This window comes from Mobula hypostoma, chromosome 16, assembly GCF_963921235.1.
Source record: "Mobula hypostoma chromosome 16, sMobHyp1.1, whole genome shotgun sequence".
Classification (NCBI taxonomy): domain Eukaryota; kingdom Metazoa; phylum Chordata; class Chondrichthyes; order Myliobatiformes; family Myliobatidae; genus Mobula; species Mobula hypostoma.
The window spans coordinates 9,946,173-10,090,351 of record NC_086112.1 but is presented as its reverse complement, the minus strand read 5'-3'; the positions used below and the strand labels follow the sequence as shown (position 1 = coordinate 10,090,351).

The following is a 144,179-nucleotide window of genomic DNA, read 5'->3' as shown; positions in this document are numbered from 1 at the left end:
GAATGCAAATATTACAAGGTATTTACAAGGATCTGGCTGAGACTTGAGGACCTGAGTTGTAGGGAAAGGTTAAATAGATCAGGACTTTTAACCCTGTAGTATAGAGGAATGAGGGGAGATTTGATAGAGGTATACAAAATTCTGGGTGGCAGGGTGGTGATACGTCTCTACCAAAGGAGGTGTAAGGTGTTCCTTCCCTCTCCTGGTCTGCAGGTCACCCTTGGACAAGATGTAGCACCTGCTTAGCCCTCGATCCAGGTCACGTGAAGCAACAGGAGCAGGTGGTGGATGGTTGTATGAGCAGCTGGTGCATATCACATGTCCTAGTTATGTGACCACTGATGCCAGCATATAATCTCTGAAGAGTATTGACAATGGCTAGGGTCACCTTTCTTGTAAAGAGACTGCCCCATAAGAAGGACAATGGTAAACAACTTCCTGAGAAAAAAAATTGCCAAAAATAATCATGATCATCTCCGTCATATGACATGGCACATAATGAATGGACGATAAACAAGCAGGCTTTTTTCCACTGAGTTTGAGTGATACTACAACTAGAGGACATAGGTTAAAGGTGAAAGGTGGAATATTTATGGAGAATATGAGAGGAAAAGGCTTCACTCAGAGGGCGATGAGGGAGTGGAATGAGCTGTCAGCAGGAGTGGTGGATGCTGATTCAGATTCAACATTTGAGAAGGATTTGAATAAGTATATGGATAGTAGACTATAGAAGGATATTGTCCAGGTGTGCGTCAATGGGACTAGGCAAAATTTGTCAGGGACTAGATTGGCCGAGGGGCATGCTTGGCGATGTAGTACTCTATGACTCTATGTCTCTAAGGTTGAACATAAAGGAGGTGTTGCCCATTTTTCTTATTAGTTTTACAGTTTAATTTTTGGAAAACTATAATCCTGAAAGCCAGAGCCCCTATATAAAAGCCTCATAAACATATGCAAGTAAATCCCATTTAAACCCCACAGCTAATTGTCCACCATCTCTAATCGATTTGAAGAGACTTCTCATAAAATGTAAGGGGATTTTTTTTTAAACCCCAGCTGGCTGTTAATGAAATCTTCAGGTCAACCCACACACTCGCCTCTTCAAGAAATTACTTAAAAGAAACAGAAGGTTAAGTGTCAGACATCGGCAATATCACCAGGCACTTAGAGGAATCAGGAGATGGAACATACTGACAACACCAGACAAATCAGAATTTTAAAAAAATGAAAAATGCATCTCGTTCATTAAGAATTCATTTGTGCAAAGTGAGACATCTAGACATGCTCTCTTCTCGTCACTGCCATCAGGAAGGAGGTGCAGAGCTTCAAGTCCCACACCACCAGGTTCAGGAACAGCTATTTCCGCTCATCCACCAAGCTCTGGAACCAGAGGGGATAACTTCACCCAGCTTCAGAATCAGAATCAGGTTTATTATCATCCGCATGTGACGTGGTTTGTTAACTTAGTAGCAACAGTTCAATGCAATGCATAATATAGAAGAGAAAAAAAATAATAATTAAAAAATAAGTAAATCAATTACGGTATACGTATCTTGAATTGATTAAAAAATGTGCAAAAACAGAAATACTGTATATTTTTAAAAAGTGAGGTAGTGTCCAAGGGTTGAATGTCCATTTAGGAATCGGATGGCAGAGGGGAAGAAGCTGTTCCTGAACCACTGAGTGTTTGGATTCTGTACCTCCTACCTGATAGTAACAGTGAGTAAAGGGCCCTGGGTGCTGAAGGTCCTTAATAATGGACATTGCCTTTCTGAGACACCGCTCCCTGAAGATGTCCTGGGTACTTCGTAGGCTAGAACCCAAAATGGAGCTGACTAGATTTACAATCATCTCTGGTAATTGGTAGAGGAGTATGGAAGAACAATTACTTCAGGACACACATTCCCATAATCAATTGTTGGCAATATTTCTCTACCTTCTATTAATTTTTCTTCACTTCCCCTTCTCTCTTTTTCCATTCCCCATTCTGTCTCCATTTGCACCCTTCTCTTCTTCTTACCTGCCCACCTCCTCCCTCCTCCTTCCCTTTCTCCCATGGGCCACTGTCCTCTCCTATCAGATTACTTCTTCTACTGTCCTTTACATCTTCCACCTATCACCTCTCAGCTCCTTACTTCACCCCTTCCCTCCCCACGCACCCACCTCCCCCCTCACATGGTCTCACCTATCACCTTGTACTCCTTCCCATCCCCCACCTTCATGTTCTGGCTTCTTCTGCCTTCATTTCCAACTCTGAAGAACAGTCTTGTCCCGAGACATTGACTCTTTATTCCTCTCCATAGATGATGCTGCTGAGTTCCTTCAGCATTTTATGTGTGTTCTTCAATGCGAACCTTTTTTTGAAACACACAGTGTATCAAAAATTCATGTTTCATCTTTAGGGGCATCAAATCCGTGTTTCAACAAACAATTTCTTGTGGTCATTTATGGTAAATACAAATAAGCACAGTAGAATCAGTAAGTTCAAGAGCCGTGAGGTAATGTTACAGCTACATAAGTCCCTAGTTAGACCCAACTTGGAGTACTGTGTTCAGTTCTGGTCATTTCACTACAGGAAGGATGCGGATACTATAGAGAGAGTGCAGAGGAGATTTACAAGGATTCTGCCTGCTTTGGAGAGCATGCCTTATGAGAATAGGTTGAGTGAACTTGGACTTTTCTCCTTGGAGTGACAGAGGATGAGAGGTGACCTGATAGAGGTGTAAAAGATGATGAGAGGCATTGATCGTGTGGATAGCCACAGGTTCTGCATGGTTCTTGTTGTATTCACATTGGGGAAATGTTCATGGTCATTGTGAATGTATTATTAGCCAAAGGTAAAATAACCATCATCCAGTAACCATCCTTCCTATTCAGTAACATAAACAAAATCAAGCATTCTGGATTGCAGTGCTGTGCAAAAGTCTTAGGCACATATATGTAGCTAGCAACATACACAAAAGGCTGGAGGAACTCAGCAGTCAGACAGCATCTATGGAAATGAATGTACAGTTGATGGTTTGGACTCGGACCCTTCTTCAGGACTGGAAAGGAAGAGGGAAGTCAGAATAAGAATACGGGATAAAGGATACGATGATAGCTAGAAGGTGATAGGTGAAGTCGGGTGGGTAGGGAAGATATGGCAGCAAGTCTGGGTGAGTATATGTTAATGCTTTGTTGATCCACTGTGAAATCTCTTTGAGGTATGTCAACCCTGAAGAAGTTTAAATCTTCACTTCATGGGGAGTTCAGTGAGACCCTTACTCATTGCTCCCCCTCTGTGATCTCCACTGCCCTCCAACTCTTCAATCATGCATTCACCCTGAATCACTACCACAGACATGTATATCTTTTCCACCCTCCTGTCTTTACCTGTCACCATCAAGCTATTCTCCTTCCCCTCTGATCTCTTCCCTCTTCCTTTCCAGTCCTGAAGAAGGGTCGTGGCCTGAAACGTTGACAGTTTATTCATTTCCATAGATGCTGCCTGACCTGCTGAGTTCCTCCAGTATTTTTTGTGTGTTGCTTTGGATTTCTAGCATCTGCAGACTTTCTCGCTGTTATATATAGCTAGGGTGCCTAAGACTTTTGCACAGTACTATAGTAATTTTCTTTATTGCACTGCACTGCCACAGAAAAGACAAATGTCATAGCATATATGAGTGATGATAAACCTTATTCTGATATGGGTCTCTATTATGGATTGAGGCAGGGAAGGGACAGTGAGAGGGGAATCATGGATAGGGAAAGGGGAAGGGAGAGGTGAGGGAGCAGGAAGCATCAGAGAGAAATTCTGTACTGATCAATAGGCCAATTGTTCGGAATCAAATTACCTTGCCTGGAGTCTCTGGGCTGGGTGTGTCTACATCCACACCACTCTCCCGTCCCTGACACTCTTTCTCTGCCAACTGGTCCACACTGCTCTTGTGGTGCTCCACGCTCACCATTCCCAACATTGTTTACTCCCGCTAGATTTACAATTTCACTCTCTGCTCCATGTTGACAAATACACTACTGTGCAAAAGTTTTAGGCACCCTAGCTATATATATGTACCTAAGACTGTTAATTGCACAGATATGCCTGAGCTTGTGATTTAACTGGTTACAGGTACAGAGGGTTACCCAATGAGACCAGTATCCATTTCTGGGTAGACTTCCTCTGCTAACCTTTCTGGGTAATTCAACTGGTCACTAAGAGTATTCCCACGCACCCAAATGATATTGAATATTGCTGACAGTTATCATCCCTGTAAAAATTATTGTTAACTGCTACTCCATGGTTAAAGTGTAATATAAAAAAATTATCACATTACAAACATGATGCATGAATATAGCCTAATGATATAAATTTTCCATTATAGTCTTCAGCAGTTCATTCACAATAGGTAGATTCATTTTTGTTTTGCTCAAGACACAGTTCAGGATCAATAAACCAATGAAATCACATCTATTAATTTAATGTTTCACTGTATCTTTGGAGTTTTGAAGATCCAATTATTATTATGCTTTATGGAAAAGATTATCATCTATGACTATTGCTTATAGGATTTCCCTTTCTCTTTCTGTTCCATCTTTTATTGTCAGAATCAGAAGCAGGTTCAGGTTTTAATAATGTCGTAAAATTTCTGTTTTGCAGCAGCAGTAAATAATAACTTAAAATATTATAAATGACAATAAGAAATATATAGATATATAAAATTAAATAAGCAGTGCAAAGAGGGAGCGAATAAATAGTGAGGTAGTGTACATGGGTTCATTCTCCATTCAGAAATCTGATGGTGGATGAGAAGATGCTGTTACTGAAACACTAAGTGTGTGTCTTCAGGTTCCTGTACCTCCTCCTAGGACGTTAGCAATGAGAAGAGGACGCGTACTGGATGATGGGGGTACTTTATGATGGATGGTACCTTTTTGAGGTATTGTCTTTTAAAAGTGCCATGGATGCTGGTGAGGCTATTGGCCATGATGGAGCTGGGTGGATTTACAACCCTCCATAGCTTTTTCCCATCCTGTGCACTAGCCCGTCCATACCAGTCAATGGGACAACCAGTCAGAATACTCTCCCCAATACATCTGTAGAAATTCGGAAGAGTGTTTGGTGACATACCATGTATCCTCAAATTCTTAATGAAATATAGCCACTTCACTTGATTGCATCAATATGCTGTGCCCAGGATAGATCTTCAGAAATGCTGACATTCAGGAACTTGAAACTGCTCATCCTTTCTACTGCTGATCCTTCAATGAGGACTGATGCGTGTTCCCCTGACTTTTCCTTTCTGAGGTCCACAATCAATTCCTTGGTCTTACTGGCACTGAGTGCAAGGATGTTGCTGGATCACCACTCAACCAGGTGATCAATCCCACTCCTGTATGCTTCCTCATCATCATTTGAGATCCTGCCAACAACTATTGTGTCATCAGCATTTCTTGGCCATTGTGGATGAATGTGATGCTGGGATCAAGTGCAAGTTCAAGTCTATTGTCATTCAGCAGCATACATGCATACAGCAAAGCAAAATTATGTTCCTCCCAACCAAAATGTACAACAGAATATGTATAACTCACACACAACACAAAGTATTATTACCTCAAATAAATTAACAAATAAGAAAATATATTCCAGAAGATTGACATGTAGCAAAAGGTGTATTTACAATACAAGTCAAAAAGAAAACAGCATAACGCTGCTGGCACTTGATGAGACATGAAAGATGGGTGGTGGCAGGGAGTTCCATAGCCACACAGCCTGGAAGACAAAGCTGTGCCCCATCCTAACATTCCTTGTCCCAAAGCTGTGGTACCTCCTGCCTGATGGAAGGTGGTCAAAGAGATTGTGGATTGAGAAATGGAGTAATTTAGATGCTAAACATCTAATCAAGAAGTAATTTTATTTTAAAGAGGCCAATTTCACATTTATTGCCTCCAGCTGTGTCTCATTGTTATGATCATTATAGGCAAAAATATTTCTACTGTGTAAAGTTGGTAATCAATTGTTTCCTTGTTTCTATATTACACATTGTAAAATATAACGTCAGAAATCACAGGAGCAGAGGTACTGATTATGCATATTTAATCAAATATACTTTGTACAATAAAGTGTTTCATTGACCTGAACAAATGTGCAGATAGCTTGTAGATTTATTTTCAAATTTTATTTTACTACTACCTCCCCTCACACTACAATACCCCTAGAGTGAAATGGCTGCATTCCACACTTAGGGTCTACAACTTTAATACACTGGAAGCATTCCAATGGTGATAATGGAAAATCAAGTCTCTACAAAAGCATGGCAGATTGCAATGTATTCCTTTTAAATGTAGTTGCTTCAATTAGTAATCTAGAGGCAGTGTCAGGTTCTAAAATACAGCTTCCCACTAGCTCAATGTGACTGTGGTGTTTCAAGATAATTTCCAACAAGTTATTGAGGTCACAGTTCTGCAGACTCTATATGAATGAATGAATCTGTATGCAGATGAGAAGCTATATCAAAGAAAATTTATTCTAACTGCAATGTTACAATAATGAGACAAGTACTGAGAAAGACGGGTGGCGGAGGTGAGTTATGTCTCTACCGAAAAAGATGTAAGGCTCTCCTTTCCTCCACTAGTCTGAAGGTCACCCTTGGGCAAGGTGTGTCACCTGCTTAGCCCCCTGGTCAGGGCCATTTGAAGCCATTGCAGGAGATGGTGGATGGTCGTATGAGCAGCTGGTACCCATCACAAGTGTTAGTTATGTGACCACTGACAGCAGGCAGACAATCTCTGATGAGAATTGATAATGGCAGGGGTCACCCATCTTGTAAAGACACTGCCCAGAAGAGGGCAATGGCAAAACACTTCTGTAGAAAAAATTTGCCAAAAACTATCATGGTCATACGACACAGCACATGATGATGATTAGGAGAGAAAGAGACAGACAGACTCTGATAGAGACAGAAGAAAAAGAGAAAGAGAAGGAAAGGAAGTTTTGACGTTGGTTCGATATGTGTAGAGAGCATGTCCCAGATGATAAGGGTCCTTAATGATGTGCACCTCCTTCTTGAGGCATTGTCTATTGAAGATGTCCCTAGTGGTGGGGAGGTTAGTGTCCATGATGGAGCTAGCTAAGTTTACAACCCTCACAGCTTTCTCTAATCCTGTGTTGTGGCCCCTGCATATCTGATGGTGATGCAACCTGTCAGAATGTACTCCAAAGTTTATCTGTAGAAATTTGCTAGATTCTTTGGTGCATACCAAATCTCCTCAAACTCTTACTGAAGTATAGCCATTGGCGTGCATTCTTTGTAATTGCATCAATATATTAGAATCATAGAGCATAGAAACAAGCCCATCAGCTCATCCAGTCAGTGCCAAACTGTTATTCTATCTAGTCCCGTCGACCTGCACCTGGACCATAGCCCTCCACACTATTGTCAAGTTTTGGGCCCCATGTCTCAGAAAGGATGTATTGTCATTGGAGAGAGTCCAGAGGAGGTTCACAAGGATGATTCCAGGAATGAAGGAGTTAACACGTGAGGAGCTTTTGGCAGCTTTGGGTGAATCTGTGAAATGCTCTGCCACAGACTGCGGTGGAGGCCAAATCCAGGGGTATATTCAAAAGTGGATTGATAGGTTTCTGATTGGTTGGGCATCAAGGGATATGGTAAAAGGGCAGGTGTATGGGGTTGAATGGGATCCGGGATCAGCCATGATGGAATAGCGAGTGAACTCAATAGGCTGAATGGTCTAATTTAGAACCTATATCTTATGGTCTTATACCTCACCCCTGCCCATGTACTTATCCAAACTTCTCTTAAAAGTTGACATCAAACCAGCAACCACACTCACACTATCCTCTGAGTGAAGAAGTTTCCCCTCAGGTTCCCCTTAAATATTTCACATTTCACTTTTAACTTATAACCTCTGGTAATAGTTTCACCCTTTTTCATCCTTTCTAAATCTATATGTAATTATAATGGCTATAGATAGGGTTATTACTGGTCCCAGGGTAGACCTTTTAGAGATGTTGCACCTAGGGACTTGAAACTCCTCACCCTTTCCACTGCTGATCTCCTGATGAGAACTGTTGTGTGTTCTCCCAAATTCCTCTTCCCAAAGTCCACAATCAATTCCTTGGTCTTAGTGATGTTGAGTGCAATGTTATCGTTGATGGTGAATGCGTTACAATGTTGGAAAATGCATGCTTCTGCACTTTGGTAGTAGAAATAAATGTGCAGACTATTTTCTAAACGGGGAGAAAATCAAGGAAACTGAGATGCAGAGGGAGTTGGGAGTCCTTGTACAGAACACCCTGAAGGTTAACTTGTAGGTTGAGTTGGTGGTGAGGAAGGCAAATGCCATGTTAACATTCAATTCAAGAGGTCCAGAATACAAGAGCAAAAATGTGATGCTGAGGATTTATAAGGCATTGGTGAGGCCTCAGCTTCAGTATTGTGAACAGTTTTGGGTCTCTCAGCTTAGAAAAGATGTGCTGGCATTGGAGAGGGTCTAGAGGAGGTTCACAGGGATGACTCCAGGACTGAAAGGGTTATCATTTGAGGAACATTTGATAGCTCTGCATCTATACTCCCTGGAATTCAGAAGGATGAGGGAGGATCTCATTGAAATCTTTCGAATGTTGAAAGGCCTAGACAGAGTAGATGTGAAAAGGATGTTTCCCATGGTGGGAGAGTCTAGGACAAGAGAGCACAGTCTCAGGATAGAGGGACACCCTTTCAAAACAGAGATGCGGAGAAATTTCTTTAGCCAAAGGGTGGTGAATTTGTGGAATTGCAGCTGTAGAGGCCAGGTCATTGGGTGTATTTAAGGCAGAGATTGATAGGTTCTTAATTGGACATGGCACCAAAGGTTACGGGGTGAAGGCCGGGAACTGGGGTTGAGGAGGAGATAGAAGAAAAGAATCAGCCATGGTTGAATGGTGGAGGAGACTCGATGGGCCAGATGGCCTAATTCTGCTCCTATGTCTTATGGTCTTATGCAAACATGAGGAAATCTGCAGATGCTGGAAATTCAAGCAGCAAACACAAAAAATGCTGGTGAATGCAGCAGGCCAGGCAGCATCTGTAGGAAGAGGTACAGTCGACGTTTTGGGCCGAGACCCTTCGTCAGGACTAATGGTCCATTTCACCTGGAGAGGATTACATTCTGGGTCTGCTCAAAGTTAAGTTGATTTCTCATGAGTGCCTCAGAGAGAATGCTAATCAATCCATTTTCCAGCAGTCTTTCAGACACAAAATACATTACTGCTGTTCAAGGGAACACAGAAGCGACATTCATGTCACCTTCCCTCTGATCGCTTATTTAAATAGAGTCAGGTACGATCATTACAAGGATTGGAGACCAGCTGAGGGTACGATATGGACTAGGCTTGCACGAAGTTCAAGGTACTTAATGTTATTATCAAAGTACATACATGTCACCATATAAAACCTTGAGATTTAATTCCAGGATCAGAATTAGAATCAGGTTTATTATCACCAGCATGTGTTGTGAAATTTGTTAACTTAGCAGCAGCAATTCTATGCAATACATTACATTATAGAAAGAAAAATAATGAATAAGTAAATCAATTATTGTAAGTATGTATATTATATCATTAGATTAAAACGAGTGCAAAGCAGATATAATATAAAAAAAAGGGAGGTAGTGTTTATGGATTCACTACCTATTTAGGATCTGGATGACTTACTCAGCAAGTCTAGAGAATAGTAACTATAACAGGATCAGTGAAAGATGTACCAGGGTGTATGCGACAACAAATTGTGTAGATGCAAATATAAATAAGTAGCAATAAATAATGAGGGCATGAGATATCAAGATAAAGCATCTAAAGTGAGATTATTGGTTGTGGGAATATCTCAACGGATGGAGAAGTGAGAGGATTTTTTCCCTTTTGTTCAAGAGCCTGATAATTAAAGGGTAGTAACTGTTCTTGAACCTGGTGGTGCGAGTCCTGAGGCTCTTTTACCTTCTATCTGATGGCAGCAGTTAAAAAAGGAGCATGGGCTGGGTGGTGGGGATCTCTGATGATGGAAAGACTAAGGAAAGAGAGTACGATGTGCAGTGGTCTTGATGACTGAGGAAAAAGATGCTCCAACTTGAAGGCCCTCAATAAAGAATCCAATCACATTGCCAATGTGAATCTTACAAATTGTGGTTTGATCTCTCTGACACTGCAGATTAACTACTACAAGAGTGGAATCTTTTTAAATTGCTGATACAAAGCATCTTACAAGATGCGTTTAAATATTTTGTTAGATTTCTGCATTTCCCCTTTGTTGATCGATCTAAATTTGCTTCCCCACTTTTTTTCCTGTTTCTGGTCCTGGTGAATATTTCTTGATTACACTGATTACACATGGATGTGATGATGTGATAAGACTGCCTGTGACTACAGGAAGCTACAGAGAGTTGTGGACACGGCTCTGCACATCACAGAAAGCACCTTCTACTTCCTGGACTGTCTACACTTCCCTCTGCCTCAATAAAGCAGCCAGTGTAATTAAAGAGCCCACCTGCCCCAGATATTCCCTCTGTCCTCCTTCCCCATTGGGCAGAGAATACAAAAGCCAGAAAGCATGGACCACCGGGCTCAAGGATGGCTTCCATCTACTGTGGCAAGATTATTGAACAGTCCCATCGCACACTAAAATGAACTCCTGACATCACAATCTACCCTGTTATGATCTTGCTCTGTATTGTCTACTGGCACTGCACTTTCTCTGTAACTCTACCTCCTTATCTGCTCGAGTTTTACCTTGTTCTATCTCAATACACTCCTGTAATAAATTGATCTGCATAGACAGTATGCAAGACAGGATTTTCACTGAGTCATAAGACTATAAGACATAGGAGCATAATTAGGCCAACTCTGCCACACCAGCCCAACATTGCTGATTTATTATCCCTCTCAACCTCATTTGCCTGCCTTCTCCCCATAACCTTTGATGCCCTGTCTAATCAAAAACTTATTAACCTTCACTTTAAATATACCCAGTAACTTCTCCACAGGCTCACCACTCTCTGACAAAATAAATTCCCCCTCTTCTCTGTTCTAAATGGACATTCTTCTATTCTGAGACTGTGTCCTCTGATCTGAGACTCCCAAGCTAATGAAAGCATCCTCTCCATATCCACTCCATTCAGACATTTCAATATTTGTAGGTTTCAATGAGATCCACCCCTCATTCTTCTGAACTCCAGCAAGTACAGGCCCAGAGGTATCAAACGCTCCTCATACATTAACCATTTCATTCCCAGAGTCATTCTCACGAACCTCTTCTGAACCCTCTCCAATGCCAGCATGTTTTTTTTCAATAAGGGGCCCAAGAAGAGTATCCTGGTACATGTTGCAATAATAAACCAATTTGCCAATTTAAATGAATTGTATGGATGACAGGCAAAACCATTTTTTCACTGTTATTCAGTATATGAATTATTAAAATTAATTTACCAATTTACCAATTCTTTTTCGGACTTTGCAGTATTATTTCCAAAATTCTTCAATCTCCTTTGATCACCAGCTTCTTAAATAATATTAGAAAATGCCCGAGCCACCCAGCAGGTATGAAAAGCATCTGTGGAAGGTGAAACAAGAGTTCATGTTACTTTTTCACTCAGGTTCCAGATGCCAAGTACATGTGATGTTTTTATTTCACACAAGTGGCAATTCTCCGTGTAAAGGATGGTTAATGCATTCTGGTTAAGTTGATTTCACTTGACTCTTCACAGCTGGTACAGCACATTAAAGCACTGAAATTAAGAACCTGCAGCGAGTACTGATACATAACGGGCACATCCCTCCCCAACGTCAGTATGTACAGGAGGCACTGCCTGAAGAGAACAACATTTAACACCAAAGATCCCCACACCCTGCTGTGCCATGGGCTACACTGTCTTCTCACGGCTACCATCAGGCAGGAGGTACAAAGAGCAGATGTTCCACACCAGCAGTTCAAAAACAGCCATTGTACTTCCCTTCAACCATTCCATTCTTGAACAAACCAAAGGTCTAAAGTTCACATTACAGTTATTAACAAAGTATGTATAAATTGCACAACCTTGAGATTTGTCTCCTTACAGGCAGCCACGAAACAAGAAACCCATGAAAATAAAAACATTTTAAAAAGACCAACAAACACCCAATGCGCAGAGAAAGAGAAAAAAAAAAACTCAAAATGTGCAAATAATAAAAGCATTCAGAACAAAAGAGAGTCTGTCGAATCAAAGCCCGGAGCATTCAGAGAAGGACTACAGCCTCAGCCTCAGATTATCACACAGCGGAGCAAAACGGAGCCCACAGGCTCAAAGCCCGGAGCAGCTGGAGTAGGCCACAGCCTCAGAGAGTGGAGTAAATCTCGCGGAGCAGCGAGCTGAACCAGCCCAACTCGCTGACACCCTTCCTTTTCAGTCCAAACCCCAAACTAGGACCCGGGCCCTGTCGCAGCAAAACTTTAAATGCCACTTCAGTTTAGGAACGCCGTGATAATTTTGATCACTTTGCATAAAAATGGATATTGTTGCTTTTTTCTAATTGCGTTTAATTCATTATTTCCCTTCTTATTTGATGCTACGTGCCTGTGATGCTGTTGCAAGTAAGATTTTTCATTACATCTATGTTTACATGTGCTTATGACAATAAATTCAACTACTGGCTTTTTTTAACAGCAAATATGTGTCAAGCTATTCAGACAAGCTATACTTATATTGTTGAGAAAACAATTTTCAATTAACATATTAATTACCTTATGTTAGCTTGTTCTTTCAACTGTAATGCAGATGCAAATTACTTAAAAAAAAAACAAGTTTAAAAAAAGTATCTTGTGCTCTTCCAGCATATATGATGAATAAACTCTTCCCGGGCTTCCAGCCAGCTACAAGTATCAATTGTAACCAGTGTTTCAATGACAAACTCTGCCATCTTCATCAGAGATGATGCCTGGGTGTGAATCGACCAGTGTTATTTATATCCCCGTAGTCCGCCCTCCTGTTTGGATAGTCCTCTTCCAAACAGGTTACCACTGTCCCATCTTGTTTACAATCGAATCCCAGTTCTCACTAAGAGAAATGTTTGTTACAATTTTTTTCTTCTAGTTTTATTTCAGTGGCTTTCTTTACCAGGCTGCCCCAAAAGCCATTGGTACGGCATAGTAGTTTTGTGCTGTCAAAGTCAGTCTTATGACCATTGGGAATAGGGTTGCCAACTGTCCCGTATTAGCCGGGACATCCCATATATTGGGCTAAATTGGTTTGGCCCATATGGGACCGCCCTTGTCCCATATTTTCCCCCTAAGGTAGAGTGTTCCTATGAAACCGTTTGTAAGCCGAAATGGCGTAAAGCAAAGAAGCAATTGCCATTAATTTATATGCGAAAAACTTTTGAGCATTCCCAGACCCAAAAAGTAACCTACCAAATCATACCAAATAACACATAAAACACAGGCTTTTTCCACTGAGGCAAGGGGAGAAAAAACCAGAGGACATGGGTTAAGGGTGAAGGCGGAAAAGTTTAAAGGGAACATTAGGGGGGGCTTCTTCACACAGAGAGTGGTGTGAATGTGGAATGAGCTGCCAGACGAGGTGGTAAATGCAGGTTCTTTTTTAACATTTAAGAATAAATTGGACAGATACGTGGATGGGAGGTGTGTGAAGGGATATGGTCCGTGTGCGGGTCAGTGGGACTAGGCAGAAAATGGTTCGGCACAGCCAAGAAGGGCCAAAAGGCCTGTTTCTGTGCTGTAGTTTTTCTATGGTTTCTATAAAACCAAAAATAACACTAACATATAGTAAAAGCAGAATCAGGAAGATGAAGCCAAAACCGATTTGTAGAAAAAAATCAGCACGTACACGCATGCACATTTAATGCGTGCGCACACAGGTGCCTGTGCAAGGCCTCATGGTCATGGTAGTCTTTCTCGGGCTAAACACAAGTGTCCAGTATTTGACTGCAACTTTCGTCCCTTATTTGGGAGTGAGAAAGTTGGCAACCCTAATTGGGAATGCAATGTTCTGCTACCACTGATTTCTCCAGGTAACCCAGATATGCCTCCTGTGCTCCCTGATGTGGGTTTCCACCATACATCCCCTCTGGCTGAAATACGCTGCACCATATTCACAGGGAATCCTGCAAGCACCTGAGTCCCAGGTCATATTTGATCCGCATAAACTGTGATTTGAGCTTCTACGGGTTTGTTGATGGTATTAATCCGATATTTCTTCCGGATCCTGGTGATCCTTCCAGAAACCATGGAAGTATAGGGAAGACAGGTGGTAGCGATGGGTTCCTCCTCATTGCTACAAGATGAAAGAAATCAATCAGGCCCTTAAAAGGGGTTGACAGAAAAAAAAATACAACAAGGTGAAACTGTTGATACCACCTGTCTTCCCTACATTTCCAGTTTCTGGGAGGATCACCAGGATCCTGAAGAAATACCAGATTAATACCACGCACAAACCTGTAAGGAAGCTCAAATCACAGTTTATGCGGGTCAAAGATGACCTGGGACTGAGGTCGGATGGCGTTTACAGGATTCCCTGTGAATGCGGAGCAGCATGTATCAGCCAGACGGGATGCACAGTGGAAACATGTACCAAGGAGCACAGGAGGTGTATCCGTTTGGATTATCCATTTGAAATCAGTGGTAGCAGAGCATTGCATTCCCAATGGTCATAGGATTGACTTCGACTGCACAAAACTACTGCGCAGCACCGATGGCTTTTGGGACCACCTGGTAAAGAAAGCAAACTGAAATAAAACTAAAGGAAAAGAATTTTAACAAAGACAAAGGTCTCACTCTAAGTAAGAACTGGAATTTAATTGTAACAAGGTGGGACAGCGGAAACCTGATTGGATGAGGATCAGTCAATCAGAAGGGATGTATTACGGGGGGTATAAGTACCATCGAAATTGACTTGCCCGGGCATCATCCCTGATGAAGATGGCAGAGTTTGTCATTGAAATGTTAGTTATAATTGATACTTGCACCCGGCTGGAAGCCCGAAAAGAGTTTATTCATCAAGTTAAGACAAGTATGCATACATTATACAACCTTGAGATTTATCTCCTAACAGGCAGCCATGAAACAAAGAAACCCCAAAACAACGCATATATATGAAAAAAAGCCTGTCTAATACCCGATGTGCAGAAAATAAAAAAACACATCATGTCCATAATACATGATACAGCGTGGAACAGGCCATCTTGGCAACTTCTGATTTAACCTTAGCCTAAAGGCAAGATGAATCACAATGAACAATTGATCCTATACATCTTTGGACTGTGGGAGGAAACAGGAGCGGCCAGGGGAAAATCCACATGGTGATGGGGAGAATGTACAAACCCTTTCAGAGAGCGCTGGAATTAAATCCTGAACTCCAGAATATAATAGCTGCTTGAAATTTCAAATTAAATGCTACAGAATTTGAGTCAATCTAAATCAAAAAAGAATATGCTTACTAATTTTTGACAATTACTTCATTGATCATCAGTTAGAATAGGCAATAGCAAAGTGATAAATTTGGCTCAGCTATTTGTAAAATGGGTGTCGGGGTGGAGATACATCTCTACCAAAGGAGGTGTAAGGCAATCTTTCCCTCTGCTAGTCAGCAGGTCACACTTGGGCAGGGGGTAGCACCTGCTTAGCCCCCCAGTCAAGGTCACATGAAGCCATGGGAGCAGGTGGGGGATGTTTATATGAACAACTAGTGGATACACAACAGTATTGATAACAGCTGGGGTCACCCACCTTGTAAAGACACAGCCCAGAAGAAGACTTCTGTGGAAAAATTTGTCAAGAACAATCATGGTCATAAGGCACGGCAGATAATGATGATATGATGATGGTGACTTGCAAGATGTGTTTCAACTTTTTCTAAAGCCAAATTGCAACTTACTTCCAACATCTAGAAACTTGTTTCTGTGTCAACTAATTGTTCTACTGCAAAGATTATCATCATTATTTAAAAAGGAAGCATATTTATTTAAAAAGATGATATTATTATTTAAAAGGACGATACTACATTGATTGGCCTAATCTGAAATAATAATGAGGCAGCCTACAGAGAAGAAGCCATCACCATGACACAGAGGTGTCAAGAAAACAACCTCTCCCTCAATGTCGGAAAAATAAAGGAGCTGGTTGTGGACTACAGGAGGAATGGAGACAGACTAACCCCAATTGATATCGATGGATCTGGGTTTGAGAGGGTGAGTAGCTTTAATTTCCTCGGCATACACATCACCGAGGACCTCACGTGGTCTGTAAATACCGGCTGTGTGGTGAAAAAGGCACAACAGTGCTTCTTTCACTTCAGACGGTTGAAGAAGTTTGGTATGGGCCCCCAAATCCTAAGAACTTCCTACAGGTGCAAAATTGAGAGCATCCTGACTGGCTGCATCATTGCCTGTGATGGGAACTGTACCTCCCTTAATCGCAGGACTCTGCAGAGAGTGGTGCAGACAGCCCAGCGCATCTGTAGATGTGAACTTCCCACTGTTCAGGACATTTACAAGGACTGGTGTGTAAAAAGGACCCGTAGGATCAGTGAGGACCCAAGTCACCCCAACTACAATCTATTCCAGCTGCTACCATCCGGGAAGCCGTACTGCAGCATAAAAGCCAGGACCAACAGGCTCTGGGACAACTTCTTCCACCAGGCCATCAGACTGATGAACTCATGCTGATTTGAGTGTACTCTATATTACATTGACTGTTCTATTTATTGTAAATTATTATAAATTACTATGATTGCACATTGCACATTTAGAAGGAGATTTAACGTAAAGATTTTTACTCCTCATGCGTGTGAAGGATGTAAGAAATAAAGTCAATTCTATTCAATTCCTACCTATTCCACTGATTAATTCACGCTGACATAATTGTATTTCTATGTTATATTGACTGGCCTGTTGTACATACTATTTATTATAAATTACTATAAATTTCACATTGCTCATTTAGATGGAAATGTAACATAAAGATTTTTACTCCTCATGTATATGAAGAATGTAAGTAATAAAATCAATTCAAATTCAACATAAAAAACAGGGATTGGAAACAGCACAGAAGCCATTCGCGTGCCCCCTAGAATTTTCTGCAATCACCTTAAAAATTATGCCACTTCATATCAGCCGTTTCTGCCCTGGTAAAAAGCCTCTGGATTTTCACTCTATTTATGCCTCTTATCATTTTGTATACCCCTATCAAGTCAGATCTCATCCTCCTTCACTTCAGAGAGAAAAACCCGAGCTTCTTCAACTTTTGACTGTCACCCAGTAGCACTCACATCTACAGAGATGAAATGCTTTGAGAGGTTGGTCATGGCTAGAATGAACTCCTGCCTCAGCAAGGACCTCGACCCAATGCAGTCTGCCTATCGCCACAATAGATCAACAGCAGATGCAATCTCAATGGCCCTTCATCACGGCTTTAGATCACCTGAACAATACAAACATCTATGTCAGGATGCTGTTCATTGACCATAGCTCAGCATTTAACACCATCATTTTCACAATCGTGATCAAAAAACTACAAAACCAGGGCTTCTGTATCTCCCTCTGCAATTTATCCTTGTCTTTCTAACCAAAAAACAACAATCTGTGCAGATTGGTGATAATATCTCCTCATTGCTGATGATCAACACTGGTGCACCTCAGGTGTGTGTGCATATCCCACTGCTCTACTCTCGCTATACCCATAACTGTGTGGCAATGTATAGATCAAATATCATCTATAAATTTGCTGATGACACAGCCATTGTTGGTAGAATCTCAGATGGAGACGAGAGGCCGTACAGGGCGAGATATGCCAACTAGTGGAGTGGTGTCACAGCAAAATCCTTGCACTCAATGTCAGTGAAACAAAAGAGCTGATTGTGGACTTCAGGAAGGGTAAGATGAGGGAATATGAACCAATCCTCACAGAGGGATAAGTGGAGTGGGTGAGTAATTTCAAGTTCCTGGGTGTCAAGATCTCTGAGGATCGAACCTGGTCCCAACATATCGATACAGCTATAAAGAAGGCAAGACAGTAGTTATACTTCATTAGGAGTTTGAAGAGATTCACCTTGTCACCTAAAACACTTGAGAACTTCTATAGATGCACCATGACAGCTTTCTGACTGGCTGCATCCCTGTCTGGTATGGGGAGGCTACTGCACAGGACTGAAAAAAAGCTACAGAAAGTGGTAAAATTATTCAGTTCCATCTTGGGTACTAGCCTTTGTAGTATCCAAGATTTCTTCAAAGAGCTGTGACGTCCATCATTAAGGACCCCCATCACCCAGGGCATGCCCTCTTCTCACTGTTACCATCAGGAAGGAGGTACAGAAGCCTGAAGGCACACACTCAGTGATTCAAAAACAGCTTCTTCCCCTCTGCCATCCGATTCCTAAATGGACATTGAACCCTTGGACACTAACTCACTTTTTTTTCTTTTTTTTTGCTATATATTATTTCTGTTTTTTCACTATTTTTAATCAATTCAAAATACATGTATATACACTGTCATTGTTTTACTTAGTTGTTAACTTATTTATTTTTTCTTTCTATATTTTCATCTATTGCATTGTACTGCTGCTGCTAAGTTAACAAATTTCACAACACATGCCGGTGATAGTAAACCTGATTCTGATTCCTTCCTCATAATTTATGCTCTCTAATCCAGGCAGCGTCCTGGTAAAACACCTATGCGCATCCTTCTTACAATAAGGCAACCAGAATAGAAGACAACCTGAAAGACTGAAGATTTCTTTCCTCCACAGATGTTTCTCTAGCAGATTGTTGCTTCCAGATATCAACATCTGCAGTCTCATGTGTCTACTGTTACAGATCTTGCCTTTGTTTCTGAGGTACTGGTATAACATACATTTTGTAATCTTTGTCATCCTGTACTGCACTGTTCCATTCTGTGTTCTGTATTCTGTATTCGATGTTCTTAAATCCTTTATCTGGGTTTCAGGGATCTGCATCCTAATGCAGGATTTTGACCGAAAACATTGACAATCCCTTTTGTTCCACAAGTGTTCTTCAACCTGCTGACTTCTTCCAGCAGGCGGGTTGTTGCTCTGGAAATGAAAGGAGATGAAGTTAAGCCAATAAAGATGGAAAGAAAACAAAGAAAAAATGAAAAAATAATGTGGCCTTGGGCAAAGACAGAAACTTGGCAGTATTGCTCTTTTGTTTGTTTTGGAAATCTAAACACTGGAAGTGTCTTTGAAACTGATAAGTATAGCTCAGGAACAAAAGAAACTAGGAGCAGGAATGAACCATCTGGCCACAAGCCCAACTTCACATTCAATATCATTATAAGATCATAAGACCATAGGATATAGGAGCAGAATTATGCCATTTGGTTCATTGAGTTGCTCTGCCAATTTTTCCTCTCAGCCCCAATCTCCTACCTTCTCCCCGTAACCTTTCATCTCTGACTAATCATGAATCTATCAACCTCTGCATTAAATATACCCAAAACCTTGACCTCCACAGTTTCACCAGTCTCTGGCTAAATAAATTTCTTCTCATCTCCATTCTAAATGGACATCCCTCTATTCTGAGGCCATGTCGTTACTTTGCTCCTGTCTGTAACAGTGCATTCAATGGATGCAGCACTGTAGCAATGTTTGGGAGAAACTGGTGGTAGGAGTTTACAAGGCCCAAGTCTGACCTGAGTTGTGACACATCTTCCAGTTTGGGTGCCTGAGGCACTACTTCAATCTTCTCTTGTGGTTTATGTAAGCCTTGCTTGTCAATGAGATGTCCACAATGTGAGATTTCATTCTTCAAAAACTCACATTTCTCCCTCTTTGCTTGCAGACCTTGTTCACTCAGCCTGGTAAGCACTTACCAAGGTTCTGGAGGTGCTCTTCATCATTCTTGCAGGTCACAACGATGTCATCAAGGTAACATTATGTTCCTGGGATATCTTGGAGCACATGGTCCATTGCTCTTTGACAAATTGCTGGAGCTGATGCGACACCAAAGATGAGATGATTATATTGGAACAGTCCCTTGTGAGTGTTGATTGTGAGGGTCTTCTTGCTTGACTCTTTAATCTCCATTTGCAAACAAACTTGTGAAAGTCAATCTTTGACAACCTCTCCCCGCCTGCCAAAGGTGCAAAAATACCTTCTATTCGTGGCAGGGGAAACTGCACAGTATATAGCACCAGGTTGATGTGCACCTTGAAATCCCCATATATGCGAACTGCTCCAGCCTTCCCTATCTAGATCACTGGGACAGTGGGTGTGGCCCAATCACTCCACTCAACCTTGGAGAGAATGCCAGACACCTCCAAGCTCTGAAGTTCAGCATCCAGTTTAGGACACAGTGTGTAAGCCACTGGCTGCACTTTATGTAATCTTGGTGTTGCTGTTACATCCAGTTCAATTGTGGCCATCATACCTTTGAGTTTACCAATCCCCTTCTCATTAGCATTAAGCAGTTGTGCCAGTCTCTGGTTAGTGTTACCATTTGGGCTGCTGTTGCCTGTTGATTCACACTGAGAGCTTTGATTGAGTGCCAATCTAGTAGGATATTTCTCAATCGTTCTTGTTCAAAAAGTGCTAACTCTGTACTATCCAAAACATAAATCTCTAACTGTTGTGTTTGGTCTTCATACATCACAATTAATTTCAGTTTGCCTTTGGGAGATACTTTTTTGCCTGTGTAAGTCTTCAGCATCACTCAAGACTTCTCTATTGGTATCTTAGAAAACAGTCTGTTGTCAGCCTGTAGAATTATGGACCAAGCTGACCCTGTATCCAGCTCCATTTTCAGTTTTACACCAGACACATCTACTGTGATCTAGATTTTATTGTGATTTGCTTCAGTTATATTATGCAGTTCTCGGCATGACAGTCAGACTCTATATCACCTGGTTCTATTTTACACTCAGTAATTTTATGCATTTGCTTAGTTTTGTATTTGAGATTTTTCTCTCAGTTGTGCTCTCTGTCTGCCTTGCACATTCTCTCTATGTGACTTTGTGCCAGTTTCTACAGACTTTTTCATGGGAGGATTTACCACATCAATAACATCCTTGGCTTTTTACACCATTCAGGGACATTTTGTGCATTTCACATTCTAACCTCCTTTTCTGCAGTTCTGCTGCATCCTTTACTGCAGACTTTAATGGTATTGCAATGGTTAATGCCCATTCTAAGGTTAGGTCTCTTTCAAATAGTAGCCTCTTTTGAGTGCTCTGACTATGCATGACACATATAAGCCTGTCACTTAATGCATCAGAAAGTTAATCTCTAACATCACAGTACTGGGAAAGTTTGCACTGTTCTGCAATGTATTCAGAAATGCCTTCCTCCTTTGACTGGTTCCTTTAGTAAAATCTAAATCATCCAGCTATTACCAGCAGTTTAGAGTTCAAATGATTTTGTAAAATTGTAACATTTTCATTGAATGTCTTGATTGCTGGCTTTTCAGGGGTTACTAGGTTGTGTAAGCGATTATACATTCTTACACCCATTAAGCTAAGAAGCATAGGGGCTTTCTTTAGCTCCTCCATGTTGTTCACGTTACAATACCATTCCACCCTCTCGATATATGACTCCCAACCTTCATTACCGCTAATAAGTTTGTCAACTTTTCCAACTGAAGCCATCACCAGGTTATTTTCACTTTAAATTCAGTGCGTATTTCACAATTACTCATGTGTCCTTTGGCTTTCTTGTGCTGTTTAACTCTCACTGTTGTGTCCCATAACTGTCAGTGCAGTTTGTGATGTTCTCAGACATTTAGGGTGGTATTCGTCACCAATTTGCTGCGTCTGTGCACAACTATGTATATATTAAGTAAAAGCACGCACACGGGATGTGGCTTTAACTGGTGTATTCACATTGCAGCGAGATAGAGAGATCAATGTAGACAACAAATCAATACATTGTGCTAAGGTGGGGGACGTGTCATTGCTCTAAAATAAATAGATCCATACATTACAGTTGTTGGTAAATTGTTCCACAGAAGTGATTTGCCATTGTCTTCTTCTGGGCAGTGGTTTACAAGATGGATTACCCCTGGCATTATCAGTACTCTTTAGAGATTGCTTGGTGTTGGTAATTGCATAACCAGGATTTGTGATATGCACCAGCTGCTCATATAGTCCAGGGTGAACTGTTATTCTGCCTAGTCCCATCAATTTTCACATGGAACATAGACCCTTTATATGCCTCCCATCCAGGTTCCTGTCCAAACTTCTCTGAAATTTTGAAATTAAACTTGCATCCAGCGTTTGCACTGGCAACTCACAAACATCTTATACATCTTTAACATAACATGCCTACTCCTGTGCTCAGTGCCTATACTTATGAAGGCAAATCTACTTGTGATGCCACTTTCAAGGAGCTATGAATCTATATTCCCAGATATGCTACAGTGGACAAATGACCTCATGCCCAGCATAATCGTTGGGATGTAAGAGGAAACTGGAGTATCTGGGATCAACACGTGCACTCACAGGGAATCATTAAAACTCTACACAAACAGCACCACAGGTCTGGCTCACACTGCAGCTGTGGCCACTGTCCCTATGGTCTTACTGAGACAGTCACACTGAAGAACTTAATGGTGCTTGGAAGGACCTGACAGTTTTCAAAGAACAAAGTTCAAAGTAAATTTATTATCAATATATACATTTATGTCACCATATACAACCCTGAGATTCATTTCCTGGCTGGCATTCATAGTGGAACAAAGAAACACAATGGAATCACTGAAGAAATACACACAAGAACAGTCAGTGTGACAATTTAAAAAAAACATAAATAAATAATACCGAGAACGAGTTGTAGAGATCTTCTAAGTAAGTCTCCCCCCCGCCTCCCACTTTCAAATCTCTTACTAGCTGTTCTCTCAGTTAGTCCTGACGAAGGGTCTCGGCCAGAAACGTCGACTGTACCTCTTCCTATAGATGCTGCCTGGCCTGCTGCGTTCACCAGTAACTTTTATATGAGTTGCTATAGGTCGTAGAATCAGTTCAGAGTAGTGGTGAGGAAGTTACCTACGCTGGTTCAGGAGCCAGATGACGGTGGGGTAATAATTGTTCCTGAACCTGGTGGTGTTACACTATAATATTAAATAAAATAACAGATTCATTATAATTTTTAGACCCAATCTATTTTGAAGAATTGCACATTGAACTGAAACATAACAGAAGTCTCTTTTAATGTTTAAGTGAGCTGGGAGGAAAAATTAAGATTTGTTAAGGTTATCTTTAGATACAGAAAAATTACTGGAATCTATCCTTTGGATGTGGTCGATCATTGTCTACATGACCATGATTGTTCTTGGCAATGTTTTCTATGGAAGTAGTTTGCCGTTGCCTTCTTCTGGACAGTGTTTTTACAAAATGGGTGACTGCAGCCATTATCAATATTCTCCAGAGATGGTCTGCCTGGCGTCAGTGGTTGCATAAGCAGGACTTGTGATATGCAACAGATGTTCATATGACCATCCACCTCCTGCTCCCATGGCTTTATAAGGACACAGCATATAGTGATGATGATGATAACACTTTGGAGCCAATCTAGCAAACAGCCAAAAGTCATGCTCCATACTGGGGCCAATGTCATGGGTAGAAAGAGGAATGTGGTCCCACAGACAGTTTTTTAACAGTTGAAGTCAAGATCTAACAGTCTCAATTCCACGCTGTGATGTTGTATTAAAACTTCCAAACTTCTAAGGTAAGATTAGCATTATTTGTCAAATACAGGGAAATCATGGGCAAGAGCTCCCCAGCATCGAAGACATCTACAAAATAAAATGCCTCAAAAAGGTGGCATTTGCCCATCATTAAGGACCCCACCATACAGGATATGCCGTCTTCTCATTACTACCATCACAGAAGAGGTACAGAAACCTGAAAACAGACACTCAGCATTTTAGGGACAGCTTCTTCCCCTCCACGTTAGGTTTCTGAACAAACAACAAACTCATGAACTCCTTCTTACTCTTTGTGCTCTCTTTTTATACTAGTTATTTTCTATACACACACACACACACACACACACACATATATATTGTTACGTACCCCGTAACTGGGTTGCCAAACCAGCAGAAATGGATCACTCAGTTGGAGTCTGGAGTACTAGAACTAAGAAAGTTTTATTAAAGAAACAAGCAACACAGTAATCGAAAGGATAATAAATGCAACAGTTCAGCGATGATAAACACACATGTGCACAGAATTAAGATAACAGCATCAATCAAGCTCTATCGTTGTCTAGGGGTAAATGACCAAATTTCAAAGTGACTCAAAGTTCAGTTCAGTTTAGTAGTTCAGTTCGCAGTAATCGTTGCCATGGCGATGGACAACGTGGGGGAAGAGAGAGAGAGAGAACAGGAACAACTGATCATTCAGACACGGCTTCACTCACAGACCGGCAAGATTTCTCACAAGCAGCTTTTGGGCAGGTCCTTGGTGATGTCACCTGAGGTCACCGACTGTGACCCCTCCTCCAGATGCGGTCGATCCTCTGCAGTGAACCCGGCACCCAGGCAAGGGCGGACACACACCGGGTTCCCGCTGATCGTACCTTTCCACCCTGGCCGTTGTCTGATACTTCCCACCGACTCGTGAGAAGCGTACTGCTTCCAGGGTCTCGTTACCTCGGGTGACGTGTGTGTCCTGCCTTAGCGAACCTGTCCCTTTTTATCCCCCTGCTGGGGCATCGCCTGTCCACCACTTCAAACAGTTCAGGGTTCAAAGGGGGAGCCGCTCCAGACAGCTCTCTACACATCTCCAGGTGCTGTTTCATTGTGTCCCTTATCTCTCTTTCCCCTGAGGGCAGGTGGCAGACCACTTGCTGATGTCACTGATGCTGACCCAGCCCAGCAAACATCTTAATTTTATGTGTATTCTCGTCACAATATACATGCAGCTAGGGATCCCAAAACTTTTACACAGTACTGTAGTAATTTGATGTATTACACTCCACTGTTGCCATAAAAGACACATTTCATAACATACTGTATCTGAGTGTGAATAAACCTGATAGAGTTCTCTGTTGTGAAGTGAGAGTGGGAAGGTGGCAGGGAGAAGGACATCATGGTTGGGAAAAGGGAGAGGAGAGAAAGTGGGAAGCACAAGAAAGATATTCTTTAATGATCAATAAACCAGTTTTTGGAATCAAATGACCTTGCTTAGTATCTCAGAGCTGTCTGTGTCTGCACCCTAGTTATATATCCAGTATATGGGCCTAAGCCTTTTGCACTGTACTGTATATCAGTGAAAATTAATCTGATTCTGATTTTGATCCTGAACATGGTTGCTTCTGTATTGAATGTAAGTCAGCAACCTTGAATTCCAATATGTTTTATTTCAGGTGTTTTAAATTTCTCCCGCAACTCGCCTGCCATCCACTCAATCACTTGTCTTCACTTCTCTCTTACCTTCACCCTAAAGCCTATTCCTCCCACTGAACATGGTGATCAATCTGTGGCCCTTACACAGTTCGGTCTTCACAGATATTGCCTGACTTACTGAGAAACCCCAGATTTTCTGCTATTACAGATTCATAAAGGCTGGTAAGTGATAAATGGTTTTATTATTGTCACATGTACCAGAGGACAGTGACAAACCTGTCTTGCATACCATCCCTACAGAGCAATTCATTACAACAGTACATATAGGTAGCACAAGGTGAGACAATAACAGAATGCAGAATATAGTGCGATATTCTGATTGTGGTTCCATTTGGGCAAAAAAAAGACCATCGCATGGCAGAATTTCAAATCCAGTCTGTATGTAAGAGAGTAGGAACCAAGAGTAATGCTCATGGCTTAAATAAAGGCAATTCCGGTGAAGGGAGAACAGAGTTAGTTGGAAAACAGATTAGGGGGAGATCGGCAGTGGCAGATTTTTAAGGAGATGCTTTGTAATCCTCAGCAAAGGTATATTACGCTGTCGAAGAATAGCACTGCGAGAATGATGCATTATCTGTGGCCAATTGAGAAACTGAAGGACAGTATCAAATTACAGAAAAAAAAAGCGTTGAAGGCAATATCACAATGACTGGCAATAAACTGTTGGGGAGGTGTTTAGAAACAAGCGAAGAATCACAATCAGGTTAATTATCGCACTGAGATATGTCATGAAATTTATAGTTTTGTGACAGCATAAGATATAAAAATCACTAAGTTACAGTAAATAATTAAATAGCGCAAAAGAGGAGTAGTGAGGTCGTGTTCACTGGTTCATGAACCATTCAGAAATTTGAAGGCGGAAGTGAGAACCTGTTCCTAAAATGTTGAGTGTGGTTCTTCAGGCATTTGGACCTCCTCCTGATACCAGACACGAGGCAACTAATGGAATTTTGGCTTTACTTGTAAAGGATATAAAACATATTCCTGATCAGGGCTGCAACAGTAGCACAGTGGTTAACAGAATAGTATTATGGCACCAGTGATCACCGATCAGGATTTAATTCTCACTGCCTTCAGGAAGGAGTTTGTTCCTTCTCACCATGACCATGTGGATTTCCTCCCACAGTAGGGTAAGCATTAGTCAGGTATGGGCATGCTATGTTGATGCCAGAAGCTTGGCGACACTTGTGGGCTTCTCCAAGTGCATCCTGAGTCTGTGTTGGCCATTGATGCAAACGGTGCATTTCCAGAATCACGTTTGCTATCAATGGCATGTGTCATGAAATTTGTTGTTTTGCCGCAGCAGTACAGTACGATACATACAATATACTATTGATTATAATAAGAAATCTGAAATATATATTCAAATAGTACCTTACAAAAGTTTTTAGCACATATGTATAGCTCGGGAGCCTAAGACTTTTGTACAGTGTTGTATTTTTCAATGTGGTGCAGAAAACGAGTTTGTAAATCTGTCAGGAGCAAAGGATGTGGTGATTGGCGAGAGTGGTGTGCTGTGGGAGGGGTGTGGGACAAGTGGCAGTGAAGGAGTGGCTGGGAAAGAGGGTAGCCAAATGCAGCCCTGAGACACAAGGCAAGGTCATTTGATTCCAAACAATTGTTCTATTGATCATTACAGAATGTATCTCTAGTGCTTCCCTCTCTCTCCCCTCTCCCTACCCCCTTCTCTCTTTCAGTCCACAACAGAGACCCATATCAGAATCAGGTTTATCATCACTCACATACGTCATGAAATTTATTTGTCTTTTTTTGTGGCACATTATAAATAATATAAATAACATTATACTTGTTCATTTATTTACTGAGAAAAATGATCCAATATTATTTGTATTTGTTGGAAAAAGTATGTGAACCTCTGGGATAATGCCTTCTACAAAAGCTATTTGGAGCCAGGAGTTCCAAGCAATCAGATGAGATTGGAGGTGTGGGCTGTAGAGGTGCCCTGCCCTATAAGAAAACTGAAACTCAGGTTACTGACAGATCCTGCTCTTCTCAAGAAAGATCCATTTATTTGCATCGTGCCTCAATCACAACAACTTTCAGAGGACCTTAGAAGAAGAATTGTAGAGATGGATGAATCTGGAAAAAGCTACAAAAGTATTCCTAAAGATCTGAGCGTTCATCAGTCCACCGTCAGAGAAATTGTCTACAAATGGAGGAAACCCAGTATTGTTGCTACTCTCCCTAGTAGTGGACATCATGCAAAGATCACACCAAGAGCACAACGTGCAATGCTGAAGGAGGTGAAAAAGAACCTGAGGGTAACAGCAAAAGACCTGCAGAAATCTGTTCATGTGTCCTCTATAAGAAAAACACTGAAGAAGAATGGTGCTCATGGAAGGACATCATGGAGGAAACCACTGCTCTCCAAAAAAAAATCTTTGCTGCACATCTCAAGTTTGCAAAAGACCACCTGGATGTTCTACAATGCTTCTGGGACAATTTTCTATGACCAGATGAAACACAAGTTGAATGTTTTGGCAGAAATGCACATTGCTATGTTTGGAGGGAAAAGGGCACTGCACACCAACACCAAAACCTCATCCCAACTGTGAAGCACGGTGGAAGGAGCATCATGGTTTGGGGCTGCTTTGCTGCCTCAGGGCCTGGTCAGCTTGAGGGAACAATTAATTCAAAATCGTATCAAGACATTTTACAGGAGAATGTCAGGGTAGCTGCCTGCCACCTGAAGCTTAATAGAAGTTGGATAATGCAACAAGACAATGAGCTGAAAGACAAGAGTAAATCAACAACAAAATGATTTAAAAAGAAGAAAATTTGTATTTTAGAAAGCTGAGTCAAAGTCCTGACCATAATCCTATAGAAATGTTGTACAAGTAGTTCATGCAAGGAAGCCCACAAATATCCCAGAGTTGAAGCAGTTTTGTAAGGGGGAATGGCGTAAAATTCCTCAAAGACAATGTGCAGGACTATTCAACAATTACCAGAAATATTCGGTTGAAGTCACACCACTTACTGAAAGCAAAGGTTCACATACTTTTTCCAACAAATACATGTAATATTGAATAATTTTTCTCAACAAATAAATTAACAAGTACAATGTTTTTTGTGTTATTTACTTAATTGAGTTCTCTTTATCTTATTTTCAGGACTTACATGAAGGTCTGATCACATTTTAGGTCATATTTATTCAGAAAAAGAGAAAATTCTGCAGCGTTCACAAACTTTCTCACCTCACTGTGTGTATATATAGCTAGAGTACGGAAAACTTTTACACAATATTGTAGTTACATATATCAAATACTTTCATGAAATTTGTTGTTTTGAGATAGCAGGTATACAGAGCAATACATAAAGTATACTATACATTACAATAAAAGATATACAATAAAAGATTTAAAAAAGTAGTGCAAAAGTAATGAGGTAGTGTTCATGGGTTAATGGACTAGCAGAGGGGAGGAAGCCATTCCTAAAGCACTGAGTGGGTAGCTTCAGGCTTCTGAAACTCCTCCCTGCTGGTAGCAATGGAAAAAGAGCATGTCTTGGCTGGTGGGTGCCCTTAATAATGTCCTTTCTGAGGCATCGCCATTTGAAGATGCCCTCAATGCTGGAAAGGCTAGTGCCCCTCATGGAGCTGCTGAGTTTACAACTTTCTGCATCTTCTTCTGATCGTGTGCAATTACCCCTTCATACCAGATGTTAATGCAACCAGTCAGGATGTTCTCCACAGTACACCTGTAGAAATGTGGTAGGTTTTTTAGTGATGTACCAAATCTTCTCAATCTCCTGCTGAACTAAAGCTGCTGTTGTGCCTTCTTTGTAATTGCGTTGATATGTTGGGCCCAGGATAGATCAGCAAATATTTTGGCACCATAGAACCATAAAACCATAGAAACTGCAGCACAGAAACAGGCCCTTTGGCCCTTCTTGGCTGTGCTGAATCATTTTCTGCCTAGTCCCACTGACCTGCACATGGACCATATCCCTCCATACACCTCCTATCCATGTATCTGTCCAATTTATTCTTAAATGTTAAAAAAGAACCCGCATTTACCACCTCATCTGGCAGCTCATTCCATACTCCCACCACTCTCTGTGTGAAGAAGCCCCCCCTAATGTTCCCTTTAAACTTTTCCCCCCTCACCCTTAACCCATGTCCTCTGGTTTTTTTCTCCCCTTGCCTCAGTGGAAAAAGCCTGCTTGCATTCACTCTATCTATACCCATCATAATTTTATATACCTCTATCAAATCTCTCCTCATTCTTCTACGCTCCAGGGAATAAAGTCCCAACCTATTCAACCTTTCTCTGTAACTGAGTTTCTCAAGTCCCGGCAACATCCTTGTAAACCTTCTCTGCACTCTTTCAACCTTATTTATATCCTTCCTGTAATTTGGTGACCAAAACTGAACACAATACTCCAGATTCGGCCTTACCAATGCCTTATACAACCTCATCATAACATTCCAGCTCTTATACTCAATACTTTGATTAATAAAGGCCAATGTACCAAAAGCTCTCTTTACGACCCTATCTACCTGTGACGACACTTTTAGGGAATTTTGCATCTGTATTCCCAGATCCCTCTGTTCCACTGCACTCCTCAGTGCCTTACCATTAACCCTGTATGTTCTATGTTGGTTTGTCCTACCAACGTGCAATACCTCACACTTCTCAGTATTAAACTCCATCTGCCATTTTTCAGCCCATTTTTCCAGCTGGCCCAAGTCCCTCTGCAGGCTCTGAAAACCTTCCTCACTGTCTACTACACCTCCAATCTTTGTATCATCAGCAAACTTGCTGATCCAATTTACCACATTATCATCCAGATCATTGATATAGATGACAAATAACAATGGACCCAGCACTGATCCCTGTGGCACACCACTAGTCACAGGCCTCCACTCAGAGAAGCAATTCTCTACCACCACTCTCTGGCTTCTTCCATTGAGCCAATGTCTAATCCAATTTACCACCTCTCCATGTATACCTAGCGACTGAATTTTCCTAACTAACCTCCCATGAGGGACCTTGTCAAAGGCCTTACTGAAGTCCATGTAGACAATATCCACTGCCTTCCCTTCATCCACTTTCCTGGTAACCTCCTTGAAAAACTCCAACAGATTGGTCAAACGTGACCTACCACGCACAAAGCCATGTTGACTCTCCCTAATAAGCCCCTGTCTATCCAAATGCTTGTAGATTCTGTCTCTTAGTACTCCCTCCAATAACTTACCTACTACTGACGTTAAACTCACTGGCCTATAATTTCCTGGATTACTTTCCAATCCTTTTTTAAACAACGGAACAATATGAGCCACTCTCCAATCCTCCGTAACTTCACCCGTAGACAGCGACATTTTAAATATTTCAGCCAGGGCCCCGCAATTTCAACACTAGTCTCCTTCAAGGTCCGAGGGAACACTCTGTCAGGTCCCGGGGATTTATCCACTTTAATTTTCCTCAAGACAGCAAGCACCTCCTCCTTTTCAATCTGTACAGTTTCCATGGTCTCACTACTTGATTCCTTCAATTTCATAGATTTCATGCCAGCTTCCTTAGTAAATACAGATGCAAAAAACCTATTTAAGATCTCCCCCATTTCCTTTGGTTCCGCATAAAGCCGACCACTCTGATCTTCAAGAGGACCAATTTTATCCCTTACAATCCTTTTGCTCTTAATATACTTGTAAAAGCTCTTTGGATTATCTTTCACTTTGACTGCCAAGGCAACCTCATGTCTTCTTTTTGCCCTCCTGATTTCTTTCTTAAGTATTTTCTTGCACTTCTTATACTCCTCAAGCACCTGATTTACCCCCTGTTTCCTATACATTTCATACAACTCCCTCTTCTTCTTTATCAGAGTTGCAATATCTCTTGAGAACCAAGGTTCCTTATTCCTATTCAATTTGCCTTTAATCCTGACAGGAACATACAAGCTCTGCACTCTCAAAATTTCCCCTTTGAAGGCTTCCCACCTACCAATCACATCTTTGCCAGAGAACAACCTGTCCCAATCCACGCTTTTTAGATCCTTTCTCATTTCTTCAAATTTGGCCTTCTTCCAGTTCAGAACCTCAACCCTAGGACCAGATCTATCCTTGTCCACGATCAAATTGAAACTAATGGTGTTATGATCACTGGAACCAAAGTGCTCCCCTACACAGACTTCTGTCACTTGCCCTAATTTGTTTCCTAACAGGAGATCCAATATTGCATCCCCTCTAGTTGGTCCCTCTATATACTGATATACTATATACTCCCTGAAACTTCAAACAGCTCACCTTTTCCACTGCTGACCCTTCGCTGAGGACTGTGTCTGTTCCATGGAGCAGTGGAGGGGGAGCAGAGCAGAGCGTCAGAGTTACAGTTCCATGGAGAATTACAGCGTCTGGCAAATGAAGCCAGCAACTAATTTGCACAGTGTGTGAAAGTGTTTTATGTCATCCAGAAATAGCTGCAGCTTCTGAAATCTCAGATTCAAGATTCAAGACTGTTTATTTTCATTCGTGATTTCACGCGTGTAAAGAAGAACAAAATGATTGTTACTCCTGATCCTTTGCAGCATAAAAAAGCACAATAAGCACCAAAACACAGTAAGTATACATACATAAGATTAGCTTACATACACAGACTGATTGTGTGGACATAAAGTGACACGAGGCACAGAAGTATTGGTACATAAGGTGATTGACAGGAAATTATAAAGTTGTGGTGATGGTTGGGGGTGTGTGGAGACTGGGCTAGTGGGTAAAGATGTTGATTAGCTTTACTGGTTGGGGAAAGCAATTGTTTTTGTATTTGATGGCTCTGGCATGGATGCTACATAGCCTCTTCCCTGATGGGAGTGGGACAAACAATGCATGAGCAGGTGGTTGGGATCCTTCTTGATGGTACTGGCCCTTTCCCACCATCTCTCTGCATGTGTGTCCCTGAAAGCAGGTAGACTGGCACCGTTGATGCATTGGGTAGTTTTAACTACCCATTACAGAACCCTCTAAATGTGTTATCCATTCCTTTGGCGATGGGATTCAGTCATGTTGCTAATTAAGTTAAGACTGCTTTGTTTCGATTCGAGACTATCAATGCAGAATGGAGTGTGTTGCTATTACTAAGCAGAAAGGTGCTTAGGAAGCTGAAATGTCTGAAAGCAGATAAGTCACCTGGACCAGATGGATTACACGCTAGGGTTCTGAAGTAGGTAGCTGATGAGATTGTGGAGACATTAGTCATGATCTTTCAAGAATCACTTGATCCAGGAATGGTTTCAGAGGACTGGAAAATTGTAAATGTCACTCGAATCTTTAAAAAGGAAGAGAGGCAAAAAGACACAAAATTATAGGCCAGCTAGCCTGACTTTAGTGGTGCAGTGCTTTATTAAGGGTAAGGTTTCAGTGTACTTGGAGGAACATGATACAGTAGACCAAAGTCAGCATGGTTTCCTTATGGGGAAGTTTTGCCTGACAAATCTGTTGGAATTCTTGGTGGAAATAATAGGCAGGATAGACAAAGGAGTCATTGGAAGTTTTTTATTTAGATTTTCAGAAGGGCTCTGACGCACATGATACTGCTGAACAAGATAAGAGCCTTTGGTATTACAGGAAAGATACTAGCATGGGATAGAAGATTGGGTGTATGGCCATTCAGACTGAAGCTTCCACACTTTTGTGACTGAAATGGAAATATGGCCCTCCTTTAATACAACTAAATGGGTTCTGGGGCAGAGGAGACAGTAATGGGTGATATTGAAAACCACTGGACCATAATTTTCAGTCCATCAACTTCAACTGATGAAAATTCATGGGCTGGGAGGTTCATAGCATCAGCAGCATGAAAGCAGAAAACTTACTGAAGCGTAGACAAGTTACTTAACAAGAAAATAAATAAGTATCAAGTGGGATAACTGGGAGTGAAGTGAGAAAGCCCTGAAGTCTATCACATGGATGTGAATCTCTAAATAATTAGCATAGATATTCTCACCGCAATAAAAAAACCACGAAGAATACGTTTGAATTCAGAAGATTTTTAAAAATTTGAAAGATTTTCTTCTGGTCTCTAAGTGCCAAAATCTGCCAAGTCCTCCTAAAGGCATTTCAAATGCATCCATATTGTGTTATTTAATTAAACGCTGCATTGAACTTATCAAATTTCTTCCCATTAATACTCAAGGCATCTTACACTCACAGTCCTGTTTCTATTGCTGGCAAGATATTAATGCATTTGTTAAAAGAAACAAACTGAAGAATATCTCACTAAATTATTTGACAACATGAGTGAGAAAGTGTGAGGATCGAAGTCAAATCAAGTTTATTGTCATCTGCACAAGTACACATATTCACAGGTGCAATGAAAAAGTTACTTCAGCGACACAGGTGCAGAGTATCATAAGAAACATTCAGAAGAAAAATATAAATTAAACATAAATTTCGGAATCAGTGTCAGGGAGCAATGAAATGAAAATGTCACTATGTAGCTGCAGGGCATAGATGGTAAATCACTAAAAACACGCAGTTTAAAGAAGACGAACAAAATTAATTGAACAATTTACACATAATAGAACAAAAACTAAAAATGCATATCTTACAATTCCACCATGATGCAAGTTCTTGTTAGCATAGTTCAGTAAAAGATCAAAGTGCAAAGTAAATGTTATTTTCATTGTACATATATGTCACCGTATACAACCCCGAGGTTAATTTTCTAGTGGGCATACTCAGCAAATCTATAGAATAGTGACTACAACAGGATCAGTGAAAGATCAACCAGAGTGCAGAAGACAACAAGATATGAAATTGCAAATATAAAAAAGCAATAAATAAAGACAACATGAAATAAAGAGACCTTACAGTAAGATCCTCAGTTGTAGTAACATTTCAATGTTGGGACAAGTCAGTCTGTTTTTATTCAAGATCCTGGTGGTGGAGGGGTAGTAACTGTTTTTGAACCTGGTGGTGTGAGTCCTGAGGCTCTTGTACCTTCTACCTGATGGCAGCAGCGAGAAGAGAGCATGACCTGGGTGGTGGGGATCTCTGATGATGGATGCTGACATAAGAGCAGAGTTAGGCAATTCAGCCCATTGAGTCTTCTCAACCATTCCATCATGGCTAATTTATTATCCCTCTCAAACTCATTCTCCTGGCTTTCCTCATAATCTGTGATACCCTTATTGATCAAGAACCTATCAAACTGCTTTAAATATACCCAATGACCGCAATTAATTCTGCAGCAATTAATTCCAGAGGTTCACATACTCTAGCTAAAGAAATTCCCTCCTCATCTCTGTTTTAAAGGGACCTCCTTCTTTTCTGAGATTGTGCCCTCAGGTCCTAAATTCTCCCACTGTGAAAAATATCCTCTCCACATCCACTCTACCTAGGTTTTTCTATATTCGATAGGTTTCAATAAGATACCCCCTCATTCTGTGAGTACAGGCCTAGAGCCATTATATAGATTCAACACTATAATGAGCACCTCTGATTTCTGAATTTTCTCCCCATTTAGAAAATAATCTATGCTTTTATTCCTTCTACCAAAGACCATACACTTCCCTACACTTTATTCCACCTGCAATTTATATGCTCATTCTCCTAATCTGTATAAGTCTGCAGACTCTCTACTTCCTCAACACTACCTGTCTCTCCACCTATCTTCATATCATTTGCAAACTTGGCCACAAAGCCATCAATCCCTTCATCCAAATTGTTGACAAGTAATTTGAAAGGAACCAGTCCCAACAACCATCTTGTGGAACACCACTAGTCATCGGCAGCAAACAAGATTGTCTGCCTCCCACCAGTCAGCCAATCTTCTATCCACGCTAGTATCTTTCCGCTATACCACAGGCATTTCTCATGTTTAATAGACTTACATGCTGCACCTTGTCAAAGACCTTCTGAAAATTCAAGTAAACAACATCCACTGACTCTCTTTCATCTATCCTGCTTGTTATTTGCTCAAAGAATTCCAACTAATTTGTCAGGCAAGATTTTTCCTTAAGGAAATCATGCTGATTTTGGTCTATTTTGTCAGTGCATTGAAGTTCCCTGAAACCTCATCTTAAATAAAGGACTCCAACATCTTCCCAACCAATGAAGTCAGGTTAACTGGCCTATGGTTTGCCTCACTCTCTTCTTAAAGAATGGAGTGATATTTACAATTTTCCATTACTCCGGAACTATTCTTAAATCTAGCAATTCCTGAAAAATCACAACTAATTACCCACAATCTCTTCTACTACCTTTTTCAGAACCCTAGGGTATCATTCATCTGGTCCAGGTGAGCAATGTACCTGTTGTGTATGTGGCCTGGTTATACAACAGTGCTATTAATAAAAATGCTGGAGACGGGAGCTAAGTTTCATGGTTCTTTACTGGCATAATCCGAATACAGCACATGTACAGATCAATACGTGCCTAATAGCGCATGCTCAATATGCGCCTAATAGCGCATGCAATGACGTGTTACTAAAACATAAAGTAGTCCCTTTGTATAATGTAGGCAATAAGGTACACTCTTCCCCTTTTATTTTAATAGTGTATCAACTTTTTTTTTACTGGGGCATTATGCTAAACAAATATGTTTACCCTTACATACAAAAGCCTACCATTTGTTTACTTAGCAACTTAATAATATCAAATTATAACAAAGTAATATAATAATATCAAAGTATAACAAGCCTTTTTTCTTATTTTTGGTCTAAGACCCATTTATAACTCAAGTCTCTGGGGGCGTCTTCTCTAGATTGTCTGGCACTGAAGCAAATAGGTCTTCACTCTATTGTCTGGAATAGATTAAACAATCCACAAATTGGCAGGTTCCAGCCATAAAGAGCAGTCACCTCCATATTGCAAAGATGACAAAAGCAAAGTGAAATCCGTGAAAAGGTAAATGTTATTCTTAAAAATATGTACAATCATCAAAACTAAGATGGCATTGGAAAGTGTCTTCAAATAGTGTGTACTTCAGTCTGTCAATAAACTTGTTTGTTTTAATACAGATTTCCATATAAAAGTCATGAAAAGTTGACCTCTGAGCATAGGGTATTAAGAAGATGTGCGCCTCCAACTTGCGAAGAGTTCTAGGCAGCAGATCTCCTCCGTATAATGAAGACTCCTCTGTGCATCTGTCCTAGATGTACACGCATCTTTGTGCTATCACTTGTCTTCCTTACCCATATCTCATTTGTTCCAACTGAGCTAATTACACAACCAATCTTCGTATTCTCCTTATATTCCAAATAGGAAGCCTAACCGTATTGATACCATCTCTTATTGTAATATAACTTTCCATCTTCTATTCGTTCTTCATATCTTCGTGCTGGTGATTCAGCAGGAGTGCTGGGAAGATGCTCAGGAGAAGACGGAGACTTAAGCTTGTTGAGAGTTCGCAGATCTTCCATTATCTGTTCATCTGTTAACAAGTAATTTAATCGCGCAGGTGCAGGTTTTCATCTTTTGTCTGTAACTGAAACAGGGTCATTAGGTCTCCTCCTTAGTTTTCTAGTCATTATTGGCTTTGCCTCCATAGAATCTCCTGTGAGTTCCACTGTTAGCCTCTCATTCTCGATCATCTTTTTCTTTTCTTCTAACTCAATCTTTTTATCTTCAAATTCCTTCACTGCTGCTTTCTTCTCTTTAATATAATTTCTTTCCACTTGTTCTGTCTCCAGTTGCAGAAAAAGCTCTGCATTTCGTATTCTTTCCATGTATTGTTGATCTTGTTTCTTTATCCTTTTCTGATACTCCTGCAAAGTGCCTTCCTGTAACTGCTGTAGCTGTCTTTTGAGAGATGTCAATTTCTCCTGGTACATTTGCTTTTTTATTTCCAGGTAGTCTTCATCATCCTGTTTATTGCCAATATCTGTCTCACTTGCATCCTCTGTATCTACACCCGAATTGCGGCCATGGATATTGCGTTCGTCCTCATCGTCAATGCTGTCTTGCTCCTCCTCGTCATTGTAATAGTCAACAATGGGTGAGAGGAGAGCTGGAAATCTTCCCCGCCGAGCTGCCCTCCTTTGTTGACACAACTAGTGCCTTGATGGTGTGCCAATCCAACTGGATTTTCCTGAGCCATTCATGTCCCAGCAATGGTGGTCCCCCAATTTCAGTACACAAAGGTTCAGCTGCTGTGTTTTGTCTCCGTAGGTCACTGTCACTTTAATTTTACCTTTGGGATGCACTTTCTGTCCTGTGTAAGTCGTTAGCAATAGTTTAGTTCGTTTCAGAGGTATGTGAGAAAACAGTCGTTTGTAGTCATGTACAGAGATCACTGTTAAAGCTGAGCCTGTGTCCAACTCCATTTTCAGTCTCACACCTGCCACTCTTCGATCATCTGTCTCTTTCATGCTGTGAAGTTGCAGACAAGACAATTCACTTTTGTCTGAGTTGTTTTCATCAGAACTGCTTTCTTTCATTTTGTGTACATTGTTGTATTTTCCTTTCTGGGGTTTCTTTTTTCATTGTATTTTGCTTTCTTCCTGCTGTTTACTAGCTTTGCATACTCTGCCGATGTGGCCCTGTTTGCCACAGTTTCTGCATTCTTTGTCTTTAAACCAACAGTCATCAGGGTCATGTGACATGTTCCCACAACGGTAACATTTCTTCCCTTCATTTCTGTTCAGTGACATTTTATTTGTAGCATATTCCAGTGATTTTTGTTGTATCTCGGAAGCACCTCATTCCACTGTTTCCGTTGATATTGCAATGTTCAGCACCTTCTCTAATGTAAGGTCTTTTTCACACAGGAGCTTCTTCTGTGTGGTTTCACAGTGCATGCCACACTTTACCCTGTCCCTCAATGCATGTGATAAACCAGCTCCAAATTGACAAAGTTCTGATAATTTGCGCAATTCAGCACAATATTCAGAAATGCTTTCAGTTTTGCTCTGATTCCGTTTGTGAAATTTAAATCTTTCAGCAATGACCAGTGGTTTGGGGTTTAAATGCTGTTGGAGAGTGTCTGCTATTTGCCTGAACGTTTTGTCAGCTGGCTTTTCAGGGGTTAACAAGCTCCGTAGCAGCCCGTATGTTTTTGCTCCCATAACACTGAGTAAGACGCTGGCTTTCTTTTCATCATTAACACCGTTAGCATCACAATACAACTCCACTCTTTCAATGTAAGTTGCCCAGTCTTCAATGCCACTATCAAATGTTGTAATGGTTCCAATCATCGCTATCTTTGTTATGTTAATTTAGCCCCGATCTCCCCTTGTTTTCAATGTTTTTACTCATGTGTCCTTTTTGCTAGCGTAACGAGTGCACTCCATCTAGATGCGCGTGTCGCTCCTTTTTATCTCCCTTCTGGGGCAGGCAGACCCTCAGCCCCTGGGGGTCAGCGCTGGCTGTGGTCTCGCCTGAACGTGCTGCTGCTCCGACTGCGTCTTTTGGTCTCCTGACGTTCCCGACCCCGGCTGTGCTCCTGCTTCCTTTCAGACTCACAGCCTCGCTCTGCCTCCTTCTCCTGCTCCTTGACCCGCACCTCGGCTCGTTCCTTGCGCCCATCCTCTAAGTGTCATTATCAGCTAAAACCCGGCATTCCAATAAGATGTAGGTTCATAATTCTCATCGCCAATTTGTTGTGTATGTGGCCTGGTTACACAACTATGCTAGTAATAAAAACGCTGGAGACGGGAGCTAAGGTTCATGGTTCTTTACTGGCATAATCCGAACTCAGCACACATGTACAGATCAATATGCGCCTAATAGCGCATGCAATGACGTGTTACTAAAACATAAAGTAGTCCCTATTGTAATGTAGGCTATACGGTACCGTACCTTCAGTCTTTCAGCTTCCTAATTACCTTCTCCTTATCAATTGCAACTACGCACACTTCTGCCCTGACATTCTAGAATCAAAACCACGCAGTTCAAAGTTCAAAGTAAATTTATTATCAAAGAACATTTGCATATATCACCATATACAAACCTGAGATTAGTTTTCTTGCAGGTATTCACAGTAAATACAAAGAAACACTGTAGAAGTAATGAAAAAAAAACACACACAAATGGACTAACAACCAATGTGCAAAAGACAGCAAACTGTGCAAATAGAAAAGAATAAAAAATAAAACAGTAATACTAAATAAATAAGCAATAAATATCAACAATTGAAATGAAGAGTCCTTGAAAGTGAGTCTGTACATTATAGGAACATTTCAGTTGGGGTGCATGAATTTGAGTGAAGTTATCCACTCTGGCTCAAAAGTCCAATAGTTGAGGGGTAATAACTGTTCCTGAGCCTGGTGGTATGGGTCCTGAGGCTCCTGTACCTCTTTCCTGATGACTGAGAGGTAATAACTGTTGCTGAGCCTGGTGGTATAGGTCCTGAGGCTCCTGTACCTCTTTCCTGATGGCACAAATGAAAAGAGAATATGACCTGGATAGTGGTCATCCTTGATGATGGATGCTGCTTACTTGGGACAATGTTTCTTGCAGATGTGCTCAATGGTGGAGAGGACTTTATCTGTGATTTGCTGCGCTGAATCCGATACTTTTTTGTAGGCCTTTCTGTTTAAGGGCATTGGTGTTTCCATTCCAGGCTGTGATGCAACCAGTCAGTATACTCTCCACTGCACATCTATAGAAATTGGGCAAAATTTTATATTTTATGCTGAGTTTTCACAAACTTCTAAGAAAGTAGAGGTACTTCTGTGTTTTCTTTCTAATGACATCTGGAAGACTGAGGACAGATCCTATGAGATGATAGCACAGAGGAATTTAAAGTTGCTGACCCTCTCCACTTCTGATCCCTCTGATGAGACCTCTGGCTCATGGACATCGGTTTTCCTCCTTCTGTAGTCAATAATCAGCTTAATGACAATGAGTGAGAGGTTGTAGTTGTGGCACCAATCTCCCTCCTATATGCTGATTCATCACCACCTTTGATTCGGTCAATGACACTGGTGTCATGAGCAAACTTAAATATGGCATTGGAGTTGTTCTTAGCCTCACAGTCATAAAGTGAGTAGGGAAGGGGACTAAATGGAATTTGCTGTTGACCTGTTGAGACGGTAGGCATGTTGGAGCGGATCCAAGTTGCTCCTCAGAAGGAATTGACATGCTTCATCACCTTCCTCTCAAAACACTTCATGACAGTGGATGTAAACATTACTGGATGATAGTCATTGGGGCAGGTCACTACATTCGTCTTGTGCACTGCTATAATTGAAGCTTGCTTGAAGCAGGTGGATATCTCAGACTGCCAAAGAGAGGGGTTAACGATCTCAGTGAACACTCCAGCCAGTTGAATATCATAGGTCTTCAGTACTCGACCGGGTACCACATCTGCATCTCAGTTTTAAAAGAATGCTTCTTTATTCTGATACTGTGCCTTCACATCCTAGACTTCCTACCAGTGAAAATATCCTTGTAATGCAGAGCATATTCGACAGATATCTTGGAGACATGATCGCTATGGAGTGAGCAATATAATTCAGGTAGGAAAGGATTATCAAACCTGGTAACACAGGGCTCCTGTTAGAAAGTTGTTGCCTACAGTTTCTGCATGTCCATTCTGTCTGGAGATGCAAGCCTTGAGGGATCTCAGTTGAGCTATTTAGTAATGTGCAGTAGATGATTCCTTAAGGTTGTTGTAGTCTGGAACAATGGTGAAAAGCTCCAACTATCTATTAAATGCTTCCAATGGTGTGCATCTCAAATAGCTTCTGTCCACCAAGTCCAGCTCCTGGTCTTCACGTGTGGCTTAGCTATAAGCCAAGCTGAACTATTTTTACTGACAGGATAATGGGCAAAGGTGTGTTACTGGTGCCTTAAAACCAGCTGCTTTTGACAGATAAGGCTCATCTCTGCCGTGGTTAGTAGCTCATCTATGAGAAAGAAAACTTTAATCTCAAACCTTTTCTGCCTTGCAACCATACCCACTCATGGGGAAGGTTTTGGGAGTAAACCCTGAGGGAAACTATGGAGCTGGAATCCCATGGCAGTCCGACATTAAGTTCAACACTGACTGGAAACTCCTATGACATTACTGGTGCCAGACTGTATCAGTCTCTGCCGTTCCTTTGGATTTATCAGATGACCGGGGGGAGCTTGTTACATGGGTAACAGCTTGTCTCCATATCGAACTGCCATGGCTTGGGTATCTAGACAGCTAGGAGGCAACATCCATGGTTGACCCTGACTCACTCACATACACATTCCTTTAACCCCAAGACAGGAACCCAATCTCCTGCTGATTTGAGTCCACAGATATCGGGCTTCAAGATCCCCTGAAGCTAATCTTAAAAATTTTTTTTTAAAGTAAGAGGAAATGAAGCAAGAAGAAATAAGCCAAAATGAATGATAATTTTCTGCAGACATTGGGTTGCAGTGTTGGTTCATCTAGGTTATTGATAATTGCTGACGAGGAGAATGCTCTCCATCGTTGTATTGTTCAATGGACTTTGAAAGAATGCTCATTCAAAGCCTTAAACTGGTTGGCAGAACAGCTGAGAGATAATCACAGGATCCATTCTAAATGTGCCCCTGATGCACTGTTACATTGACAAAGTGCTACAGGAGTAGAAGAAGAAGACAGGAGAGATCAGCAGGTAATGCAGTCAGATTAGTGGGGAACTCAGTTAAGTAGCTTGCAACACCTTTACAGCACTGTATATATCTGCAGGCATTGGCAGATCACCTCGCAAAGACTGCTGATTCTTGTTCAAAGTGCATCCAGTTTCACACCTGTGCAATCAGCTAAACATACACCTTCATCATAGCAATAGGGGTTCTGGGCAAAGGTGTACTTCCCTCTGTCTTTTTCCTGGCACAGGACAGACCCACTTGGCTGTCCTTATTTAAGTGTTCATTCTGCAAGTATTGGACACACATTGATTAGGATGTCAGTCACTTTAATGTCAGCAATAACTCAACTTTATATAAGAGATTCTGCAGAGGCTGGAAATCCAGAGCAACACGTACAAATTGCTGGATGATGCAGTCACAAAGAAGGCATGACAGATGGTTATATTTCATTAGGAAATTGAGGACATTTGGAAGGTCACCAAGGACACTCACAGGTTTCTACAGATGTACCATGGACAGCATTCTTACTGGCTACTTCAGTATCTCATATGGAGGGGTTGGCGTGGGGTGGAGGCTCTGCGCAGGATCCAAATAAGCTGCAGAAAACTCATTCAGCTCCACCTTGAGCACGAGACTCCCCAGCATCCAGGGCATCTTCAAAGAGTGATGCCTCAAAACAGCAGCATCCATCATTAAATACCTTCATCACCCAGGACATACTGTCTTCTCATTGCTACCATCAGGAAGGGGGTACAGAAGCCTGAAGGCACACACTCAACGATTCAGGAACAGCATGGTGCCAGACATTGCAAATGTCACTCCACTCTTTAAGAAAGGAGGAAGGCAGCAGAAAGGAAATTATAGACCAGCTAGCCTGACCTCAGAGGTTGGGAAGATGTTGGAGTCAATTGTTAAGAATGAGATTATGGGGTAGTTGGTGACACAGGAAAAGATAGTGCAAAGTCAGCATGGTTTCCTTCAGGGAAAATCCTGCCAGATGAACCTTCTGGAATTCTTTGAGGAGATTACAAGTAGGGTAGATAAAGGGAATGCAGTGGATGTTGTATGTTTGGACTTTCAGAAGGCCTTTGACAAGGAGCCACACATGAAGCTGCTTACTAAGTTAAGAGCCCGTGGTATTACAGGGAAGTTACTGGCATGGTTAGAGCATTGGCTGATTGGTAGGAGGCCGCAAGTGGGAATAAAAGGATCCTTCTCTGGTCAGCTGCCAGTAACTAGTGGTGTTCTGTAGGGGTCAGTGTTGGGACCGGTGGTGTTAAGGAAACAGATAGGCTGCAGAAAAACTTAGACAGTTTAGGAGAATGGGCAACAAAGTGGCAAATGAAGTACAATGTTGGAAAATCTTTGGTCATGCACATTGGCAAAATGATTATTTTCTAAGTGGGGAGAAAACCCAAAAATCTGAGCTGCAAAAGGACTTGGGAGTTTTGGGCTCTTCATCTAAAAAAAGATGTGCTGGCATTGGAAAGGATCAGAAGTGGGTTCACAAGGATGATTCCGGGAATGAAAAGATTGTCATACGAGGAATGTTTGATGGCTATGGGTTCATACTTGCTGGAATTTAGGATGAAGGGGGTTCTCATTGAAAACTTTTGAATGGTAAAAGGCCTATACCAAATAGACGTGGCAAGGATATTTCCCATGGTGGGGGAGTCTCGGACAAGAGGACACAGCTTCAGGATAGAGGGGTGACCATTTAAAACAGAGATGTGGAGACATATCTTTAGCCAGTGGGAGGTGAATTTGTGGAATTTGTTAACCACAGGTAACTGTGGAGGTCATGTTGGCATCAAAGGTTATGGGGAAAAGTTCTGGGAATGGGGTTGAGGTGGAGAAAAAAGGATCAGCCATGATTGTATGGTGGAGCAGACCTGATGGGCTAAATGGCCTTATTCTGCTCTTATGTCTTATGGATAGCCTCCAACCTGATGGCATAAACATTGATTTCTCAAAATTTCAGTAATTTCTTCCTCTCTCTTTTTCCTTTCCCCAGTCTGGCTGAGCAAGCAAGGGCTTTGGTCTTTGGAGCGAACTGGGATGAGAGGTAACCTGATTGAGATATACAAGATAAGAGAAATAGTGCTGTGTATTTAATATTTCAGTAATATAAGTATATTGTTACATTAAGCATTCTTTGTTTGTTTAAATAATTCATTCTGGGTTATTTGTACAAATACCTGAATGGCATATGTCATCACACCACCACGTCATATGCGTGTGCACCTCGCATAAAGTAAAAACCAAGTTAGACTCATATTCCCAGCTCTCTTCTTTTCCTTTCAATTAGCTTTTATGTCTTTTGGGTTATGAAGCGTAATAGATGGGCTGATAGAGGTATGTTTTTTTCTCTTTGGAGCAAAGGAGGATGAGAGGTGACATGATAGAGGAGTACAAGATGATAGGAGGCATAGATCAAGTGGGTAGCCGGAGACTTTTTGTTCCCCAGGGTGGAAATGGCTAATATCAAGAGGCATGATTCTAAGGCGATTTGAAGAAAGCTAGGAAGGATGTCAGTGGTAAGTTTTACAGAGAGTTGTGAGTCCATAGAATGTCCTGCCAGAGGGAGATGCATAGAAACATAGAAACATAAAAAACCTACAGCACAATACAGGCCCTTCAGCCCACAGAGTTGTGCCGGACATGTCCCTAGCTTAGAAATTACTAGGCTTACCTATAGCCCTCTATTTTACTAAGCTTCATGTACCTATCCAAAAGTCTCTTGAAAGACCCTATCGTATCCACCTCCACCACCGTTGCCGGCAGGCCATTCCACACACTCACCATTCTCTGAGTAAAAAACTTACCCCTGATATCTCCTCTGTACCTACTCCCCAGCACCTTAAACCTGTGTCCTCTTGTGGCAACCATTTCAGCCCTGGGAAAAAGCCTCTGACTATCCACACGATCAATGCCTCTCATCATCTTATACACCTCTATCAGGTCACCTCTCATCCTCCGTCGCTCCAAGGAGAAAAGTCCAGGTTCACTCAACCTATTCTCATAAGGCATGCTCCCTAATCTGGGCAACATCCTTTTAATCTCCTCTACACCCTTTCTATGACTTCCACATCCTTCCTGTAGTGAGGCGACCAGAACTGAGCACAGTACTCCAAGTGGGATCTAACCAGGGTCCTATACAGCTGCAACGTTACCTCTCAGCTCCTAAATTCAATCCCACGATTGATGAAGGCCAATGCACTGTATGCCTCCTTAACCACAGAGTCAACCTGCGCAGCTGCTTTGAGTGTCCTGTGGACTCAGACCCCAGGATCCCTCTGATCCTCCATACTGCCAAGAATCTTACTATTAATACTATATTCTGCCATTGTATTTGAATTTTCTGCATCATATTGAGGGATTTAAGATTCTCTAAGACAGGCACATGGATAATGGAAAAATAGTGGGCAATGGAGGAAGGAAGGGTTAGATTGATCTTAGAGTAGTTTAAAAGGTCAGCAAAATATTGTGGGCCGAAGGGCCTGTACTGTGCTGTAGTGTTCTATGTTCTATGTGCTGTGTTCTATTCCCTTCCCTCTACAAATACAACTCATCTTGCTGACATCATCCAATGGTGTGCTGTTCCAGCTTCCACCAGCAGCAGTCACTCCTGTCTCCAGCTCTCAGCATCTCTCTCTCTCTCTCTTTAAGATTCTATAAAGGTCATCACAAACTCGCCACGAAACCACACAGGAAGTGAAATCATTATGACGGAGGGAGTGCAGTGATGAGTTATCTGATTGATTCCTGACAAGGTAAAGTTTGATCTAGAAATAAGGAAAATTGTATTTGACCAGGTAAGTATAGAGGTGATGTTTGCCATGGGCTGGGATGTACAGAAGAAAAGGAGGAATTGCTTTATCCAGAGGGTAGTGAACCTGTGGAATTCATTACCACAGATGGCTGTGGAGGCCTGGTCATTGAGTGTTTAAAGTGGAGGATGGTATGCTCTTGATTAGGAAGGGCATCAAAGCTTTTGGGAGAAGACAGGAGAATGGGGCTGAGAGGGATAATAAATCAGGCATGATGTGAAGCGGAGCAGAATTAATGGGCCAAATGTCCAATTCTGCTCCTATGTCTAAGAAGGGATTGCAGAATTAAAAGAAGTGACTGGCCATTCGCTGTAGTGTTGGGGGAGAAGCTTTACCATCCAAGACCACGGTGACTGCACTGTCACTGGCAAATATACAAGGTAGAAATCTAGGTGGTGAGGGAGTCAGTGGAATATGACATCACTGAAGCGATGCAACACAGAAGTTCAAAGTGGCCATGATCTTTTTGAATTACTGATAATATTCTGATTCGGATTCAGATTAAGTCATCACATGTACATCAAAACGCAGCGAAAAGTGTTGCTTGCATTCTCGAACAGCATAGCTTAAGGATGTGCTGGGGGCAGCAAGACAACACAGGGACAACAAAGCTGAACCCAGCAAGCAATAAAACAACAACAGGAAAACACACACACACACACACACACACAGACACACATACACACACACACACACACACACACACACACACACAGAGACTCCCAGGACAGACCTCCAGTCTCCAGGTTGGACTAAGACTGCCTTTTCCTGCTTCTATTCTTAAGTTCAGTCATGTTTAAAATTAATAAAATTCCCCAAAATATACCTTATTGCATAAATGCATCAGTGACTTTGAGAGCTGATTGCGAAGGACTTGGCAGTGATAATTTCAGCAGTGTTATTCAGCACTGTGGTGGCATTCAATGGGGTTTAACAACTCGCATAGCATCTGCAGAATATTTTGTGTTTATAATGGGTTTAACAGTTTATTCTCCTCCTTTGCTGGCTGACTCAAATATAATGTAAATCATTTATTACCCCAGAATTTATTGCTTTCCTCTGAAAAGCTTTTCACCTCCCTTAAAGAAGAAATTCTCGGTTAATATGAAATTGGTTGTGCATTTAATTCAATTTTTAATCTTTTTTTTGCAGCTGAATTATGCTCTTGTGACTTTCACAGTTTGGATTTTGCAAATGGGGTTGGAATCTGAATCAGAATCAGGTTTATTATCACTGATGTACGTTGTGAAATTTGTTCTTTTGCTGCAGCAATGCAGTGCAATACATGTAACACATGATAAATTACAATAAGAAAAATCATATATTATTAAAAAACTAGTGCAAAGAGACCCAAAAAACAATGAGGTAGTGTTTATGGGTTGCCAACATGTAATTGTCATCCCTGCTGGTAATACCTGTTTTGAAAATAAAACTCTTGTTCATTAATATATGGCTCTTTTATTTTGCAATGCCATAATTATCATAATAAATCTTTTATGTTATCCATAAAACTACAGTAAAGAAATTATCCCATGATATTATTAAAAACAAATAATGGTTATTTCAAACTATAAGGGTAGCTTTGTGTGCTTCAGTAAAACGCTGACAAATTGTTGAGAACTCCTGCTTTAAACTCTCTGAGCCTTTGACATGCTCGCTTTAAGATCACTGGATTCTTGTTTCTCACAACCCCTTATAAAGCTCAGCTGATTTTGGTTACGCTACTCCCTTTAAACTCAACTGAATCAGGTTTGTTATTGAGATTTTATGAGACTTGTTGTTCTGCAGCAGGAGCACAGTGCAAAGTCATACAAATTGTTATACATTACAAAGTAAACAAACAGTGCAGAACAAAACGGCTGAATGGGGAAGTGTTCAGAAATCCGATGGCGGGTTGGGGAGGGGGTAGTTGTTCCTGAATCACTGAGTGAGGGCATTCAGGCTTCTGTACCTTCTCAATATGGTGAGGTTCCTCAATGAGGTATGGCCTCTGGAAGAAGTCGTCAATGGTGGGGAGGTTTGTGTCTGTGTTGGAGCTGGCTGAGTCTACAGCAGCGGTCCCCAACCATCGGGCCGCGGACCGGTACCGGGCCGCAAATCGTATGCTACCGGGCAGCGAGGAAACGATACGATTTGGCGATATGAAACAATATGAGTCAGCTGCATCTTTCCTCATTCCCTGTCACGCACTGTTGAACTTGAACACCTCCCCACCCCCAGCTGGCTGGTCCGTGGTGCACAAAAGGTTGGGTACCCCTGGTCTACAACTTTTAATACTGTATTAAAACTCTATGAATTAAAATAGTAATTTTGTGATTAAAAATAAGCAACATAGACAATTCGAAACAAAATTTCTTTAATGTCTTATATTTTCTTATTGGTATAATACATTGACTAAGAAGCATAATCAAATTAGGCTACCTGGTTTTATGTTGAAAACGATGATGTACAGTCCTGCGCAAAAATCTTAGGCTGCACACACACACACACGTGTGTGTGTGTATATATATATATATATATATATATATATATATATATATATAGCTGGATGCCTGAGACTTTTGCACTGTATGTAATAATTTTATGTATTGCACTGTACTGCTGCTGCTTCAAAAAAAACACATTTTATTGATATAAAGATTTTGAAATATTGATTTCTCTAACTTCTGATCATTTCTCCCTTCCATCAGTCTCTCCTTTTCCATTCCTCATTCCAGTTTCCCTCCCACGCCTTCTCTTTTCTTCACTTGCCCATCGTCTCCCTTTGGTTCTGTCCTCCTTTCCTGTCTTCCATAGTCCATCATTCTTTCTCGTGAGATTTCTTCAGCCCCTTAGCTCTCAAACTTAGCCCGTCCCAGTTTCTTCCTTCATCCACAATCCCCTCCTTCCACCTTCTTATTCTGCTTTTTTGCCCATTTCCAGTCTTGATGAAGGGTCTTGGCCAAAAACATTGACTGTTCCCCTCTATAGATGCTGTCTGACTGCTGGGTTTCTGAGCCACTTTTTATGTGAGAATGACTAATACTCCTGGTCTTCCTGGATCTTGGTGCTGAATCCAATGTGATCTGCCTACTTGCTAAGTCAGAACCAATCCAACATACAGAACACCACACACAAAGCTGGAGGATCTTTGTCCCAAAACATCAACTGCTTATTCATTTCCATAAATGCTGCCTGACCTGCTGAGTTCCTCCAGCATATTGTGTGTACTGCTCTGGACCTGCTGGATCTCTTGTGTTTACCAATCTATCTATTTACCTTGCTGTGAACATTTTGTAAAACTTTTAACGGCTCATGACAAGTCAAACAATTGCTCCAGGTATTTATTAAGCTATTCTTGTTGACAATTAACATATGAACAAAATCTTTGCAAGGTGAATACTGCAATGACTGGGAATTAGTTTGCATTTGGACTTTGAGGTCTTTTTAGTGCAATATGCTTCTGTATGCCTTTTGAGAGAAAGAAAGGGATCATGACACGTTGAGCTACCAAATTTCTTTGTTTCTAATTTATGAACTGAGGTAGCAGTCAAAGGTCCTGGCTCAGAAGAAATGATTCTCTTTCCATTCCCCATTCTAGTTTCCCTCTAACCTCTTCTTTTCTTCTCATCTAATCAGCATCTCCCTCTAGTTCCCATCCTCTTCCCCTTTCTTCTACAGTCCACTGTATTTTGTATTGGATTCCTTCTTCTTCAGCCCTTTACCGCCTAACCCTATCCCCTCCCAGCCTGGTTCTGAGTGGATAAAGGGAAAGGCATTGAGGAGTAGGAAATGACAATAGGGAGGAAATGTGAGTGATTATCAAAGTGCTGGGCTGGAGGACTGGCTCAGTTTCAGATTCTCCTTCAGAGAGGCTAGAATTAGATGAAAAAGTGCAATCAATCAGAAGTTCAGAAGTTCAAAGTTCAAAGTAAATTCATTATCAAAGTACATAAATGTCACCATATGTAACCCTGAGACTCACTTCCTTGCAAATATACTCAAAACGTCCTTAGAATAATAACCACAACAAAATCAATGAAAGACCGCAGCAATTAGTTCAACCAGTGTACAGGAAATGACAAAACGAGCAAATGCAAGGAGAAGAAATAATAATATAAATAAATAAGCACTAAATATCCAGAACATGAGATGAAGAGTCATTGAAGATGAGTCCATTGGTTGTGGGAATATTTCAATGATGGGGCAACTGAAGTTGAATGAAGTTATCCCCCTTAGTTCAAGGGCCTGACGGCTGAGGGGTAATAACTGTTCCTGAACCTAGTGGTGTGGGACCTGAGCCTCCTGTACCTCCTTCCGGGTGGTTGAGGGGTAATAACTGTTCCAGAACCTGGTGGGGTGAGTCCTTAGTATTCTTCTAATGGGAGCCTTATCTTTGTTTAGGTTCCATGGTGATTGGTAATCATCTAGTGAAAATAAGAAAAGATTAACTTTATTTGTCACATGTACATCAAGACATACAGTGAAATGTGTCAAATCAGATCTGCAAATATTGAGCTGAGCAGCCCACAAGTGTCACCATGCTTCCCACGTCAACACAGTGTGCCCACAATTTACTAATCTTATCCATATATCTGGAGGAAACCAGCGCACCAAAAGGAAGCGTATGCCATCACAGGGAGGATGTACAAACTGCTTATAGACCATGGTGGGAATTGAACTCCAATTCTGGCAGTGTAAAGCAGTTGTGCTAACTCCTGCACCACTGTGCTGCCTATATAAACATTTAGTGATTTAATGGTCACGGCAAATGATCCGAGTTCAGCTACATCTACGTCGCAGGACTCGGGTAAGTGTTAGATCATCTGTACCGAGAGCAGACGCCCATGCCATTTTGGGTATCTGCAAGGACCCCAGCATATGGGTACCTGATATACAGCTGATGAGATAAACATTCAAGGAGAAAACGCTAGCTAGACCAGCAAGACTATCAGCCAATCTCTGAATATGGAACAAGTCAAGGGACAATATGCAAAGTTCAAGTTCAATTTTATTGTCATCTGACTGTACATGTATACAACTAAACAAAACAACTTTCCTCCAGACTATGGTGCACCCGCACCCACAAAGCATATAACACATAAACCAAAATATGACCATGAATAAGTTAATGAAATATAATTCAAATGCACACAGTGTGCAGTATAGGTAAACAGTAAACAGTTCACTCTTCTACTGATTAGTCCTCAGTGGTGGCAGGGTATTCATTAGTCTCACATCATGGAGGAAGAAGCTGCTTCCCAGAGTTGTGAAATGCAATTGAATTCAGCCTGCATTCTCATGGCCATCTCCCTCCCCAGTATTACATTTGATTCCTTACGATACCAAGACCAATGTCCAGTCCTCTTGCTTCCCATCTGGCCCCCAGCTCACTGACCATCAACTTATTGGATAAGAAACATTCTTTAAGATAAAAGATACATGTCTTACTGTTAAATTTGGCATTGTCCATCTTTCAAAATTTCAAAGTACATTTATCAAAATATGTATGATGTATAAAACACTGAGATTCGTCTTCTCCACAGACAGACACAAGAAAAGAAAACCATGGAACACATTCAAAGAAAAACATCAACCCCACCACCCTCCAGCACGCAAAAAAAAACCTTTAGTTTGAGACTGTCTGACTAAAGATTCTCTTTCTCCCTACTACCACACCTGATCATCTTTACTGCGCTCCCGTCCTGTTATTACTGAGGTCAAAATAATCAGACTGAAAATAGTCAGTAGCCCCTTTATTAGTTACCTCCTGAACCTTATAAACTGTCCACTGAGTGTATGTTCATGGCCTTCTGCTGTAGCCCATCTGGTTCAAGGCTTGATGTATTGCATATTCAGAGATGTTCTTCTGCACAACACTGTTGCAATGTGTGATTATTTGGGTAACTGTCACCTGAACCCAGTCGGGTCAATTTCTTCCATTAACAAGACATTTTCACCTACTGAACTGTCACATACACTGCTTGATATTTTGTTTTTCACAGCTCTCTATAAACTTGAGAGCAGGGGTTCCCAACATGAGGTCCATGGACCAATGTAAAAGCAATGGACTCCCGCTATGGATTGGCACCAACAATCATTCTATGGCCAAAGTCACTTAGATCACATTTCCTCCCCATTCTGACGATTGGTCTGAACCTCTTGACCATGTCTACTCTACATCTCTACATGCTTTTATGTATTGAGTTGCTGCCACATGATTGGCTGCGTAGATATTTGGATTAACGAGTAGATGCACAGGTGGACCTAGTAAGGTGGCCACCAAATACAGCATATGTTGGACTGATCTGCAGACCTTGGTTTGTTAAACCAGGTAAATTGCTGTACCGTAGTTTGTAGAAAGGTTCTAAATGTAAAATCACGACAATTTTCTCGCACTTTAATTATCTTCAGGCCATGATTTCACACTTGACTGTGATGACACACTTGAGGTGATTGGAATGTTCTTGAAAGACAGACTGTCATTACGATTTGTAATGAAATCCACTTTGTGTTTGTGAACATCATCTAGCTGGAAGAACTTTAGCTATTTACTGAATTCATCAGAATGAAAGTTATTTATTTTACAGTCCACTTACCATTTTTAAGATAAAATATGGTTGTGTTGCATCAGTGAAATCAATGCATGATTAATGGGTGGGGTTAAGATGGCACCAAGAGGCTGCCTCTTCCACTCCATCTGCAAAAAACGGCTTAATTTCTCTCTTCAATGCCTCTTTTTCAAGGTGGTTGGGGTTCTATCTGCATTTTTTTTACAGCAGATTAAGTCCTGTTCCTGGAGATCATCAGCTGACCATTTTCCGACATTATCCTGGCACAGCTTGAAAAGATGGCGCCTCTGGGACGCTGCCCAGTGAATGATGGATTTCAGGCTGGTGTTGCCAACTGAGGTATCACAGGAGATGGAAAATTGGGATTTTGCTGTGGTGGATGTATGGAAAAGTGACAGCAGACTGTAATATCGTACAGTGACTATCAGTCTCCCCTTTCGCTGTGAAAATGGGTGATATCTCTCTGTGCCTTGTTAGTGAGACAGAAAGCCTGTGGCATGTTGAACTGTCAGGTAAACAATAGATTTTGTTGACGGCAGAGCCTGGTCTCTCTGTGGGGGCTTTGATGTTGCTTGGTGGGTGGTGGGCACTGACATTTTTTGCTGAAACGGGTGGTAGGGAGTGGGAGGTTGTTGCTTGCAGGGGGAGAGGAGAGGGGGCTTTGGGGTTCTAACATTTTCCTGTCATTCATTCTTTTGGGGTTCTTTTGATTTTCGTGGATGTCTGTGAAGACAAGTGTTTCAGGTTGTATACTGTATACATTCTCTGAAAATAAATTGAACCATTAAACCAATTGATTACATTCTAACTGACTAAACATGTAAACAGCAGAGATTCTGCAGATGCTGGAAATCTTGAGCAACACACACAACTTGCTAGAAGAACTCAGCAGGTTAAGCTAACTTCTTCCAGTATTTTGTATGTGTTGTTTAATCGTCTAGGTAGATTTAAAACTAGCTTAGTGTCAAAAAACGTGCAGATGATGGAAATCTGAAACAAAACCAGAAATTGTTGATATTTCCAACAGTTTTGGCAGCATGTATAGAGAGAGAGAAATTGAAGCACAGCTTTACCATTTTAGGGCCTATAATGAAGAAAGGCGATCAGCCTGATAAGTTGGCTCTTCTCTCTCCACAGCTGCTACTTATCATGTCATGGATTTCCATCATTTTCTGATGTAATTATTACTTAACTGGTGACCTTTCTGTCCAAGGGTTTTCACCTTGGCATGTTGGAGAAGCTTGTGAGTTGTTGAGATCCCAAGAGTGATGCCGTCTGGAGCTTAGCTCCTGGTAGTGTTTCCCTTGATGGTAAGGTCAAGGGGGAGGTTCCAGAGAAAGGTCGATCCAACCAACATGCTGACTGTGGAGCTGGTGGAAGATGAAGACACCTCACAATGGCAGTGAAGGAGGAGGAAGGCTTCAGCAGTGAAAGGCCCCCAGCCATCTTGCATTCCATGCCACTGTACCCTGATCCCGATCTGTCAAGGACCGCGTGATGACTACCCGTGCGTCAGCCTCCCCACATCAAACAAGGTCACACGCAGACTTTCTTCATTAAGGGAGTAATGCTTTAGGCCAGCGATCCCAACCTGGCATCCACGGAACCCTCAGTTAATGGCAAGGGTCCATGGTTGGGAACCCCTGCCTTGAGTGGACATCATATTGGACTCAAGTGATCGCACAGCTACCTACTAATGATTTATCAGATTACTAAATGCTTTTCTGAGACTTCCATAATTTAAATAGCCCTTTTCACTTTGTGCAGCGCATATTTTTACAATACAACTATTGCAATTTAAAATTTAGATTCAATCATTTCAGTTCAGTTCATCCAATTCAATTTACAATTTAAATTTCTCCTGGACGAATTTTAAATATTTTTGTGGAGTTGAAAATTCAATAAATTAGCATTAATTACCTTTTAGTACTATGTATGTCCTTTGTCATGCTAAGCATCTCTCACACCCAGTTGCATTAAAAGTTGAAAAAGGATGATTGTATTCTATGCACAACCTCGGCCATCCTGAAGGAGCGGTCTTAGTGGTTTATATCTTGCCCCAGGATAATGTAATTTATGTCACTGATAAAGGAGAACAGTATCAGAGGAGTGATTCTTTATTAAAAATGTGATTTTACTACTTTGTCATTTATAAGATTTGCTGTTAGTCCCATTCTCATTGTAACAGCAGATTCTAGAACATAACAGAACTGGCATTGTCTGGCCACGTAGCGGAGACCCCCTGAGATGTTAAGCCTTAAAGTTTGCTGCATGAATCAGCATTTTCATACTTTATGAAAAATGTGTTGTTATAAAATTTCTGACCAGTGTGGGAAGACAGTGAAGGCTTTGTTAAAGACTGAACAAAGGATTTAGATCAGTGCTTGAGTCAATTATGAGCTTATTCGGTATATTTTATAATATTTTTCAAATTCAGCAATTTTGAAAGAAAATACCACGGTAATAACTCATGAGGGTTTGCACACACAAGTGAAAATTCAAGGTTTATTCTTGTGAAGCAGTCAGAAGAATTTTGTTATCATATCTTTAGTTATGTTAGTTGCTAATCAGGTGGTGGGGTGGACATACATCTCTACCAAAGGAGGTGTAAGGCGCTCCTTCCATCTGCTGCTTTGCAGGTCATCCTTGGGAATCGCAAGTCCAGGTTATGTGACCACTGACACCAGACAGGCAATCTCTGAAGAATATTGATAATGGCTGGGGTCGCCCGTCTTGTAAAGACACTGCCCAGAAGAAGGTAATGGCGAACCACTTCCATAGAAAAATTTGATGAAAAGACCATGTTCGCCCATGTCATATGACATGGCATATAACAAACAAACAAATAGCTTTAAGTAATTTGGTTTCTCATTCATTAGTGTGGCTGGAAATTTGTTGACATAACTTAGCCTCTTTGTGCACTGCTTTGGTGACATGCAGATGCTCATGACGAACGTGAAAACACACCAGTATTGTACCAGGTACACTAAATTGTACTAGGCACTTCCCTGGACAGTTGTCCAGATATTGCACACACAGATTTAGAGGGCCCAAGTGATCAGATGAGGCCACATTGGATCTTTATTCTCTAGATGGTAGGAAGGTCTGAGCGTCTGGGGCCAAGGACAGACCCGATGGTTTCATGTTCTGCAGTTGGAGACCTGAATGTGTACGTGAGTGGGTTGGGGAAGGGGTTGTTTGGCCGTTCTTGTTTTGCTTCTCATTGTTGTTGTTGCTCATATTGCTCTGTTGAACATTGTGTGCATGCTATCTGTTACGGCATTTTCTGAAATTAGGGTATGTAGAAAACATTAACTTCAGCAACATATCTTTAGACCTGAACTGGGATTGTACAAACATTTGTAGATTAAATTTAAAATGCAGCCCTGTTTGCTGAAGCTGCGGACAGAAATTAATTGAAAAACCAGACAATGCTGATTATCTTTCGTTTTGGGTGTCTGGAGTGTGTGGTAAACCATATATATGATGTAATTGGGTTACCTGTCTGGACACGCCCCTCTACTGACTGCACAGACCCCTGAATAAAGGCGATTGCGCCATTGCTCCTCTTCCTCAGTCCAGGGGCAGATACTCAGCATGCTGGAGATCACATTTTACTGCTAATAAAAGCCTTTCAGTATTTACTCTGCTTCCAGTCTTTTGGAGTTATTGATGGTGCATCAGAGTGTGGGTGTGAAGAAGAAGGTGTGAAAATTACATGTAATTCAAAGGAAGCACTGTAAATACACTGTAAATATAGAATTGTCCTTTGATCTTTAGCATATAAAATGTCATGTAATATGGGGTTGAATGGGCCTCTTCCTCCAGAGGGTGTCTCATTTTGTTGAATAAGCCACCTCTTTATTGACTAGCTGCAGTCTCTTGCCATTGACATTGTTCACATTACAACTATGTTGGCATTGGAATGTGTGGCCACCCAAAGCATATCTTTTGGCATATTAGTTGTTAATGCAAATTATCTCTTTCACTCTACATTTTGGTGCATATGTAATAAATAACTAAATCTGAATGAGAAATGACCCAAAAGAAGCATGGGGAAGTGTATAAGGTGGATGGGAATAGCCTTTTTCCCAGGGCTGGGGAAACCAGAGGGCACAGATTCTTTATACCTTATACTTTATTATCGCCAAACAATTGGTACTAGAACGTACAATCATCACAGCGATATTTGATTCTGCGCTTTGCGCTCCCTGGATTACAAATATTAAATATTAAAAATAGTTAAATTAGTAAATGTTAAACATTTAAATTATAAATCATAAATAGAAAATAGAAAAATGGGAAGTATGGAAGTGCAAAATAAACCGAGAGGCAGGTCTGGATATTTGGAGGGTACGGCCCAGATCTGGGTCAGGATCCGTTCAGCAGTCTTATCACAATTGGAAAGAAGCTGTTCCCAAATCTGGCCGTACGAGTCTTCAAGCTCCTGAATGTTCTCCCAGAGGGAAGAGGGACGAAAAGTGTGTTGGCTGGGTGGGTTGTGTCCTTGATTATCCTGGCAGCACTGCTCCGACAGCGTGGGGTGTAAAGTGAGTCCAAAGAAGGAAGATTGGTTTGTGTGATGTGTTGCGCCGTGTTCACGATCTTCTGCAGCTTCTTTCGGTCTTCTAGGTTGTGATGCACCCTAGAAGAATGTTTTCTGCGGTACATCTATAAAAGTTAGTGAGGGTTTTAGGGTTTTAGGTTTTAGATACAAGATAAGAAGTGAGATAGGGGTCCGAGTCACCTCCTCTTTGCACTTGCGATGGACTCTTGGCATCATAATCTCAAACACGGGAGATTCTATAGATGCTGGAAATCCAGAACAACATACACAAAATGCTAACAGAACTCAGTGGGTCAGGCCATATCTATGGAGAGGAATGAACGGTCAATGTTTTAGCCAAGGCCCTTCTTCAGGACTGTAAAGGAAAGGTGGGGCCAGAAGCCAGATTAAGAAGGTGGGGAGGGGGAGAAGTAGAAGCTGGCAGGTGATAAGTGAGACCAGGTAGGGTGGAAAGTGGGTGGATGGGGAGGGGAATAAAGTGAGAAGCTGGGAGGTGGTGACTGGGATGAGATAAAGGGCTAAAGATGAAGGAATCTCATTGGAGAGGAATGTGAACCGTGGGAGAAATGGAAGGAGGGGGTAACCATGGGGAGGTGATTGGTAGGTGAAGAGAAGAGAAGGGATGAAAGGGAAACCAGAATGTGGAATGGATTATTTGTTAAGGTCTTGCAGAACAGAGCCTTCCAGCCCTTCGAGCCACACCGCCCAGCAACCCTCCAATATAACTCTTTCCTCTTTCCAGGACAAACTGCCAGTGACCAATTAACCTACAAACTGGTATTTCCTTGGACTGTGAGAGGAAACAGGAGCACTTGGAGGAAACCAGTGCTGTCATGAGGAGAATGTACAATCTCTTTTCTGGCAGTGGTGGGAATTGCACCTAGGTCACATGTGCTGTAAGTCGTATTGTATGTCCACCATGTTAGCCACTATGTAACAATGTCGCCCCCATCTGTAGAAATTTACTACAGTCACGTTACTTGTTGTATTCCTGTGGTTTAACAAACAGAATTTTTAAAATAGTATTTATGTGATTTCACCAGCTCTAGTATCCCAGGTAGGGGTGTTGTCTATCATTAGCCCTCTCCTGTATCTCATCTACTGGCTGCTCTTTGTTAACAGCATCTCAAAGCACAGTTTCCACTTATATGACAATGCCACTACACCTCTTCACCACTTCTCATCACCATTTTGGAGATTTGGAGGGGCAACTGTACATGACTGGAACAAAGCTGTGGGGAGGTGGGGGGCAGGTAGTTAACTCAGCCAGCTCAATCATATACAGTACCCTTGCAACCGTCATGATATCAGGATATCATCTGTCATTAAGGACCCCCATGACACAAGACATGCTCGCTTCTCATTACTGCCATCGGGGTGGGGGGGGGGGGATATAAAAGCCTAAAGACTCACACTCAACATTTTAGGAACAAATCTTTCCCCTCTGCCATCACAAATCTGAACAGAAAGTGAACTCATCAATATTACCTAACTATTCTGTTCTCTTCTCCTTCTTCAACTGTATATAGGATATCTGGTAAAAGGTACATATAGTGGCCACTTCTTTAGATACACCTGAAAATATCTAATCAGCCAATCATGTGATAGCAACTCAATGCATAAAATCGTGCAGACGTAGTCAAAAGGTTCCATTGTTATTTAGACCAAACTTTAGAATTGGGAAGAAATATGATCTAGGTGACTTTGACTGTGGAATGATTGTTGGTGACAGATGGGGTGGTTTGAGTATCTCAGAAGCTGCTGATTTCCTGGATTTTCTCATGCAACAGTCTAAAGTTCACAGAGGATGGTGCAAAAAACAAACGACAAAAAAATATCTGGTGAGTAGCAGTTCTGTGGGCAAAAATGTCTTCTTAATGAGAGACGTCAGAGGAGAATGGCCAGATCAGTTCAAGCTGACGGGAAGGTGACAGTAACTCAAATAGCCATGCATTACAACAGTGAAGTGCAGAAGGAGTATTTCTGAAGGCACAACATGACAAACCTTGAAGTGGATGGGCTACAGTAGCAGAAGACCATGAACATACACTCAGTGGTCACTTTATTTGGTACATGAAATAGTTAATAAAGTGGTCACTGAGTGTATATTACATTATTTATGATTATTTGTGTTTCTAAAACAAGTTAAAATTTATTGGTGATTCGTAATTGAACATTCATGTCAAAACAGTAACTTTCCTTACTACTTGTTGGCAATGTATTTATCATATCAAGCATATTCCATAATTATCTTGTTTCTCTGAGCATGAAGAGGATTTTTGCCATCAATGGAAACTTAATTGTTTTACAGCTGTCAAAGAAAGAAAGATAATTGCAACATTATGATTTAGATTTCTTAAATGCATAATCATGAAAACCAGAAATTGACAGTGAGAGAATGTCTTTTATGATTAAAATTAAGAATGACAAGGAAGTAATAATCAGTTAAACTGAGAATTTTATTATTTTTTTGTTTTGGCAAATTGCTAATCATTCTGAAATGAAAGGAACATTTTTAGTATAATTGACACTTCTTTCCCTCGCAATCATCTGGGTGAATTTCAGCATTTTAACACAATTTGATCAATGAGAAATTAACACAAGGAAGGAGAGAGAAGTCAACAGGCTGCTAAGTTTAATGGGAGAATTTCAGAAGTTAGAACTTAGCTTGTCCTACATCACTCACTGGAGTCAATCTGACTATGGGGGTCATTCGATACAGCATATCATCACTCTAACAAACTAATGTACTGTTGAAAGCATTCTGACTCTTTGCACCACAGCTTGGTTAAGCAGATCGAATGCAGAGGAATATAAGAAGCTGAGGGAGTCATGGACTCTAAGCAGATCCCTCCCCACCATTGGTAGTATCTGCAGGAGGTGCTGCATCAAGAAGGCAAAATCCGTCATCAAAGATCTGCATCATGCCACCACCTCACAGCTACCACTGGGGAGGAGATACAGAGGCCTGAGGCCGCAGACCAACAGGTTCAAAAACAGCTACTTCCCTTCAACCATTCAGTTCTTGAACCAACCAGCAAGACCCTAACCGCAACAATTTAGCAACACCATGATCACTTTGATGACTTTGCACTACAGGGACTTATTTTGTTCTAATTGTGTGTAACCAGGTGACCGTTGAATTTTTTTTATTGTTAAAGTGCACTTATGTATTCACTTTAGTAATGCTAAAATAGCTGCCTGTGCCTTTAAGAGAAAACAGTGATGTCATTTTGCATGGGTGGAGTAGAACAAAGAGTTGCCATGTTCTAGAAAGGACAATGTTTGAATGCTTTTCCCAGGTTTGGTGAGGAAAGGTGAATAATATTTGTTAATATCCATGTAAATTCATTTATACTTGTTTGTAAATCTAGAATATCAATAATTTGATGTGTTTTACATCTGGATAGAAACACAGAAACATAGAAAATAGGTGCAGGAGTAGTTCATTCGGCCCTTCGAGCCTGCACCACCATTCAGTATGATCATGGCTGATCATCCAACTCAGAACCCTGTACCAGCCTTCCCTCCATACCCCCGATCCCTTTAGCCACAAGGGCCATATCTAACTCCCTCTTAAATATAGCCAATGAACTGGCCTCAACTGTTTCCTGTGACAGAATTCCACAGATTCACCACTCTCTGCGTGAAGAAGTTTTTCCTAATCTCGGTCCTAAAAGGCTTCCGCTTTATCCTCAAACTGTGACCCCTCGTTCTGGACTTCCCCAACATCAGGAACAATCTTCCTGCATCCAGCCTGTCCAATCCCTTTAGGATTTTATACATTTGAATAAGATCCCCCCTCAATCCTCTAAATTCCAATGAATATAAGCCTAGTTGATCCAGTCTTTCATCATATTGAAGTCCTGCCAATGCAGGAATCAATTTGGTGAACCTTCTTTGTACTCCCTCTATGGCAAGGATGTCTTTCGTCGGATTAAGGGACCAAAACTGCACACAATACTCCAGGTGTGGTCTCACCAAGGCCTTGTACAACTGCAGTAGTACCTCCCTGCTCCTGTACTCGAATCCTCTTGCTATGAATGCCAGCATACCATTCGCCTTTTTCACTGCCTGCTGTACCTGCATGCCCACTTTCAATGACTGGTGTATAATGACACCCAGGTCTCATTGCACCTCCCCTTTTCCTAATCCGCACCATTCAGATAATAATCTGTTTTCCTGTTTTTGCCACCAAAGTGGATAACCTCACATTTATCCACATGGATGCTTTAGATTTTTGCAAGTAAGTTGATCATCCCTGGATAGTGTGATTACCAAGTTCCTTAATCAGCCCAGTAGGTTAGTCTGTTTAGCAATTCAACTACAAGGCAATATATTGTAAAAGTTTATTTGTCTTTCTTTATTGTTTCATGACCAAATGTGAATGTAGCAGAGTAATGTGAATATGTTAATCTCTGTTCAGGTAGCGTGAGCGAGGAGAACTCACTTCAAGGTCTAGCCTATATGTGTTTGGAAGTTAAGAAGCACATGTGTGCCAAATGTGAGTATATCTCTTAGTTAAGGTGAGATGTATTTATTCATATTTTCAATGTTGTGTATAAGGTACAGGGTTGGTGGAGTTCTAACATTGTGTTTTTTTAGAATTGCCACTACTGTATTGGTTTTGTATATTTTGTCTTACTTCTTTTCATACTGCATACGTAACAAGGGTGTGGTCTGAATTTAAAACTGAGATAGTAATAGCGGGAACTGTTTTTTTTAACTTATTTTGTTGTTTTTATTTTGTTACCCTCTTTCTGCGATAAAACATCTCAAACAGATAAAGGAATTTAAGATCCGAAAAGAATTAGTTGTCCTATGTGTGTATTTTTCCCCAGGCTACAAAATGTGTATTATTGTAAAAAGTGTGTGCACAACATACGGTTAACTTTGATTTTTTTCTTGTGAATTGAGATATAGCATGGAATAGATGCTTCCAGTCCATCGAGGTATGTTGCCCAGCAACCCCTGATTTAATCCTTGCCTAATCACAGGACAATTTACAATGACCGATTAACCTACCATCTTTGGAATGTGAGAGGAAACCAGACCACCCAGAGAAAACGCACATGGTCACAGAGAGAATGTACAAACTCATTACGGTCAGCACCGGGAACTGGACCCGTGTTGCTGGTACTCTAAAGCTTTGCGGTAAGCACTACGCTACTGTGCCGCCTCATGGTATGTGCCTGTGATACTGCTGTATGTAACTTCCTCATTACATCTGTGCATACATGGATTTGTGCACGTGACTATAAACTTGACTTTGACTTTAAACTTTAATACCTTATGCAGGACGGAAGGCCTTGCAGAGCACTGGGTGCAATTAATTTCCTCTGAGTGGCTGAAGCTGAAGACTGAGAAAGAGAGAGAACAAATTGGTCTGAGTTGTAGAGAAGGAGGCCTCCTCTATAGTCATGATGAGAACAAGCACAAGTTGAAGGAGAAACACCTCATATTTCATCTGGTTAGACTCTAAACTGATGGTACAAAACATCTACTGTATTTCTTTGACTTCTGGTAACCACTCCACTCTATTCCCCTCCTCCTACCATTTTCTTTGTTACTTCCTCCATTCTAGTAGCCCTCTCACCTCTTTACCTCTCCTCCCTCCTTTCATCACCTCCCAGTGCTTCTCCTCCTCCTTCTATTTCTCCCACGGTCCACTCTCCTGTCCTAGCAGATTGCTCATTCTCCACCTATCACCCACCACCTTCTTACTCCATTCCCCCAACCACCCACCTTCCCCCAAACCTGGTCTCACCTATCACCCATCAGCTTGTATTCACTTTATTTTATTCTGGCTTCTGCTCCCTTTTTTTCCAATTCTGATGAAGGATCTCGGCCTGAAATATTGACTGTCTATTTCCCTCCATAGATGCTGTCTGACCTGCTGAGTTCTTCCAGCTTTTTGTGTGTACAATAGTCATAGAGTCATTGAGTACCAAAGCACAGAAACAGGCCCTTTGGCCTATCTAGTCCGTGCTGAACTGATATTCTGCTTAATCACATTGACCTACATCTAGCCCTCCATACCATTTCCATCCATGTCCTTATTCAAACTTAACTTAAACGATGAAATCAGACCTGCATCTACCACTTCCACTGGCAGCTCGTTCCACACTGTCATCACCCTCTAATTGAAGAAATTCCCCCTTAGATTTTCCTTAAATATTTCACCTTTCACCATTAACCTATGACCTCTAGTTCTAGTCTGTCTCAACCTCAGTGGAAGAAGCATGCATTTATTTACTCTGTCTATACCCGTTATAATTCTGTATATCTCTATCAAATATCCCCTCGTTCTCCTGCGGTCCAGGGAATAAGTCCAGACCTCTTCGACCTTACCCTGTAACTCAGATCCTCAAGTGCCACCAAAATCCTTGCAAAAATTTATCTGCCATCTTTCAATTTTATTAATTTTTCCTGTAGTTAGGTGACTAGATCTGCTCATAGTTCTCCAAATTAGGCCTCATCAACACCTTAAACATCTTGAGTGTAACACCCAATTCCTGTACTCAGTACTTTGATTTATGAACGCCAATGTGCCAAAAGCTCTCTTTATGTGCTGTTCAAGATCTCCAGCATCTGCAAACAAAATGTGAACAGAATGAATGTCTGTAATAAGGTGAAATAGTGCGGTCATTAAATGCAGAACTACGACTTGTAGATGAAAGACCTGAAGGTAAACATCATTTGTGTTTGCCATTCTTCTCTTTCTTGTCTTTCTTTCATTTGTACGTTGGGCATGTTACGAGCACAAGAATCAGGTTTAATATCACTGACATATGCCATAATACATAATAAATTCATAAATCACAATAAGTGCATTCAGTACTGTGCAAAAGATTTAGGACTATATATATATATATATATACAGTATATTCCTAATTCTCTATAGTGAACTGAGAGTGGGAAGGAGGCAGGGAGAGGGGAACCATGGTTGGATAAAGGGGAAAGGGAGAGGAAAGGATCAGAGGGATACTCCATAATGATCAGTGAACCAATTGTTTTGGAGCAAATGACCTTACCTGCTATCTCAGGGCTGTGTGTCTCTGCACCCACGCTATCTACTGAACCTGGGACACTCCTTCTCTGCCACCTGCCCCCCATCCCTCCCACGACGAGTATCTTTGGTGACCATACAAATTCTCCTCAAACTCCTAATGAACTGGAGTACCTTGTTTGTAATTGCATCAATATGTTAGGCGCAAGAAAGATGCTTAGAAATCCTGGCACCAAGGAACTTGAAACTACTCACCGTTTCCACTTCCGATCTCTTGATGGGAACTGGTGTGTGTTCCCTCCACTTCCTCTTTCTGAAGTCCACAATCAATTCCTTGAGATTCGGCAGAAGCTGAAAATCCAGAGTAACACATATGAAATGCAAGAGGAACTCAGCAGATCATGCAGCATCTATGGAGGGGATCTACCAGTCGTGGTTTCGAGCCAGCAGCAGCTGGTTTCCACATGTTTTACAGCTGAATTGATTTCCATACCAAAAGTGCTGAAATAAGCAATTACTTGAACAAATTTTAGACCTAGATGTTTCAATCCTTCAGTAAATCTCATCACACTTGAACGAGCTTTGGAAAAATAAAATTATCCTCCATATTCTCCCAAGATCATACTTTCAATCAACATTTAAAATGATAAAACATGGCCTTGGAAAATTTCTGTTTTACCTCTGAATAACCTTGACTACAAGAACATGTAAAAAAAAACCTTTTTCATTATTATTTATAAAAATCTTATTTATTATTATTGCTTTTTTTCTTTCTGCACTTTCACAATTTGTTGTCTTTTGCTCACTGGTTGTCTGCCCTGCTGGTGCGGTCTTTCATTAATTCTATTACGGTTATTGGATTTATAGAGTATGCCTGCAAGAAAATGAATCTCAGAGTTGTTTATCATGACATATATGTTCTTTGATAATAAATTTGCTTTGAACTTTGAACACTATTGTTTAGAAAGCTAATAAACTGAACATCACATTCTAGTCCAGCTGAATGTCATTCACAAGGCAATGAAGAAACCTTATTCCACATCATGCCAGAAATTTCAGATTCTGCCCACCTACAATATATTAGTTCTTATTTAGGTTTTTTTTATTCTGAGTGAGCTGAAAAAGTTCATTATGAAGCTGAAGTTTTAATAGCAGTGTCCAATGCTTACCAGATCAGGTTTTGGAAATTACCTAACAGTGTTCTATAAGGCTCTTGTGTACCTCTGTGGTGATGGGACTGGGGAGTGGATGGGGGAAATTAAGTCATTCCTTCGTCATGCGTCAGGAAATATTAAACACTGCACCTCATTCCCACTTGTGGTAACAGTAGTCCCAGTGGGGAAATCCAAGGACCATCTCTTGACATCCTCAAAAGGTGCCATTTTTCCACTTTTCTTTCTTTTTGTAAATTATTATTTTTTTATTGAATTTCATCATCAAACAATATTTCCACTTTTCTAACACAAAATGAATTATGGAAATTCTGTAAAACAATGTCTATTTTGCAATTGACAAACACCTTTGAAATTGAGGACAAGAAATGCATTCTCACATGGATACAGAAGAGTGTCATCACTATATTGATGTTACGGACAGTTCATGCATGAATCAGGAGATGAAAGATAAAATATTAGGTTTATTTGTCACATATACATTGAAATATTGAATTATATAGTAAAAATGCATCATATGCATTGACAACCAACACAGACCAAGGAGGTGTTGGGAATCGCCCGCAAATATAACCACACTTTTGCTGCCAATATAATATGCCCATTGTTTACTAACCCTAACCAGTGAATCTTTAGAATGTGGGAGGAAACCAGAGTACCTGAAGGAAACCCACATAGTCAGAGGAGAATGTATAAACAGCTCACAGACAGCAGTGGTATTTTTCTAGGGTTATTGGCACTGTAATAGTTTTACACTACAGTGCTGCCGTGAAGCAAATGATTTCTAGCCAATTGTTTCAGTCAGAAAAATTGTCATTGTGGCTATCCCTCAAGGTCGAGGATGATGGTCTTCATTCTGAAAAAGTAGCCCACAGAGTGAAGATGTCTGTGAGTGTACTTGATGTTGCACTCCAAGAAGCACACGATACTTCACAAATCAACCAACTGATTCCAATGGCATGGAAACCACGACGACTGGAGCTGATAGATTTGTTGCAGCCTTCATCCGCCTTCACAGCCGTTGAGTTCGAAGTAACTTTGTCCGCCTGTTCCACCGTTGAGGTCTTGGTTGGATTGTTCTTTGTCAGGGACCTCACCCTCGATCTTACCTCCACGGGTGACCCTACCAGGAGCATAGCTCCAGACGGCATTGCTCTCGGGATCACAGGTCCACCACGACAAGGTGACAATCCACGGAGAAAGATTGTAACTGCTCAGGCAAATGTAAAACTGCCCTGTTAAGGAAATGGCCCAATCAGGAATCGAACTCAGCACTCTACCACTGGGGATTGTAAATGATCCAAACTGCAGAAACCGCGAAGCAGAAAGTTGATGTGCAGATTCAAAAGCAAATTTCACTTTATTTTAACCCAAGATGGGCAAAAAACAGGCAATCAGTCCAACTCAAAAATGCAGTAATCCAAACTCAAATTCAGTAATCCAAGATCTTGATGAACATATAAGATCCAGAAATGGGAGGCAGTAAGCAGACATCAAAAAACAGAAAAGTCTCAAAAACAATACCAGAGACACTTTCAAGATCTCACTTTAAGACTAAGCAGAGTAAGGTACAAGAAGCAGGTTTCAATTGCACCGACTTTAATTGGGAACATGTGTAGTCAATGATCAATAACAAGGGAGTCCAAGCAGTTCTGAGAAAAACCCTGGGGAGGTACATCTGCCCCTGCTGGCCAACCCTGGAATAGACCAGAGTCCGAACGCGCCCAGCAAGTTTTCCTGCCGTTATCTTTTCCAAGTGCTTCCCATTTAACACCATTTTACTGCAACACATCAGTATTGAACATATCCTTGACTCAAAAGCAGGACTTTGCCTGTGGAAGGATTATACACAGTCAACTGGCAGTGGAAAGGAATAAGCCACTTCACGTTCCTGCTCATCACCATGTCAGAGGATCTATTTTGAGCCCAATGCATTGATGCAATCATGAAGAAGGCACGCCAGTGGCTGTACTTCATTAATTGTTCAGAAGATTTGGTATATCATCAAAGACTAGCAAATTTCTAGTGTAGTGTCTAACAGCCATGCAAATACAGGTGACTGCCGTTAGTTAGAAACTGTTCAGCAGAAATCTCCTGTTCCAATTAAGCAGCATATTGTCCCGAATAAACTAAGGGCATCCCTGCTATTTTCTCAATTAGTTTTGTTTAGAGTTGTTCCATATAAGCAGCAAAGACATTGTACCAGATAACTGGAAAATTGCAAATGTTACTCCACTATTTAAAAAGGGTGGGAGGTAGCAGAAAGGATACTATAGACCTGTCAGCCTGAGATCAGTGGCTGGGAAGTTGTTGGAATTGATTGTTAGGGATGAGATTACGGTGTACCTGGAGGCACGTGACAAGATAGGCTGAAGCCAGCATGGTTTCCTGAAAGGAAGATCCTGCCTGACAAACCTAGCGCAATTCTTTGAGGAAATTACAGGCAGGGTAGACAAAGAAGATGCGTAGAGGTGGCGTACTTAGATTTTCAGAAGGCATTTAACAAGATGCCACACATGAGACTGCTTAGCAAGATAAGAGCCTGTGGAATTACAGGGAAATTACTAGCGTGGGTGGAGCATTGGCTGGTTGGCAGAAAACAGAAAGTGGGAATAAAGGGATCCTATTCCGGCTGGCTGCCGGTCACCAGTGGACTTCCACAGGGGTCGGTGTTGGGACCATTACTTTTTATGATGTATGTCAATGATTTGGACTACGGTATTAAGGGATTTGTGGCTAAATTTGCTGATGATACAAAGATAGGTGGAGGAGCAGATAGTGTTGAGGAAACAGAGAGCCTACAGAAAGACTTAGATAGTTTAGGGGAATGGGCAAAGAAGTGACAAATGAAGTACAATGTTGGAAAGAGTATGGTCATGCACTTTGGTGGAAGAAATAAACGGGCAGACTGTTATTTAGATGGGGAGAGAATTCAAAATGCAGAGATGCAAAGAGACTTGGGAGTCCTTGTGCAAGATACCCTAAAGGTCAACCTGCAGGTTGAGTTGGTTGTGAAGAAAGCAAATGCAATGTTGGCATTCATTTCTAGAGGTACAGAATATAAGAGCCAGGATGTGATATGGACGCTCTATAAGGCACTCATGAGACCACACTTGGAGTATTATGTGCAGTTTTGGGCTCCTTATTTTAGAAAGGGTATACTGACATTGGAGAGGGTTCAGAGAAGATTCACGAGAATTATTCCAGGAATTAGAGAGTTATTGTATGAGGATCGTCTGGCAGCTCTTGGGCTGTATTCCCTGGAGTTCAGGAGAATCGGGGTGGGGGGGGGGATCTCATAGAAACATTCCAGATGTTAAAAGGCCAGAACAGATTAGATATGGCAAAGTTACTTCCCATGGTAGGGGATTCTAAGACAAGAGGGCACGACTTCAGGGTTGAAGGACGTCCTTTTAGAACTGAGATGTGGAGAATTTACGTTAGTCAGAGGGTGGTAAATCTGTGGAATCTGTTGCCATGAGTGGCTGTGGAAACCAAGTCATTGGGTTTATTTAAGGCAGAGATAGATAGGTTCTTGATTAGCCAGGGCATCAAAGGGTATGAGGTGAAAGCAGGGGAGTGGGGTTGACTGGATGAAGTGGATCAGTCCATGATTGAATGGTGAAGCAGACTCGATGGGCTGAATGGCCTACTTCTGCTCCTAAATCTTATGGTCTTATGATCTAAGATGATAAACTGATAGCCCAATTAACCGGACCCTATTGTGTTTGGAGAGTTTTGATCTTGGTAATAGTTTATCAGTCAGACTCAACATGTCAGCATTCATTTTGTTAAAGCTGTATCTTATTCTATACTCATTCTGTATTGTAGCTTAATATTTCCTCACTGTCACTGTTATTCACACGGTAGCCATTTTATTAGGTATACCTGTACATCTGTTCATTAATGCAAATAGCTAACAAGCCAATCATGCAGCATCATCTCAATACATAAAAGCGTACACACATGGTCAAACGGTTTAGTTATTTTTCAGACCAGGCATCAGAATGGGGAAGAAAAGTGAGCTAAATGCCTTTGATTGCGGAATGTGGAGTGATTGTTGGTTCAAACCTGGTTGTTTGAATAGGATTTTCACACACAGCAGTCTGCAGAGCTTATAGGGAATAGTGTGATCAAAAAAGAAAAATTGAGTGAGCGACAGTTCTGTGGGCTTAGTTAGAGGAGAACAGCCAGACTGGTCCAAGCTGATAGTAACTCAAATAACCACACGTAGCAACAGTGGTGTGCAGAAGAGCATCTCTGAACGCACAAGATGTCAAACCTTGAAGTGGATGGGCTGCAGCAGCTGAAAGCCCCACCAGATTCCGGTCCTTTTCCCAATAAAGTACAGGATGCACATTTATGATGTGAACTTCAATACAGAAGGATGCTGCAAGACCCTTCAGTTTTATAATTTTCAGAATAGTGACATTCTAAATGCATATTCTTCTCACCACGTGGATAATGACACCAATTTGCCAATCTTTTTTAGAGAAAGATGATGGAAAATTGCATTATTTCTTTTTGATTAGCAAGCTCAAGTAATTAGACAGCTGATTCTTGGAATCTCCTCGTCACAAGTATGACATCCAATTATGAGATCTTTATTGCTGAGAAACATGTCAGCCTTCATTCTCAAAAATAAATCCTCAAAACGCAGATAAAATAATAATGTTGCAACCTCCTGCAGGTTAACGAAACAAGAGTTTGTCTTCACTATAATAGCCAGCCGGTGTGTAGTGGCTTCTGCACTAGACTTTGAGGTGAGTGGTTGTGGGTTCGAATCCGACCGGTTCCTTGCACGTTTTTCACCTGTGCTGGGTTGAGAGTTGACCTAGCAACTCAGCCTCGTTTAAAAAAAAGACAAATGATAAAGAAATGACAAAGTTGTCATCTGATGCACAAGGTACAAAGAGGAAAATTTGCGAAGACAATATTCAGTTACCAGACTATCCAAAGCAGTGTCTTTGAAGGAGACTTTTACACTCCACAGAAAATAAGAGAGAAATTGAAACATATCTAGAATAACTTCAACTGCAGAAATCCTGGGAACAATATTGTACTTTACTTCCTATGACTTAGTCCAAGTTGGGGGGCATGGAAGCGTAACACTTACTAAACCAGCAACTAAGGTTCAATTCCCGCTGCTGTCAGTGAGGAGTTTTTATGTTCATTTTGTTGGACTAAAGGAACTACAGTCTACAAATTAGTGGATTGGGATAAATCAAGGACAGCGGGAGCAGAGAACCCATTTGTCTTTGTTTCCCCTCACTTTGTAGACTCTGAACAGTTTCAGGAGCTTCAGCTAATGACCTGCTCAATCTGATGAGAAACTATTTGTTATGTAAAGTAGCAGTCTTCCTGCAGAAATGATCTGTAACCTCGCTAGACTCCATGTCTGGGTCACCTGGTTTTGACTGGTTTGAACCAGTCAGAGCTGAAAGGAACAAGACTGGGGGGGGGGGGGGGGAAGAAACCATAGAACAATATTGGTTGTAGCCCTAGACTAGAGCTAGCAGGTAGGTAACCCCGGTAGATAAGGTGACCTTGAGACAAAAGGATGGAGATCCTTCTGTTCAACTGATAAGAAACACTATAAGAGCCAGGAGCTCCAAATACGTAACAGTGATGTCACCTCAGCAACTAGAGAACAACCATCATGAATGAGGAGGACCCCATGGACTTGCAGAGATTGGGACATCGAGGAACTTCTGGCCAGTGACTTCTTTCCCGGGTAATACCTTTTCTCTCCATTGACTGCGGCGGGAATCGAACCCGGATTGCTAGCACTGTAATAGTAATACACTAACTGCCATGTTACTGTGCAGCCCCTAGATTCTCCCTGAGACCACGTGTGTTTCCTCTGGATGGTCCGGTTTCCTCCCACATTCCAAAAACATACAGATTATAGTTTGTAAATTGTGGGCACGCTATGTTGGTACTAAAAGCATGGTGACACTTGTGAGCTGCCTCCAGTAAATCCTCAGACTGTGTTGGTCGTTGACACAAATACTGCATTTCACTGTAAGTTTCGAAATTTCAATGTACATGTGACAACTAAAGCTGATCTTCTGCTTTCAAGGCAACGTGGTAGCATGGTGGCTAGTATAAAGCTTTACAGTGCCTGTGACATAGGTTCAGTTCCTGGTGCTGTCTATAAGAAGTTCATTTGTTCTCCCCGTGACTGCTTGGATTTCTTGTGGGAGCTTCCGTTCCCTCCCACATTCCAAAGACATACAGGTTAGTAAGTTAATTTGCTACCTGGGTGTAACTGAGCAGCCTGGTCTCTTTGGGCTGGAAGGATTTGTTACCATCCGGATCACAAAATTAAAAAATTAAATGAATTTGCACACAGGAGAATGAGCACATATCTATTTCCAAGCACTGGATGTGGCATCAACCCAAAAGTGAAGATAACCTGAAACTAAAAGCAGAATAACACACACAAAATGCTGGAGGAACTCAGCAGGTCTGGCAGCATCTATATAAAGGAATTAAGAGCTGACGTTTCAGGCTGAGGCATTTCGTCAGGACTAACAAAAGGCCCTGAAGGAGAGTCTCGCCCCAAAATGTCCACTCTTCACTCCTTTCCATGGATGCTGCCTGATGGGCTGAGTTCCTCCAGCATTTTGTGTGGGTGTCTCTGAATGCCCAGCATCTGCAGAATCTCGTGGAAGCAGAAAATTGATCACACATTGGTTGTGAGTGCAGTCAAGTCAGGTATATAAAAAAACTTCACTGCAGTTGAAGGGAGAATGTCGATTAGATCTTATGATGACCTACCATTCTCTTATAATCTCTAGCATAAATTCTATGGTGATAAATAAAATGGACAATTCTATGGTATAAATACAATACAATTCAAAATATCAGGAAATGTGTGATATAAATTCAGCAACACTGCAGCAGTTGACAGAGAAGGAGATATTCTTGGTCACGTTGAAGCACAGGTACTCAACTGTGTAGATTAAATTTCAGTTATACCAGCCGTTATTGTACCAGCAAGCAGCCTTTTACATTAAAAGCTAATAAACCCGAACACTGAAAACTTCTATGACAGATTGCAATTTGACATAAAACTATAAAGCTGTAGAGCATCATAAAAGGTCCTCTGGTCCACTGAGACCTTGTTCACAAGCAACTACCCATTTACACTAATCCTACGTAAATTTCTTTTTTTTTATTCTCTCCACATTCTTTGTAATTTATGTTACTTGGAGATACAGTGCAGAACAAGCCTTCTCTGGTCCAATGAGCCTCATCTCTCAGCAACCCACCTATTTAACCTCGTCCTAATCACAGGAACATCTACAATGGCCAATTAACCTGCTAACTGTTAATATATTTGTCAAGGAAACCCACGCAGCCACAGAGAGAACACACAAACTCCTCATAGACGGCGCCGGAACTGAACTCCAAAATCCGGAATTCTCTGAAGGCCATTTTACTGCAAGTCTCGTTGGCAGTGAGTTATTGTTTGAAGTAGTGAGTGAGATTGGGACAGCTTCTAGGACAGGACCTATTTGCAAACCACAAGTCTCGTCAAGAGGGAATCTTATTTGAGCCAATAAGAAGGAAGCGGAGCAGCCATTGTGTTAGTGGTAGAGTGGTCTGACTTTGGTTCAACAGGTTTGGACATGAGCAGCTTAGACAAACACAGGAGGAGGTTCTAAATAAATTTCCAGCAAGGTTTTGTTCAGCTAGTACAAAGTGCTCTGAGAATGGGTCCAGAGTTAGTGGTATGTTCTTTTTGTGAGATGCGCCAACTCTGGAAGACCTCTAGTCTGCCTGATAACTCCATCTGCACAAAGTGCATCAAGCTGCAACTCCTTGGAGGAAATGGAGCTGCAGATGGATAACCTCCGGCTCGTACAGGAGAATGAGGAAGTGATAGATAGGAGCTACATGGAGGTGGTCACCCCTAAGCTGCAAGGGGGAGATACCTTGGTGCTGCAAGAGAGGGAAAGGAAATAGGCAGCCAATGCAGAGTACCCCTCTGGCCGTTCCCTCAGTAATAAGTATACCACTTTGGGATGGGGAGGGAGCCAGCCAATGGGAAGCCACATTAACTGAATCTCTGGCTCTGCGGCTCAGAAGGGAAGTGGGTAGAAGAGGAGTGAAGTAGTGATAAGGGATTCCATAGTTAGAGAAGCAGACAGGAGGTCTGTGGACGTGAAAGAGACAACTGGATGGTATTTTGCCTTCCAGGTGCCAGGGTCAGGGATGTCTTGGACTGGATCCACAACATTCAACAGGCTGAGGGTGAACAGCCAGAAGTCATGGTACAAATTAGTGCCAACAACACAGGTAGGAAAAGGGAGGAGGTCCTGTAGAGAGAATATAGGGAGTTGGGTAGAAAGCAGAAAAGCAGGACATCCAGGGTAGTAATCTCTGGATTGCTGCCTGTGCCATGTGCCCGTGAGGGCAACAATAGGATGATCTGGCAGGTGAACGTGTGGCTGAGGAAAGTGATGCAGGGGGAAGGATTTCAGATTTCTGAATCATTGGGATCTTGTCTGGAGACGGTATGACCTGTGCATAAAGGACAGCTTACACCAGAACATGCGGAGGACCAATATCCATGTGGGAAGGTTTTCTAGAGCTCTTTGGGAAGATTTAAATTAATTTATCGGGGGATGGGAATTGGAATATTAGATCTGAGGATGGGGGCAGTTGGTACACAAGTAGATGCAGTGTATTGTGAGATTGTGAGGAATGACAGGCAGGTGATAGGGCAAAGTTTCAGTCAATGTAATTGGGATGAGCTGAAGTATCAAGTGGGGGGAAAATCAAAAATGGTGATGAACACAGGACTGAAGGTGTTATGTTTGAATGCATGTAGTATACAGAATAATATATGTAATCTTGTAGCACAATTGGAGATTGGCAGATACTATGTTGTAGGCATCACTGAGTTCTGGCTGAAAGAACATCATGGTTGTGAGTTTAACATCCAAAGATAACCCTTGTATCCAAAGGACAAACAAGTAGACAGAGGGGATGGTGTGGCTCTGTTGGTAAAAAATGAAAACAAATCCTTAGAAAGTGGATCAGAAGATGCAGAATACTTTTGGTTAGAGTTAAGAAACTGCAAGGGTAAAAAGACCCTGACGGTACCTCTAGTCTGTACTAGAGGTAGTCAGTAGGCTAGACAAGGGAGATGCAGTGGATGCTGTGTATTTGGATTTTCAGAAGGCCTTTGACAAGGTGCCACACATGAGGCTACTTAACAAGATAAGAGCCCATGGAATTACGGGAAAGTTACATACGTGGATAGAGCGTTGGCTGATTGACAGGAAACAGAGAGTGGGAATAAAGGGATCCTATTCTGGTTGGCTGCCGGTTACCAGTGGTGTTCCACAGGGGTCCGTGTTGGGGCCGCTTCTTTTTACATTGTACATCAACGATTTGGATTATGGAATAGATGGCTTTGTGGCTAAGTTTGCTGATGATACGAAGATAGGTGGAGAGGCCGGTAGTGCTGAGGAAACGGAGAGTCTGCAGGGAGACTTGGATAGATTGGAAAAATGGGCAGAGAAGTGGCAAATGAAGTACAATGTTGGAAAGTGTATGGTTATGCACTTTGGCAGAAAAAAAATAAACGGGCAGACTATTATTTAAATGGGGAAAGAATTCAAAGTTCTGAGATGCAACGGGACTTGGGAGTCCTCGTACAGGATACCCTTAAAGTTAACCTCCAGGTTGAGTCGGTGATGAAGAAGGCGAATGCAATGTTGGCATTCATTTCTAGAGGAATAGAGTATAGGAGCAGGGATGTGATGTTGAGGCTCTATAAGGCACTGGTGAGACCTCACTTGGAGTACCGTGGGCAGTTTTGGTCTCCTTATTTAAGAAAGGATGTGCTGACATTGGAGAGGGTACAGAGAAGATTCACTAGAATGATTCCGGGAATGAGAGGGTTAACATATGAGGAACGTTTGTCGGCTCTTGGACTGTATTCCTTGGAGTTTAGAAGAATGAGGGGGGACCTCATAGAAACATTTCGAATGTTGAAAGGCATGGACAGAGTGGATGTGGCAAAGTTATTTCCCATGATGGGGGAGTCTAGCATGAGAGGGCATGACTTAAGGATTGAAGGGCGCCCATTCAGAACAGAAATGCGAAGAAAATTTTTAGTCAGGGGGTGGTGAATCTATGGAATTTGTTGCCACGGGCAGCAGTGGAGGCCAAGTCATTGGGTGTATTTAAGGCAGAGATTAATAAATATCTGAGTAGCCAGGGCATCAAAGGTTATGGTGAGAAGGTGGGGGAGTGGGACTAAATGGGAGAATGGATCAGCTCATGATGAAATGGCGGAGCAGACTCGATGGGTTGAATGGCCGACTTCTGCTCCTTTGTCTTATGGTCTTATGGTCTTATGACGGGAGTTACATACAGTTCTCCAAACTATAGACAGGACATGGGATGCAAATTACAATGGGAGATAAAAAAGGCATATAAAAGGGTATTGTTATAATAGTCATGGGGATTTCAATATGCCGGTAGATTAGGAAAATCAGGTTGGTGCTGGATCCCAACAGAGTGAATTTGTGAAATGCTTCCAAGATGGCTAGTTGGAGCAGCTTGCTGTTGAGCCTTCTAGGGGAAAGGCAATTCTGGATTGGGTGTTATACAATGAAGCAAATTTCTTTAGGGAGCTTAAGGTAAAGGAACCCTTAAGAAGCAATGGCCATAATATGATGGAATTCACCCTGCCATTTGAGAGGAAGATGATAATGTCAGACGTATCAGAATTACAGTGGAGTAAAGGGAATTACAGAGGCATGAGGGAGGAGCTGGCTAAAGTTGTTTGGTAGGAGACATTGGCAGAGATGACGGCAAAGCAGCCGTGGTTAGAGTGTCTGAGAACAATGCAGAAGATGCAGAATAGATATGTCCCAAAGAAGAAGTATTCTAAAGGTCAGATTACACAACTGTGGTTGACAAAAGAAGTCAAAGACAATTTAAAAGCATATGAGAGGGCATGTAATAGAGTAAATATTAGTGGATGTTAGAGGATTGGGCCCCTTATTTAAGAAAGGATGCGGTGACATTGGAGTGAATGCAAAGGAAATTCACAAAATTAATTCCATGATTGAACGGCTTATCATATGAGGTGCATTTGATGGCTCTGAGAATTTAGAAGAATAATTGTAATTTGTATCCCATATCCTGTCTATTGTTCATAGGACTGTCTATAATTCCCATCAGGGTCTTTTCACCCTTGCAGTTTCACTGGAATTTAGAAGAATAAGGGGGGACCCCAGTGATACCTTTCAGATACTGAAAGGTCCAGAGAGGCTGGATGTGGGGAGGATGTTTCCTGTAGTGGGTGATTCTAGGACATCAAAGTATAGCCTCAGACTAGAGGGATGTCCATTTAGAGCAGAGATTAGCAGGAATTTCTTTAGCCAGAGAGTGGTGAATCTGTGGAATTCATGACCACTAGCCGCTGTGGAGGCCAAGTGAATGACTATATTTACAATGGAGGTTGATGGGTTCTTGTTTAGTCAAGGTGTCAAAGGTTATTTGCAGAAGGCAGGAGAATGTTGTTGAGAAGGCTAATAAATCAGCCATGATGCAAAGGTGGAGCGGACTTGATGGGCTGAATGGCCTAACCTGTTCCTACCTCTTATGGTCTTATGGCCCTAAGCTGCGAAGAGTCACACTAACCACTATACTGCACTGGTACTCCACATTCTAATTAAATCCCTCAAGATCATTGACCATGCAGTTTTAAGTACCACAAGTACCTTTTAGATTGAGTTGTGAAGAAACATTTTATACTCATATTTATGGCCAGTAGTTAAATAACTCTGGAAACAAAATTCTACTCTCTATCCATTTTAAAGCCTCAGTGCAGACACCAGTGTTTAATGAGACAATTTCTATAATTCAGTCCTTATCATTTTAAGATTCAGATACAGAATGCTGGTTTTCTTTCTTTTTTTCTGGCCTGCGCCTGCATGCATGCGAGTCTGTGCGTGTCTGTGCGTCTGCGTCTGCGTGTGTCTGTGCGTGCGTCCATGCTTGCACGATGTCTCTTTCATGGCTTTCTACAAGGCGCAGAGCGAGAGAGAGACTGTGTGGCGCGTCACTTCTCACACAGACACCCTCGCAGTATTTTCCCTTCATTTTACGAGGTTGAGTTGCGATCTCGACACTCAACCTGGCATGGATGGAAAGTGTACTCGGGGGTGGACCCGACTAGTTTTGAACCCCGGAACCTCCGCTCCCGGGTCCAGTGCCGATGTCGTTGCGCCACCAGCCGGCCCAGAATGCTGGTTTTCTGTTTTGGCATCATCATTTACAGATCGCAGAATCAGAATCAGAAGACTTTGGTTTATTGTCATTGATACACTTTATGGCCACTTTATTTTATACCTTCTGTACCTAATAAAGTGGCCACTGAGTGTAAGTTTCTGGTCTTCTGCTGCTGTAGCCCCATCCACTTCAAGGTTCGACTGTGTTATGCATTCAGAGATGCTCGTCAGTGTTCTCTGTTGTAACGTGTGGTTATTTGAGTTACTGTCGCCTTCCTGTCAGCTTGAACCAGTCTGGCCATTCTCTTCCTACCTCTCTCATTAACAAGGCATTTTCACCCACAGAACTGCTGCTCACTAGGTGTTTTTTTTTGTTTTTGCACTATTCTCTGTAAATTCTGGAGACCGTTGTGTATGTAAATCCCAGGAGATCAGCAGTTTCTGAGAAATTCAAGCCAACCCATCTGGCACCAACAATCATTCCACATTTAAAGTCACTTAGATCTCACTTCCTCCCCATTCTGATATTTATTCTAAATAACAACTGAACCTCTTGGCCATACCTACATGCTTTTATGCATTGAGTTGCTGCCATTTGATTGGCTGATTAGATATTTGCATGAATGGGCAAGTGTATCTAATAAAGTGGCCACTGACTGTATGTTGTAAAAATTTATTGTTTTGGGGTAGCAGTGCAATAGTTAAAATTTGCTCTAAGTTACAATAAAAATAAAAAGTGCAACAGAGGATTAGTGCGGTCGTGTCCTTGGATTCATGAACCATTCAGAAATCTGATGTCAGAGGGGAAGAAGCTGTTCTTGAATTGTCGAGTGTGTGTCTTCAGGCAGACACAGGGAGAAGAGGGCATGACCTGTGTGATGGGGATCTTTAACAATGAATGTCACCTTCTTGATGCTTTGCTTTTTGAAGATGTTCTCGATGATGGAGAGGCTGCTGCCCGTGATGGGGCTGAGTCAGTCAACAGTATAATGAAAGCAACAAACAGAAAACAGTATTGCACTTGAAATTTAAAAAAAATATGAAATGAGAAATACTGTCCAGGTTTAAATACAACGGTGAATGTTAATCTTTCCAAACCTCAGTGCCACATTGAGAAATTGGACTGAATTTATTTTGACTGCTGAATGGATACTCCTTTTGGAAATTAAATTATGAAAACCAATAACGTATCACTTCTACACTCAGTGACCTGGAGCAATGCCCTGCTTGCCTGAATTCCTCCCACAGGTAGAATGATTATATTGAGGCTCCATTGATTCCAAGATGAGTAAAAAGTGATGCCAGGTCATAGCTTTGGAAAACAAATCTCTTCATGAGTGCAGCTTAAAGGGCAGACAGGGAGCAAGGGCTGTTCAGCTGAACATCCATTTCCCCAGCTTAGTAATGATTAAGTCCAATAACAACAACAATGGTTTGAAAAATGAAATCTTGTTTTCAGAATAGGACAGTTTGCAGAAGCAGAGACTGAAGAACAAAACTTGGTGCAAAGTTAGATACATACATCCAGGATTTAGATAGTCTCAGGCTTTCAAGAGTGGAGTATGAAAGGCCAGCTGTGAGAATGTAATTGAATAATCAAGTCTAGAGATAAAAGAGTCACGGTTGAATGTTTCAGCAGCAGATGAGCTGAATCTGGAACAGAGTCTGAGGATATACAGTAAGGAGAGCTTTCTCCTAAGTTTGCTCAATAAGTTTCACCTCAAAACTGCCTTTGTTTGATATTCTGAATCTCCCTCCACATGGTGACTACTCTCTCAATGTCATGTGAGTTTGTGTTATTCAGAATCCTGTACACTACACTTTTCAGTCTTTGGAAATGTTGTTGACAAGATGGAGACAAACACTTCAAATTCTGATAACATGTCGATGAGATGAGGAATGTTTGATTCAAACCAAGCTGTCTTCCTCAGTTATAGAAAAGGAGGGATTCTTCCGTTTTATATATTGTGTTTCAGTAAAGAGAAGGTGACACGATCAGAGATACAGAGAAAAAATCATTTATCCTGTCCTTTAAACAACTAGAAGACCCAAATAGAAATTCTCTGCACTTTAAGTTAATTCACTGTTTTGTGTCAGCAACTACTACATCACAGACACAGGCCCTTCAGCCCATCTAGTCCATGCCACACTATGATTCTGCCTAGTCCCATTGAGCAAGGCACTTAATCACACATTGCTCTAGTCTGTGCGAGGAGTGGCGCCCCACACAGACTTCCAATCTGCGCCTTGTAAGATGCAAGCCTCTCATGGTCTGAGTCGACGTTCCCTCCCTCCCCATAACCTGCACCCAGACCATAACCCTCCATACCCCTCCAATCCATGTATTTATCCAAAATTCTCTGAAAAGTTGCCCCTCATTACTTTTTATACTTGTATCAAATCTCGCCTCATTCTCCTACACTCCAGGGAATAAAATCCTAACCTATTCAGCCTTTCCCTATAACTCAGGTCCACAAGTCTTGTCAACTACTTAGTAAATTTTCTCACAATACTTCAAATTAGGCCTCACCAATGTCTAATACAACATAACAACCCCCTGTACTCAATATGTCTCTACCAAAGGAGGGGTAATGTGGTCCTTCCCTCTCCTAGCCCACAAGTTACCCTTGGACAAGGTCCTCAAGTCCTCTCAACAACCTTGCAAATTTTCTCCGTATTTCTCTGTCTTATTGATATCTTCTCTGTAGGTCGGTGACCAGCTGTTCTCACAATACTCTAAATCAGTCCTCACCAACGTCTGTTACAACTTCAACTTTACACCCAGCTCCTGTACTTAGTATTTTGATTTATGAAAGCTAATGTGCCAAAAAGTGTGAACATTAGACTCATTTACAATCACTTACAGAGAGATATTAAGGAATTATAAAATATATTTTTCATTACAGATTGATACAAACTTCTTCTTCCATTTTGTTTTAAATTTGTTTATCTCACTATTTTCATTAGGAATAATAATCAAAAAACTCTTCAAGTGCTTAATTTATAATTCCCCATGTTATAGCTCCTAATGCCTGAATTCTATTCAATTGAAGGAAATGCATTCAGAATGTTGGATGTATCATTAAAGATTCACAGCAAAATATTAAGAAAATAATACACCAGTTTATAAGAGATTAAAGATGAGCTTTATTTGACATGTACATTGAAGTATATGAGTGGTGGGGTGGAGATACGTCTCTACCAAAGGAGGTGTAAGGCACTCCTTCCCTCTGCCAATCTGCCGGTCACCCTTGGGCAAGATGTAGCACCTGCTTCGTCCCCTACCAGGGTCAGGTGTAGCCTGGTTTTACGAGCAGCTGGTGCATATCACAAGTCCTGGTTATGAGACCACTGATGCCAGGCAGACAATATCTGAAGAGTATTGGTCTCCCACCTGGTAAAGACACTGCCCAGAAGAAGGAAATGGCAACCCATTTCTGTAGAAATATTTGCCAAGGACAATCAATTGGCAATGTTACACAACATGGCACGTAACGAACAAATGAGCATCAAAACATACAGTGAAATGCATTGTTTGCGTCAACAGCCAATACAGTGCAAGGATGTATTGGGGGCAGCCTGAAAGTGTCACCATTCTTTCGGACCACAACTTGCTAACCCTAACGTGTACTGTACATCTTTGGAATGTGGGAGGATACCAGAACAGCCAGAGGAAGTTCACGCAGTTACAGGGAGAACGTACAAACTCCTTCAGACCGTGGTGGGAATTGAACCCCTGACTGGGCAGCTGATGCTGTAAAGCATTATGCTAACCTGAACGCCACTGCTCCATCCAGTGGCCTACAGGATCCTGTTTGTTATGCTTTCCTGCACGCGAGTCAACACCAGCTGAGCTATTGTATTTCAACGACATCCATGGATTTCAGGCAGCAGCTTGTCTGAATTTTGTTTCACTACCCTCAACTTTCTCCTCCTCCAGCTGCTCGGGCGCCAAAGGTAATCCCGGCATCACAATCACAGGAGGTTCTGCAGATGTTGGAAATCTGGAGCAACAGACACAACATGCTCGAACATCCCAAAGTCAAAGGACATTTATTATCAAAGTATGTAGGCAGCATACAACTCTGAGGTACGTCCTCCCAAAGGAAGCCATGAAGCAAAGAAATGTCATGGACCCCATTGAAAGGATACTACAAACACTCACCACACACAAGGAAAGAACAAATCACGCAAATGCCAAAAAAAAAGAGCAAATAACACACTGAATAATAAACATCAAACCTCAGAGTCCTTGAAACAGGTTAAGAATGTTCAGTTCAGTTCAGTTTGGTGCTGTATCATTCTCAGCAGATCAGACAGCATCAATGGAATTAAATAGTCAAGCAATATAAAGAGTCCCGATGAAAGGTTTTGGCCTGAAGCATCAACTGTTTATTCTTCACAATTGATGTTACATGACCAGCTGAGTTCCTCCAGCGTTTCATGTATGTAGTCTTAGTCATGTATGTATGACAGATACACGGTCGTGGTTTCACTGACTGACAGACTGGTGACTGGGAGCAATGCCTGAAAAATGGGAGCACCTTGAACATTCCCATTCTCACATCTATTCCGAGTGTTACCCCCTCCTTAGGCCAGTAATGCATCACTCTACTATTAATCAGGTTATTGGAGATCAGTACTGTAAGGCCACAGAGAAATGATCGCCCAGCCTACTTAACAAGGTAGATGGTTCAAGTTACGTGTAGTTACAGTGTTGATTCTTTCGAGAACCGGGCTTGGAGAATGCGGAGGTGGGGGGGGAGGAGCGGGTGGATTCTCATTGAAACCTATCAAATGTTGAAAGGCCTCGACAGAGTGGATGTGGAGAGAGGATGTTTCCTGTGGTGGGTGAGTCTCAGACCAGAGGGATGTCCATTTAGAACGGAGATGAGGAGGAATTTCTTTATCCAGAGGGTGGTGAATTTGTGGAATTTGTTGCCACTGGTAACGGTGGAGGCCAAGTCTTTGCATATATTTAAGGCAGATGTTGTTAGATTCTTGATTGGTCAGGGATGAAGGAACACTGAGAGAAGACAAGCGAGTGGGGCTGAGAGGAAAATTGGATCAGCCATGATGAAATGGCGGAGCAGATTCAATAGGCCAAATGCGTAATTCTGCTCCTAATCCTTATGGTCTTATGGTCCAATTCCAATACCATTTTCCCCTATCTCAATCTCGCTGTCTCCATCTCTAGAGACCCTCTATCTACACGGGTGTTTTATGATTAACTATAGGTCTATAATGTATATAATATCATCATAAATATTATGTGCCTTTGGTTAACAAATCATATAATTGAGTTCCATACCCAAAGCTTTCAAAAATGCTAATAGAATCAGGATGAGGATTATTATCACTGATTTATGTCATGACTTTTGTTGTTTTGTGGTAGCAGTATAGTGCACTGCATCAAAAATAGAGTATATGTAGAACTGTGCAAAAGTTTGCGACACACACTGTATATAAAGCTACGGTGTCTCAGTATTTGTCAATATGGGGTGGGGAGTGATTTTGTGAATCTGGCGGGAGCAAAGGATGTTGGGAATGACAAGTTTGGAGCTCCGTGAGAGACGTGTGGGACAGGTGGCAGAGAAGAAGTGCCACGGATGGGCTTTGCTTTGGTTGCAGACACACCTTGTCCTGAGACACCAGGCAAGGTCAATTGATTCCAAAGAGCTGGTTTATTGATCATTACAGAATGTCTCTCTGGCACCTCCCGCTCCCTCCCCTCTCACTTCCTCTTTTCCCAACAATGATTCCTCTCTCCCTGCCCCCTTCCCACTCTCATTCCACAATAGAGACCTGTATCAGAATTAGGTTTATCATCATTCACATATGTCATTAAATTAGATGTTTTTGCAGCAGCAGTACAGTGCAATACATACACCTTCAACAGTACTGTGCAAAAGTCTTAGGCACCCTAGCTATGTATATGTGCCTAAGCCTTTTACACAGTGAGAACAACTCCCAACTGCACCAGCTTCTGGGATTTAGACGTGCTAACTTTCCGGAGTATGAATAGCTGGTGTGGCAGAAACAGCCGAGATTGTCCTGGGCAATGTCTTCAGGACCCATGGATTCCCGGTAGACATTGTCTTGGATCATGGTCCACAATTCACATCACATTTCTGAAGGGCATTCTGTAAGCTGATAGAGGTAACAGCAAAGCTTTCCTTCGCATTTCACCCACAGTCCAATGGTGAGACAGAGCAGACCAACCAGGATTTAGAATATACCTTAAGATGCCTGGCCTCAGAAGGACCTGATGAGTGGTGTGACCATTTGATGTAGGCAGAGATCACCCACAACACCTTACAGCATTTGACGCATGGGATTTCACCATTTGAGTACCACTTTGGTTATCCTCGGCCTGCCTTTCTGAAACAGGAGGCAGAGGTTGGGGTCTCTACAGCTGAAGATCTCTTCCAAACGCTACAAGCAAAAATGGATTCGGGCAAGAGAAATTTTGCTGGCTTCAACCCAGAAGGCAGAGATGAAGGCAAACAAAAGGAGAAGATGGGGACCCACTTTACGGCCTGGGCAACAGGCCTGGCTGTCCACTCATGATTTGCCTCTCTAGGTGGAATCTAGAACGTTAGTGTCCAGGTTCATTGGACCCTTCAAAGTCCCGAGGAAAATAAACCCGGTGGATTACACCTTGCCGCTCCCCAAACCCCTAAAGATCTAATCCAGCTAAATCACATCTCTAAATCAAAATATGTCTGCACCAGCCCCCTTAGCCCCACCAGTATCAGTCCCACCGCCACCCTGGTTTATTGAGGGGGAACATGTCTTCATGGTGAGAAGACATTTGGAATCATGTACTGTTCAGGCTGTTTGACAATACCTATGGACTGGGAAGGATTCGGACCCAAGGAGAGTTGCTGGGTGCCTGAAAGAAACATCTTGGATCCAGCCCTCATCTACAACTACGATCATCACCTCTGCGAGCAGTCAGGACAATCAGGTATCAGTCGTAAGGCTGGGGCACTCCCAACCACGCCAGCTTCCTGGATTTAGCCGCTCTTCGGAGTATGGATAGCTGGCGTGACCCCTATAGGGGTTCAGGACAGTGCCACTAGTTGGCAACCATGTTTTGGGTGCCAAAAATTGAGTATTTAAAGAGCACCTGAACTGATGTTCAGTGCTCAATCGTAAGACCTACTAGTGATTGTCTAGCGTTTATTTTGTGTTCAGTTCTCAATCCAGTTTGAAACCTTGTTTTGACCCTTGCTTCAGATTCTCTGCATTTGGGTCCGAACTATCCTTGTTACAACGGTTGGTAGGTATGATACTGTGAGACAAAGGGCCCGTACTGTGCTGCACTATTCTGGGTTTGTTGCTCGGTCAGAGGAATGCCTATCAAATTTATGACTCATTACTCCAGCATGCAAATCTTAGTTCATATATAATTCTTAGCACGACACTACCTCACAATTTTCGATGATGGGTCAATACCTTGAAATGTTAACTCTCGTTCTGTCTCCACAGATGTTGTCTGACCTGCTGAGCTTTGCCAATTTTTACAAAGCACAATTTGTATTCCATTGCTGTCCACGTGTTAACAGTACTTATGCAGTGCTCACTTGAGGGCCTGCAGATTGCATTTTATTATCTACACAGGAAATATGCGCTGCAGATTTTTTTTTTGTCTTTCTGTGAAATGGTGAATTATTAAAGACTATTTTGGGCTGCTCAGTTCTTGTCTGTCTACAGGGCAACCATCTCAGGAGTCTGCTACTGGGGCTAAAATCAACAGAACAAAAGCAGAGAACTTTAGACAATGATGACGTTGGGTTTGCAGGAACAGACCATGAGGAATGTTTAAAATCTATATCTTTGCATACCTTTTGAAAGATGTGGCCCCTTTTGCCCAGTGCAATTACAATGCTATTTTATAAATTTAGTTTTCAATGCGATGTAATAGAATCAGAATCAAGTTTATTTTCACTGACATATAATACTGTGCAGTAGTCATAGGCACATATACAGAATATAGCTGGAGAGCCTAAAACTTTTGCAGAGCATTGTAATAATTTCATGTATTGCACAATACTGCTGCAAAAAAATATAAATTTCATGACATATGTGAGTCATAACATATGATAAACCTGATTCTGATATGGGTCTCTGTTGTGGACTGAGAGTGGGAAGGGGGAAGAGGGAGGGGAATCATGATTGGGAAGGGGGGAAGAGGGAGGGGAAGGAGCAGGTAGCACCAGAGAGACAACCTTGCCTGGTGTCTCAGAGCTGGATGTGTCTGCACCGGGGTCACCTCTCACCTCTGGCACTCCCTCTCTGCCGTCTATCCCACACCCCTTCCTTGGCGCTCCACCGTCGCCATTCCCAACATCCCTTGCTCCCGCTAGATTTCCAAACTCACCCTATTCTCCACGTTGACAAATAAGTACTGTGCAGAAGTCTTAGGCACCCTAGCTAGATACATGTTCCTGAGGCTTTTGCATAATACTGTAAGTTGTGAAATTTGTTGTGTGGCAGCACTGCAGTGCAATACATGAAATATTCTGTAACTTACAATAAGAAATTGAAGTAATGCAAAGAAGAGTGCAGAAATAGTGGGGTAGTGTTCATGGGTTCAGGAACAACATAGAGGAGGAAGCTGTTCCTAAGACATTATGTCTTCTTCACTATGTCTTCAGACTCCTGCACCTCCTCCTTGATGGTGGTAGGCAGAAGAAGGCATGTTCTAGATGGTGAAGGTCTTTCATGATGGGTCCTGCCTTCTGGAGACATCGCCTCCTGAAGTTGTCCTCAATGGCAGAGAGGGTTGTGCCCGTGAAGGAGCTGTCCGAGTGTGGATCTTCAGGCTTCAGTAGCTCCTCTTTGATGGCAGCAATGAGAATAAAGATGAGGCATTCTGAAGTGAGAAGATTTGTTGAATAAGGTTATCCATACTTTCAGAATGCTTTTCTTATATTGATGGTGTCAACTAATTTCATGCAAACATCTTAATGTCATCTTCAGCCCTTCTGCTGAAGCTATCGAACTGTTGGTAACTTGGGATATGACTGGAGATGTAAAATTTAAACACTAAAGCTTGGAAATTGATCTGAAGTTGGAATTAAAAGTCCTTAATTTATAATTATCTATATTCCTAATCTTTAGAGATTCTGTAGATGCTGGAAATCCAGAGCAACATGCACAAGGTACTGGAGGAACTCAGCTGGTCGAGCAGCATTGATGGACAGGAATATACAGTTAACTTTTTGAGCCGTGACATTTCATCAGGACTCTTGTTTCAATTTGATTCTGAACTCAGGTCTTTATATGTATCAGCATCTCCTATTCCTTGTTTCTGCATCTTTGTCTGTGCACATTTCCAGGGAATGACTGTCTAGAACAGTGATTTCAAAGCTTCACTCTACATTTTATGAGAATTCTTACAGAGAACTTCAGCAAATTTTATTGTATTTGGTGGAGAGGGTCCAATGCTTAGGATCAAAAGTTGCTGTAGAGGTTTGTAGACTCTGCCAGCTTCATCAGGGCAGAACACTCCCCACCATCGAGGATTTCTTCGAAAGGTGGTCTCAAGAAGGTGGCATCCTTCGTAAAGGTCCTCACATCCTGGGACATGACTTCTTCCAATTGCTACCATCAAGGAGAGGTATGGGAGACTGAAGAGACACACTCAGTAATTCAGGAATGGCTTCTTTCCCTTGCCATCAGATTTCTGAACCGTCTATGAACCCATGGACACTGCCTCACAATTCCTCTTTTGCAATATTTCTTTATTTATTGGTCTATTTGTTTACTATATGTTTAATGTAATTTACAATTTGTATATCTTGTTCTGTACTGCTGCTGCCTTATCAGCAAGTTTCATGACATACAAACAGCGGTGCCTCAGGGGGTCGGTGTCCTTCATTAAGCAACCCCAGCACCCAGGGCATGCCGTCTTCTCAATCCTACCGTCAGGTACAGAGGCCTGAAAGCACACACTCAGTGATTCAGGAACAGCTTCTTCCCCTCTGCCATCCGATTCCTAAATGAACATTGAGCCCATGAATACCACCTCATTACATTTTTATTTCTGTTTTTTTTTTGCTTACCTATTTAATAGATATATAATAGACTTAATGTAACTCAGTTTTTATTTTCTATATTTATCAATCATGTATTGCACTGTACTGCTTCTGTAAAGTTAACAAATTTCACGACACGTGCCAGTGGTATTAAATCCGATTCTGATAAGTCAGTGACAATAAACCATATTCTGTTTCTGAGAACTGCAAGCTTTAGAGCAGGGGTTCCCAACCTTTTTAGTGTCATGGACCAATATCATAATGCAAGAGGTGGTGGAGTCCACGTCAGGAATCCCTGGTTTAGAAAAAAAGTCATCCTTTCTTTATGGAAAGGCGCCTAACGAAGCTATATAGACCATATTGAATCTGTGTAGCATAAATGTACAGTGTAAACATAGAGTCACATCCTCTCATGTCTTGTGAGAATAAATTGTGCGAGCTAACGCTTTCAACTTTGGAGTGAAGGAGGATGAGAGGCGACATGATAAAGGTGTGCAAGATGATTAAGTGGATAATTAGAGTCTTCTTCCCGGAGAAGAAATTACTAATATGACAGGGAATATTTTTAAGGTGGATTGGAGAAAAGTATAGCGGGGATGTCAGGGGTAAGTATTTTTACACAAAGAGTGGTAGGTGTGTGGAATGGAAGTGGTGGTAAAGGCAGATACATTGGGAATATTTAAGAAACTCTTAGATAAGCACATGGATGATAGGAAAATGGAGGGAAGGGTTAGATTGATCATAGAGTAGGGTAAAAGTTCAGCATGACATCATGCGTCAAAGTGCCTCTGCTGTGCTGTAGTGTTCTGTTGTATATTATCCTATGTGTATCTGTGGCATCATAGTTACAAAATCTCCAGCATATTGTATTCTGCTCCTTTACAACGTCAGTGTAGTTCCTTAGCCAGACTCTCCAACTGAGCAGAAGATACAAATGTCTGAAATCATATTCAAGAGAGAATCTGCGGATGCTGGATATCCAACCAACATGCACAAAATACTGGAGGATCTCAGCAGGCCAGGAAGCATCTATAGAGAAGAGCGCAGGTGACGTTTCAGATCGAGACCCCTTGGCAGGACTGGGAAAAAGAAAGTTGAGGAGTAGACTTAAAAGTTAGGGGGAGGGAAGAGAGAAACACAAGGTGAGAGGTGAAACCCGAAGGGGGAGGGATGAAGTAAAGAGCTGGGAAGTTGATTGGTGACGGAGATACAGGGCTAGAGAAGGGGGATTCTGCTAGAAGAGGGCAGGAGGCCATGGAAGAAAGCAGGGAGGGGAGGAGAACCGGAGGGAGGCGAGGGGCGAGCAAGGAGATAAGGTGAGAGATGGAAAAGTGAATGGGGAATGAAGAGAATGGGGACGAGGAACCAGAAGTTTATTGATGTTCATGCCATCAGGTTGGAGGCTACCCAGATGGAAAATAAGCTGTTGCTCCTCTAACCTGAGTGAGGCCTCACCACAACAATGGAGGAGGCCACGGATAGACATATCGGAAAGAGAATGGGAAATGGAATTAAAATGGGTGGCCGCTGGGAGATCCCGTTTTTTCTGGTGGATGGAGCGTAGGTGCTTGGTGAAGTGATCTCCCACTCTATGTTGGGTCTCACCGATATACAGGAGGCTTAACTAGGATCCCACCGCCAAGCACATCTTTCCCTCCACCCCCCCGCCCATTTTCTGCTTTCCACAGGGATTGATCGCTACACGACTCCCTTGTCCATTCATCCCTCTCCATTGATCTCTTTCTTGGCACATCCTTGCAAGTGGAACAAGTGCTACATCTGCCCCTATATCTCCTCCCTCATTACCATTCAGGGCCGCAAAAAGTCCTTCCAGGTGAGGAAATGCTTCACCTGTGGGTCTGTTGGGCTCATATAATGTGTCTGGTGCTCCCAGTGTGGCCTACTGTATACCAGTGAGACCCAAGTAGATTGGGAGACCGCCTTGACGAGCACCTACACTCTGTCTGCCAGTAAAAGCGGGATCTACCAGTGGCTACCATTTTAATTCCACTTCCCATTCCCTTTCTGATATGTCTATCCATGGCCTCCTCTACTGTCCTGATAAGACCACACTCATAGGATGGAGGACCAACATCTTATATTCTGTCTGGGTATCCTGCAACCTGATTGCATGAACATTGATTTCTTGAACTTCTGGTAATGCACCCCCTTCACGATTCCCCATACCCTTTTCCCGCTCTCACCTTATGTCCTTGCCCACCCATTGCCTCCCCCTGGTGCTCCCTCTCCCCCCTCCCCCACACTTTTCTTTCTTCCATAGCCTTCTGTCCTCTTCCATCAGACTCCCTCTTCTCCAGCCCAGTATCTTTTTCACCAATCGTCTTCCCAGCTCTTTACTTCAAACTTCCCCCTCCTGGTTTCACCTATCACCTTGCGTTTCTATCTCCCCTCTCCCCCCACATCTTTTACATTTACTCCTACCAGCTCTTGTCTCCAGTCCTGCCGAAGGGTTTCGGCTCGAACGTTGACTGTAGCAACTTTTTTCCATAGGTGCTGCCTGGCCTGCTGAGTTCCTGCAGCACTTTGTATGAGTTGTCTGAAATCATGTACCACCAGGCTCAAGGACAGCTTCTGTGTAGCGGTTATCAGACTCTTGATCAGTCCTCTTGTAGGACAAGATGAACTCCTGACCTCACATTCTACCATATTATGATCTTGCACTTTATTGTTTAACTGCACTGCACTCTCTCTTTAGCCGCTACACTTTATTCTGCACCATTATTGCTTTAATTTGAGGAGTAGCACCTCTGGTGAAGGGGCTGTCCTGTCCATTTTGAGGCAGCTCACTCACCTTTGGCCCCCACTGGACTCTCAGCTCTCTCTTGTGGCTCCATGCAGCTGATTGCATATGAGTATAGCCACACCCCTGTTCACCGCTTTGACAGGCGGGATAAACTTGGTGAGGGTAGCTGGTGGCCTCCTACCATCTTAAGGTAGGTTGCCTGTCCTAGAACGTAAAGTTAGCTCTGATGGACCGGACGGTTGAGATCTATGCTGAGATCCCATGGCCTGAAAGGTGGTTCTGCAACACTTTGTTGAGAGCACAGGGTGAGACAAGGCTCAGAAGAAATCATTGTCATCCACTGCAACCAAGGAAGGTCTGAGCTTGTTCGTATCACTGGGCCCACACCTCTGAGGCCAAGAGAGTGGAACTGTCTCAGTGCAACAGCTTTTTCACTTTAGGAACTCTACCGTACAGGATTTCTTGTCATTGTCAGATATGACGGATAACCACCACTTTGTTGTACCTCACTGAACTGCGTGATGAATTGATTTGTATAAACAGTGTGCAGGACAGGTTTTCTACTCAATCACCCAGTCTTTTATTGGAAGGATTATCTATACTGACTTTACCTCATTTTTTTATCAAATGAGTTAAAAAATAAAGATTTCAAATGGATGAGGGAACTGCTTCAGAACTGATAATATGATGGGACTTTGCCTGTTCTCACAAATGGATGGAAATGTTTCCCTGTCATAATGTTGGATCAAAAGGGAAGCAGCAATTGCAGATGCTAACAATGTGAAATTTTCCCTTAAGAGCAGGAACTCTTAGCCTGAAAACATTACGGTTAAGGAAGGTCATCTTGGTCAGTCATGAGTGATATCAGCAAGTGGGTATATGAGATAGTCTACAGTCATTGAACACAAGTTGTACAGTACATAATCAGGTGCCCAGCAGATGATTTTACAGGAATCACTCATTGCACGAGCAGTAGAGGGAAAAGGAAGGATAGTCGTTAAACCAAGGTCATTGTAGTTAGACTGGTTGTATCAGTCTGTTATGAAGGTTTCAATGCACAGGATTGCAAGAGGCAGCAGAGGGGCTTGGACTCAGCCATCTCCATCACACGCACAACATCCTCACTAGGAGAGGGGAGCACAAGGAGGGTATTACTAAGGAAGCAGATTCCACCAGGAGAGAGGAGCACAATAAATGTGTTACTAAAGAGGCAGATTATCTGGCATCAGCTCATTGCTATTTCCCTTAGCATCAACTGCCATATTTATTACATTACCTCAGTGACTACTCTTCAAAAGGACATAATGCGGTTGAAAAGGGCATAGGGTCTCCAGGGATTTGGAAAAGCAAGTCTTTTATTTCTTCACACAATCAATATTTCCTTCACTCTGTTCCTATTCCATTGATCATTTTTTTTTCATATATTCATTTGTTCCCTATTGATTTTTATATGGCCCCAGTTTAGTCTTTCAGGTCAATTGCTACTCCCAAAAATCCATTGTCAGGCGTCCAATGCATTTTATCCCAATAGCTTACCATATTCTCATCTTCCCCCAAGCAAAAAAATTTGTTAATGTAATCATTTCAATATTAGTACATTTATAAATCTATATGTATAACAATTTAATTTCCATTCAGACCAAAGTCAAGGTAAAATTTATTATCAAAGTACGTGTATGTCACCTTGTGCTACCTTAAAATTCATTTCCTGGCAGGCATTTACAGGAAAATAAAGAAATATAATAGGCTTTATGATATATATATATATATACACACACACAAAGACTGACCAACAACAGATATACAAAAGAAGACAAAATTGTGCAAATAAAATATAAGTAATACTGAGAACAGGATCAGAAAACAGCTGCAGAGGGTTGCAAATGCAGCCTGCACCATCATGGAAACTAGCCTCCCCACCATCGAGAACACCTTCAAATGGTAATGCTTCAAGAAGAAAGCACCTATCATTAAGGACACCCACCAGCAAAGACATGCTGTCTTCTTATTACCACCATTGGAGAAGAGGTACAGGAGCTTGAAGACACACACTCAATGTTTTAGGAACAGTTTCTTCCCCTCTGCTGTCAGATTTCTGAATGAACAACAATTCCATGAACACTACATCACTATTTCTGCTCTCTTCAGCCCTGTTTATTTAATTTTTACCCTGAGTATAGTTCTTATTGCAACTTATGGTATATTTTATGTATTACTCTATCCTGCCACTGTTCCTGGAGAGTGTTGCCCCGGTTTTTTATGTATTACGGATGTGGACTTGGACTATAGACTCTTTTTTCCAGCCTTATAGTTTTTTTAATATATTCTATGTTTTTTCTCGTGATCTTCTTGGGTTCTTTTTCTGTGTGAGGAAGGGGATGTGGGGGCCAATCTACCCGATCCGTTTTGTTCAATTTTTGTGTGGGAGGAGGGATTTGGAGGTTGATGCTCCTGTTCTGTTTTTTTGTGTTTTTTTTTGTGGGGGGTGGGATTTGGATATCACACTGCCTTTCCTCTCTTTCTTGGTTTTATAGCAACCCGGAGAATTAAACAATTTTGGAGTTGTATACTTTGATAATAAATGAACCTTTAATCCTTTGCTGCCACAAAACAACAAATTTCACAACTGTGCAAAAGTCTTCGGCACATATACAGTATATAGCTAGGGTGCCTAAGACTTTTGCACAGTACTGTAGTAACTTTATGTATTGTATTGTACCGCTGCCACAAAAAAACACACATTTCTTGATATATGTGAGTGATGATAAACTTGATTCTTGATATGGGTCACTATTGTGGACTGAGAGTGGGAAGGGGACATGGAAAGGGGAATCATAGTTGAGAAAGGGGGAAGGAAGAGAGGAGGGAGTGGGAAATACCAGAAAGATATTCTGCAGTGATCAATAAACCAATTGTTTGGAATCAAGTGATCGTGTCTGTGTTGAGTGTGTCTGTGTCCATGCCAACCCCCACCCCTGGCACTCCTTCTCTGCCACCTGTCCCATACCCTCCCATGGCACTCTACTTCCAACATCCTTTGCTCTGCCAGATTTACGAACTCACTCCACGTTGACAATTACAGTACTGTATAAAATTGTGCCCCTCTCTATATATACAGTATGTGCCTAAGACTTTTGCACAGCACTGTATGTCAGTTAGCTGGCTGGTGGCGTAGTGGCATCAGCGCCGGACTTCAGAGCGAAGGCTCCCGAGTTCAAATCCAGCCGGCTCCCTTGCACGCTTTCCATCTGTGCTGGGTTGAGCGTCGAGCTAGCAACTCGGCCTGGTAAAAATAAGAAAGCCTGCTAAAAAAAACGCCATCATGATGGCGGCGTCCCGATGACTCCACTCGGAGTTAAGGGTTTTCTTCTTCTTCTTCTGTATGTCAGTGACAATAAACAAGATTCTGATTCTGATTCTGATCGTAGAATCCTTGAAAGTGGACTTCATTGAGTCAATTCAATTAATTTCATAATTAATTCCATTTAATGTAACCAGATGCTGTCATTGTTCTTACATTTTATAAGCTTTTGTTATAATTTCCATTCATAAGAGTTATTAGTTTAATATTCTGATCATTCAGTAATTCTTGACTTACCTTTGAATTTGACTCTTTGTCTGCTTAAGATATTTTCATATGTACTTCATTTGCCGTGTTCCTCGTTTAATCACATTACCAATTTCGCACATTCCACTTTATCCAGTCACAGTTTTCACCCAAGACAACTGAGTGGAACAAGCTCTTAGGGATGTGACAACATCAGATAAGTTGTGTCTTTAATGATGTTGCTTAAGGAATAAATTTAGCTTTGGATAACTTCTCTGTTTTCTAATCAATATACTGATACCGTATTAGTGAGACAAGAACAGAAGCATGGGTCTGGACAAATTGATCCAATTTGCCTTTATTATTGTCAAGTTCCGGAGTTAGAAAGATATGTTGCAGCTTTACAAAACTTTAGTTAGGCTGCATTTGAAGTATTATAAGCAGCTCTGGTCTCCTCATTACAGGAGGGATGTCAGGGCTTTGGAGAGGATACAGAAGAGGTTCACCGAGATGCTATATGGAGCAGAGGGCCTGTGCTATGAGAGGATGGACAAACTTGGGTTGTTTTCTCTGGAGTTGCAGAGGCTGACGGGAGATCTGATAGAAGTGGCTAAGTTTGCTGACGATACGAAGATAGGTGGAGGGGCCGGTAGTGCTAAGAAAATGGAGGGTCTGCAGAGAGACTTGGATAGATTGGAAAAATGGGCAGAGAAGTGGTAAATGAAATACAATGTTGGAAAGTGTATGGTTATGCACTTTGGCAGAAAAAAAATAAACGGGCAGACTATTATTTAAATGGGGAAAGAATTCAAAGTTCGGAGATGCAACGGGACTTGGGAGTCCTCGTACAGGATACCCTTAAAGTTAACCTCCAGGTTGAGTCAGTAGTGAAGAAGGCGAATGCAATGTTGGCATTCATTTCTAGAGGAATAGAGTATAGGAGCAGGGATGTGATGTTGAGGCTCTATAAGGCGCTGGTGAGACCTCACTTGGAGTACTGTGGGCAGTTTTGGTCTCCTTATTTAAGAAAGGATGTGCTGACGTTGGAGAGGGAACAGAGAAGATTCACTAGAATGATTCCGGGAATGAGAGGGTTAACATGTGAGGAACGTTTGTCCGCTCTTGGACTGTATTCTTTGGAGTTTAGAAGAATGAGGTGAGACCTCATAGAAACATTTCAAATGTTGGAAGGCATGGACAGAGTGGATGTGGCAAAGTTGTTTCCCATGATGGGGGAGTCTAGTACAAGAGGGCATGACTTAAGGATTGAAGGGCACCCATTCAGAACAGAAATGCGAAGAAATTTTTTTAGTCAGAAGGTGGTGAATCTATGGAATTTGTTGCCATGGGCAGCAGTGGAGGCCAAGTCATTGGGTGTATTTAAGGCAGAGATTGATATGTATCTGTGTAGCCAGGGCTTCAAAGGTTATAGTGAGAAGGCGGGGGAATGGGACTAAATGGGAGAATGGATCAGCTCATGATAAAATGGCGGAGCAGACTCGATGGGCCGAATGGCCGACTTCTGCTCCTTTGTCTTATGGTCTAAGTTTATAAGATTATGAGAGGCATCGAAAGAGTGGGCAGACATCATCCTTATCCCAGTGTTGAAATGTCTAGTACCAGACGGCATGCATTTCAGGTGAGGGAGGATAGGTTTAAAAGAAATGTGCAGGAAAAGTATTTTTTTACACAGGATGTGATGGGTGCCTGGAATGCACTACCTGGGGTGGTGGTGGATGCAAGTATGAATGGGGCAATGGAAGGATTTGGACATTGTGTAGGCAGAAGGGATTAGTTTAGCTGGGCATTTGAAACACTGGTTTAAGTAGTTTGGCATAACAGTTTTGGTCATCCTGTCATAGGAAAGATGTGGTTAAGCGACACGCACAAAATGGAGGAACTCAGCAGGTCAGGCAGCAACTATGGAAATGAATGAATAGTCAACGTTTTGGGCAGAGACCCTTCACCAGGATTGGAAAGAAAAGGGGGAAAATGCCAGAGTAAAAAGATAGAGGGAGGGGAAGGAGGATAGGCAGGTGATAGGTGAAGCCAAGTGGGTGGGAAAGGTGAAGTGCTGGAGAGGAAGGAATCTGATAGGAGAGGAGAGTGGACATAGGAGAGAGGGAAGGAGGTGGGGACTCAGGGGAGGTGATCGGGAATTGAGAAGAGGCAAGAGGCCAGAGTGGGGAATAGAAGAAGAGGGGAGGGGAAGGGAATTTTTTTTTTTACTGAAGGAGAAATTGTTATTAATGCCATCAGTTTCGAGACTACCCAGACGGAACATAAGGTGTTGCTTCTCCGCCCTGAGCGTGGCCTCATCATGGCGCATGAGGAGACCATCGACCAACGTGTTGAAAAGGGTATGGGAATTGGAATTAAAATGTTTGGCCACCAGGAAGTGCCAGTATAGGCGGATGAAGTGGAGGTTCTCGATGAAGCAGTCCCCCAATTTATTATGGGTCTCACCAATGTGGAGGAGGCTGTATTGAGAGCACCAGATGCAGTAGACAACCCTAGCAGAATAAGATATGAAGTGTTTGCCTTGCCTGGAAGAACTGTTTGGGACCCTGAGTGGAGGCGGGGGAAGAGGTGAATGGGCAAATATAGCACTCAGACCGCTTGCAGGGATAAGTGCCAGGAGGGAGATCAGTGGGGAAGAACAGGTGGACAAGGGAATCATGGAGGGAGTGATGCCTGCGGGAAGTGGAGGAGGGGGAGGGTAAGACACGCTTGTTGGTTGGATCCGTTTGGAGGTGTGAAAATAGGCAAATTTAAAATGCAAGTAAACCTCACAGACTAAGTGATCATACTCTTGTACAGAGATCTCCAATAAGTTAATAAATTTCAAATCAATGGAACAGAATAATGAATGAGAATCGGGTTTATCATCACTGACATGGTGTGAAATGTGTTCCATTGTGGTAGCAGTCTGGTGCAAGACATAGAAATTGCTATAACTTACAAAAATTATTAAATAATGCAAAAGAAAAATAATGAAGCTGTGCTCAAAGTCCAAACTTCAAACTTCAAAGTAAGTTTATTATCGAAGTACATATATGTCACCATATACAAGCCTGAGATTCATATTCATGTGGGCATACTCAATAAATCAAATAACTATAATAGAATCAATGAAAGTCCGCACCAACAGGTCGGACAACCAGGGTGCAAAAGGCAACCAACTGCAAATACAAAAAGAAAGAAAAAAAAATAAAGATAATAAATAAGTAAGCAAAAAATAACAGAAACATGACATGAAGAGTCCTTGAAAGTGAATTCATAGGTTGTGGCAACACTTCATTGATGGAGCAAGTGAAATTGAGTGAAGTTATCCCCTCTGGTTCAAGATCCTGATGGTTAAGGGATAATAACTGTTTCTGAACCTGGTGGTGTGAATCCTGAGTCTCCTGTACCTTCTTCCTGATGACAGCAACAAGAAAAGAGGATGACCTGAGTGGTGGGAGGTCGGGGGGGGGGTCCCTAATGATGGATGCTACTTTCCTGGCAATAACATTCTGGGTAGATGTGCTCACTGATGGGGAGGGCATGCAGACATCGATTGTGCTGTTCAAGTAAGGAGAGAGTAGTTGGCCGTACGCATCTGGTGTCATGGTAGTTTAGCAGTTTGCACTACACTATTATAGCTTTGGGCGTCGGAGTTCAGAGTTCAATTCCAACATACTCTGTAAGAAAGTTTGTATGTTCTTCCCGTATCCACATGGGTTTCCTCTGGGTGCTCCAGTTTCCTCCCACACTTCCAAGGAGTGCCAGTTAGTAGGTTAATTGGTCATTGTCAATTATTCTGTGATTAAACTAGGGTTAAATCAGTGGGTTGCTGGGCAGTGAGGGTTGGAGGCCCAGAAGGGTTTGTTCTGCACTGCAACCCTAAAAAGAAAAAAAATAAAATCAATATGTGTTGTGAACATTGTATAGGTGAGGATCACACTGGGTTGTGATATCCCTCATAAATAAATAAACTGTTAACACTCTCCATGCCTCTGAATACTCGTCCAGAAACTCAATCGATGGTAGTGGAGGCATTTATTTGTAGCAGACAAATTAACACATATTTTAACTTGCAAAGTCAAAGTCAGTTAATATATGCATGGCAGTGATCGATAGATATCTGTGTTTCCACAGAATTGAGTAGTATGGGGTTAGTGCGGCAAAGTAGTGTTAAGTTGGTTAAGTTGGATCAGCCATGATCTTGAATGATGGTGTTTGGCTGAGGGGCTACTCCAACTGGCTTCTAACCGAAGAAAGAAAAGAGGTAACATTAGGAAATTGTGGTAAAGTACTACTTTTGGAGTTTTGCTTCAGCAGAAATCAATATCAGAAGCAATGAGATTAGAAACCGGAAACAGTTAACTTTCAGTGCCAGTGTGACAATTAAAGATGAGCTTTATTTATCACATTACATCACACCATCGAAACATACAGCGAAATGTGTCATTTGCGTTAACGACAACCGCAGCCCGAGAAAGTGCTGGGAGCAACCTGCAAGTGTCATCACGCTTCCAGCACCAATATTGCATGCCCACAACTTACTCACCCTAACATGTATTTCTTTGGAATGTGGGGGGAAACCGGAGCACCCAGAGGAAACCCAGGCAGGGTCACGAGGAGAACGTAAACTCTCCTTACAGACAGCGGCAGAAATTGAACCTGGGTCACTAGCTCTGTAAAACAATGTGCTAACCGCTATGTTGCCTTGCTGCTCCACATGAGCAATCAAATTTATGCATAGCTATTTTTATTGATAGCTCATCCTAGACCTGAATATATGTGACTTTCTTCACAAAATGTTGAAGTGGATTTGATTGGGTGAGTGCTGTTCAGTAGGAAATGTGCCCTATCTTTGAAAATTCCTGACTCTTCCACAGAAAGTATCTGAAATTAATGTATATCGACTTGCTGTATACTGACTGCTTAATGTGTCTTTACTCGTACGACTAATTTATCGGTAAATGTTCCTGCAGTGTATCTCCAAATGATTTTACTTGATAAATCTTGTGTCACGCTTATTTTTTGCTTAGCCAATTAAGAAGCTCTCAAAGGCAATCAGTACCATCAGAAACAATACATCATTTGTGCAATGATTTAATTAAGCAAAATATAAAATACCTTGCATGCAGAATTCCACTTCATACTTGCACAGCTACAAAGCAGAAATCTTACTGCTGGAGACTGCAGGTTGTTTCACTGCAACACACGTAAAATGCTGGAGGAACTCAGCAGATCAGGCAGCATCTATGGAGAGGAATAAACAGTCGATGTTTCAAGCCAAAACCCTTCAACAGAACTAGGATGAAGCCTTCTCCATAGATTAAGGATTCTACATTATTTAATGTCATTTTCAGTAAACAAGTGTAAAGGAGAGTAAAATAATTGTCAGTCCAAACAAAAGGTCTTGGCCCAAAATGTCAACTATCTATTCATTTCCATTGGTGCTGAGCTCCTCCAGCATTTTGTCTGTTATTTTGCATTTCCAGCACCTGCAGACTTACTTGTGTTTAAAATAATTGTCACTTCACATCCGATGTAACATATAAAAACACACTAAGATAAAGAACACAACAATAAAATAAGACAATAAATATAAAAATCGTAAGATAGCTTATATATATAGATTATTTGTTTGTCCATAGAGTGATGCTAGGTACAGGAGTGTCTGTAAATAAGATGACTGACATGAAATGATAAAGTAGTGGTTATTGGGAGTGTGGAGTGGTGGACATAATGGGTGGAGGTGTAGATCAGCCTTACTGCTTGGGGACAGTAACTGTTTTTGCAGCTGACCTGCTAAAGTAAGTTCCTTCAGTATTTTGTGTATGGTGCCCCAGATATTCAGCAGCTGCAGAATCTCTTATTTTTCTGTAGTTTCATTGCTCTGTTGTTAATGGACAAATAACCCTTTGAGTTATCTAACTGAATATGTGTTATGAAATCTGCTCTGCGCTAGATGTCCTCTTGGATGTTATGTTGTGCTGCTGTATGAGTGAACGTTATCTGAAAAATCACTGTTCAACTCTGTGAACCACTCAGTGGCACGTATTACAGTTTTGAAACTCAACCCACGTACGTTCCACAGGCACAGTAGTGTGGTGGTTAGTCTAATGCTCTTACAGTGCCAGTGTCCCAGAATCAATCCGTCACGGTCTGTAAAGGGTTTATATGCTGTGTGGGTTTCCTCAGGGTGCTCCGGTTTCCTCTCGCAGTCAAAAGACAGACAGGTTAGTAGGTTAACTGATCACCTGACGAAGGGTCTCGGCCTGAAACGTCGACTGTACCTCTTCCTAGAGATGCTGCCTGGCCTGCTGCGTTCACCAGCAACTTTGATGTGTGTTACAAGTGCAGACTTGTTGGGACAGAAGAGCCAATTACAATGATGTATCGCTAAATAAAATAACTAAAGTAAAAAAAATAAAATTAATTAGAATCAAAATTAGGTTGACTATTACCAGCATATGTTGTGAATTTTGTTAAATTTGTGGCAGCAGTACAATGCGTTACATGATAAATAGAGAAAAAAACTTAACTACAGTAAGTATATATTCTGTCAACACACACAAAAAAAAATGCTGGTGAACACAGCAGGCCAGGCAGCATCTATAGGAAGAGGTACAGTCGACGTTTCGGGCTGAGACCGACCCGAAACGTCGACTGTACCTCTTCCTATAGATGCTGCCTGGCCTGCTGCATTCACCAGCATTTTTTTTGTGTGCATTGCTTGAATTTCCAGCATCTGCAGAATTCCTCATGTTTGCGTATATATATTCTGTTATGTTTATTATTCTATAGAGTATAATTGAGTATGCCCACAGGAAAATGAATCTCAGGGCTGTATATGATGACATATATGTACTTTGATAATAAATTTACTTTGAACTTTCTTCATGCTATATACATATATATATGTGTGTGTGTGTGTGTGTGTGTGTATATATATATATATGTGTGTGTGTATGTGTGTGTGTGTGTGTATATATATATATATATATATACACACACACACACAAACATACTCGTAAGGGGTGGAGCGCCATGGGAGGGTTGTGGAGGACAGATGACAGAGAAGGAATGCCGGAGCAGGTGGAGGTGGATGTAGACACACCCAACCCTGAGACTCCGGGCAAGGTCATTTGATTCCAAACAATCGGTTTATTGATCGTTACAGAATGTCTCTCTGGTGCTTCTGGCTCTCTCCGTTCTCTCTTCCTCTTCGCAATCTCAGTCCAAAATAGAGACCCATATCAGAATCTCAGTATTATTATTTTTTACACATTGGTTGTGTCAGTATTTGACTGTATGTAGTATTTCATAGTTGCCATAGTTGGGGGTGGTAGTGGGGATAAGCTCTCATTACTTATTGAATTGTTTCAATGGTGTGCATCTCAAATAGCCTCCGATAACCAAGTCCAACTCCTAGTCTTCACGTATGGCTTGGCTGCTAAGCCTGGTGGAACCATTACAACTAACAGGAGAAGGGGCAAAGGCGGGTTACTGGCGCCTCAAAAGCAGTCATTTGGGCAGATGGTTGGCAGCTCCTCTAGGAGAAGGTAAACTCAGATCTTTAACCTCTGCTGCCTTGCAGCTATACGCACTCATGGGTAAGGCTTCGAGAGTAAACCACGAGGGAAAAATCCAGAGTAAGCATCCCTAAGGCAGTCCTAAGTTGAGTTCAATTTTGATTGGCAACTCCCATGATGCTGCTGATGCCAAACTGCATCGATCTCTGCCGTTCCTTTGGGTTCATCAGATGCGTGGAGAGGGGGAGCGTGCTACATGGACAACAGTTTGCTCTCCATATCATACTGCTCTGGCTTGTGTATCACGTAGACAGCTAGGACACAATATCTGTGGTCAATCCTGACCAATGGAGGGCCTCAGGCAGTTTATAATAAATTCCATTGTGTTTATTTACTCTCTTGTAAATGCCTGCAAGATATTGAATCTCAAGGTAGAATTGATGCCAACTTCACCCACCTCAACACGAAACTGATCTAAACACCTTCAGACTCACTTTCAAGGCCTCTGCAGGCTTGATTCCATGGCTGTTTTAGACAATCCTCTCACTTTGTATTATTTACCCCAGAAAACCCTTGAGGTGAGATTCCTCCATATTTAATCATTTGTTTTTAATTGCCAGGGGTTAAAATCACTGTGGGTTCTGTGCATCCTCATGACCAGGGTCATTTCTGACTACAGAACCCTATTCATTCAGACTTTGCAAAATCTCCATTGGAATTGTGATACTTTTCTACTGTTGACCTCTAACTGTTCTTTTTCACACGTTTAATTTCACTGGTATGTTTTGTGAAATTTGTTGCTTTACATTGCAATACACAATAATAAAACTATAAAATACAATATTGTATGTATGTGTATATATTGTATACACCAGCTGGTGGTGTAGTGGCATCAGCACTGGTCTTTGAGGCAAATGGTCCTGAGTTCAAATCCAGCCAGGTCCCAACCTGGGCAGAAGCAGCATCTGGGCAGAAGAAAGGCCTGGCAATTGACTTCCGTATCTTGCCATGAAAACCCCATGGGCAACTACACTATCCATGAATCAAAGGGCTCGAGAAGAAAGAATCTGATAGGAGAGGAGAGTGGACCGTAGGAGATAGGGAAAGAGGAGGGGACCAAGAGTATTGTGTTCAGTTCTAGTTGCCTCATTATAGGAAGGGTGTGGGAACTTGAGAGAGGGTGCAGAGGAGATTTACTAACAGGATGTTGCCTGGATTCAAGAGTGTGTCTTATGAGAAAAGGTTGAGGGCTTTTCTCTCTGATGCAACGAAGGCACGATGATAAGAGGCACAGACAGAGTGTACAAACAAAGACTTTCTTTTACCCAGCATTAAATAACTTTAAATAGCTAACACGAGAGTGCACAATTTTAAGCTGATTGAAAGAAATTGTAGGTCAGGATGTTAGAGGTAGGTTTTTTTTTTCCGTCAGGAACTGGTAGGTTTGTGGGATGCATTGTCAGAGGTGGTGGTAGAGACAGATATATTTGGGGCGTTTAAGTGAGTTCTAGATAGGCACATGATTGACAGAAAAATGGAGGGCTATGTAGTAGGAAAGGTTAGAATGATATTGTGGGCTGAAGAGTCTGTCCTGTATTATATTGTTGGCGTATGTTCTTGCCTAGATGGCTGTTGAAGACAAATTAGATCAACTTAATGCTTGGAAGAAAATTGCACCCCATGTGCTTGTACAAAGTGTCTTTCTATTCAAGTCAGAAATATCTAATATACTCTAGTGGGCAAGGGCTATGAATTCACTTGTAATGTTTCCCTGAAACAGGTGTTTTACTCGACGGTCTATGCAGATCAAGGGCTGAATGCCAAACTGAATTACAGTTGTCAAATGAGAGGGGAAACGGAGAGAGAACAGGAGTGAACAGCAGAGATTTTGGTGATTAAAGTCATTGTGAAGGTAGATGAAAAATCAAATCACAGTGAGATTTGTCTCAAATTGCATCTGCCTCAAGAAGGTTCCCCTGGGGCACAGTAACTCAGGAACCAGAGTAGGCTCCTGCCAAAAAAACAAGTTAGTGCATTCTTGCAAGCAGTTGTAAAGAGTGAAGTTGTGTGCAGCCACAACTTTTCTCCAAAGAAACCACGAGGAAAAAAAAAAGAAAAATTATATTTGTGAGGATTGGAAAATGAACATACAGATTTATGAATTCACCCTACATCTTTCTATTCCTGCGTAATTTCAGATTCCCTGTCAAGAACTGTGTGTTGATTACTATTTTCCCTGCAGAGGCATTTCTCATTTGGTGAGGTCAAGTTATTACAGCTGCTGGTGTTAATATTACACACACCATTTATTTCTTCGGTGTTAATATTCACAGAGGCATTGCTATTATAGATTATGTGTTACTGTTGAACCATCAATATCTTCTGTGTGGATTATCGAAGTAATTTACTGCTGGCTAATGTGTTTTACAAATTTCCACCATTTTAGGTATTTTCCTTGCCAAGTCATTGGGACATACTGTGAAGCCATTCACTCATTTTTGAGGACATTTCAACAAAAAAGTCATTGCAGACTGCGAAGTGGCTGGCGTGGCCATAGGTACATTTCGCGGTCAAAGTCAAATTAAAGTACTACCAAAGTACATACTGTATATGTCACCATATGCTACCGTGATATCCATTTTCTTGCAGGCATTCACAGTTGCTGCAATAGAATCAATTAAAATCTGCATACAAGATGGACAAACAATCAATATGCAAAGAACAAATAGTGTAAACACAGTACTGTTGAAATATATGCCTAGGGTGCCGAAGACTTTTGCACAGTACTGTTTTTGTCAATGTGGAGTGGAGAATGAGGTTGTAAATCTGGCGGGAGCAAAGGATGTTGGGAATGAGGAGTGTGGAGCACCGCTGGAGGGGTGTGGGACAGGTGGCAGAGAAGGAATGCTGTGGCGGGGGGCGGGGTGCAGACACAGGCCAGCCCTGAGACACCAGGCAAGGTCATTCGATTCCAGACAATTAACTTATTGATCATTACAGAAGGTCTCAGAATCAGAATCAGGTTTATTATTACCGGCATGCGACGTGAAATTTGTTAACTTAGCAGCAGCAGTTCAATGCAATACATAATATAGAAGAGAAAAAGAAATAATAATAATATTAATATATAGCTAAGTAAATCAATTACAGTATACGTATATTGAATAGATTTTAAAAATGTGCAAAAAACAGAAATACTGTATATTTAAAAAAGTGAAGTACTGTCCAAGGGTCCTGTCGCTGGTGGTTCCGGCTCCCTCCCCACTCCCTTATCAGAGCCAGGTATATCATATGTCATGAAATTTGTTTTTTTTTGTGGCAGCAGTACAGTGCAATACATAAAATTACTACAGTACTGTGCAAACGTTTTAGGGACACAGGCTAAATATATGTGCCTGAGACCGTGCACAATACTGTATATAGAAGTTATGAATAAATATCGAGAACATGAGTTGTAGAGTCCTTGAAATTGTGCCCATAGGTTGTGGAATCAGTTCAGTGTTGGGCTGAGTGAAATTATCCACTCTGGTTCAAGAGCCTGATGGCAGAGGGGTAATAACTGTTCCTGAACCTGGTAGTGTGTGACCTAAGTCTCCTGTACCTCCTCCCTGACAGACTGAATCCACTAATTTTTGAGCATGAGTGAGGAGTTTAAATCATGCAACAACTAGAGAATTTAAATGCAAGTAGTTTAAAAAATTTGGAATGAAAAGCCAGTATCAGTAATAGTGCCAATGACTCTACAGATTGTCGTAAAACCTATCTGATTCACTAATGTACCTTGGGGAGTTACCCTCAATGACATTTGCAAGTGATGTGAGACAATGTTGTGGAAGATGAATTGGTCGCATTGCTCAGTCTGCCTGAGTCATTCTTGTCTTCAGTGAAGCCGATGACAAGCATATGGCTCTGGCACCTTCTTCGCTCCTCAACACACTTCACTCTGACTTATAAGCCTGTCATCCTTACTCGATTTGTCCTGTAAGTGACTTTGATCTGATTAGTCCTTAAATGTCGCTGCAATGATCCATTCGGTTCCAAGCGCAATTCAAGAGACAATAAATTAAATGAATGAAGGTGAAAATAGAAGATTTCCAAATACATTAAATTTATTTCAAATCTAACCTACTTGACAAGCCCAGACAGCTTCTTCCCCTCCACCATCAGATTTCTGAACGGTTCATGATGCCATGAATTCTACCTCGCTATTCTTTTTCATTGTGCTGTTAATTTATTCAGTAATTTATGGAATTTTGTGTGCTTGCAGTGTACTATCCCTTCAAAAGAATAAATTTCACATCATGCAGGTCAGTGTCAATAACCATGATTCTGATTTCTGTTCTGAATTCACATTTTGTCGATTTGTATATTAAATTCTGATCGCCAAAAGATCATAAAATAGAGGAACAGGATTAGGCTATTTGGTTGAGTCTGCTCTGCCATTTCATCATGGCTGATCTATTTTCCCTCTCAGCTCCAATCTCCTGCCTTCTCCCCGTATCCTTTCATGCCCTGACTAATTAAGAAACTATCAAACTCTGCCTTAAATATACCCAATGAATTGACCTCCACAGCTGCCAGTGGCAATGAATTCCTCAGATCCACCACTCTATGGCTAAAGAAAATTCCTTTTCATCTCCATTCTAAAAGGATGCCCCAACATCTTAAGGATGTGTCATCCACCACCATAGGAATTATCCTCTCCACATCCGTTCTATCAAGGTCTTTCAATATTCGATAGGTTTCAATGAGATCACCCCTCATATTTCTAATGCCAGTGAGTACAGGTTCAGAGCCATCAAACATTCCTCACATGGCAACCTTTCAATCCTGGAATCATTTTTGTGAGCCTCCTTTGAACCCTCTCCAATGTCAGCACATCTTTCTTAGATAAGGGGGACAAAATGGCTCACAATTCTCCAAGTGAGGTCTCACCAGTGTTTTACAAAGCCTCAGCATTACATCTTTGTTTTCACATTCTAGACCCCTTGAAATGAATGCTAACATCACATTTGCTTGCCTCACCACCAACTCAACCTGCAAATGAACTTTTAGGGAATGTGTATGCCCATATTTTAATACAAGCTGTTAAGCACAATGAGCCTTTCTCTTTTAGTTTGATGACCTACAGATATAACAAACAAAAATTATCAGCTTTTAAAATAATATAACATGTCATATTCACCAAAGTGCAAAGATTTAACAGCTGCACCATTACAGGGCACATGACTGGAGTCCAAGTGCCTTTAAGATTTTCATCTACGTTACTCTTAGTAGTGTAGAGGAACAGATCTTGGAGTCCATGTCCACAGATCCCTCAATGTTGACACACAAGTTGATAGGTAACGAAGCTGCATGGTGTATTGTGTTTCATTAGTCAGGGGGTCTGGGTTCAAGAGCTGGAGGTAATGCTTCAGATCTCTGGTTGGACCACACCTGTAGTATTGTGCTCTGATCTGCTTGCCTCATTAAGGGAAGGATTTGATAGCTTTAGAGAGGATGCAGATGAGATTCACCTGGATCCTGCTGGGATTAGATCACCTGTTTTATGAGGCTAGGTTGAATGAGCTAGAGGCTTTTCTCCGTGGGGTGAAGAAGGATGAGCGGTGACTTGACAGAAGTGTATGAGATGATAAGAACCATAGATAGAGTGGATAGCCAGCACATCTTTTTCCCAGGGCAAATATGAGAGGACATAATTTTAAGATGTTTGGAGGAATGTATAGCAAGGAGAAGTCAGAAGTAGATTTTTTTTGCACAGAGAGTGGAGGGTGCTTTGAACGCCCTGCCAAGGGTGGTGGCAGATACATTACAGTCATTTTAGAGACTCTTTGATAGATAAATGGATGAAAGAAAAATGGAGAGCTATGTGAAAGGGAAGGGTTAGATTGATCTTGGAGTAGGTTATAAGGTTAGCACAACATTGTGGGCCAAAGGGCCTGTACTGGTCCTGTAGTGTTCTGTGTTCTGTGTCTATATTCAATATTCTATCTGCTATGTGAAACACTCTGGTTTCCTTGGCTGTGTAAGTCTAGGGGAGACACTGTCAAGTCCCGCCAAACTCGTGAGACTGAGGCGCACTTGATCCCACCCCAAACCCCGGTTTGTATGGATGCTGTGTCATTTTCTACCCTGTTACAAATTAGTGCCTCATAATAACAGACAGTACACCACATACGATTAAAGGAATTATATCTATGAATCTTAACTTAACTAAAGGATTAGTAAAGAATAACAAAAAGAAAAGGGCCCATTCTAATTAAACAGTCAAATATGCACAAGTTGGAGCTCATGTTGAACTTCTCTGAACCTCGCGCGCTGGGCCCACGCCATCTTCCGAACATCTCAAACAGGCGGGTCTCTCACCGATCATATGCTACGACCAGTTCTCCCCAGCGACTTCTCTCTTCATTTCCCCAAGACCGACCTTATCGTCCCCCACCAAGAAAACCTCCCACTAATTAGATGGCACACATTCCACATCATCCCTTATCTTCAACAATAACCCAAACAGGCTGAAAGCAGAACAGACTGCTCTTACAGAGCTGCTAAGGGAAATACCTACAGCATAACAGTAAAGACGTAACCAGGGTATTACATATGTATATGGTACCTTTCATTGACGTGGAGATCCAAAAGCATTTACCATTGTCGGAGTACTTTTGAAGTCCTGTTATGGTTGTAATTAAGAACGTGGCAGCCCAGAAGCAATGATGAGCATAATAAACACATGGAATAGGAACAATTTGGGATATCCAGCTCTTCAAACCTTCCCTGACACCCATCAGAATTTTGGCGTAACTTGTATGTCAATGATGTTTGCCTGCCTTATCCTTTCCCCTCTATTCTTTAAACATCCAGATCTCTGTTTCAAATGAACTCAACAGTTGAACCAGCTCCTAAGTTGCTCCTTTACCCTCAATGTTTATGCAGCTGGTTCCGTTGAGTACATGATAGATCCCCAGCAATAATGGTGCACGATGTTCTGGTTATGCCAAGCAGAGTACTGTGAGCAGTTTTGGGTCCCTTATCTACTAAAGGATGTGCTGACATTGGAGAGGGTTCAAAAGAGGTTCATGAAAATGATCCTGGTATTGAAAGCCTTGTCATATGAGTAGCATTTGATGGCCCTGGGCCTATATTCACTGGAATTCAGAAGAATGAGGGAGGATTTCATCAAAACCTATCAAAAGTTGAAAGGCCTCAGAAGAATGGATGTGAAGAGGACGTTTCTAATGGTGGGGGAGACTAGGACAAGAGGGCACAGTCTCAGAATAGAAGAATATCCCTTTAGAATGGTGATGAAGATAAATTTATTCAGACTGAGCGTGGTAATTTGTGGAATTCATTGCCACAGGTGGCTGTCGAGGCCAAGTCATTGCGTGTATTTAAGGTTGAAAGATTATTGATTGGTCAGGGGATGAATGGATATGGGGAGAAGGCAGAAGATTGGGACTGAATGGAAAATGGATTCACCATGATGAAATGGTGGAGCAGACTCAATGAGCCAAATGGCCTAATTCTGCTCCATAAGATCTTATGGCCCTGTGTTCTCCTAAGGTGTTGCCTATTGGTGGGTCTTCAGGTGGCTGTAAAGGTCAGTCTGCGATCCACAAAACCGGGATAAGAGGGTGGATTTCCTTAATGGAGAATAACTGTGCATGACTTTGTTTAACATAGGGAGGCTGATGCCTGGGCAGCCACCACACGGTCCTTGGCAGATCGGGGTCAGGGTCCAGTGGCCTGAAGTGCGAGACAGCTGGGGACCTTTCACTGCTGCTGCAGTCTCTGCCTTCAGAGCCATTGTAATGTGCTATCATCTTGCACAAGTTCCACCACTGCGGTCTTGGTTGGATTGCTGTTTGTCTGAAGCCTCTCCCTAGTGCTTGCCAGCGAACAACATGGCCAAAGGCGACAAGCTTCAGACAGTTCATTAAACTACTTCTTTTACTTCTTCTTCCTTCAGGTTTGATTTTGCAACTATTGGAAACTGTGACTTACATTTTGATGGTGTGTTTTCTGATGCTGTCAGAAGATGGTGCTGGACTTTTGGGTCTTGAGCAATCTTGAGCTTTGCTGTCTCTAAGTAAGTTCGATGAGGTTTGGAGTAGAGTGGGCAGCCTGGAGGCCAGGAAACCCAGGGACGGGGCATGAGCCCTCATTCTCATTCACTGCTGTCGGAGCAAGGTGCCTGCGTGTGATCAGTCTCTCCCTCTCACTTGATGCTGCTGAATGATGGTACCAGAGTCTTGGGTCTAAAGCAAGGTTTAATTGACGCAGTTTGTGGATTAGACTCTGCAGTTCATGCTATGATATGTTTCAGGTTTCTGGTTACCAGTACTCCTTTTCATGTTGCTATTTTGTACGATTTTGATTGGGGCAGACTGGCTCTATGGCCTATAGTCAACAAATGACACAGCACTAAATTAAACTGAACTGAACTAAACTGAATATTCCTAGGCTGTTTCAATGACTCTGTGGTTTGATGTTTTGTATTCTGTGTTTTTTGCTCTTTTTTCCGTTGCCTGATTTGTTCTTTTTTTTGCAAATTGCAGGTTTGTTGTTTACTTTGAACAAGTTCCACAGCGTTTCTTTGTTTCATAGCTGTTTGTGGGAAGACGAATCTGAGGGTTGTATACTGCATACATACAAACTTAGATAATGAATGTACTTTAAATCTTTGAACCTTTGAATCTTTACTGCTATGGATGACCCTACCAAGAGCAAACTCCAGCCTAAACCACTCTCAGGATCCCAGGAGCTTAGAAGCTTCTTTGCCATGACAAGCTGATGATTAAGAATTGGAATCATGACTATTATCGCTGACATATGTCATGCAATCTGTTGCTTTACAGCAGCAGTAGAGTGCAAGACATAGAAGTTACTATAAGTTGCAATAAAAATATTGAAAAGTAATTAAGTAGTGAAAAAACAGAGCAAAATAATGAGGATGTGTTCATGAGTTCACGGAAACATGAATCAGAAAGAACATCTCCTCCTTGCTGACAATCAACAGTGGTACACCACAGGGATGAGTGCCTTATGTGCTGCCTTCCTCTCTCTTTACACCCATGACTATGTGGCTAGGCACAGCTCAAACACCATCTGCTAATTAACTGATGACACAACTGTAGTTGGTGGAATATCAGACGGTGATGAAGAGCCACACAGGAGTGATATAGATCGGCTGGTTGAGTCGTGTTGTAACAACAATCTTGTACTCAATGTCAGTGAGACCAAAAAAATGGGAAGGGAAAGTGGGGAGAACGCACACCACTATTCATCGAGGGGCTGGCAGCTTCAAGTTGGGTGTTAACTACTCTGAAGATCTATCCTGGCCAGAACATTTTGATGCAATTGCAAAGAAGACACAACCATGGCTATATTTCATTAGGAGTTTGAGGAGGTTTGGTATGTCACCAAATAAATAAAGGCATCCGTTAGTCTTGCGAGACCATGGATCTGTGCCTGGAAAGTCTTCACTCTCCAGGGTGCAGGCCTGGGCAAGGTTCTGTGGAAGACGAGCAGTTGCCCATGCTGCAAGTCTCCCCTCTCCACGACACCGATGTGATCCAAGGGAAGGGCATATTAGCTTGGCACCAGTGTCGTCGCAGAGCAATGTGTGATTAAGTGCCTTGCTCAAGGACACAACACGTCGCCTTGGCTGGGGCTCGAACTCACGACCTTCAGGTCGCTAGTCCAATGCCTTAACCACTTGGCCACAGACTCCAGCAAATATCTACAGATGTACTGTGGAGCTCATTCAGGCTGGCTGCCCTACCGTTTGGTATGGATGACCCACTTCACAGGATCAGAAAAAGCTGAAGAAAATTGTAGACTCAGCTCCATCATGGGCAATATCTCCCCCCCCCACCCCCCACCATCAAAGATATATTCAAAAGAAAATGAATCAGAAAGGCGGCATCCAACGTTAATGACTATCACAGCACAGAGCATGTCCTATTCTCATTACTATCGTAAGGGAGGAAGAACAGGAGCCTGAAGGCACGCTCAACGTTTTAGGACAGTTTCTTTTCCTCCACCATCAGATTTATGAATGGTCAGTAATAATACCTCTGATTGTCAGGTTTTGGTGGTTAGATTCCCATAATGGATTTGGACTTTTCCCATTTCCTATGTCGCATGAGTTACCAATCCTTGCATGAATGTTGTTCAGATTTTGGGGCAATGAAATGCCAACCCACGCCTGCACTTTGGCCAGTACTTCTCTCACAGACACTACCTTGCCATTCTGCTTTTGCACAACTTATTTAAGAAAGGGACTAGGGATAACCCTGGGAATGACTTCAGTTGTGGGGAAGTTATTGAAACTTATAATAATTGTTAATGTATTACGGTGTACTGAGGCCGCAGAAGAACTAATTTAACAACATTAAATAATAAAGCTGATTCTGATTGGAAACGTAAACTGCTTAATTTGGGGGAACCATTTTGTTGGGCATCTCAGTTCCATCCACCAAAAGCGGAACTTCCCGGTGGGCAAATACTTTAATTCTCATTCCCATTCCTGTTCCGACATGTCAGTCCATAGCTTCCTCCTGTGACAAGATGAGGCCACCCTCAGGGTGGAGGAGCAATTCCTTATATTGTCAGGATAGGTTGCAACTTGATGGCATAAAATTCAATTTCTCATTTTGCAAACAACTCTCCCCCCCTTTCTTCTACTCCCCACTCTGATCTCTTACCACTTCTCACCTGGTCCACTCTCTTCTCCTAACAGGTTCCTTGTTCTTCAGTCCTTTACCTTTCCCACCCACCTGGCTTCACCTACCACATTCTAGCAACCCTCGTTCCACTGCCTTTCCAGTCCTGAAGAAGGGTCTCGGCCAAAATGTTTACTGTTTACTTATTTCCATAGATGCTGCCTGGCCTGCTGCGTTCCTGCATCATTTTGTGTGTAGCTTGACTGATTTCATGTTGAACCATCAGTAAACATCCGAACTTCTGAATTTTTGATGAGGGTACATAGAGTGAGGGTAGGACCGGTCAAGGATAACGGAGGAAACATGTGCCTGGACTCGGATGAGGTAGGAATTGAATTGAATTAACTTCATTTCTTACATCCTTCACATGCATGAGGAGTAAAAATCTTTAGGTTAAGTCTCCATATAAATGTGCAATGTGCAATCATAGTAATTTATAATAGATAGAACAGTCAATGTAATATAGAGTACACTCAAATCAGTGTGTGTTCATCAGTCTGATCGCCTGGTGGAAGAAGCTGTCCCGGAGTCTGTTGGTCCTGGCTTTTATGCTGCGGTACCACTTCCTGGATGGTAGCAGCTGGAATAGATTGTGGTTGGGGTGACTTGGGTCCCCAGAGATCCTACGGGCCCTTTTTACACACTGGTGCTTGTAAATGTCCTGAATCATGGGAAGTTCACAACTACGGATGCATTGGGCTGTCCACACCACTCTCTGTAGAGTCCTGCGACTAAGAGAGATACAGTTCCCATACCAGGCAGTGATGCAGCCAGTCAGGATGCTCTCAATTGTGCCCCTGAAGGAAGTTCTTAGGATTTGCAGGCCCACACCAAACTTCCTCAACCATCTCAGGTGGAAGAGGTGCTGTTGTGCCTTTTTCACCATACAGCTGGTGTGTACAGATCACGTGAGGTCCTTGGTGATGTGGGTGCCGAGGAACTTAAAGCTGTTTACCCTCTCAACCCCAAATCCATTGATGTCAGTAGGGGTTAGCGCGTCTCCATTCCTCCTGTAATCCACAACTAGCTCCTTTGTTTTTGCTACATTGAGGGAGAGGTTGTTTTCTTGACACACTGTGTCAGAGAGGTGACTTCTTCCCTGTAGGCCACCTTGTTATTGTTTGAGATAAAGCCATTCGATGTAGTGTCGTCAGCAAATTTAATTAGCAGATTGGAGCTGTAGGTTGCAATATAGTTATGGGTATACAGGGAGTAAAGGAGGGGACTCAGTACACAGCCCTGAGGGGCTCCCGTATTGAGAATCAGAGGGGTAGAGGTGAGGGAGCCCACACTTACTACCTACTGGTGATCTGACAGGAAGTCCAGGATCCAGCTACACAAGGCAGGTTCAAGGCCGAGGTCTCTGAGCTTCTTGTCGAGCCTGGTTGGAACAATGGTGTTGAATGCTGAACTGTAATCCAAGATCAGTATTCTCACATAAGCATCCTTTTTCTCCAGACGTTTATGGACGGTATGTAGAGCAGTGGCTATTGCATCACCTGTCAATCAGTTGTGACAGTAGACGAGTTGTAGGGGTTCCAGTTTGGGTGGTAGCAAGCTGCAGGTGTAATCATCGACCAGCCTCTCAAAGCAATTAATGAATACTTTACGAATACCTTAATGAATACTTAGCTTCAGTATTCATCAGTGAGAGCAGGGGCTCCCAACCTTTTTTATGCCATGGGCCCCCGCCGTTATCTGAGGGGTCCGTGAACTCCATGTTGGGAACCCTTGAATGTGAAGGATCGTGACGTTTGTGAAGAAAGGGTATAACAGGCTGATATGCTTGAACGTGTTGATGGTAAGAAAGAGGGTGTGGTGGAACTCTTGAAAAAACTTAGGATAGATAAGACCCCAGGGCCAGACAGAATATACCCCAGGTTAGTATGGGAAGACTAATGTGCCTCTACTGATGATATTTGCATCCTCACTGACCACAGGAGTAGTACCAGATGATTGGTGGATGGCAAATGTCATTTCTTTGTTCAAAAAGAGGGAGAAGGGAATATAGACCAGTGTGTCTTACTTAAATGGTGGGCAAATTATTGGAAAGAATTCATAAAACTTCACTCAATGTCATTTGCCCCATCAGTGAAATGTTCCTACAACACATGGACTCACTTTCAAGGACTTTTCATCTCCTGTTCCCAATATTTATTTCTTATTTCTTCTTATTATTATTATTTATTTATTTCTGTATTTGCACAGTTTGTTGTCTTTGGCGCACTGGTTGAATGCCCTCGTCAATGAAATCTTTCATTGTTTCTATTATAGTTTTTATTCTATTATGGATCTATTGAGTATACCCACAAGAAAATGCATCTCTGGGTTGTATATGGCGCCACATATGTACTTTGATAACCAACACACTTTGAACATTACACCCTTGAACTTTGAGATGTGTTTTATCAGTATTTGGATAAGCATAATCTAATTAGGGATAATCAGTGTGGGACAGTGGAAAGTATATTGACTGGTATGGAAACACCAATGCCATGGAATGGAATTGCCTACAAAAAGCAGTAGGTACGGCCTAGTCTATCACAGGTAAAACTCTCCCACCATTGAGCACATATACATCTACATGCAACGTTGTCACAAGAAAGCAGCATCCATCATCAAGGACCCCCAGAATCTAGGTCATGCTCTCTTCTCACTACTGCCATCAGGGAGAAGATACAGGAGCCTCAAGAGTCAGATCACCAGGTTCAGGAACTGTTATAATTCCTCAAATATCAGGCCCTTGAATCACGGTGGATAACTTCACTTGTCCCATCACTGAACTGCTCCCACAACCTATGGACTCACTTTCAAGCACACTTGATCTCATCTTCTCGATATTTATTGTTTGTTTATTTTCTCTTTTTGTATTTGCACAGTTTGTTATCTTTTACACATTGATCGTTTTTCCATCTTGCTTTGTGTGATATTTCATTGATTCTTTTGTGTTTATTTGTATTTACTATGAATGCTTGCAAGAAAACAAACCTCAGGGTTGTTTCTGGTGACATATATGTACTTTAAAATAGAACATAGAACATAGAATAGTACAGCACAGCACAGTACAGGCCCTTTGGCCCATAATGTTGTGCCGACCCTCAAACACTGCTTCCCATATAAGCCCCCACCTTAAATTCCTCCATATACCTGTCTAGTAGTCTCTTAAACTTCATTAGTGTATCTGCCTCCACACTGACTCAGGCAGTGCATTCCACGCACTAACCACTCTCTGAGTAAAAAACCTTCCTCTAATATCCCCCTTGAACTTCCCACCCCTTACCTTAAAACCATGTCCTCTTGTATTGAGCAGTGGTGCCCTGGGGAAGAGGTGCTGGCTATCCACTCTATCTATTCCTCTTATTATCTTGTGCACCTCTATCATGTCTCCTCTCATCCTCCTTCTCTCCAAAGAGTAAAGTCCTAGCTCCCTTTAATAATAAATTTATTTGGATTTGGAACGGCACTGTGCTGTAATGTTCTACAATGAAAGAAAGGTCACTGAAGAGGTTAACATCGCTGGAAAGAATAGCTATTCATGTCATTGTAACCTATCGCTCATGATGTTTCTGTGGACAACAATTAGAATGTTTATCATATGCTTTTACTTTCAAAGCAAGGTGCTCCATAGCCTTTGTGATCTCAACAATCCATTCATCTGTGGTGTTGAAAGCAACTACAATATGAATGAACCTACATAAAGACAGCTTCCATTACGATTGAAAGTGTGTAGCAAATGGAGAGTTTGAATGGTTCCTATACTAGAAATTCCTGATGAGGAAACACTCTCGATGAATGAAAAATATCGAATGGATAACAGCTGCAGTGCAGGCTGACCTTTGGAGAGGATGTGTTACGAAAGTAAACTGATTTGACCAGCAGAAACTTGCCAGCATCACAGTGAGTCGGTTGTGTGGAATAAACAATCTGTTTCCCAGCAATCAAGTCTTTTTCTTTCAATATACAGCCCTGTAACAGTCCCTTGGGTCTTGTGAGCCTCTGCTGTCCTAATACGCCCAGTGACCAATTCACCCACTTACCTGTACTTCTTTGGAATGCGAGTGGAAACCGGAGCTCTCAGAGGAAATCCACGTGGTCACGGGAAGAACATACAGACTCCTTACAGATAGTGACGGGAATTGAAAAGGGCTGCTGGCACTGTAATAGCGTTACGCTAACCACTACTTTACTGCGCTGCCCCAGTTCTTATCTAATAGTCTTATTCTGCTATTCAGATTCAAGTACACTTTCATTATTCACACGTACCTGGAAGCATACAGTGAAATGATGGCTCCAGTGATCAGTGGCGACGTCCTTCAGCCACTTCACAAAACCACTTCTTCTACTTCTTTCGAATGTGATTCTGCAGCTAAACTGTGTGCAACTGGAACCCATGTTTACATTTTGACGGTGTGTTTTCGGGCAGATTGAGCGATCTGGCACTTGGCTGTCTCCGAGTGTTCAGTCAGGTTTGGAGTGGATTGTACGGTCTGGAGGCCAAGAAGCTTGGAGACAGTGCACAAACCCGTGATCGACTCCATTTCTTGCCGATCTCTCTGATTAAATCACCGAGCTATAAAGAAATCAACGAGGGCGAGAGCAGAACGTGAGCGTGAGTTAGGCACCGTACACCTGTGTTTGACCAGTCTTTCTCGCTCACTCCTGCTGGAAGAAGGTGCCTGCCTTTGATCAGACTCTCTCTTGCTCTTGCTGAATACTGCTAGAAGATTCTGTTGGAGTCCTGGGTCTTTGGCAAGGCTTAATCTCTGCAGTTTGTGAATTTGGACTCAGCAATTCATGTTAAATGTGTTTCTGGTTCCTGGTGACTACTTTTTTGAATTGCTATTTTATGTGATTTTGATTGGGGCGGACTGGCTCTGCAGCCTGCATTAACGAATGACATAGCGCTATAATGGAACTGAACAGAAGTAAACTGAACACTTCTGGACTGTTTCAATGACCCTGTGGTTTGATGTTTTATTTCATCCATTTTTATATTTTTGTTTTGTGGGTTGGGTGTCTGATGTTTTCTGTGAACTGGTTCCATAGTGTTTCATTGTTTCATGGCTGTCTGCTTGAAGATGAATCTCAGGGTTGTACACTGCATACATACTTTGATAATAAAAGTTTTTGAAACTTTGAAATGCGTCACTTCTGTTAACAACCAACTCACCTAAGCATGTGCTATGGGAAGCTCTCGAGTGTCACCACACCTTCCAGAGCCACACAGCACGCCAACAATGCTCAGCAGAACAACATAGAACACACACAAAAAACCCAGAAGACAACAAGCAACAAAACGACAACAGCAAAACAAGCCCCTTTCTTCCTCCCTCCCACCCACACACACGGGCAGACCTCCAGCCTCAGGAAAGTGAAGGCCTTAGGACCTCCAGTCTCCAGACTCCTGGTTTTGGCCATCAACCTTTGACTTTTGGACTTCCGATCAACCTTTGGACTTTGATCTTCGGTTTCGACCTGTGGACTAGGCAATAACGGGACCCTGAATTCCAGGCTTGAACTCTTTGTGCATTAACTGACTGGCCCTTGTCCCAGACAGCACCAACATGACAGCACAGCACAGACAGCATATCCTTTATCACCTGTCCATGTCACTCACCTTCTAGTGCAGAGTGGAGGCTGGACTTCCAATGTACTTCAGTACACATTCACATCAATGGCCTTTGAATGCAGAGTGGAGGGCTAGACTCCAGCCTGACCTCTAACACCCCTTCACCATTGTTTCTAAACCCTAACCTGACATCTAACTCACCTCTGCCCCTAATACCATTCCTCAAACTAAAGACTGAGCAACAATCTTGATAGAGACCACAGCTTAGTGCCATCTTGACACAAAGTCTTTTTGTTTTCATTTGATTAAAGTATCGTTTTGCAAGATTAAACTACCACTGAGTAATGTTTCTGCTACACAGCTTCAGTGACTTGGATTCAATGGTGACAGTGAGTGCTGTTTGAGTGGAGTTTGCACAATTCCCTGGAGCCAAATGGGTATCTCATGGGTTCTCCAGTTTCCCACCCACCCCACCACCTACCTCTCAAAGATCTATCGTCTGGTTGGGTAATTAGAGATAGCAAGTTATTCCAAGTGTCTGATAAAAGATTCCTTAAGATTGTCATAGCTGGGAAGAGTACTGGGGATAAGGTCCCACTGCCTATTAAATGTTCCCAATGGAGTGCAGCTGAAATAGTCTCTGACAAACAAGTCCAGCTCCTGGCCTTCACGTGTGGCTTACTTACTAAGCCTGTCAGAACAGTTTCTACTGACAGGAGAGGAGAAAGAAGTGAGTTACTGGCGTCTTAAAAACAATCACTTTGGGGAAATGGGGCTCGTCAACTATGGTTAACAGCTCATTCAGGAGAAGGAAAACACTGGTCTCAAATCTCCACTGCCTTGTGGCCCTACCCACTCATGAGAAAGATTTCGGGAGTAAACCCTGTGGGAAAAACCTGGAGCTGGATTCATAAGGCAGCACAATATTGAGTTCAACACTGACTGGCAACTCTTGTGATGCTAGTGGTGCCAAAATGTATCTGTCTCTGCTGTAACTTCGGATTAATCAGCTGCGTGGAGAGGCAGAGCCTACTGCATGGGCAACAGCTTGCTCTCCTCATCATACTGCCCTGGCTTGCGTATCTAGACAGCTAAAATACAAAGGTGAGTGATAGAATCAGAATCAGATTCATTATCACTGTCTTATATGATGGTAAGTTAATAGGTCATTGTAAATTGTCCCATGATTGGGCTAGGGTTAAACTGGGGATTGCTGGTGGATAGGGGTGGAAGAGCCTATTCCACGCTGTACCTCAATCAATCAATCAATCAATAAATATATACTTGAATGGATGGATGGATTAAACCAGAATAATTAAGGTACATTCATTTGGAGTGTGTAAAGTTACCAGCCAGAGAAATTAATGTTAATGCCATCAGGTTGGAGGCTATTCAGACAGAATGTGAGGAGTTGTTCCTCCATCCTGACAGTGGCCTTATTGTGGCAATAGAGGAGACCATGGACTGACATGTCGGAATGGGAATGGCGATTGGAATGAACATGGTTGGGAAGCAGGAAATTCTCCTTTTTGCTCTCAGATGTGTGACCATTTTCTCTACTCTACAATTTCAGATAGTTTGCTCAGCTTTCATGCTTTGATGAGCCATTCCAGTCATTAACACCACCACAAAATTCTCTCACTGTGATTCATTTCCTTTTACAGCACAGTCTTAAACGGAGTTAAATAATTCATAAACAAGAGATTCTAGAAACTCAGAGCAACACATACAAAATTCTGGAGGAACTCAACAGATCAGGCAGTATCAATGGAAATGAATAAAGAGTCGACATTTTGAGCTGAGACCCTTTATCAGGACAAGACATCAAATGTTTATTCCTCTCCGTAGAAGCTGCTTGACCTGCTGAGTTCTTCCAGCATTTTGTATCATTTAAACAATTCAACGGCAGAAAGTCTCATTCAGTTCTATGCACTTTTGAAGACCATCTGCCTCGCAGCTCAAGAATTAATTTGCTCCCTCCAAAAAAAGCTCATCTCCATCTTTGGCTCAAGCTTGTTTCCTAAAGACTCAGCTGTTTCATGTAAAATGACCGTTGATGATCCAATCTTCCCTCATGCCTATGTTTCCAATCCTGCCTGTAAATTTCTTCAGAAGGAGAAATCAAGGATGAAGGATCAACTTTATTTGGCATATATTGTATTAGGAATTTGCTGTGGTGTGTTGGCCGGGGCATGACATGCAATGAGAAACAAAAGCATTCAACAATTATAAAGGATAAAGAGTTACATAAAAATAAAGTTAGTGGATATGGAATAAAATATGCATAATTACATACATATCACTATGAATAATGTAAACCACATTATAAAAATATTTAAAGTGTTTACAGTGCTGTGCAGTGACTGAGGTAATAGATAGGAGTGGGAGTAACTCGAATGGTTGATCAGATTAACTGCCTGGGGGAAGAAAATTTAAAATGGTATAATGTTTTTGATTTAGTAGCCCAATACAGCTTCCCAGAAGTGAAAAAAAAATCACCAGCTCTAAGTCTTATTCAATTCGAAGCAGCTTCCAAGACCATCTGCCCTGTATTATAAGGATGGAGTTTCTGCCTCCAATAAAGCTCATCTTTGTTCTTGGCTCCTGCCTCAACTAGTCTCCTAAAGTCTCATTTGTTCCAACAAAAATAAGCACAACTTTTCTGACCTTCCCTCATACCAATGTTTCCAGTCATACTTATCCTTGTAAATTGCCTTTGTAGAGTCTTCAGTGAAATCATATCAGCCCTGTAACGAGGTGACCAGAATATGGGCCGATCATAGGAAAATGGGACTAGCTTCGATGACAATCTTGTTCGCCAGAGACCAGTTGGTCAGAGGGGCCTGTTTTCAGGTTGTATAACTCCATAACGAAATAATTTGGATACCACGGTAGCGTATCGGTTGGTGTGACAATATTACAGCTTGGGTGGCGGAGTTTGGCGTTCAATCCTGGCATCATCGGCAAGAAGTCTCTGTTGGTCACCCCTGTGGAGAACCGCTTCCATTAACAGAGGAGTCCATGAACCCTGGGTTGGGATCCTCAGTTATAAAGGAAAGCCTTCAGTACATCTTTTGTTAACCACCTCATTGTCTCTTGTTAATTGAAAGAATTCTGGACATACAGTATGCTGCAAGATCCCTCTATTCCTCAGCACTGCTCAGTATCCTTATATTTCTTCTACAGTGTCTTGCTGCAACTCCCCCGATGCAGAATCTTCTCCAGATTTCACTCATTTGCTTTTCTGCCCACTGTACCGAGCTATCTGTGTCTCCATGTGTGTCTGCAGTCTAAAGCTTTCCTTTTCATTATCAAAAGGCCAGCTTTTGATTTATTTTCATCCCCTCTACATTTACACCCGTTATTAACCCACACAACAAGAGATCAAATGCAGAGCTCTGTGAAACTCCTCTGCTCAAAGGCTTCCTGTCATAAAAATGCACCCAACTGCATTTACATTTTGCTTCCAGCTAATCAACCAATTTTTAAGCTTTTTCTCTTGCATCCTGTGTATTTCTTTTACTTACTTAAACCAAATTTCCAAGTGGAACCTTGTGACGAGGCTTTCTATAATCCTTCCAAACTACATTGAACATGCAGCTCTCCTCCAACCTGCTTCTTGTTAACTCCTCAAATAATTTAATCAGGTTAGTCAACATAACTTTCCTTTAATAAATCCTTGTTGAAAATAACTGCCGTCCACAATTAATGTCGACCTTCCTAAACAAATGATTATAAATGCTTGTAAGTATTTCTACAGTAAGTTAAACAGGCTTGTAATTATCCTTCCTTCCTGTTAAAGAGAAGCTATTGAATTTCTGTGGAACTACTGTACTTTTTGAATTGGAACCAGTATTGGTTTATTAGGGTAGTGGGGTGGGGATACATCTCTACCAAAGGAGGTGTAAGTTACTCCCTCCCTTTGCTCGCCTGCAGGTCATCCTTGGGTGAGGTGCAGTATCTGCTTAGCACCCCCCACCCAATCAGGGTCACGTGAAGCCATGGGAGCAGGTGTTGGATGGTCGTATGAGCAGCATATCACAAGTCCCGGTTATGTGACCACTGACACAAAGCAGATAATCTCTGAAGAGTATTGATTATGGCTGGGGTTGCCCGTCTGCCCAGAAGAAAGGCACTGCCTAGAAGGCGGCAATGGCAAAACCACTTTGTAGAAAAAATTGCCTAGAACAATCATGGTCAAGACCATGATGGCCCACATCATGCTCCAGGGCACATAAAATGATGATTGGTTTATTATTGTCACATGTACCAAGATACAGTGAAAAACTTGTCTTGCATCCTGTTCATACAGATCAGATCATGACACAGTGCATTGAGATAGTGCAAGGTAAAACAATAACAATGCAGAATAAAGTGTTACAGTTACAGAGAAAGTGCAGTGCAGGTGGAAAATAATGCAAGATCATAACAAGATAGATTGTAAGGTCAAAAGTCAAACTTACCGTACCAGCGAACTATTTAACCTATAACAGTGAGATAGAAGCTGTCCTAGAGCAAGGAACAAGCTGATGTTTGGGCAATTTAAATGCTGGGACAGATGGATTGAAAAGGTGGGGTGTCGAGACAAAAAGCGAAGGTCGGGGCAGTTCTGCTCACTACTCTGTGATGTTTCCTTCGCTCTTCACAGCACTGAGGGAGCGGCTGTGGGCTGCTCCAGCTGCCCCAGGACTCACTTTCATTCTAAATGCTGTTTGCTTACTTTTATTGTTCGCACAATTAGGTTATTTTTCTGTCTGTCTGTCTCTCTCTCTCTCTCTCTCTCTCTCTCTCTGCACATTAGGTGTTTGTCGTTTTTTTATATGTGTTCTTTTGGGTTTCTTATTTTGCAGCTGCTGGAAGGAGGCAAATCTCAAGGTTGTATAATGTATGCATACCTTGATGATAAAATGTACTTTGAACTTTGGTGGTACATGCTTTCAGGCTTTTGCGCTGTATCCTTTGCCCGATAGAAGAGTGAGTTTGCAGGGAGCAGCTGGGGTTTTTGATTATGCTGGCTGCTTTACTGACGCAGTGAGAAGCGTAGACAGAGTCCATGGAGAGGAGGCTGGTTTCCATGATATAACCATATAATAATTACAGCCGGAAACAGGCCATCTCGGCCCTTCTAGTCCACGTCGAACGCTTACTCTCACCTAGTCCCACTGACCTGCACACAGCCCATAACCCTCCATTCCTTTCCTGTCCATATAGCTATCCAATTTTACTTTAAATGACAATATCATGATGTGTTGCTTCAACACAGGGAATGGCCTTTATTAATTGGGGGATTGAATTCAAGTGTGTCGAGGTCATGTTGCAGTTCTGTAAAACCACACTTGGAATATGGTGTTCAGTGCTGGTCACCTCATTATAGGAAGGATGTAGGAACTTTAGAGAGAGTGCAGAGGAAATTTACCAGGATGTTGCCTAGATTAGAGAGCAAGTCTCATGAGGACAGGTTGAATGACCTAGGGCTTTTCTCTCTGGAGTGAAGAAGGATGAGAGGTGAATTAATCGAGGTGTATAAGATGATAAGAGGCTTAGATCAAGTGGATAGCCAGAGAGATTTTCTGGAAATGGCGAATGCTTTAAGGTGATTACAGGAAAGAATAGGGGGATGCCAGAGTTATGTTTTTACACAGAGAGTGGTGACTACATGGAATGCACTGCCAGGAGTGGTGGTAAAGGCAGATGCATTAGGGACATTTACGAGACTCTTAGATAGACACATGGATGCAAACTATACACTACATACATAACTATTTACTATGTACATTTTATATATATAAATAACTGTTTTATATATATAACTGAGAACATGAGCTTGTAGAGCCTTTGAAAATGTGTCTTTAGGTTGTGGAATCAGTTCAGAGTTGCAGTGAGTGAAGTTATCCACACCACTTCAGGAACCTGATGGCTGCTGGTTAACAACTGTTCCCGAACCTGGAGGTGTGGGTCCTAATGCTTTTGTACCTTCTGCCCAATGGTAGTAACAAGAAGAAAGCATGGTCTGGATGGTGACTTTTCATTTGGAACTTGGACTTTGAACAATTATCAGGAGTGATGTTGTAATTCACCGTTCTGTATTTTTTTTTTATTTAGTGATACAGCACAGAACAGGCTCTTCTGGCTCTTTGAGCCACATTGCCTTGCAACCCCTGACAACCTCTGATTTAACCCTAACCTGATCATGGGACAATTTACAATGACTGACTAATCTACTAACTGGTACATCTTTGGAGCGTGGGTGGAAACTGGAGCACCCAGAGATAACCTACGCATTCCACGGGGAGGAAACATAGGAACTCTGTACAGGGGATGCTGGGTATGAACTCTGAACTCTGACCGCCCCAAGTTGTAATAACTCCTTGTTAACCACTATGCTACTGATTTACAATATTACAATATCAATTCAATTGCAATATCAATATCAATTTACAATATTACAATATCTGTAATATTGGCTGGGTTGTTTTTACCTCTGCTTTAACTCGTTCAGACATGCTGTTTGCAAGGCATTGCATTTCGGTGTCACCATCTGACACCCCACCCCAACAGTCATCTTGAACTGAACTGATCACATTTATTCAACTAATTTAATTTAATTTAATTTTTTTATTTTATTGAGATACAGTGCGGAATAAGTCCTTCCACCCCTTAGTGCCGTGTCGCTCAGCACCCTCCAATTTAACTCTAACCTAATCACAGCACAATTTACAATGACCAGTTAACCTACCTGGTATATCTGTGGATTGTGACAGGAAACTGGGGCACCCAGAGAAAGCCAATGCATCCCATGGGGAGGATGTACAGAGTCTTTAAAGAGGATGCCAGAATTGAACTCCAACCTCTGATGCCCTGAGTTGTAATGGTGTCACGCTAATCTATATCAGGTATATTTAAGGCAGAGGTTGATAGGTTCTTGATTGGTCAGGGCATGAAGTGAAACAGGGAGAAGGCAGGAAATTGGGGCTGAGAAGGAAATGGATCAGCCATGATGTAAAAATGGAGCAGATTCTGCTCCGTTACCTTATAGTCTTATAGTCTAACCATTACGTAATCACAGCACCCATTCTATCCATATCACTCTGCGATGTTAAGATAGCCTTTTTTCTCTCATTTCTAGTTCTGGGGGTCTTTGACCTGAAAGTTCAACTCTGCGTCTCTCTCTGTGGGTGCTGCCCCACAGGCTGAGTGTTTCCAGCACTGCTGCTTTTATTTTGGATTTCCAGTATCCGGATTTTTTTCCTGATTCTATTGTCCTCTATCAATATTGCATGAGCAATATCTATGAATGCCTGTGCTTGGGAAAGGATGAAAATCTCCAGGCACACCCTGCCCACCCCTGTAAGCAGAAGGTAAGGTAGATCAGATGATTACATCGGAAACACATGAGATTCTGCAGATGCTGGAAATCTAGAGCAACGCATGCAAGATGCTGGAGTGAATGCAAGCGGGCTTTTTCCACTGAGGCAAGGGGAGAAAAAAACCAGAGGACATGGGTTAAAGGTGAGGGGGGGAAAGTTTAAAGGGAACAATGGGGGGGGCTTCTTCACACAGAGCGTGGTGGGAGTGTGGAATGAGCTGCCAGACGAGGTGGTAAATTCAGGTTCTTTTTTAACATTTAAAAATAAATTGGACAGATACATGGATAGGAGGTGTATGGAGGGATATGGTCCGTGTGCAGGTCAGTGGGACTAGGCAGAAAATGGTTCGGCACAGCCAAGAAGAGCCAAAAGGCCTGTTTCTGTGCTGCAGTTTTTCTCTGGTTTCAATGGTTTCTAATTCACAGGCCAGGAGGGGAATAAGTAGTCAACTTTGAGCTGATGATACTCCTGTACTGTGTGTGCGCACTTTGGGGTAGCCTCCAGCCTAATGGCATGAATATCGATTTCTCCTATAGTCCACACTCCTTTCCTATCAGAGTCCTTCCTCTCCAGCCCTTTACCTTTTGTATCCACTTGGTTTCACCTATCACTTTCTAACTTGTCCTCCTTTCCCCACCCCCACTTTTTTATTCTGATGTCTTCTCCCTTCCTTTCCAGTCCTAAAGGAGGGTTCAGCCCAAAACATCGACTGTTTACTTATTTCCCTAGATGCTGCCTGACCTGCAGAGTTTCTCCAGTATTGTGTGTGTGTTGCTTTGTCTGTGTTTAGTTTGCTGAATTGGTTTTGTTTCAGCATAGTCTACACTCTGTTATTGTTTTACTTTAATGTACAGCTGTAAAGAATTGATGTGTATGAACGGTATGCAAGGTGCTGGGGGAGCTCAATAGGTCGGACATCATCTATGGAGCGGAATAAACAGTAGCTGTTTTGGGCCAAAGTCCTTTATTGGGACATCAGGACGATTGAATAGTTTTGAAGATGGACCCGACCTCACTATTTACCTCATAATGACATTGCACCTTACGGCCACTGCACTTCCTCTGTAGCTGTTACACCTTACTCTGTAATTCAGTTACTGTATGGTTTAACCAGGTACTACTCTGATGCACAGTTGTATTGAATAGTTCTGTATAAGACAAACTGTGGGATAGCTGTATAGCATTGCGATGAGTGTAATGCGATTACAGCACCAACGATCACCAGTTGGGCTCATTCCTTGCTGCTATTTGTCCCCGAGATCCTCGTGGGTTTCTTACATTTGTTCCGGTGTCACACCACATTCCAAAGGTGCACGCTTTAGTAGGTTAATTGGTTACATGGGTGTATTTGACCAGTGCATACTCATTGGGCTGGAAGCGCCTGTTACTGTGCTGTATCCCCGAATAAATAAACTTACCTCTGTACCTCGGCACATGTGACAATAAAAGTAACCCAAGGCCTTCCCTTCTTTAGTGTGGTGTTTCAGTGCCTGCCTGATTTCAACAATGAGCAGTGAGCTCTGACATGCTGCAGTGGTCACCAACAGCAGCCTAGTATGGAGGATGAGAGGTGACTTATCAGATAATAAGATGTACAGATCGAGTGGGCAGCCAGAGACGGTTTCCCAGGGCGGAAATGACTAATACAAGGATGCATCATTTTAAGGTGATTAGGGGAAAGTATAGGCAGGGTGTCAGAGATAATTTTTTTTTACATACAGGTTAGTGGGTTCAAGCCAGAGGTGGTGGTAGAGGCAGATACATTAGAGACATTTAAGAGATTCTTAGACAGATCCATGGATGAAAGACAAATAGAGAGCTGTGCAGGAGGGAAGAGTTAGATTGATTGTAGAGTAGATTAAAAAGTCAGCATAGCATAGTGGGCTGAACTATTAACCTACGCTGTCTGCAACATTCAATGTCCTGTCATCAGTAATTCCAGTGTTTGAGGCCTGGTATTCAGAGTACTCACCCAGGGTCCTCATGTGGGGCGAACTTTTAACCTACGCTTTATGCTGCATTTGAGGTCCTGTCATTGGTGATACCCTACCATGTTACCCTACCAGGGTCCACATTTGTCATCATAGATGAGTCCTGGGGTACATACTGAAGCCTGAAGGTCCATCAGAAGCCTAGGCTTGTCAGTCAAAGCCGAAAGTCTATGAATCCAGGCGTCCTCTGGAGGAGAACAGCCTGACCTGAAGTTAAAAGATTGTATATGTACGTGATAGATAGGTGCATGTGAGGGAGGAATGAGGCTTGATTTGCTGATATTGTTAAGTTGCTAGTTGTGTGCTGCTTTGTTGCCATTCTGTATCGATCTGCCAAACATTGTGGGCATGCTATGTTGGCACCAGACTGTATGGCATCTCTTGGTTGGCATGCTATGCTGGAGCTACAATGCATGGTGATACTTGGTAGGCATGCTATTTTGGCATCGTAATGTCTGGCAACACTTGGTTGGTATGCTATGTTGGCACCAGACTGTATGACCACACTCAGTTGGCATGCTATGTTGACACAGGAATGTGTGGCGACACATGGTGGGAATGCTATGTTGGCACCAGACTGTGTGGCAACACTTGGTTGACATGCTATGTTGGCACCTGACTGTATGACAATAGTTGTAGGCCTTCATCACCTTGTTATGTTTATTGATTGTTAATGTAAGTGACTCATTTCTCTGTATGTTTCAATATAAATATGATAAATATATGAATCTGAATGCTCTGTGTTCTATGAAGCATGTTCTTTTATACACTGGAATGATAACACACATTTCCACAGAAGTGTTTTGCGTTTGTCTTCTTTCAGGCAGTGTCTTTACAGAACACTGATCCCAGCCATTATCGATACTCCTCCGAGATTGCCAGTGATCGCACAACCTGGACTTGTGATATGCACCAGCTGTTCATTCGGTTATCCATCACCTGTTCCCATGGCTTCACGTGATTCTGGTTGGCGGGGGTGGGGTGAGGGGGTGAAAGTTGGGCTAAGAAGGTGCTACACCTTGCCTAATGGTGACCTGTAGACTGGCAGAGGGAAGATGCTCCTTACGCCTCCTTTGGTAAAGACATATCTCTATGACCTCTCCCCCCCCACCCTTTCTTGTAGCATACATTCATAAATGAGCAATACAGCCCTGACCAGAAAAATACTGTTTCTGCTGTAATAATAAGCCCTGAGTTACAGCAGGCGAGCAGCTGGATCTCTGTCAGGAGAAATGGAAATGTAAATAGGAGGTTAGCGCAGAGCACCCTGTGGCCATTCCTCTCAATACCAAGCATACCGCTTTGGATACTGTTGTGGGAGATGGCCTCCCAGGGGAACGCCACAGAGACCAGGTTACTGGCACTGATCATGGTTCCATGGTGCAGAGGGGAAAGAGGGAGAAGGGGGGAGCAGTTGTGACAAGGTACTCAATAGTGAGGGGAACAAACAGGAGATTCTGTGGATGTGAACGGGACACCTGAATGGTATGTTGCCTCCCAGGTACCAGGACCAGGGATGTTTTTGATCGTGTCCACAGCATTTTGGAGAAGGAGGGAGAGCAGCCACGTCTTGGTATATATTGGTACCGATGACATGGGAAGGAAAAGCAAATATGCCCTGAAGAGACGATTAAGAGAGCTCAGTAGAAAGCTGAGAAGCAGGACCTCCAAGGTAGTAATTTCTGGATTGTTACCTGTGCCATGCACCAGTGAGGGTGGGAACAGGATGATTTGGCAGATTAATGTGTGGCTGAGATACTGGTGTGGGGTGGGGGCAGGGCTTCAGGTTCTTTGATCAGTGGGATCTCTTCTGGGGGAGGTAACACTTGCACAAAAGTGATGAATTGCACCTGAACCAGAGAGGGAACCAATATTCTTGTGAGCAGGTTTGTTAGAGCTAATGGGGAAGGTTTAAACTAATTTGACAGGGGGCTGGGAACCACAGTGGGAAGAGACTCAGGATAGGATGGATGGTAAGGTAGCATGCAGTCAGACTGTCAGGAAGGGCAGGCAGATGATAGGACACAATAGCAGCCATCAGGGTGAGTATCAGATGCAGAATCAAAAAGGGTAGCAAATACAGTACTCAAAGTGTTGTATCTCAATGCGTGGAGTATAAGAAATAGGTGGATGATCGAGTTGCATTATTACAGATTGTCAGATATGATGTTGTGACCATCACTGAATTGGAGTTGAAGAATGGTTGTAGTTGGGAGCTGAATGACCAAGGTTGTACATTGTATTGGAGGGATAGGAAGGTAGGCAGAGGAGGTGGTAAAGAATGGCATCAAATCATTAGAAAGATGTAACATAGAATCAGAAGATGTTGAATCCTTGTGGGTTGAGTTAAGAAACTGCAAAGGTAAAAGGATTCTGATGGCAGTTATATACAGGCCTCTCAACAGTAGCTGGGATGTGTGGACCACAGATTACAACAGGAAATAGAGGTGGTGTGTCAAAAGGGCAATGTTATGATAGTTATGGGAAATTTCAACATGCAGGCGAATTGGGAAAATCAGGTTGGTAATGGATCTCGAGAGAATGAATTTGTTGAATGCCTATCAGATGGCTTTTTAGAGCAGCTTGTCATTGAGCCTACTAGGGAATCAGTTACACTGGATTGGGTGTTATGTAATGAACCAGAGGTGATTAGGCAGTTTAAGGTAAAAGAAGCCTTAGAAAGCAATGATCACAATATGATTGGGAGAAAGTAAAGTCTGACCCAGTAGTATTTCAGTGGATGAAAGAAAATTACAGTGGTATGAGAGAGGAGTTGGCCAAGGTAAATTGGAAGAAGATGCTGGCAGGGATGACAGCAGAGCAGCAATGGTGTGAGTTTCTAGGAAATATTAGGAAGGTGCAGGATTGATGTATTACAGAAACAAAGAAATACTCAAATGGCAAAATAGTACAACTGTGGCTGACGAGGGAAGTCAAAGCAAATGGAAAAGTAAAAGAGAGGGCATGCAACAAAGGAAAAATTAATAGGCAGAGGATGGGGAAGTTTTTAAAAACCTACAGAGAGCAACTATAAGAATCATTAGAAGGGAAAAGAAGTATGAAAGCAAGCTAGCAAACAATATCAAAGTGGATAGTAAAAGCTTTTTCAAGTATGTAAAAAAGAAAAAGAGATGAAAGTGGATATAGGACCGTTAGAAAATGAGGCCAGATGAATAATAATGGGGAACAAGGCAATTGCATATGAGCTAAATAAGTATTTTACATTAGTCTTCACTGTGGAAGGCAGTAGCAGTGTGCTAGACGTTGAAGGGTGCGAGGGAAGAGAAGTGGGTGTAGTTACAAGGAAGAAGGTGCTCAAAAAGCTGAAAGACCTAAGGGTACATAAGTCACCTGGGACAGATGCACTGCACCCTAGGGTTCTGAAAGAGGTAGCGGTAGAGGTTGTGGAAGCACTAATGATCTTTCAAAAATCATTGGTTCTGGCATGGTGCCAGAGGACTGGAAAATTGCAGATGTCACTCCACACTTTAAGAAAGGAGGAAGGCAACAGAAAGGAAATCATAGATGAGTTAGCCTGACCTCGGTGGTTGGGAAGATGTTGGAGTCAATTGCTAAGGATGAAATTATGGAGTACTTGGTGTCACAGGACAAGATAGGACAAAGTCAGAATGGTTTCCTTAAGGGAACGTCTTGCCTTAAGAACCTGTTGGAATTCTTTGAGGAGATTACAAGTAGGATAGATAAAGGGGATGCAGTGAATATTTTATATTTGTATTTTCAGAAAGCCTTTGACAAGGAGCCACACATAAGGCTGCGTGCCAAGTTATGAGCCCATGGCATTACAGAAAAGTTACTGGGTTGGTTAGAGCATTGGCTGATTGGTAGGAGGCAGCGAATGGGAATAAAAGGTTTCCTTTCTGGTTGGATGCCAGTGACTAGTGGTGTTCCTCGGGGATCGGTGTTGGGACAGCTTTTTATGCTGTATAGCAATGATTTAGATGACAGAATAGATGGCTTTGTTGCCAAGTTTGCAGATAACACAAAGAATGGTGGAGGGGCAGGTAGTGTTGAAGAAACAGGTAGGATGCAGAAGGACTTAGACAGATTAGGAGAATGGGCAAGAAAGTGGCAAGTGAAATACAATGTTGGAAAATGCACGGCTATGCACTTTGGTAGTAGAAATAAATGTGCAGACTATTTTTTAAATGGAGAGAAAATCCAAAAATCTGAGATGCAACGGGACTTTGGAGTCCTTGTGCAGAACACCCTAAAGGTTAACTTGCAGGAACTGTCAGTGGTGAGGAAGGCAAATGCCGTGTTAGCATTCATATCAAGAGGCCTAAAATACAAGAGCAGGGATGTGATGCCGAGGCTTTATAAGGCATTGGTGAGGCCTCACCTTGAGTATCGTGAATAGTTTTAGACTCCTTATCTAAAAGATATGTTAGCATTCAAGATGTTTTAGAGAAGGTTCATAAGGATGATTCCAGGTATGAAAGGGTTATCATAAGAGGAAAGTTTGATAGCTCTGGGCCTGTACTTACTGGAATTTAGAAGGATAAGGAGGAATCTCATTGAAATCTTTCAAAAGATTGAAAGGCCTAGACAGAATAGATGTGGAATGGATGCTTCCCATGGTGGGACAGTTTAGGACAAGAGGGCACATCCTCAGAATAGGAGGGTATCCATTTGAAACAGATGTGGAGAAATTTCTTTACCCTGAGGGTGGTGAATCTGTGGAATTTATTACCACAGGCAGCTGTATTTAAGGCAGAGCTTGATAGGTTCTTGATTGGAAATGGCATCAAAGGTTATGGGGAAAGGGCCAGGGAGTAGGGCTGAGGTGGGAAAAAAAGATTGAGCCATGATTAAATGGCAGACCAGACTTGATGGGCCAAAAGGTCTGATTTTGCCCCTATGCCTTATGGTCTTATGGTCTAATAATATTCTCAAGAATCGATTGGAGAGATCACATTTACGAAGCTAAATGCCAGCGGCAGAGAGTACGTGCAATCGATTGAATGAATAAGCCACACTGAACCTGGCACAGTGCTGCGTCAAAGGAAAATCCATCATCATTGTTTTGTGAGGCTGTATTTATTGGATTTTCACACACGACAGTACAGTAATCCACAATTACCTTTCCTTTAAACACCATTACAAAATAACAAAACTATTTCTAGACCCATGTCTCAAATGCTGCAAGCTAATAGTTAAAGCATTAAGGAGCTTGTCTATAAAATCGAACCAACATTAAGGATTTTTATTCACATGTAAAATGTTTCGGGTGCCTTGCTTCATTTACACCTTTTTTTTCTGGGATTTATTGAATCAAAAGGCCATAAGACATAAAAGAATTATCATGATGCTTCATCATTCAGTCATGGCTGATCTATTGTCCCTCTCAACTACACTCTCCAGCCTTCTCCCCATAACTTTTGATGACCTTACTAATCAAGAACTGACCAATACCCACCTTAAGTACAACGCCTTGGTCTCCATAGATCTCTGAGCCAATGAATTCCACAGATGATGAACGACATCAAGTATTAGACGATAACATCGTAAGACATAGGATCAGAATGTGGCCAACCAGCCTATTGAGTCTGCACTGCCAATCCATCAAAGTTGATTTATTGACCCTCTCACTCCTATTCCCCTGCTTTCTCCACAGAACCTTTAATGCCCTGATTAGTCAAGAACCTATCAACCTCCACCTTAAATATATTCAGAGACTTGCCTGCAAAGTAGTCTCTGCAAAGACTTCCACAGATTCACCACCTTCTTGTTAAATAATTTTTTTCCTCATCTCTTTTCTAAATGGGCATCCTTCAGTTCTGAATTTGTGCCCTCTGGTTCTAGACTCCCCCCCCACCCCCACTATAGAAAACATCCTCCACACATCCATTCTGTCTAGATCTTTCAATATTCATTAGGTTTTAATGAGATCCCCCCTCATTCTTCCAAACTCCAGTGAATACAGGCCCAGAGCCATTAAATGCTCCTCATATGTCAAACTTTTCATTTCTGTGAACCTCTTCTGGGCCCTCTACAATGTCAGCACATCCTTTCTTAGGTAAGGGCCCAAAACTGCTCACAATACTCCAAGTGTGCTCTGATCAATGCCTTACAAAGCCTCAGCATTACATGTTTGCTCTTATATTCTTGTCCTCTCAAAATAAATGCTAACATTGTACTTGTCTTCCTTACCCCCAACACAACCTACAAGTTACCCTTTAGAGAATCCTGCACGAGGACTCCCAAGTCCCTCTGCACCTCTGACTTTTGAACTTTCTCCCCATTTACAAAATAGTCCACACATTTATTTTTTGTCTGCCGCAGTGCATGACCATGCACTTCCCTATATTCCCCAATCTCTCTAATTCCTTCTGCAGATCCTATTTCTTCAACATGACCTGCCCCTCCACCTATCTTTGTATCATCCACAAACATGGCCACAAAGTCATCAATTCTTTCTTCCAGGTCATTGACATGCACCTTGAAAAGAAGTGGTCTGAAAGCCAACCCCTGTGGCACACCTCTAGCCACCAGCAGCCAAACAGAAAAGGTTCCCTTTATTCCTCCTGCCAGTCAGCCAATCTTCTATTCATTCTAGTATCTTTCCCATAATACCATTGGCTCTTATTTTGTTAAGCAGCATCATATGATGCATCTTGTCAAAGGTTTTCTGAAAATCAAAATAAACAATATCCACTGATTTTCCTTTGCCTATCATCCCTGTCATTTCCTCAAAGAATTCCAACTGATCTGTCAAGAAAGATTTTCTCTCAGGGAAACCATGGCGACTTAAGCCAATTTATCATGAGCCTCCAAGTACCCTGAGACCTCATCATTAACAATCGATTCCAACACCTTACCAACCACCAAGGTCAGGCTAACTGGCCTATAATTTCCTTTCTTCTGCCTCCCTCCATTCTTGAAGAGTGGAGTGACATTTGCAATTTTCCAATCCTCTGAACCATTCCAGAATCTACTGATTCTTGAAAGATTATTTCAATGCCTCCACAAACACTTCAGCTACCTCTTTTAGAACACTGTGGCGTAGTCCATCTGGTCCAGGTAACTGATCTACCTTCAGATTTCTCAGTTTCCCAAGCACCTTCTCCTAGGTAACAGTAACTGCACTCACTTCTGCCCCCTGCCACACTCACATTTCCGACATTCTGCTAGTGCCTTGCACATCGAGAATTAATGCAAAGTACTTATTAAGTTCCTCTGCAATGTTTTTGTCCCCATTACGACTTCTCCAGTGTCATTTTCCATCAGTCTAATATCTGCTCTCATTTCCCTTTTGCTCATTATATATATATGAAAAAACTTTTTATATCCTTTTATATTATTGGCTAGCTTACCTTCATATTGTATCTGTTCTCTCATTAGACTTCTTTAATTGTTTTCTGTTGGTTTTTAACATCTTCCCAATCCTCTCCTTTCCCACAAGTTTTCCATATAATATCCCCTCTCATTTGCTTTTATGCTGTTTTGACTCTCCTTATCAGCATGGTCATCTGATCCAACCTTTAGAATACTTCACCTTTGCGGTGTATCTATCCTGTGCCTTCCAAATTTCCCTAGAAACTCCAGCCTTTGATGTTCTGCCATCATCCCTGGTAATGTCCCCTTTGAATCAACTTCAGCCAGCTCCTCTCTCATGTCTCTGTAATTCGCTTTCCTCTAGCGTAATACTGATACATCCAATTTATCTTCTCCTTCTCAAACGGCAGGGTGATCATATTATGATCATTGGTTCCTAAGGGCTCCTTTACTTTAAGCTCTTTAATCAAATCTGGATCATTACATAATACCCAATCCAGAATTGCAGTTCTTCTCGTGGGCTCAACACAAACTGTTCTAAAAAGCCATCTTGTAGACATTCTACAAATTCCCTCTTCTGGGATCCAGCTCCAACTGGATTTTCCCCATGTACCTGCAAATTGATACCCCCCCATGATTTTTGCAACATTGCCCTTTTTACATGCCTTTTATATCTCCCATTGTAATTTGTTGCCCACATCCTAACTACCGTTCAGAGGCCTGCATCTAACTCCCATTGAAGTCTTTTTGCCCTTGACCTTTCATAACTTTAAACATGAGGATTCTACATCTTCCAATCCTATATCAACTCTAAGGATTTGATTTAATTTTCACCAATAGCACTACCCCCCCCCCCTTGCCTGCCTGCCCTTCCATACAATATGTATGGTTGGATGTTAAGCTCCTATTATCTTCTTTCAGTCACCACTTGGATGTGCCCAGAACATCATACTTGTCAATCTCAAAATGTGCCACAAGATCATCTACCTTATTCCATATACTGCACGCATTCAAATATTTCACCTTCAGTCCTTTATTAATCAGCGCTTTCGATTCTGACCCTCTGTTACATGTTAACTTATTCCTCTGACTGCAATTTAGCCTTATCATCTGCCTGTCCTTCCTCAGTTTCACTACACACTGCATCTACTTGTATGCCAATTGTCCCATCACTCCACTGCCCATACCCCTGCCACGTTAGTTTAAACCCTCTCCAACAGCTCAAGCAAACCTGCCATCAAAGATATTGATCCCCTCAGATTCAGGTGTAACCCACCCTTTTTATATAGATCATACCTTCCCACAAGGGAAATCTGAAACCCTGCCTCCTGCACCAATTCTTCAACCACTGCCAAATCATCCCCTATTCTTACCCTCAGTGACAGGTGGTACAGGCAGCAATCCAGAGATTACTCCCCTATAGGCTCTGCTTTTCAGCTCTCTGCCTAACTCCTATACTCTCTCTTCAACATCTCCTCCATTTTCCAGTCTACCTCGTTAGCCCTAATACATGCAACAGCTTCTGGCTGTTCACTCTTCCCATTTAGAATGCCATTGACCTGATCCAAGAGATCACTGACCTGGCAAATTGGAAGCAACCTGCCGTTAGTGTCCCCTTCATGCCCAAAGAATCTGCTTTCTGCTCCGGTAATTACAGAATCACTACTGCACTCTTCTTCTTTCCCCTTTCCCTTCTAAGCTATGTAGCCAGACTCAGTGCCAGAAAGCTGGTCACTCCTGTTCTCCCCTCTCTGATAGTACTCATTATAAAGGGGAATAGCCACTGGGGTACTCTGCAGTGGCTACCTATTCCCCTTCCCTCTGCTGACAGTCACCCAGATGCCTGCCTCCTGCAACTCAGAAGTGACTACCTCCCTGTAGCTCCTATCTATCACCTCCTCATTCTCCCATGTGAGCCGAAGGTCATCGAGCTGCAACTTCAGTTCCCTAATGCCATCTCTAAAGAGCTGTGGCTCGATTAGTGAAGGAAAGAGGATACCTCATGAGAATAATTCTTGCATATCAAGTTATATTCCAAAGCAAATAGTTTTAAGGATGTACTTAAATCCTGTTCAAGCATTTCTGGGAATGATATGCTGGAATATTATTTTCATGGACTTCACTAAACTACAATATTAATTAGCTAATTTGTTGAAGATCGATTTTAAGATCAAGATTACTTAATGCCATTTCCAATACCCGGTTGTAAAGGAGAATGAAACAATTGTTACTTTGGATCCAAAGCAGCACACAAAAAAACACAAGATGAAGAATACAGCCAAAAGAAAAGCATAAATTTGCTTATATACATGTCCGTAAAGTGAGACCGGGCAAAGGAATGTCTGTACGTAAGGTGACTGGCAGAAAATGATAAAGTATTGGTGGTTGGGGGTGTGGAGGGGTCGATTAGTGGGTGGACATGTTATTGATTGGGGGAAGTCGCTGTTCTTGAGTCTGGTGTTCCTGGTATGGATGCTACGTAGTCTCTTCCCCGATGAGAATGGGACAAACAGTCCATGAGCTGGGTGGGTGGGATCTTTCATGACATTACTAATCTTTTTCTGGCATCATTCTATATAGTATTTGTCCTTGATGGCAGGTAGGCTGGTGCCAGTGATACATTGGGCAGTTTGAATACCTGTTAACCATTTAATTAATCCTTTAGTAATACAACATAAAGCAGAGTTTTTCACCAGATTCATGTTTACTAATAAGTGATTAGATTTCTAAAGGAAGCTTCTAGGACAAGACAGAAAGGATTGCCTGTATTTAGTGTACTGAGAAATTAAAGCAATACTGACTTACACTTGGATCAGGGTTCTACACAACTGAAAGGACTGCCGACTCACTGGCACTTTTGAAATCTATTCTTGGATTTAAATTTCTTTTTAAATGGATATATGTTTATCTATAGATAAATACATTTTAAACTGATAAGGCTTAGAGTCAGCACAAATCTATTGTATTTTTTACAGTCAGCAAATAGTGGATTAAAAGATAAGACACTGCCTGAGAATATAACATGCTCAAAATATATAAAGTGAACATTCTAAGCATTTTTGTTGAATTGTGCAACCTCTTCTAGACTTATAATGTTGTTAATATACTGGTCACTGTTGGTTTATGTTAACAATGCAGTTTTATTAAAATGCGATTAAAAATATTACATATTAGTTATTAACTCCAGTATTCTACATAACTAAAATACATTTCTCATTTATAAACTCTATGCTGTTCTATATTTATTGTTTCTTGATAGTTTTGGGATATGACTATTTGATTTTGCTCACTTCCCACTTCTCTTACCCCTCACTACTTCTCTCTGTGATTCCAAACCTCCACTTTCCCTTCTCTCTTCTCTGACTCTCTATTTTTCACTTCTCCCCTTCTATACACCTCCCCTCACTCCACCACTCTCCCACCCTCCACTTCCCCGTATCTTCCTCCTACACTTACTTTCACCCACTCATCTCTTTCCTTTACTCCATCCAACCCCTCTTGTAGTTCCCTCTTCTGTTCCTACCCCCTTCTTCTATCTTTTTAATCACAGATATATGCTCCTTTTCCTCTAAACTACCCCTTCATTTTCTCTCTTCCCCACTTTCTCTCTTCCTTCCGCTAAAGCGCACTGCCGTCACCTCTCTCCACCTTCCAATTCCAGCATAATGGAAGGCTTCATAGGAAAACAGACCCAGGTTTAGCTCAGCTGGCCAGTTGTGGGTGAAACCTACCGTCCAAAAACTCTGTCATGTCTTCTTCTGAGAGAGAGAGTACAAATATTGACAATACTTACAACACTGACCCCTGAGAAACACCACTCGTCGCCGGCAGCCAACCAGAAAAGGCCCCCTTTATTCTCACTCGCAGCCTCCTGCCTGTCAGCCATTCCTTTAACCATGCCAGTATATTTCCTGTAACACCCTAGGATTTTATCTTGCTAAGCAGCTTCATATGGGGCACCCCATCAAATGCCTTTTGAAGATCTAAGTAAATGACATCCACTGCCTCTCTTTTGTCCACCCTGCTCATTGCTTCCTTGAAGAACTTTAAACAGATTTGTCAAGCAAGGTGACTCTTTCAGAAACCATGCTGACTTTGACTTATTCTGTCATTAGTCTCCAAGTGTCCTAAAAGCTCAGCTTTAATAATTGACTCCAATATTTCCCTAACCACTGAGGTTAGGCTAACTGGCCTATAATTCCATTTCGTTTGCCTTTCTCCCTTCTTAAAGAGTGGAGTGACATTTGTAATCTTCCAGTCCTCCAGGACCATGCCAGAATCAAGTGATTATTGAAAGATCATGACCAATGCATCCATTTTCTCTTCAGTAACCTCTCTCAGAACTCTGGGATGTAGTCCATCTGGTCCAGGTGTTTTATCCACTTTAAGACCTTTGAGCTTACCTCACTTTTTCTGTTTGTAATAGCAAAGGCACTCACTCCTGTCCTCTGACACTCAAAGGACCTCCGGCACACTGTTAGTGTCTTCCACAGTGAAGACTGATGCAAAGTACCCATTAAATTCATCTACCATTTCTTTTTCCCCCATTACTACTACACCAGCATCATTTTCCAGTGGTCCAATATCAACTCTCACCTCTCTTTTACTCTTTATATAACTGAAAAACATTTAGTATCCTGCTTTATATTATTGACTAGCTTGCCCTCATATTTCATCCTTTCATTTCTTATTCCTTTTTTAGTTGTCTTTAGTTGGATTTTAAAAGCTTCCCAATCATCTCATGACCTCCTCCCATTTTCTACCTATGTCACTGCTACCAATATGTACCATGTCTTCTGGCTGCTCACCCTCCCTTTTCAGGATATTGTGGATGCGTTCAGAAATATCGCAGACCCTCGCACCTGGGAGGCGAACTGCCATCCGTATTCCTTTTTCACATCCACAGATCTTCCTGTCTATTCCCCTAACTATTGCTTCCCCCGGTAGGTCGTCTCCCCAACAGTACTCAAAATTGAGTACTTATTGTTGAGGGGGACAGACACAGGAGTGCTCTCCACTATCTGACGTTCTCTCTTCCATATCTTGATAGTTACCCATTTATCTGTCTCCTATAGCCTTAGGGTGACTACCTCCCTGTAACCCCTGTCTATCACCTCTTCACTTTCCTTAACAAACCAATGATCATTGAGTTGCAGCTCCAGTTCTTTAACATGGTCTCTGAGGAGCTGCATCCCTATGCACCTGATGCAGATGTGGCTATTAGGGAGGCCAAAAATCTCTTGGAAGTCCCACATCTGACACCCAGAATAGAACACTGACCCTATGGACATACCCCCTATTCTCTCAAGTGTTAAATAAGAAACACAGCAGAGCTGCGAGCAGAACTGGCCTGATCACCGCCTCTGATCCCAACACCCTGCCTTTTCAATTCATCTGTCCTGGTGATTAAATTGTCCAAACACTGGGTTGTCCCTCAGACTAGGACGTGGATCCTGCCAGAGCAATACGGTCTGGGCCTGGACCCTGCAGCCACATTCCAGCCCGTACACGACCTTTCCCAGTCAGCCCTGCACTTAGGTCAATCTGACCTCGCTCTTTGTTTAGGTGGACAGACTACATAGACCCCTGAAATTTACAGTGCAGACTGACAGGGTGGTAAAGAAGGGGTTTGCCACTTATCTTCATGTACCCCTCTATCAAATCACCACCCCTTTGCTCCAATGAGAAAGGACCTAGCTCGCTCAATCTATCCCGACAAAATATGCTCCCTAATCCAGGCAGGTAACTCTCCTGTGCACCCTCTCTAAAGCATCCACATCCTTCCTATAATGAGGCAACATTATATATTCCATACATCATCATGTATAGAAGTCACTTCAGTCAATTTTCCATTTAGGAATTGAGGTGCTCTGTTGCTCAGGGTTGACCTTGGACTTTGCGTCCTTGCTGTCTACGTGTTACACAAGCCAGCACAGTACGATATGGAGAGCAAGCTGTTGCCCATGCAGCAGGCTCCTCCTCTCTATGTATCTGTTGAACCCAAAGGAACAGCAGAGGCCAATGCAGCTGGTACCAGTGGCATCACAGGAGTTGCCAGTCAATGTTGAACTCAAGGTAGGACTGCCTAAGGGAAACATACTCCGAATATTTCCTTGGATAATACTCCCAGAGCCTTCCCAATGAGTGGGCATAGCCATAAATTAGTGAAGTTTGAGATCAGAGTTTTCCTTCTCCTAGATGAGCTGCCAACCACAGCTGACGAGCCCCATCTGCCTAAGCAACTGGATTTAAGAGCCAGTACCCTTCCTTTGCTCTTTCTCCTGTCAGTGGGAATGGTTCTGCTGGGCTTCGTAGCTAAGCCACGCATGAAGGCCAAGAGCTGCACTTGGTTGTCAGAGGGTATTTGAGACAAGTGCCATTGGGAGCATTTAATAGGTAGTGGAAGCTTATCCTGACTACCACACCTGGCTATAACAGCCTTAAAGATCCACCTATGAATAGATCCTCCAAATTTATAACTACAATTTGTCCATCCTTCTAATTTGCATGCAAATCCCTCTACACATAATTAAAATATACAACAGAGTCCCGTTGCACCTAATTAAGTTTTTAAAAACATGAGGGTCATTGACTTTTCAGCTCAGAATGTTCAGCTTTAATATTTGAGCTGAATGTGTCAAATATTTCCAGTCACAAATGAAAAGTGGAACAGCAACACCCATGAGTCATCTTGGAAGGGAGCTGAAATAATCTGAGTCAATTTCTAAATGATCTACTCCTCCTTCAGCCTGGTGCTGTGATCAGAATCCTAAATTAGCTTTATGAAGCACGTCTTCTATAATTTCCTAGCACATTACTGTTGTAGCGCAAGTCATTGTTGAGACACAATTGAAGTTCTGCATACAGTTTTAGTCACCCTGTCGTTGGAAAAATAGGGTTAAATTGGAAAGAGTGCAGCTCCATCATGGGCACAAACATCCCCTCCATCGAGGACATCTTCAAACGCTGATGCCTCAAGAAAGCAGCAGCCATTACTTAGGACTGTCTCCACCCAGGACATGCCCACTTCTTATTATGGATGAGGTACAGGAGCTTGAAGATGCACACTCACTGATTCAGGAACAGCTTCTTCCAATCTGCCCTCAGATTTCCAAATGGACAATGAAACCATGGCATACTACCTCACTATTCAGCTCTCTTTTATACTATTTATATATTTTTTTCATCTCTTATTGTAACTTGGAGGAAATGTTTATGCATTGTATTATACTTCTGCCACAAAACAACAAATTTCATGACATATGTCAGTGATAATAAACCGGATTCTGAAAATATTTAAAGTAAATTCAAAGTAAATTTATTATCCAAGTACATATATGTCAACAATTACAACCCTGAGATTCTCAATAAAATCTACTGAATAAAAAACAAAACTGAATTACTGCAAGTCCATCCAACTTGGGCATTTTATCAGAGTGCACAAAACAACAAACTGCGCAAATACAAGAAAGAACTGATAGTAATAAATAAACAAACAATAAATTTCAAGAGCATGAGATGAAGAGCATGAGATGAAGAGTCCTTAGAAGTGAGTCCATAGGTTGAGGGAACATTTCAGTGATTGGTTGACTGAAGTTTGTTTCAAGAACCTGATGGTAGAGGGGTATTAACTGTTCCTGTACCTGGTAGTGTGTGTCCTGAGGCTCGCATACCCTATTTCTGATGGTCACAATGAGCAGAAAGCATGTCCTGGGTGCTTGGTGTCCCTGATAATGGATGCTGCTTTCCTGCAACCACGTTTGATGCAGATGTGCTCCATGGTGGCGAGGGTAAAGCCCTCCCTAACGCCATCTCACCATGCCTTTCTTTTGCACTATTCATTTGTTTTGCACTTCATAGTAATTTTATGTCCTTGCATGGTGCTGCTGTCACAAAACAACCAATTTCACATCAGATAAGATGAAGATGATAAAGTCAGATTTTTAGTCTGTTTTTGAGGACAATAAGTTGGAATCTCAATAATTACACAGAGCATTGAACAATATAAAACAGGAAAGATCCTTTTGGCTAATAATGCCTGTACTAATCATGATGTTAAACCATTTCCATCAGCCTCCACATAGTCTATCAGAATCAGGGTTAGCATCTTTGGCAGATGCCATGAAATTTGTTGTTTTGTGGCAGCAGTACATAAAAAAGGTGGTTCACGCACCACTTGATTAATGTTATTGATCCGTGGTATAAAAAAGGTTGGGAACCCTTAGTTTGGAACATTGAATATTACAGTTCAGAAACAGACCTTTCTGCCCACAATGTTGTTCCAAATTAAACTAGTATCTAAATAGCTAACTAAACTGTCCCTTCTGCTCTCTTCTCTTTCAGGTACAGAAGCCTGAAGACCCACACTCAATGACTGAAGAACGACTTCTTAGAAGTTTGAAGATCAAAGTACATTTATTATCAAAGTTAGTATACCCTAAACAACCTTGAGGTTCGTCTTCTTGCAGGCAGCCACAGAATGAGGAAACACAGTAGAATTCATGAAAAAAACCTTAACATCACAGAAATGGTCAAACAACCAATGTGCAAAAATGAAACAACAAATTGTGCAAACAATACATTAAAAAAAGGTAATCCACAGAAGATGAATCACTAAGTCTCCAAAAGTAAGTCTAGCCATCTTCCTCACGGCCATCAGATTTCTGAACAGTTCATGAACCCTGAACATCACCTTGTTAATCTTGTTTTGCACTAGTTTATTATTTGTAACTTGTGGCAATTTTTAGTAATTTTTAGGCCTTTCACTGCATATTTTTCATATTTTACGAAAAGGACACAACACTCTCGATTGAGAGAGAATTTAATAGGGAGCAGGGCAGTTGGCTCATTTTGCACACCACAGTTTCTGAGGAGACTTTAGATTGCATAGAGGGAGAGAGCAGGGGCAGTCAGCACATTTTATGTGCCACAGTTCCCGAGGGGACATGAAATTGTAAAGAAGAAAGTTTGGATTAAGCAGTGCAGCCGCTGTTTGAGTGGGCCAGTGTTGGAGTGCAGAGTTGAGAATTTGTTTATCAAGGCTTCGGCAAGGAATGGCATAAGCCATTGATAGATTTTTTTGTTATTTATTCTTTCTTATTGCATATTTAGAGCAGTGAGGATGCCAGATAGGGTAGTGAAATGCTCCTCTTGAGGAACATGACAAGGCAGGGAGACCTCCAGTGTCCCTAACAACCACACCTGCAAGAAGTGCACCCAGCTGTAGACCATGTTAAGGAGTTAGCGCTGGAATTGGATAAATTCCAGATCATCTGGGAGGCTGAGGGGGTTGATAGACAGGGCATACAGGGAGGAGATTACACAAAAGGTGCAGGACACAGGAAACTGGGTGACAGGAGGGGGAAAGGGGAAAGACAGCCAGTGCTGAGTACCCCTGTAGCCATTCCCTTCAATAACAGGAATACTGCTTAGGATAAAAACACACAAAATTCTGGAGGAAATCAGCAGGACAGGCAGCATCTATGGAAAAGAGTAAACAGTATTCACTGGAATTCAGAAGAACAAGGAATGACCTCATTGAACTCTTTCAACTAGTGAAAGGTGACAGAGTGAATATATGGAGAGGATGTTTCCTAAAGTGGGAGAATCTAAGACCAGGGGACACAGCCTCAGAGTAGAGGGATGTCCTTTTAGAATGGAGTTGAGGTGGAACTTCTTGAGCCAGAGAATGGTGAGTCTGTGCAAGTCCGACGTCGATAGATTCTTAATTGGTCAGGGTCATGAAGGGATACAGGGAGAAGGGCAGGAGATCGGGGCTGAGAGTAAAATTAGATCAGCCATGATGAAATGGTGAAGCAGACTCAATGGGCCAATGGCCTAATTCTCCTCTTGTATCTTATACAATGAAATTTCCCTCATGGGATCATTAAAGTATTTATTATTATTATTATAGTCTTACAGTTTTACCACATTGTTGAAAGTATTTCCCTGCTATTTAATGGACTGTTCAGCTCAGACCTGGTGCATCTCAGGTCCGTCCACCAAAAGCAGAATTTCCTGGTGCCAACCTATCCCGATTTCTGTTCCGAAATGTCAGTCCATGGCTTTCTCTTCT

The 144,179-nt window shown here is 41.9% G+C and overlaps 1 pseudogene; it reads right to left on the bottom strand.

The window, feature by feature from the left end:
- Window positions 1–36,430: 36,430 nt before the first annotated feature.
- On the bottom strand, window positions 36,431–90,172 carry LOC134357620 (sin3 histone deacetylase corepressor complex component SDS3-like; annotated as a pseudogene).
- Between the last annotated feature and the right edge of the window lie 54,007 nt (window positions 90,173–144,179).